This window comes from Manacus candei, unplaced genomic scaffold (genome assembly GCF_025592945.1).
Source record: "Manacus candei isolate 608988 ecotype Guabito, Panama unplaced genomic scaffold, ASM2559294v1 h1tg000056l, whole genome shotgun sequence".
NCBI lineage: Eukaryota > Metazoa > Chordata > Aves > Passeriformes > Pipridae > Manacus > Manacus candei.
Window position 1 is genome coordinate 6,691,136 of NW_026138104.1, and position 144,179 is coordinate 6,835,314.

The 144,179-nt window shown below is 38.4% G+C and overlaps 1 protein-coding gene across 4 annotated transcripts; it reads right to left on the bottom strand.

The window, feature by feature from the left end:
* Positions 1–5,790: 5,790 nt before the first annotated feature.
* On the bottom strand, positions 5,791–112,911 carry PIP4K2A (phosphatidylinositol-5-phosphate 4-kinase type 2 alpha). Of its 4 annotated transcripts, XM_051802474.1 has the most exons (11): positions 112,577–112,685; positions 92,857–92,963; positions 57,600–57,697; positions 56,446–56,542; positions 39,693–39,845; positions 27,145–27,291; positions 24,480–24,518; positions 14,565–14,678; positions 10,912–11,155; positions 9,901–10,004; positions 5,791–8,128 (listed from the first exon to the last, which is right to left on the bottom strand). In XM_051802474.1, exons 2-11 carry the CDS (start codon positions 92,857–92,859, stop codon positions 8,048–8,050), a joined length of 1,080 nt encoding a protein of 359 aa, XP_051658434.1. In that variant the 5' UTR covers positions 92,860–92,963; positions 112,577–112,685; the 3' UTR covers positions 5,791–8,047. The 4 variants fall into 4 exon arrangements, with proteins under 4 accessions (XP_051658434.1, XP_051658432.1, XP_051658433.1 ...); XM_051802472.1 differs by lacking the exon at positions 92,857–92,963 and having other exon boundaries at positions 112,577–112,911; XM_051802473.1 differs by lacking the exon at positions 112,577–112,685 and having other exon boundaries at positions 92,857–94,617.
* Between the last annotated feature and the right edge of the window lie 31,268 nt (positions 112,912–144,179).

Here is a 144,179-nt window from a genome sequence, read left to right on the forward strand (position 1 = left end):
TGTTTTACTCACAGCTTGTGAAACTCATTTACCCCCTGACTTGTGTTCCTGTGATCCTGTTATGTCCCAGCTGCATTCTTTACATTGTCCGTGCCTATAAAGCACGGATTAATTTAAATGGATAGTTTTGATTTATAATTCATTTAATAGCATAAAGCTTGGCTGTTTGAAGATCATCTTCAGCCTTCATCTTCTGGGCATCTGTTGTTGGCCATGGTTCACTGCGTAATACTTCCCACCCCCTCGCTCTAAATTAGGGATGTATTCCCCTCCTTACTAGGGTGAAACCTGCTTTGTTTCTCTCCTTTTTGAAAAAGCTTATTTTTTAGTTTAATATGTAATAGAATTTGACTATTAACAACAGCTCTGTAATTTCCTTCCCTCCTTCTCTGAAGCCATGTTTGTCAGCAATCCAACAAATCCTGTTTTAGTAATAACCTTGCTAGTAAATGTAGTAAAAGTTGCTCAGTGTGATGCAGGGCACTGTGCCTTCAGTGCAGGTCTGGATAATGAGCCCTATTCACCAGCACAGGAATGTATGGGACAGCAGCTCTTCTCTGGAGTTTTTGAAGTACAGAAACCCATTTTGGGAAAGCATTTTGTATTTAAGACATTTATATTTCAGAATAGCCATTCGTTTAAAGCATGAGCTTGCAACTGCAATATATACATCAGACTGGGTGACTTCTAGGATATTAGCTGTGATCTGCTCTTCCACTGCAGCACCAGTTGCACCTAATGAATTGGAGAGACAGATGATGCACCTTCCCCAAGAAGGCAAGTTAGTCTTGTTTGATAACCGAAAGGCTGGACTGAGGGTTCAAGCCTACCCCAAATGCTTGAGAAGGAGGAGGCTGCTTCATAGTGGCCCTTAAGAGAATTACAGTCTTTTCACATCCATCTTCTCATCCGAAAAGCCTGTTCTTTATTATCAGCCCTCCCTCCTCCTTGCCCAAAAGTACCTGTGAAACTGTCTGTCTACCAGACAACGTGGTACTCTGAATGAAGCCAAAAGGTTTGTGAGGACTGTGATGAAGAAACTGAGTTAAAAAGGTGGGAGATACAGGCTACATAATGCATGAGGAAATGTTTCCGAGTCTATCAGAAGAAAATCCCATCCAAATAAACAGTGCTTCTTTCCACAGACTGGTTTGGGTCACAGAAAGAGCTTATTTTGATCATAAAAATGTTCCATGTGGCAATCCTCCTACTCAGTCTTTCCTGTATTAACATACTACTGTAAAACACGAGTTCAGCAGTTTAATTATGTTTTGCCTGGGTATTTCCTTGAAGCTGTTACTGCATTGCTTTTAAAGATGCTGGGTTTTTCTATGGGGTGCTATCATTCTGCTCTCTAGGCTGATCAGTTCTCTCTGATTTGCTCTACTTTTAATCTTACACCACAGCACCTTTCCCATTATTTCAGGTGAGAAGGGGACTATTGTAAAATGCTTTTATGGTGTTGTCAATATAATATTTTATGCCTTTCCTTCTGCATCATAATCTTTATGGTCTGAGATTTTTCTCTGCTCTGCAAGAAAAATCCATACAGGACTGTCCTCCCTGACCCTAGAGCAGCTGCAGATAATGCCAAACTCAGGGAGTATGTTCTCTGTAGCTTCTTTCTATTTTGTTTCTTGTTCTCAGGTTTATTCCCCCTATTGGCCTCAGTACTGTCTCTGCTGCTTAAGAAAAGGTTAAGCTTTTGGGTTTATGCCCTCCCCTTACCTAAACCCTTGTTACTGCAATCTGTGATCTTTTCTCCCTAGAAGCAAATTAATCAGTTCTCTTATCAGATTAGTCCTGTCTGATTAAGCTATCAAGGAAGATAAGTGCTCAACACTCATGCTCCTGGGAAGGTGAGAACTTGGAGCAGTGGTGGGACACTACTCCACGGCTTATTAGGTGTCTGTCAGATGCCATCGTTTGTGGAGGGGTTTGTGCAGGCAGGCAGCTGTGTTGGAACAGTCTTCTGACTGCTCTGTGCTTGCCCCTAGCTGCCAAATTTGGGTGGAGAAGCAGCGTCTGTGTCCATCCCCACGCAATCTTCACCAGAGGACTAAACTGGGTGGCTTTATCCACTTTGTCCTGCAATTTGGTGGCAAACAAGACACGTCCATCTGTCAGTGAAGGAGGCAGGAACAGAGGGATACAAATGCAGAAAATAACCCACATGTGCATTTTCCTAAAGCGTGGTTTTGAGGAGTGTGTCTGATGTGGAGACTGGTGTGGAAGATCAGCAGGCTACACAATGCACGAGAAAATGTTTAGAATAGATATCAAGGCAAGACTATCTATTTTCATCCACTTTCTCTTGCTCTGGGAGCTGCATTTGACAGGAGCCCCAGGAGCCCCCAGGAGCCCTGTGCCACACTTTGGTTGTCTGAGAGCCAAACAGTCAGGGTAGGCAGGAAGCTCAGCAAGGAGCTGCACTGCAGTTCAGGCCCATGGCTGACAGAGGAATTGCCATGAGGAGTGATACAAGATTTTTTAAGGACATTATTAAATCCAAGGTGCAGTTTCAAACACCACAATTCCTGAAGTACCACTAGGTTGTACACAAAGTATGTTTTTCTCCCTCCAGACCAGGACCTCCAAAAGCACCATTGTACTGCTGGCTCCAGTTTCAAGGCTACAAATGCATACTCAGCTTTCCTCCTTCCAACTGACCCAGTGCCATCCTACTCTCCTGCATCCTGGGGTGAAAAAGCAGCACAGAGATGCTGCAGCTTGTGGCATGTGAAACACAACTTGCAAACTGCTGCTCCAGAGTGCTTTACAGTGTAATCAGATCACATACTGTAATTCTTCCTTCCACACAGACCTTTGCTGACTGAAGCACCAGAGCAGTACTAAGCAGGCCAACATGCATATCACTGTGCTTAACTAAAAGCAGATTCTTTCCATTGTACCCTATAAAGAGATGATCATCACTGCACAGTACAATTTGATATTTTAACACCTAAATACAGAGTCTTTGGTGCAGCTGATGTACAAATAAATTTCTATCTAAGACTTGCTACTGAACTAAGAGAAAAGAGTAAAGCTCTTCAAGGCAGAAAATATTTTGTTTTCTTATGCAATTCCACAGTGTGAAGGAAGATAGGGCCCTGACCCAGTGTGTAAAGTTCAATTTAGCATTACGGGTCTGGTTAAAGTAGGCACTAATTAATCAGACCTACTTGGCAGAAAGGATTCTTATGCATTACTTGAATCCAAGCTGCTGGGATAAGCAGGCATGTCTTGGGAACATGGGACTTTCTCTTAACCAGACTCAAACACGACCCTGCATGTGGTCCTCAGGTGGTGGAAGGCAAACTAGAATCACTGTCAGCCCAGCAACTGCAGCTGGGCTTCTATCTGCCTTGGTGAGACAAATGCACTCTAGACATTAAGAGTGATCAAGATATTCTTGTAACAAAATGGCTTTATGCATCCACTTAAAAATACATAAAACGGAAAAGAAAGTGGAGTGCTTTGACCTTGGGCCACAGCACAGACCACTACACAGAGATAATATGAAATACTAGAAATGTAATGAGTTGAATTACTTTCCAGGTTTGTATGGAAGTGCCAAATCTCTTAAAACACAAGGTTTTTACAAACGCCATTTATTCCAATAGGATGCACATTGCTACATAAAATGAGTCACTATGAATGAATCAGATTGTGTTGGAACAAGGTAGGAGCTTTTTATAAATTCAAAGCATGTTGAGCAATAACTAAAATGCTTAGAAACATTCAGAACACTGGGTAAAAATGAATTTATGCCTCCTTGCAAAGACGTATTTTTTGTATCTTGTTACGACCAAATAATTATTTTACGTTGGATCACTAACAGAGATGAGACTAGAAACCACAAAAAGGGAATATCATTAGAAAAGCTAAGATCATGATATTGTTTACTTTGGGAAAAGAGAAGATTTCATTGCAGTTACAGCAACAACTACAGCCAAGCAGTAGCTGTGCTCATTTTGAAACTGCATTCTCTTCAAACGGCAATTATGACATTTTTTTTTTATTAGATGGTAAATGGATGGCTAGAAAATTCTCAAAACAGAAATTCAAGAAGCACCATTTTAACTTTTTTTTTTTTAAATTAGGCATTACAAAAAATGGAATAGGCCATTCTGCCTCACTCAAGCCATACTGATCATTTTGTTAAATAAGAAAAGGGAATATTCAATTTAATATGTGCAAAAGCTAATATTTACACTGTTCGGTACATAGAGGCAGGATCACATTAAGAGAAACTGAAAGAGGAAGAGAATAAACTGTTCTCAGGGTCCACTGTAGATAGAACAAATATTAATAGGCTTAAAGTGTAGTAATGTAGTCAGGTAAGATTTTAGAAGAAAATCTTTCTAATGATAGAGCTAGCGAGGCATGGGAGGGGATGGCACAGGGAAGTCATGTACCTACCCTCCTTGAGAAAGATTAACCCAGTTTTCACCAGTGCTTATCTGCAGCTGAACTGCTCTGGGACAGACTATAACTACCTCTTCGAGTCCTTTCCAGACCTGTTTTTTAACAGTTTTAAGGAAGGTATTATTAATGATTTTAATATCACATGAATGGACTTTGCCACTTGGTATTGGAAGGGATATGCTGCTATCCAGAAGCAATTCCTGCCATAGAGAAATCAGGACAGACAGAAAGAGATGAAACAGGTTTCTCCTTTAAGTTAACTGCTCTCTGCTTTTATATTTTTTTCCCCATTAAATATATGTGTTTGAAAGAAACCAAATGGACAGCACCTATAGAGTAGACATTGGATAAAGGCAGGGTATGAGGCCATCAGAATGCAACGGTCCCACTCCATGCAGGCACTTGCTAACTAGTATTACTTTGGAAAAGAAGCAGGCACAAGGGAGTGAGCTGGAAATTCAGATGATACATTTACGTTATATAGTTGACATAAAAAATTACTGTTTCCAAGAATTTTTAATTTAAATATTTCTTTTGTCACGGTTCTTGCATTAACAAGCCAGTTGGATCTCCTACCTGGAATCACTGCCTTCAGGTTTTCTTCAGGTGAGATGGAGAGAAAATACTTCATCACAAAAGATATTCTTTTCTTATACATTGCCATATAGACACTTCTGCTAAAGACAAGGTCCTGCAGCTGCTTGCTGCCCACCGTGGCTAATGGTCCACGTAACCTGAGCAGCATTCCTTGAGCACCACGTTCACACTAAACCCTAAGCAGATGGAGCAGCTGTGTGAAGTACAACCTTAGATTAATACTAGAGACATCATTAAGTGAGTAATTAAGAAGCTGAATATCTCCCCTCTCTATCACTTCACCTACTTTTAACAGAATAGCTCTCCTCAGCCCCCTTGTCTTTGGGGTATATCTACCTTATCATTAATTCAGTCGTGTATTTTACAGGTAAAAATACTGCTGAAAATATTGTCTTGCTACACCTGTGCAATAAACTGAAAAGTGACAAATGTATTAAAAGAATTAAAAGTCAAGTCAGAATAAAGACAAAAAGACACTTTTCTGTCATTTACCCACAATGTGCGGCGCAGTCTGTATCGTGCGCTGAAAGCTCTGACAGTAAAAGCCTTGAAATTCTAGAAGGCCCTCCCTCCTTCCCATGAAAGTTTGGGCTTATTCCCAAGTACTTTTTAAATAAACTGGTTTAGCATAAGATGACAGTTAGCAAAGTTACTCCAGGTTTTTTTAAGTTTTGTCTTATTTTTTCCCTTTGCAATACAGGCATCTAACATCCAAAATCCATCTGTAAGCGATCAAAACCACAGGTGAAACACAAGAACGAAGGATTTACCTAGTGAGTCATCAAAGTGCTTTATTTTATAAAGCCTTGCTCATGTTTGGAGTGTAATCTAAGCACTAACATACACAATAATGAGTCTTCCTTGCCCTGTCCAAATAAACAGTTTATCAACAAGAATGAATGACAAAAATGCTACACAGACAAAAAGAATGCTTCACTGTAAATGTGTAAAATGGTCTAAAAATGTACACTTGTTGGCCGCAATTAAGTATGTACTCCAAGTATGTGTACCTTATTTTCACTTGAGGGTCTCCCTGTGGCCTCATACCTTCAGAAGCCACAGAATGCTTCAGAAAATGAAACCTGGGAGAGAACATAGACAACCAGGGTGTACAGGGAGAGGACAAAAAAAAAATCAAGCCACAGTACCAACTTATTTAAATACATACAATACAAAAGTATACACATACATTACAGTGCTGCAGACATCACTAAGTCAAACATAACAAAAAATCCTGTGGGAAAGGTTGGGGAAAGGAGAAAAAAAATTAGTACACAGCAACAGGGATAGTATTGCCTTTGGCCGCTGAAGAGAGTGTAATGGGTTGCTATTGTATAGGCTCCTCTGAAGTAAACCACTACGTAAGTTATGCACAGTTGCAGGCTGAACAGCACTGACATTAGTTATGGAGAAGGCATGCTGGCACTCCTGATCCCACTTATAAACGACGATGGGGAGGTTTGACTTCTCTTACATTGCCTACAAAATCTAACAATTTCAATAAAGAAATTTTAAAGGCACAGCTTTAGCACAGTGTATAAGTAGATAAACTTTTAAGCATATGTAAATTTGTCTCTTTCAAGCATGGAGTCTTTCAGGGAAAAATACAAGAGGAGAAGGAATACAATGTTGTTTAAAAATTTTAAACAAGTTAAACATGATCAGCACAGTTTCAGGCAATGTACTATACAATCAAACTTGAGTAAATGGTAGGACAGGTAATTTTGATGCTGAAAGACAATCCTGGGAAAAATCCCTCTGAAATATCCTTTCTTATTTTATTGTAAAAGAGTCTATCACGAAGGTGAGCGAGACATTCACTTTAGTACACTACTGCACATTACCTCTTGGAAGATGACAAAGATTACTTCATTTGTACTGCAAAATAACTTTACATGTAAACTCAAAAGTCATATATTGTACACGGCTCTGAAATTCAGAAATATCCCTGCTTTCCTAATAATGTAAACAGTAAAATTCAGGGTTCATTTTTAGAGGGATAATCTATAATAAAATACCGCTGTTTCAATAGTACAACATAAGCATTTAAACTTCAAATTCCCAGTAAATTACAAGTGAATGGAATTTCTATCAGTGTGCACATCTTTCAGGAGGGGTGAAAGATGGAGCTACTATTGCCCAAAACTATGCGCTTCTTCAGACAAGCTTTTTTTACACTTGTAACATTATTAGTTTCTATATTGCAAGAATAGAAAACAAATGAAAACTTCAGGTAACAAAGTGAAATAAGCAAAGTTTTCCCTTAACATAAGTTTACTATAGCAAAAATGTACACAGCATGAATTACATCAGCTCTTTGTAAGATAAGAGATGCCAGCTCTCAGACTTCTGAGAGGCTCAACTTCCTGATGCAATGTGCTGAAAAGAAGACAAAAACAGGAGAGGGAGATAAAAAAAGGAAAAACCACAACTGCTAGGAACCAAATGGGAAAAGCCTCTGGCACCAAGGGCTATTGCAGCTGCTTTTTTAAGGAGTGCCAGTGTGCAGGGTATAAGTGTAACATTCGCAGTAAGATCATTATTATTGTCATTATCATCATCATCATCATCATCATGAAGAATACTGTCATGTATCTTTTTAGTTCAAAATATAAACTGATCCACAGTTTACAACTTGATATCAATATTGTAGATTTAACATGCATTTACTCTTCCCCACCCCCACCCCACACCTCTTTGCTCATTTTTATTCCGTTTCAGCTGGTAGCATCAGAGTATCTGTCACAGTGCACTCTGAGTAAGCTGTTCTATTTATTGAAATTATTTTAAATTTTTTTTTTGCACACACAAAAGAGTCAGAAATAGCTAGAACTATGCTGGGAATATCAGGCAGCTGTTAAAGCGAGTACTCCACCCCACTTCAGTCATCTTTGCCAGCAGATGTAAACAAAGGGGTTGCTTTCTGCAAGATGAGCGCTTCTCTGAGTTCCTTTTTTTCCCTACACTTGTAGCCACTGCTGCTGTCCCCAGGTCTTGTGTCTGTCCTATGTAACATGATAGGTTACGTCAAGATGTTGGCAATAAAGTCCAAGAATCGCTTTGAATACTGTTCAGGATTAACAGTTGAAATTTCTGCACCAGCCTATACAGGGAATCGGGAGGGGAGAGGAAAGAAGGAAGAACCAGTGTTTTATTTAATGTTTTGTCACCGAGGGTGTTACAGTAAATTTCATGTGTAGTCTCAGAACCAGACAATACAGAATACCAGAAATACAAATTGTAATGCTCCTCAAGCAGAATCTTACCGATGCCTTTTTAGGGTTCACACCAATACAGTGATACTTTGGTTCTCACCACTGTAACACCTGTCCTCCATTTCTGAAACATACTCTTTTTACTTTCCATACTTCTCTTTACTTTCATTGTACTTCAGTCTCCTATATGAATTTTTACTGCACAATTAACCATGCTATCCACTGATTCACCAACAGGTTCTGGTCTCTTGAGCAGCAGTGCCTTCATATAGAGAAGACTGAATTACCATACTCAGATCTGGCATGTCAACATTTGTGTAACATATATTGTTATCTGAATGTTAAATAACCTGGTTTGAAATATATGGTAACAGATATTAACATTTTTTCAACATATATGATTTTAAACCTGGACTAATTGAATAGGCTGTACAATTGCTACTTCAATGAAGTAATGATTTAATTTATATTTTTATTTGGGGTTTACAGAGCCTTAGCCACATTTTTATTCATATTTTTCCTGTTTACCAAAAGGGGTAAATTGCGTGCATGCAATTAATGAATGAACTTCAGCATCAGGTGGCTAAGGGTGGAGAAAGCAAAATAAACAAAATGGTTGTATGAAAGTAATGTTTTGCAGTAAGTTCAAATCACAATCAGCTTCAATAATCATAGTTGTTATTCACAATCTATTTCTATCCCTTATTTAAGCCAGAAGTGTGAGTTTTTAAAGTCTGCTACATTCAAGGTTAAGTAATAATTGCCAGATAATGGCTGCATATGGTCTGCATCAACTTTCAGTTGCCCTGAGAGCAGAGAGTAATGAGAGCATTGTTTTAGAGAGGAAAAAAACACCTTCTACAGGCCTGTGCAGGTCACATCATTCTCTACTGTAAATAAAAAGCCCTGAGCCCTTTGCTTAAAACTCCTCACATGCCCTGACCCTTTAGATACTTGGACAGAGAAGGGATTTTAGCCTCATGAACGAATATGCTCTTTTTAAAAAGTTCATGAAATTTGAACCTGAAATCACCACAGGAGTGATAATGGTAGATATAAATCATTAATTTAGAAAACTGGGCTGTTTCACCATGGTTCTTTGGTGTCTGCTGCTAAGGAGAATTTCAGTCAAAATAAATAAATTCAAGGCATTCAAACAGTAGTCTTCACTGAACAGTCTCTGAGTACTTAATATGTACATTTTATGTTGAATTTTGCAAATTATACTTTTTTTTTCCCTGAAGAAGTCTTGTAGAGTGAGCCACATTATATGCTGAAGAACTAACTTTCAACAGGCTGTCCTAAATAATGAAACCATCACTAAGGTCCTGCATCTGAAATAAGATTTATGGCAGTTTTCATAGTGTGGTGAACAGTTTTGTTTGCATCTCACAAATTTAGGACAAAGTCCTAAAAAGGCATCTCACTAGAGCTCTTTCTGAGCAAGAAAGCTATGCACATGGCTGAAAAAAGAGTTCCACTCTCAGTATGTAAGCTGTAGCAGTTACTTTGTACTTTTTTATTGCACATTAAACTAGCAAAAAGTTCTATCTATTTGCCCTTTCCCTAGATCTACTGAATTGTCCTATATCAGGACACTAAGCAACAAAAATGCATGAATATAAATGGAGTAAGAGGAAAAAGACAACCAGATACTTACCCCATGCTTTACCGTTTTTGCAGCATGGGCAGCTTTCTTTTTTGCATCATAATGAGTAAGAATGTCAATAATGGCCATAAAGTATACTTCCTTCCTAGGTGCATCTGCAAATGGCAAACACAGGGCCGTAACAATGACTTTGGAAACATCTTAGTAACGAGTCCTCCCTCTAACACAGGAGACTTTATAAGACTCAATCTAAGACAGGTCAATGTCAGTCAGAATCAAGATCTGTGAAGACCACAGGCTCAAGCTGTCCTTAACTGAGAGTTTAACTGCATTCATATAAAATGCAAAACTCCCTAAATTACTGTAAAATAGAACACCAGCATACAGAAATAGGAATTATTGCTTAGTTAAAGTAATATGGATTTCATCTTCCTTTGTGTAAAAACTATAAAGTTTTATCTGAAAGGTAATGCTTCTGGGTCAACAAATAAGATCATATTTTCTTTATGAATAAAACCTTGTATTTATTCATGTCAAAGCTTATGAAAAAAACAAACAAGTAGATAACTTTCTTGTCTTGAACAGCCACAGGTAACTAGTTTCATTTAGTTTCACACACTAATATCAAACCCAGTTTCAGGCTTCTTACACACTCCATATGACAACTTTCTTAGCTGGAACACAGAAATTGGGTACAAGTGTACAAATTTTCAAAAAGCAATCAAAGAAGTGAAATATAACTTGGAATGCTGCTTTTCTCATTCTTTCTAGACTGTATTTAACAGTGATATCTTATCTGCCAGAAAAGGAACAATTATAGATACTAGATTTCCTAAAAGGGATGAAAAACCCATGAACTAACTGCTGAAGAACTGCTGAAACTGAATACCTAAGCATTATAAGAATCTTCTGCTTTCTGCTGCACCAAAGAGCAAATTTCCTTTTCTGCAAAGTGAACTTCTATTTTGCAGTTTACATTTGCCTTTACATGGTTGTAAAGACTTTAGGATTCTGATGCAAGAATCAAACCATCTTAACACACAAACATTTATTACTGCTTACTTTCATGGGATTTTATTCCATAAACATCAATAGCTGGATCAAATTCCCCTGGAGCCAAAGGCAGTGAGCTGTTCAGCGTGTTTCCTGGACTGTCTGGAGGGGTTCCAATGGGGTGGGTCCCATCACTTTCACCTTCCTCTTCACCATCATTCTCTTCACACTCTACTTCTTCCTGTTCAGCTCTTTCAACATCATGAATTCCAACCAGCAAGCTGTAGTCCATGAGTTTTAACTGAGCAAGGAACTAGGAAGTGATAATAAGCAATCTATCAGTATCACTGAAAAACACAAGCTCCACTTACAGACAGAAGGTACACAAAGGTGTCATCAGTTAAGAAAAACAGGCACTTCTAAGAGAGAGCAAAAGAGAGGATTAAGGGATAAAGCTAGCAAAGAGGTATTTGATTAAGACATAGTGACAGCACACAGAGAAGTTGAAACTTATACTGTAGCCCACTCTCCCAAAATCCTCAAGGAAAAAGTTTTTTGTGTAGTGAAGACCAGTGTGCTTGCAAGCTGATGACAGTCACTCCTGTCTTGTGTTTCAGCTAGAACCATTGAATACACTGGGCTGGAAGTGACCCACAAGGACCATCGAGACCAGTTCCTGGCCTTGCACAGGACCACCCCGAGAGTCACACCATGTGCCCAAGAGCGTTGTTCAAATGCTTTTTGAACTCTGCCAGGCTTAATACTGTGACCACTTCCCTGGGAAGCCTGTTCCAGTGCCCAACCACCCTCTGGAATACTTGGACATAATATCCAAAACAAACATCCCCTGACACAACTTCAGACCATTCCCTCAAGTTCTCTCACTGGTCACCACAGACAAGAGATCAGTGCCTGCCCCTCCACTTCTTATCACAAGGAAGTTGTGACTGCAATGAGGTCTCCCCTCAGTCTCCTCCAGGCTGAACAGACCAAGTGACCTCAGCTGCTCCTGGTATGGCTTCCCCTCTAGACCCTCACCATCTTTGTAGCCCTTTGGATGCTCCCTAATGGCCTTTTACCTTTCTTATCTTGTAGTGCCCAAAACTGCACACAGCACTCAATTTCCAGACCAGACTCTATGCTATCAGGCGTACAGTGTGCTTTGATCTGGTGCTGAATCTGACCCCTTACTTCCTTTTAAGTCTCATTAAAGAATCATGAAAAAGTGTTCAAATATTCTTGCAGTGGAAAGCCATGAAGTTTTACACCACAAAGACATGAAACGATGCTGTATAAACTTGTGGAGTCCATGCTTATGGTATACAGAGAAAGTGGCTGAAAATAAAAACTATTTCAGTTTTTAGAAACTCTAAATGATTATAAAAAGGAAGTTAGAGCAGATCAGGGAAGAAAGGATTTAAGCCAGACTTTGGAACAGCGATAGTGATGGTGATGAAAGAGGTGAGTATAAATTACTAGGTAATGAGAAACTACAGTTTGTCAAAATCCTGATTCTGAGAAAAAGAGACGAACCAGAGATAACAAAGTGACTCTAAATTCTAGTACTAGCAGAAACATTGTGAGATTGAGGTTTTAAGAAGAAAGAAGAAACTGTTTTTTAATGATTTCAATATAATAAAGCAAAAGACTCTTCACAAGACTAGAAGAGATCTAAGTCTGAAGAGATGACGTACAACAATATGCAACATGAACAGGTGAGACTGGAGGCAATGGTGTGAAGAACTCCAGGCATATCATTAGGCACTTGGTAAACAGAGGAAAAAATTCTACCAATACTCATACAGAACAGTACAAAAGGGAACAGACTCTTGGGGAAAAAAAGAGTGAACTGCAAATTAGAAGAGAACGGCTCTTGTAAAAAAGTGTGCTACTGCTAAACAGCAAAAAGACTTAGGGAGATCAGTGCAAGGAAAAGATAATCTGATTTAAAAGGGAAAAAATACATGCCTTTTCTTAGGACACGTGAGACACCACACAGGAGGCGGGAAAACAGAGCAATAGGTATTTGTATCCAAACAGCAGCAATAGGTATTTGTGTTTGAACACGAGAAGGGGACATTATGACTTGATTATGAGAGAAATAGAGAAGCAATATACAGAGAAACATAGAAACAAAACTTAATGACGAACAAGAACAGATATAAAGTAATATAGCTCAGAATACTATTCCATAATATATGTAACTATAAATACTATGTGATAAGATAATCATATTCTAAGTGTTGTGTATTTCTTTTCATTGTAGCGAAATGTGAGCGTTTACACATTGGGTACAAAGTGTGTATATCAGTGTGTATATTTAACCAGGGCAAAAGAACCAATAAAAGAAAAACAAGGTTAAAGAACAGCTTGCCATTGTTAAAATCAGGAGCCACTTCCCACTGGTGGTTTACATGGATATTAAACAATTCTCTGTATAAATTTTAAATACATGATCTGGAATCTGTAACTATATTCCCAATGGTGTAGAAGATCACACACAATCCAGTTCCTGGGGTAGGAAAGTATCTTCCACATTCCTTGCACACTCTTAAGATATTATCTGCAATCTACTCATTGTGTAAAAGCATTAGACAGCAACAGCAGTTCATGTTAAAAGGGCAAAAATTTTAACCCAAATAAACTTATCTCCGGAGCTGTAACATCCATAGAGCAGTTTTCCAGCACAATACTTTAAATACAAATTAAAGACACATTGATATTTCACAAAAGATTTATGTTTTCATCATCATCACCACCATAAATTTCTCAGTTACTATGATGGAAAGTTCGACTTACTCAAAAGCAAATTATTGGGTAGATTCTGAAGTAACAGTATTTTGTTTTGTGCAGCTAATGAGATACAGATCTGAAGAACTAGACAAGTCAATTCATAGAGCCCTTCTGACAGAAATAGCTGAAAGTCTTATTAACTCACAGACGCATTTTGCTATCAAGTCTCTTCCAAGTCTGTGCCCTTCCCTTGAAAACAAATTTTAGGCTTTGAGTATAAAGCTGCAAAATACTGTGTTTAGTACAAAAATACACAAATTATTTTCAACTTGGGTGAATGAGTTAGTCTGATGTTTATTTTCTTTTATTAGCTGAACTAAATCAGTTATATTACATTAAATTCATACAGTAACACTTTTCTATTAAGTATTTACTATATTCAGCCAATTACAAATTTGTATGAAAGATAAATGACTACATTATGATAATGAATCCAACTGCTGTACACAAATTACTGAAGCACTCTGCTGTTGTGATACTAAGAATGATTTAAAACTGGATTTCTAATATGAAATAAGACATGCATGGCTGTGAGTGGGGGGATGTTGTGGACAACAGTCTGTGTATGGCCTCAGCTCCGGTGCACCTCCACCTGTAAAATACAACTAACAACACTCACCTCTCTCGGGAGCATTTGGAAGTACTAGGCTTGTAAAGCGCTTAAGCACTAAGTAGTACCATCATGTTAACATCACATCATCAAGGCAGGAACAATGTATGGCAATCAGCTATTGGCAGCAAGGCATTTATGACATCAGCAAAAGCAGTGATCAACTCCTGAAAGTTTAAATTGTGTTTCATTTAAAACAGTTATGCTTACAGACTTATAAACAAGAGTTTTCATCAATGACTTACAGGTATGATTTCCTGGGATATCTGTAATTTGCCACACATTTTAATCACATTGAAGTAAACAGGCACATTCTTACCTCAACATCCTTTTTGAGTTTCTCAAGGAACATCTTTTTGTCATTCTCATCAATATGAATCTTTTGGCCATCGTTAATAAAATCATTGTCTTTGAATGTCGGCAGCTCTTTGGCCTAAAATAAACCAAAACTCCTGTAAGAGTGGGGTTGCAAAGAAGAGTGTGGTGAAGCTGTTGGCTCAAGGCAGCCCTGCTGCTGGCAGCAGCACCTCCGGAGATCCCCTATGCCCAAAAGGGCACCACCCTTTTGGCTGCATGCCTCTTCTCCATGACATGCAGCTCTCCACAACTGTACCCGTGGAGCTCTTTCCTTAGTTTATCCCTCCTGAAATGGCCTAGAATGCATATGTTTACTGGGCATGCAGCAAATGGAGACAGGACAAAATCTCTACCTCAATACTTGATTTGCATTGAACACTGATTTGCATGAGCTTCTTCCAAGATGTGGTTTGTCAAAGTGACTGACAATAAATGAAGTCGAAACACAATCCATACCTTATAACAAAGGGCTTGCATCAGATCTTAGAGGAAGTCAAACTGGATTGCATTTTACATAGCTACTGTGAATGTTTACAAACGCCTCATACATATAGAAAAGCATCAAATGAACATGAATTACAAAATTCTGCTTAGAACTGGCAAATGCCAGAGAAGACTACTGCCTCTTATTCTTGATGTTTGAGCATTAGTCGATTATCAACTCTCTCATGAAGTGATTTGCAACAGTGTTTTAAGGAAAGACAGATAGAGTAACCACTGGATTCAGTACTAAGACACTGCAAATGGGCTCTGTTTTTAAAGGGCAGCAGCTTGAAGTTTACTCAAAAAAACCAGCAAGCCAACAAGCAAAAGAGCAGTTCCTTCAGGGTATTTGGTCAAGCAAACTGGAAGTAACAGTACCTCCTGCAATCAAAAGACTTTAAAAAATAAGCCCATTAAGAGCAATGAACAACCTTTCTTCCTTCCCCCAACCTTTAATCAATACTAGGGAAGAACAGATTTTCTTTAGAAAGAAAATGTTGCAGAACAATGAGTGCTGCAATTATCAATGGCCATGAACTAATGAATACTCTGAATAAAATAATTTCCCCTTAATCCCAAAGTCCTTCTGCTAGGAATAAAAGGCAGCTAACATCAGCCTACTGGAATGTCCTCTGTAAGTTTAACTAGTCAGACATTGCTTATAATCTCACTGGAGATGGTGTTTTTCATAAAGTTTATTTTCTTCCTATGACACAGTAAGGAAAAGAATCTGAGAGGTTCTTTTCTCTGCTCCAAAATGTACATATTGGAAAGCACAGCATTAAAATGTGAGCACCACAGTGGACTCTGAAATGCCCTTTTAAGATCTTCACAATGGCCAAAAGTTCTTTTTGCTGTTGGGCTGTGCACTGAGGTGGCAAAAATACTCAGTTCCCCAACTGTCCAAATTTATTTTTTTGAGCTGGAATTTGTGAATTGTTTGAGACCCCACAATGCTGCTTTTGTTTAGAAAAGCGATCTTTTTCTTCCAATAACTGCTCAAAACCACTTAAGCAATTAGTAACATTTTAACAGTTATGAATCCATAATTAAACTGCATCCTGACACCTATGAACTCTGGAAAAAATAAGATTCTAGTCTGGCTGCTCTGAATTATTACTGTGTTGCATCTAGAACATTCTGATATATTAAAATACCCTTTAACAGAGATCCTCTATTTAAATTTATAATAAAAGGAAAAAAACAACCCAAGCAGTCGAGATGGAGCTATAACCATTTACCCATCCCACACTCCACTTCTGTGGAGGAGTCATCCTGGAGTGCTCGCCTGATTTACTTAAAAATGATGTTGGACACTTTCTGAAGCTCACAATGAATTGTTTACTGCAATATGACTGCACAGCATGCATCGATTTTCTTTCTGGCCTCCTTACTCCACTCAGTAAGTGGTTTAGGATGCAAACGAGCAGGGGAAACATCAGATAAGCATTCCAGGCTAACAGCTGTAGAGATTATCAAACACAATCGAGCATACTGTCCCATGGACAAGAGTTAATTCTGCAGAGGCGGGACTGTGGATCCAAGGATGTTGCCAACACCGGACGATGGAATCCAGTGCGTGGGATGCTTAAGAATGGAGAGGAGATTTGGATGAATTAATTTAAGATGAAACAATAATGAAAAGAATGCAGGAAACCAAGCTCCCTTCATTTCTAGCCCAAAGTCACTAAAAAAAAAATTCCCCAGATTATTTTTCCACCTAGTATATCCAAGTTATTTATTAAAATAGGCAGAGGTTAAAGCGAAACAAACCCATTAACACTGAAAAAAACCCCCTACTAATGCTGTTTAAAGCTGGGGGATGAGCAGAGAGGAAGGATGTGCTTGTGGTTAAGATGCTGAGATGCATGTTCGTCTCTAGGCTCTGCCAGACTTCCCGCAGAGCACAGCATCAGCCAGTCAGACCGGCGGGCAGCGTGGGGGGAACCGGCTCTGCTACTGAACACAGCCCTGTCGCTGATAAAAATAAACTTAAATTACAAGTAATGTCTTTTTGGAAGATGGTAGAGCTGGTAAGCCCGCTGTGTGGGTGCCATACTCCACTTTAACCTTGTCCCTGATCTATTTTTAATAAAAGTGAGCTAGCAAAGCTGACACTGCTGCATTTCCTGCCTGCCATCACAAGACCCAAGGGGTACTCCCAAGGACGTTCAGGGCAGTGAGTCAGCTCTCCCAAAAAGCCAGATTCTTCACTGCCTGTGTGCAGGCTCCCCAGTTGTTGATAATCCCCCCGAGGATATTTATCTGAAGTCATTTTTCTTCACCCAAATGCCCATAGCTGTGAAGATTTGGCAAGTGTAGAACCACGTAAGTTAAAAGCCAGTTCTGAAGTATGTGAAGAAAAATGGAAAAGCAAAAGCAGTGGGTCCCACCTAAGAAACTGAAGCTAAAAAGCTATGTGCCAGTGGTTGCCCTCACCACATTATTTGCATGATGCCTCCCTGCCTATACTCTTCCCTCTTTCTAGGTGTTATTAGACAAAGATTTTTTTTCTGTGTGTGCTAGGCAATATTATTCTCCCTATTTATTTAAAGCTGAATAGTTCTAGGATACTGTTGCATATATTACTATGTCCTAGATATTAATAATAACAGCCAACACCAAGAGTGATTCCAGTAGTACTTTAACCTGTCTTAAAATTGATTTGTGAATTTAAGAATTAAGACCTATGAAATATGCAACTAGGAGGGGCTCTTGTAGTTATGCAAAATTAATAATATATGTGTTCATGTTGAAAACTCCTACTATGTTCATTTTCTTCTTATGCACTGAAATAAATAAACAAACACAAATAGAATCATATTGTGGCAGTTTAAAACACTGTCTGAATGAAAAAACTGAGGCTTTGCTTTAATGAAATAATTGATATGGTTAATTTTTTATGAAGTCTCAAATATTCCAATGAAGCAAAATCCTTGTTGGAAAAAGATTCTCCTAGAATGTAATTCATTATAATGAACATATTACTGTCATTAAAGAACTAAATATTTTAAGAGCTGCACAGGAGATGAACATTAACTACTTCCACTAAATTAATAATAGATTTTCTTTCTGAACCACCTCCATTGTTTTTATTCCCCTACTTAAAGATGCAAGAAAGGCACAACAGGTTTTACAGATATGAAATATTTATTTATAAAAAAAACCATGTTATTTGCACACTTCAGGTTTGCATTCCGAAGTTTGCCATGGTCACAGAGAATTTTAATGGCAGGAAGATTTCACTGCCTTTCAAAAGGCTGAAAATCAATAGAGATTTCTTAGTAACTAAGATGACAGACTGTGTAAAGCCTTATTCAAAACGTAAAATTATACTGTAAGAGCCAACTGATATTGTTTTGGTTAAAAAAAACAACCTTGGAACGTAGGTACCAGGTGAAGTTTTATTTCTATATCAACATGGAAATAGTTTTTGTATATTTCTTAACACATCTCAATTCACCATCCTAGCCTAATGTGTTGTAATGAATATTAACAATTATTTTTCCCCAAAAGAATTTTTTGTGCATCGTGACATCAAAAATAATGGTCATAGCTAACACTAATCCTGACATTTTGGAAGCAGCTTACTAAAACAGCTATAGGTTACATAAGTTTCAGTGTAAGTTTTGGACTGAAAAAGGAAAAAGACTAATTGTCTTCACAACCTAGCAGAATTTCTCACCTAACAAAGGCAAAGATTAGGTTGTAGGAGAAACGTGGCATAGCAGACTTAATTTTTGTTTGGAACTAGACACAAGTCATACTATTCACACAGTTAATCATGGAAAAATTTGGCTTACAATTTATAACTCTTGAAAATGATATAAAACATCTGCCAAGAGTAAAGGTCCACACCCTGGGCTTCTTTCAGAGCAAATGCCCACATACATCTTTATTTTTCGGGTTCACCAGCATACACGGAAGGCAGTATTTGGGGGGGGGGAAGATAATAATATTAAATATAGTTTGCAGTAATTTGGAACAGGTAGTTTTGAATTGAATCAAAAAGTCTGGAGTCACTAGATCTACAACACGGAAGAATAACTTCCTTTGGAAGGCTGAACACTGCAGTTTCTTCCCTCCAGTATTTCTGTGACCTGGGTCCAAACTTTTGTTGTACAATTTGCCCTGTCCTAGACCAGAGTTTCTAAACAAACAAGGGTCTGCAGCTCCACAGTGACATCACAGGTCTGTAAAAGGCAATGGAAATAGAGCTGTAACCCTAAAATGCGGTCTGAGGGGGAACACTGGAATGATTTTAGCTGTGTAACTGTAATTAAGCATTTTTGTAGGACAAAAAAATTGTGCTGGATGCTGTAGATGGGTTAGGTATTCAAGCATGCACCAAAATAGAAACTGTCTTTTCAATGCTCAGGGAAACGCACCCAGAATTATTCCTGGTGTTAATGTCTTCCTGCTGCAAGATGAACATGCAACATAAAAAATGCAACACAAAATTCCCCTTTTATTTTTTCAGCATATGGAAAACAGACTTTTAAACAACAACAACAACAAAAACCAAAACAAAGGCAAATTAGTGATTTGTTTGGAAAAACAATAATGGGGTTGATGTCACGTGAAGGCAAAACGCTGTAATAGGAATCGGAACTCTGAATGTCTATTTGTATCTTGGCAGTGTGATGTTTTGAAAGTTATAATCTCTGTACTTTGCAACCTTGAGATTCATTTCACAAGGAAATCTAAGACACTTCACAGGTCTGTTGGGTAAGACTGGCACACGAAGCAGACTGAAATCACTAAAAGAAATTAGTAAAGCCATGCTGTTCTGAAATTAGCAATTTTAAAATAGCAGGAAATAATAGCTCAGACTTTGGAATGATCCACCTTGAATAAAGTTTTACATAATGACATCAAAAAACAAACAAACAAAAAACCACCAAAAAACCAAACCTGAGTCAAGACTGATTGATCTTGTTGCGATGCTCCTACATGAAACCCCTTCTTCCTTAGGTTATACTTTGCTCTCAGAAATCAGTTAATTACTATATGTTGTAATATATAAAATAAAACACAAAGCTAACACCTAGTGGCATCTTCCAATCTAATTATCACAGCTATGTATTTTGAATACAATTTAACTAAGATATAACATAACTGCCAACTATGGCAATCTTTTTCCAAAGAGAAACTCGAATATAAAATCCTTTGTTCAATTGTATTTACTACAATTTTTCTGCATTTATGCTGATTTATGAAACAACCCATACCACAGAGGTGGCAATGCAACCAGTTTTAGATTAATTTTAAAACATGTAATAACCTCTGAAATTGCTCAAGAAAGATGAAATGTGGTGGGCATCAGTTCAGTTAGGTTTTATTTTTCTTCTTAAAATTTCCTTCTGAGCTGCTCACTCACAAGCAACATGTTTAAGTTCTTTTATCAGTACAAGCAGACTCAGCTGTTACTGCTAATTTAATGTCCTACTGCAAGTATGGCATAATTGTGAGCAGGCAGACCACCAGGGGAGTTCTGCATTATCCTCATTTCACTTAAGAGGGCAAAATTGTCCAAGGAATGAATAGAAAATGCCCACTATTAAAATAATAAAAATAAAAAGAGAACTAAAGCCTAAAAATTAAAAAGGAGCAGCTGTCAGAATTTGACAACTGTTGACACGTACCATTCTTTTAAAATTCAAGACAACTGTAAGTGCATGTTATGATACATGTTGCCAAGAAAGCAATGCCTTCTTTATTATTAAAAATATCATTTATAACGCAAATGAAAGGAATTGTGTGTTAAGGTGAAATCCAAGGGATGGAGCTTGTCTCTGCACTGACTATCATGAAATACTGAAATGACAGCTTCAGAGCTTCTCATCAGTATGTTAGGATATTAAACAGCTGAAGACGGTCAAACAGGAGGTAAACTGAAAACAGGATGGAAAAGCACCATTCTGAAAAGTCAATCCAGACAACTTTTCTTCCTAAAAACTGATTTAAAAAAATGTTTGAATACTAGTACCTATTTTACACTACCAAACTAAAGTAGAAACATACTTTCCCCCCCAATTTCTTATATTACAGTCCACTAAGTCTTTCTGCGTAATTGTTTCTTCTTTATAAACTCAGTAAATAACAACTTGCTGATTGATAGGAAAAAGATTCAAGAGCATCATAATTTTTGCCTTTAAAAAGTAATTTATCTAAAATTTACAGTCTGTATCGGAATGTGACTGAAAGACTTGCTCTTCTGTTTTCTGACTTCTCCAGCTTTAATAGAAGTAAACACGTTATTCTTGATATTCTGGAAACCATTTGATTACTTCAATATTGGCATTTGAAATTCAATATGAATTACTTAAAAGCCTGCTTAAAACCTAGAGCATTGCTGGAAATCTTAGCCATACATTTTAGCACCAAAAGCTTCCTGTTTTATTACTGTTTCTAAGCTGTGAATAGCAATAGACACCTTCAAAAATAAGTAATTAAATAATGCTACCATTAATTGAAATTATATTAGTGTCATTTCAGAATAATATTAATACATTGATGATTTAACTTGCCTCTGGCTAAAAATTAGCTAATAAGTTACTACACCAGCTACGGTTCTCAGATTGTCTGGTTTTGTTTAATCATTCAGGACAATTTCTTCTAAGATAGGAGATGCCAAAATCTCTTCAGAGAATTTGCTAAAATGTCTTTTTTTTCCCTCCCTTCCTTTTCAAGCCAAAATTTTCCATCTGTTTTAACATCTTTAAGACTGATTTGAGATTCCCAGAGATGACAACAAACAAAAAGTTTGAAACAATGACATCTACTTAAGTGAAAATTGAGGTGATAAAACATGGTATAACTCGCCAGTTATGAGTAATGGACCATTTACATACTTAGGTCAACACAGTCCTCAAGGACCTGGAATCAGTGACATATATGCAGACATACATCTCATAACACCAGCCCTTTAGAACTGCCCAGAGTTTCAAAACAAAACTTTGCTTGTCTATTTGTAGAAATATACAACACCTTTTTTATTTAACCTTAAAAACTGCCTTGGAAACATCTGAGTAGCTTAGGTGAGTAAATCACTGCTGTTCTCATGCCTATTGCAGATTCAGATCACAGTGACAATGAATGTCCTGAACATCTGCAATCCACAGGTGCAGCATATTCTTCTCACCCTTTCAAATCAAACAGCAGACTCCAAAACTTAACAAAAGCCAAGTACTAAGGAAAATAATATTTTTCCCTTGCTTAAATCTCTAGAAGTATTTCTTAAAGTGTAAAATGTTGTTCCCTCAATGAACTTAGAAGTCTATCCAATAATTCCCTTTCTTAAACATTTGTTCTGAGTGTGAGCTTGTGGCTTCCCTGCTGCATTGCACTGTTGTTAGAGGAGCAGAAAGCTGTTCTGAAAGCCTCAGACCATCCGCTTGCAACATCAATAAGCTTTGTGCAGTTCCTCCTCCAAGAAATCAAACTATTAAAATAGCAAGATAAGAATTATTTCTTTTAGAGAAGTACTCAGAATCAAAGAGGAGGTCCTAGATGTGAAGTTGATAGGAATTTTTATTTGCCTTACCAAAGTTATGATTTCACATTAAATTTAGAGAATTGTTGTATACAGTTATACAAAACTACACAATATAGTTTCAACTTAGCTATAAGCAAGTTCAATAGTAATTTTGCCATGAACTTCCATGGGAACAAAATAAAGGCACTGTTTCTTTGAGGTCCTCACTTGATGTATTAACTGCGCTATGTGTGGACTATTATTAATCTATTTATTATGAGGCATATTCCTAAAACTGCTCAAAACTACTGCACTAAATATCTGTATAGTATCAGCTCCTGTACAGCTGAATACGCAACATATTGTTCAATTTTGCATTATTATTATTCCAAGCATTAATGTTGCAACCTGAAGTAGTCCCATCGAAATAATCTGCCCTCCTCATCTCTGTCAGACTATTTCAGCACTACCAGCAGAGGTTTTCAGTGACGTAAGTTACTGTTTGTAAGACAATGAAGGGTTAATCCCTCCATTTTAAAAACACTAGAGTTGCACTACTAAACAAGAACAAAAACAGATGACAAGAAAAGAAAGGAGACTATTCAGGACATGTTCTTCAGGGCCCTGTACAGCAAAAAGAGAGCTTATGCTGACAATCCTAACTGCAGCTGGCATTTGGGACATGGTAGTTGCCTAATGCTGGAAAAAGAATTTTAAGTGTTTGGTCATGCCTTGGGACAAAATGGAAAAACTCTGCACGGAGTTTTTCATGCAGCCAGAACTGCAGGGCTGACAGCTACTGCCATGTCCCTTACTCCTTAGTGCAGTTGTGTGATCTCTAGAAGGCTCAGAGAGGCAGGTATGATACAACTAATGCTTAGGAAAAAAAAAAAAGATCTCAATGGAATTTGGGGACAATATAAAATAAAGTGAACTGTTGAATGATCTCATGCTAATCCAGAAGGAATGTGCTTGGAAAAATTAAGAAAACAAGGGTTATGGGTTCATAGAATCACAGAATACTCTGAGTTGGAAAGGATCCACAAGGATCATCAAATCCTACTCGTAAGTGAATGGCCCCTATGGGGATCAAACCCACAACCTTGGCATTATTAGCACTGTGCTCTAACCAACTGGGCTAATCTCAGGGTCATTAGCCTTCACCCAAATTTGAAATCTAAGAAGTCTGAGATGATGGAGACTATGTTCCACTTTCAATTATCTGCAGAATCTTTAGACAAGCCTCTCCTAAAGCACCATCAGGTTATTTCAGTAAAACCTCAAAGAAAAAGGATTTTGAGGATATTAAATGTCTCAAATGAACCGAAGTTGAAGGTGCAGAAAAAGACAGTGATCAATTTTCTTTTAGAGGAAAGCTTCAGCCCAGAATTTGAGGGAGACTGTCTCTCAGTATGGCTACATGGACATCTGTCAGTCACTCGCTCCTTTCTATGGGCTTTACATACCCAGGGTTCTCACAATTCAAAGTTTGGTTCATCTTTGCATTCACTTTAGCCATGGTGCCACGTCACAACATTCCGTTAACTGACATGGGATTTCCATAAATATCAATATTAAAAGAGCAAGAGAAAGAAGATGAAGAAGCAGGAGGGAAGAGAACAAAGTCCTGATGTTTTCCTACCACAGGGCAGGCCCTGAAGAAACTAAGAGAAGAGAAAAAAGGAAAAGGAGGAGGTAGAGGATTGGCTCACTTACCTCTGAAATTTCAACACCATTGCAAACCACTATTCAAAGGTCTGCAGAAAATAGAGGAAAGATAAAGGAGGGATAAGGTAGAACTCAAGAGGGAAGAATATAGCAGAAAAAAAGAAAAGGGGCAGAACAGCACTGGTTATGTTTGTTCTGAGACTAGCTAGCAGGTTAGATAATTGAAAAAGAAACAGAAATGCACCATACCTTTTCTTTGTCACTGGCTTCTCGAGCCACAGTAGAGCCCTGAAACAGAAAAAATGGATCTAAAAATGTGCATATGTCAGAAACTAATTTGAAAATGTTACGATAACAGGTCAAAAAGTGGATGAACTGTATCCTTCTGAACTTGAGAGCTGTTTTAAAGAAAGGTGATACAGTAGGTAGAATGCCCAGGACTTCTGAACTGCTGCAATCACTTGAAGAAGATGTATCATGAGAGAAGAAAGATGGATTAAATCCTCAAATGCTCTACACTTCTATTGTCCTCCTGATTCCTGGAGCTTCTTCCTCATCTCATCCTCATTTTGAGTCTATGATCCTGGAAGTTCAGTTTGCTCAGCAGACTTCCCATCTTTTTGTGCCAATTAAGCCATGTGGTTATGGAATAGCCTATTCTACATAACTGTTTCGACATATAAAATACACATTTCAAAAGGATGTCACACAATATAAACGTAAAAAATATTTAAGAGATCATAAAGTACAAAAAAGAACAATGCACCTCACAGCAACATGGAGTAAAAAGAAGAGATGAGACCAACTGTGGACTCGCAAGATTTACAGTGGTTGCCAAAGACATTTTGGATTTGTTTTTTTAATCTATTTTTTATCTTAAAACCAGTAGACAACATAGTGCTTCCTGAATAAGTTGGAGATGAAAAAAAAATGACCATATATATTTCCTTAAAAATTTCTTGAAGCAGGACCATACTTTTAAGTACCCAGCATTTGTTTACCACATAATAGCACTGCAAGAAATAGTAGCTACAAACATGACAACTGGATATTGAAAGCTGGGCAAATTAGCTCTACTGTTTGTTGGAAGGTGTGCATCGTGTAAAGAAGTGCTGGAGTGGAGTCTCACTATTTTAAAGAACGTGAGGATTCTCAACCACATCCATGTTTTTCTTTTTTTTAAGAAAGAAACTTAAAAAACATATGAAGGATGGAGAGAAAAGATATATGGGACAGTATCTCTTAGTTATATGTATGGCCCAGTTTTATATTGTTAATGATAATAAAGCCTGGCAAATGCCTGACATTTTAGTTAACTGATGAGACATCTTTTATATTGTATTCTGTGCTCCAACAGACTAGTAGGCCGGAAAAAAGATCAGCTGACAACTAAACTGAAGGGAAAAAAAAAAAAGATTCACAATAGTAAAAACTAGGGAGAATGCCAAATATCAAATTTGGCAAAAAAATGACACTGAAGTCATTTTAACAAAATGCCTCTGTGGTCAGGAAAATGCCTTTGAAATCCTATGCTGATCTGTGGTCTTTTTTAATTAATACCTACACAGGTAGAGAATTGTGCTATAAGTGACTTCTAAGCTGGTATCAAAAATACTAATGTATGAAAAAGGACTCTGAATCTACAACTGCAGATGCTGTAGCAAACAATATAAATAAAAAGTGATTTATAATAGACGCACTGTCACTATAAATCTGCTCAGTGAAGGAGTTTGTTTCAAAGAATAATATGATATTGATGTTAAATTTGAATTGTATGAGAAGTTAAAGCAATGCTTACAGCTTGATAAACTGAATAGAGCACAGAAGCATTCACAGAGGTAAACAACAGCAAGACCTTTTGACACCAGTGTTAAGAATGTACTGTATATAAGTACTGTTTAATTTTTAATATATTTGAACATTATGATGCTCTAGAACACATACAGTTCTCTCAAATAAAAAAAAAATAACTTTCTCTGGTAACAACCACTGCCAGTAATACTAAATATCAAAAAGTAAATTGTTGACAATTCAGAAATCAGTTCTTATAAATCAAGTTCAGTCAACTACCTAATGAATTGCTAGGTAGAGACTTGACAGTAGGAAGGGACAGTGCAGTACATCACAGGACAATTCTCTTAATATAGAAAGATAAATGAACATTTTAAAACAAGCTTGCAGATGCACTTAGAGGTTCAGCACAAAGAAATTAAGTGTATTAGAAAGAAGTAGGTTTCTAAGGGGATACTTTAGAGAGGAAATTAAAATACAATCCCTTGGGTAGAAAGACAAACTACATTTTGGGCATTCATTGTAAGCCCTGTATATTAACTATTGGCAAAATTACAATGAGCAGAGAAAGCTTCTGGAAAAAAACCCAAAACAGATCTTATGAGAAATGCAACAGATATTTTGTTTTTTTATAAGAACCTTCTCCTTTTCACTTGAATTATTTTTAACATATTGAATGAATTGTGAAGCTTTTCGTGATGTGCTTTGTCAGTAGCATTTATTGGTTTAAATGATGACATTTAGTTGTTTTATAAAACCCTCTGCAGAATCAACTGTGGCTAGCTTTCCATAATGTTGAAAAAAACCTATAAGAAGCAGAGTTATTATTACTAGTGTGAAGTGTTTTACCTTTAACCATTAGTAACATTCAACAAACATACCTGGTTAAATTGCTGCATTTAAAAATGCACAAAACAAATAAATTTGTACAATTTCTATAAAACCCTCATTCGGTTTTGCTAAACCTAGGTGTAGAATTAAACCACTTAATGCTGACTCTTACGCAACACAATTTTAATATAATTAAAATTCTGAGCAATATTCAAGCATCAGAATAACCTAACATTTATAGTAAAGATTTTCATCTACTTTATCAGTCATTTCAACAGCAATTATTTCTCACCTTTAAATCATATTTTCTATAAACAGATAAACGATGGCTGAAGACATTTCTTGTAACAACCATATATACTTCAACTCCATCAACAGTAAGCCGGTACATGCCCAAAAACTGGGGAAGAAGTGTATTCCCATGACACTCCACAATAAACTGCAGAATAAAAAGAAAAAACAGAAATAAGGGTTGACACACATAAATATGCATTTATATCACTTTAGATATAAAATTCCTAGAAATAACATGTTTATTTGCTGAATATATATTTGTGTGGAGACAAACTTTAAAAAAAATCATGTCAAAACAAACCCCTTCATCCGGAGGTTATCCTGCTTTTAGGCCAGTGTTTAAAAATTAAAATCTTGAACTGCTTAACTTACAACTCTTGCCTTCTCACAGGAAGGGCAGACTACATTTGAGAGACCTTTCAACTGTTTTGGTCCAAAAAGCACACCTAAGCAGATAACATTTTGGTATTGATGTTGAATACCACACTGCTGCAATCTGTACTCCGTTGTCCCAGATTATATTTAATTTGTATGTTCCTCCATTCTCAGTATTCGTTTATTAAAATGAACATTTATGGTGTTGTCACAGCAATGGGTATTATTTATCATCACCGACTTTCTGCTAGTTCCTGTGTGGTAGTAGCCTTTCAGGGTCAAAAGAGCTGAGCAGTAAAGTGCAAGTTCCCTGTATTTTTTTATTTATGAATCATTATATTTCCTTAAGGTCACCATATTCCACTACAAATGGGCTATTAACCTTAAAAAAATTTGCCACCTGCACCTGCAACCTGTCTTTTTTTTTCCAACCACTTGCTTTAAAACTAATTGTTCTGTTGGAAAGACCACTGGAGGAAGCAGAGAAAGCAGAGACACATTGAGGATGGGAAGTATTGAAGAATGAATTTTTACTCCCAGAATAAAAATGCCCATACTGTATTAATCCTAAAACCCTACTCAAACATATCAACTTTTTTTTGTGGAATCAAGGAAAAGTTAAACCACAATGATGCAAACCAGAAAAGGACTCACCAGCTTTCCTCTTTCTGTTAATACCAAGTCTCAAACTGAGGAATATGGAGAAAATTTAAACGTTCAAGCTCCAAATAGGAAACATCAAATCTACCCAAAAGTCAGCTTTTAAAGCAGAACAGCTTCTAAATATTCATTGAATACTGAAGCTGCTCTTTCTTTTGTGCCAAAGTGACCTGGTTATTAGAAATACAGACTTTAGAAGAATTTAGAACAAGTTAACTGAATAAGTCATTTAAATTTTTTAACAAATGTAGGTAGTATTTGGTAACAAATGACATAACAAAGTGCTTGGAATCCTGGAGATTTTGCAATTTTGGGTTCCTCTGCTAACTTTAAAGAATTTCTCTCACTAACTTTCTATTGGATTCTGCACATATCACAGGCAGACTTTCCTTTTTAATTGGCAAAATAAAAACAGAAGGATTTAAGAGTTCTGAAAACAATCCTGTCCACCGAGAAACAAAGGGAATGAACAACAAAGACAGAAATTGTTGACTGTGAATTGAACCCAATTTTGACTGACAGCTCTTGACACGTGAGCCCTGCTGAATCTTGCTGGAATAGTTTGGGATGCTCCTTTCTGCCTGCCCCAGAGCTCTAGTGGAGGTTCAAGCCCTGATGCAGAGAACATGTAGTCATGATGCAGTTGTGACACTTCACCGTGAAGCGTTTTTAAGCTCAAACTGCCAAGGAATGGGTAAAACATGTGAAGGTCCTGCAGAGGCTCAGTGAATACAAATCAGAATCCTAGGAAGGAAATATGACTGTACACCCCAAAATGCAAATGAAAAGTTTGTCAGTAAAAGGCCACAAAAGCAATGGCAGTCGTGAGCAGTGCACAAAGAGAAAACTTCTGTTTAACAGATACAGAATTTTTAAGCTGGAGTTCTCAAATTGGAGGATTTTCAATCATAGGGCTATTACCAACATCACAAAGCAGTTATAACACATTACAGGATACACAGCTCATTTTGACCATTAGTCATTTCTCTTAGAGATCCAATCATAAAGTAAAATGAGAACTATTAATGCTGAGCTTACAGAAAATCTGTTTAAAGTACTAATATCTATTAGTCAAACTACAATGATTATTTTGTTATAAACACCAAGCACTTGGCATATATCCTAAGTGTAAATACTTTTCTAAAGCTTTATAGAAAGTGTAGAGGGTTGTTCCTATAAAATCATTTACTGAGAGACTTCTACTCTACGATGATTACATTCTGCAAGGATGATAAAAATTAATCTAGGTTCCAACAAGAGTTTAGTGTCACAGAATTTCAGGCTACTCAATTCTTTAATGGGTTCAGCCATTCCTAATTTTATGGCTTTTAACTACAGACTTTAAATACTTAAAATAAATAACTATTATTTAAATAACAATTTTCCAGATGGGGATCTGAGATTCAGAGTCTTTATCTGAAATCATACAGAGTTTGTGCCACGTGAAGGAATGCCAGCTAGGCACCTTGACTAATAACCCCCTGCCCTTCCTCTCAGCTGTGAGTGCCAGAGTCTTGACACTTAAACTCTCTTTTCAACCCTAGCTACTGCTATCTCTCCGATTTTAACCTTTCTAATCCTGAGTGTAAAACCTGTAAAATGGCAACATCATTAACATAACATAAGCTGCATACCCACCACAATACCATAAAACAAATTCTTCTGTTAGCAGTATACAACCCCCTCCCAAACTGTTCTGTACTATGTAACAAGGACAAAAAGGCCATTAATGAGAGTTGCTTAAGTCCTATTTGTAAGTTAGGGTTTGCCATTTGCTGATGCTGTTGTTTCATTTTAATACTGTGCAAATGAACCCTTCTGAAAGGGCAGTGTTACCAGCATGCAACACAGGACATGAGGAGCTCTTCTTTCCCTTCCCTTGATAAAAAGGGATGTGGCCACATTCTTGCAGGCTTCTAAGAGACCCTCTCAAAGCACACCACGTACGGCACAGTTGTTTCCCATTTGCTGCTGACTGTGGACACTTGTGCCATTGCAATCTAAAGAGAAGCCTCTAAAATTATTTCCATGTTTCCTTAGGACAGCGTTTCTTATATTGATGGGGAGGCAAGGAAAGAGGGAGGAATGCCACTTGCTTTCAGCATCTACAAGATTGGTCTAGAACTTCCTACCTTTGAAACTATCAATCCCCCATATCTGCATCACAGAGGAGGCAAAACGTGTCATCTGTTTGGGTGGGAGTCCAGCAGGACTTGCACTGGTGACTGTGGTTGGCAGATTTTCAATTTGTCCATCTTGATATAAAGGAAGTAGCAATTTAGTCACCTCAAGGTGCTTTTTAGGAATGATTTCCTGAAGTTTCCCACTCACAGCTGGAAAAAAAGTGAGCCTAGAAAATAAGCCGGTACATTCTTAACAGGACTGCTAAATTTCAGTGAAAGAAAAGACCTTCACTCCTGTATGTTAACTTTTTCTAAGAAGAACATTAAAACAATTCTACCAGCAGATTTCCTAAATAAAACTGTACTACTTAGCTAATACATTTACAAGTCCTTATATGCAGTAACAAAATCCATCTTTCTAAAACTAGTGTTGTAATAAACACCCTATCATTTCATTGTTATTTCAGACAATTTTAACTTTTGTGCACAGCATAAGGACACTAAGTATTACCATTAACAAGGTAAAGTAACATCAGCATATCAACATTTTATCAGCTATGCAGTACAGGTTTCAAATAAGTAATTTTCTGAGCTCTCTGGAAACTCATGCTTAAAGCTGAGTTTAGCTCATTAGCTTCCTGCTTCACCATGGCAATGCTAGTAAGGTATCAGGATGACTAAAAGATAGCACAATATTCACCAGCAGAGAAGTTACAGTACTTTTGGGCTCTTTTTGGAAAAACACAGGGTAAACTTTCTGTTTCTGCTATTTCTCCTCCATCACTTGGAGACAGTCTGTGGAATGACTTGACATCAGTGAAAACTAAATCCTGAATTATATCTATCTTGGTTCTATGTGAAAACTCAACATTCCTATCTCTCACAGCTAGTCCTGTTTTGCAAACATTAATTTAGAAATACATACCATGCTCATTCTCTGTTATCCCTTTATATATTATTTTCACAGTTTTCTACAGCACACAACAGAAAGTTAAAGATTTTCAAGTCATATAAAGCTGTTTTCTTCTAGTAAGCCATGTAAGAAAGTAATTTCATTTAAAGAACTATGCAATAAGCATACAGGTTTTCATATACAAGCCCTGTGATTCACACAGGGCCTTACACTTCATGTTGTTTCAGACTTGGGCCAGTGTGACTTTTACTTCTAGGTGCAGCATAATCTCAGTATTTCCACCACATGTGACTATCTAGGCTACAGATTTGCTACCAGGAACATTATTCTTGGTATTGCTACAATCAAGTCACTGTGCGGACTGACCTCTTCTGAAAAGTGCTGTGCACAGCAGCAATAGCTTATATACAGAAAATACAATAAATACACAGAAAACATCTGCTGGTGAAACCCAGGCCTCAACAGAGTCAGTGTGGTCAAGTTCATTCTGCCAGTTTGTGTAGTTAGATATTTACCTATGGAATTTCACATCTTCCAGTGAAGACTTTTGATGTGTTTTTCGGTTACAGTTCCAGTCTGTGTGGTCCCTTTGTATATCAGCCTTATGCAATTCCATTTAACCACCACACTAATGAGTTTCCAATTTTCAGAATTACCTCTCCTATGGGAAGAGTTGGCCCATTGGATGCAGGTGAAATGTACACTGTTTGGACGAGAATACATATATTCTCATCTCTACTTTTTCTGCTTCTCCTTTTTTTTTCAGATCAAAACTGCTTTACAGGTCAGTTATCTTAGCACAGGGCATAGGCTGGGTTCTGTGCTGCCTCTTGATTCTCACAAGGAACTGGCTGAAAGGCTTTTTTCAACTACATTTCTTTGCAAGCCTATGAGAAATCACCACCTCTTACTACATTAGGACATACAGAATGTCAGGGTCACCACTACATGGCATACATCCTTCTTCATGCCCAGTTTTGTTCAAACAGTATTACATTATACTGCCTTGCTTTGCCTTTGTACCTACCCTTTCCCTTCTTTCTGTGATACATACGGATGCGGGGGTTGGGAGGACGGGAGCTGCTGCTAACCTGTGCAAGTAATGACACGGAGGGAGGATGACACAAATGTAAATGTAGCTCTGCTTTAGCAACCTACCAGCTTGGTGCCAGCACATCTCAGTGCAAATTCCTAGGCACCCAGTCCCCACTTTCTTTTCTGGGATATTCTCCAGCCTATGTTGTCACCAATTCTGTGACTAAATTGGTTTTAGCCTGCAGTAATGTTTTTCTGTCTATTTATGATTTTAATTTTTCTCCTACCTTCCACACAACATCCTTGGGCTATTCCTTGATTCCTGTATAGCCCTGAACCCTGTTCTTGGTGCAATTTCCCCCCTTTTCACCTTATTGTCTAAATTTTCTCCCCTTTCATTTGCTTTCCCGTTTCTTTCATATCTTTTTTCCTCCCCAGCAGCTAAGGTCATATATTTTTCTGCTTTTGTTTTCTCTTTTATGCCGTTAATTCCCCTTTTTTGCTCATTCTATTCTTTCCTTTCTTACCATCTCCATCACTCCACAGTTTGCTGCCTCCGGTAAATGTGCAGTCTCTCTCCTTTACCATTATTCACTATTTCTGCTGGTTGCCAGGGAGACAAACAGGTAGTGCAATAGGTGTCAGTCCTGCATACAATTACCTGTGTAGGGAAGAGAACTGTGCAGTCAACAGGGACAACTGCCTGTAGAAAACCTAAAAGGTACCTGCACTCACAAGTAGCTTTATACTGGAAGGTTTCTATGCTTGTATTGGGTTTGTGTGGCCAAGTTTTGGTAGTGGGGGGGCTACAGGGGTGGCTTCTGTGAGAAGCTGCCAGAAGTTTCCCCCATGTCCAGCAGACCCAATGCCAGCCAGCTCCAGGATGGACCTGCCACTGGCCAAGGCCAAGCCAATCAGGAATGATAGTAACACCTCTGTGATAACATACTGAAGAAGGAAAAACAAAAAGTTGTTGGACAGATGAAAACTGCAGCCAGAGAAGAGCAGAATGAGAACATGTGAACAACTCTGCAGACACCAATGTCAGTGCAGAAGGAGGGGGAAGAGGTGCTCCAGGTACTGGAGCTGAGGTTCCCCTGCAGCCCCTGGTGCAGCCCATGGTGAGGCAACTGTGCCCCTTCAGCCCATGAAGCACCACAGGAGTGCAGAGACCCACACTGGAGCAGGTGGATGCTTGAAGGAGGATGTGACCCTGTGGGAGGCCCAAGATGGAACAGGGTCCTGGCAGGGTCCTGCAGCCCCATGGAGAGAGGAGCCCATGCTGGAGCAGGCTTTACTGGCAGGACTTGTGGCTCTGTGGGGACCCACGCTGGAGCAGCCTGTGCCTGAAGGACTGCACTCTGTAGATGAGTGACCCATGTTGCAGCAGTTCATGGAGAACTGTTGCCTGTGGGATGAACTCACATTGGAGAAGTTTGTGGAGAACTGTCTCCCATGGGAGGGACCTCACGGGAGCAGAGAAAGGACTCCTCTCTCTGAGCAGCAGCAGAAATAACCTGTGCTGAACTGACCGTAACCCCCATTCCACATCTCCCTGAACCACTGTTGGGGAGGAGGTAGAACCTGGAAGGAGGGAGGGGTGGAGGGAAGGTGTTTTTAAGATTTTACTTCTCATTCTCCTGCTCTGATTCTGTTAATTTAATTAATATCCCCACTTCGAGCCTGTGACGGTAATCACTGAGTGATCTCTCCCACTCCTTATCTCGACTCATGAACCCTTAGTTGTATTTCCTCTCCTCTGTCCAGTTGCAGAGGGGAGTGAGAGAGTGGCTTTAGTGGGTATCTGGCATCCAGGTTCCCCCTTTGTTCCTCTTGTTCCTCTGCTTTGAGGTGGCTTCTCAATTTCTTTTCTTTTCTGGTTAGTTGGGTGTCAGCACTGAGGAATAATAAATTCCTTCTGAAGTCCAATTTAATGAAAAAAGAAAAAAAAGGTGTTGAAAAGGTGTTGGTTTATCTGAGACACTCAAATTGCTTTCATTTATTTTTAAAAATTTTTATCCTGCCCATCATCTGTTCTCAAAGAGCATAGGGATCCACTTTTATACCAATTTAAGATTTAAAACAAGTTTATAAGTCACTGGAAAGGGCAGCGTGTCTTGCTTCTGACATTTCAGATACCATAACAGCTGCCTTCAGAATTTTACTCAACTGTCATTGATTTCTGCCCTTGAAAATCATATTTGTAGCTTAGAAAACATCTACATATATAGTAATATCTACAACAGTACATTCTGTATTTTATATAAATTAAATTTTTGCAAAGGACAATATACCCCAAAGAAATATATAAACATAGCTGGAATATATGCTGGAACAAAAAGTTTTCCTTTAGGAGGTAGCAGGGTATTACCCATTTTTAAACAGAGGGTGAAATCTGGGCAATGCACTTATCATAGATGACTTTGCTGAACTCTCCCTTAACAATGACAAAGGGAGCAGTAAGTTTAATTCCCTTTTTCTGATCCATGTTCTCAGAGTCAGGAGCATAGGTTTAAAACAAAACTGCACTAGATTTGGAGGTATTTCCAATGAATATTTGATTTTGCTCTCAAATACTATTTAAGTATTTAACATAAAATTGCTTGATTAACTTTCACAATTTTAAATGGTCCAATTACATCTGTGAGCCACAGCAACAGCTTTTCTAATATATGAAAGTCTGACCCATTTGAGTATATCAATAGTTCTGCTGCATTTCATAAGTAAATGATGTTCAGCTGAGTGATACCTAAGAGTAGTAAGACTATTAACTGATAATACACCAATAATACAAACCTACTGCAAATTATCATTAAAATGTGACTAAAAGCAGTATTTCACACTATGTATCAGAAAATATTACTGTATATAGAAACTGGCCAGCACAGAGATTCACAGAAGAGCCGAGCATGTTATATATATATATATATATTTGTATTTACCATAACACTTTAAAATCTAGTTGGTTCACACTCTAGGTCATTTTGTCTTTCAAATGCAGATAGGTTGACCCATGCATGATGGACTTTATAGTCTAGTCATAAAAAACGAGATGCTTTGTAACTTTAGACACAGAGAAAGGCATTATTTCCCCTGTTTGCCTGGTGTTTTGTTTTTGTTTTTTTCTTCTTTTAACTTTGGGAAAGAAAATAACAATCTCTAGTGTTTCTACTCAGTACTAAAAGTGTCAGACTCATCTGATGAGTTGACAGAAAGTGTCAGTGTTTAGACTGAAGTGTTCACCATCTGTCTGAGGTTGTGGGTCTGACTGCCACTAAAAAACAAGGCATCACATCAGATAGGGTAAATGAAAGAATGCAACTCATAATTTTGCATTGCAAGTATAATTTACAATTGTCAGGACTATTATTTACAATTCAACAGTTTTAATTCAGAATTGATATACATACTTATATGATGATTCTATAGTAACTTCTGATATGCCTTCAAGCCCAGTGCACTTTTAGTTATTTACACATTACTAGCATGTAGCCCTAGGCTTGGAAATTGGTCTTTGATCAGATTATCTTTGATGATTTAAGAATACCAACCTAGATTTAGAATTTTTAAACTTACAAGTGTTTACAGGCTATGAACTATTCCCTGCTCCTTCTGTAAACACCTGAGTATACAGACTGTGTAACTACAACCTCAGTTCCTCACAGCTCCAAAGAACAGACACGTAGTTGCACCTTCTGACAGATGGAGAGAGAAAGGACTAAAAGAACTGGATGGGTTTGTGAACTATACATCTCCATGATCTCCAGTTACTGATAAAATAACCTTTATTCTGACTTTCCAGTGCCAGTCTACATCTCTCTTTCTAGTCCTTTGGGGACTTCACAAAAAATCACTGGTACTTGGAATTAGATTTTGGAGGTTCATGGGAAAAGCTGCCATGTTACATTTCTCTGCTGACCACACAAGCTCCAGATGCCTCATTGGTAGTTTTGCAGTTCAAAAAGGTGTAAGGAGAAGGACAGCCTTTTTGAAATGCCAGGGATGAAAACTATTTTGGTAAATGAAGGTCATATTCAGTCTCTCACACTTCTGACTTGTCCCAGTGTTCTCTGTTTCAAGATAGGTGTCCTCTGGTGTTTATTGTTAAGCAGTTCAAGCAGTCTTGGAAAAGACTTGATAAGGCTTGTTTGGTCCCTAAGCAAGGACAGAGGTACTTCCAAGGTCCAGAATGATTCTATCAACTTGGAGCTGTTAGTCTTAATAAGGAAACAGTTGAGTAAATATTATGGTTTAAACGAAACTCATTCAGAGTTTCAACCTGGGGAAGGAACCTGGAATGAATTTGTAGAGATGAAAAAACAAAACCTGGAAGAGATGTTCTGTCATAAATGGTATGAATTTCACTCATATTCATGTCATAAGTAATGGAAGATAATTACTGCCTTCTTGGGCAGGTGAAAGAGGGTGCAAGATACTGAAAGTTTACAAAACACTGTTCCTAATGAGCAGATGATCTAACTTCAGTTCCTTTGGGGCTACTTGATCTCTAACGAGGGAGAAACAGTCTTCTAAAATTCACATGAATCACCTCCCTAGCCTTCAAGCACCTGAGAAAGGTTGTTCTTCCCAGGATGAGCCCTGTACTATGTAATCGGGTCTGAACATGTCTGCACACTCCCTTTCTTGGAAGGCTCAACCTTTTCAAATTCAGCTCTGTTCTCAGAGCAGACTGGCAGAGGGTATGATGCAAGGGTATGCCACTACAAGTCCCAAACTAGTCCCAATCACATCTGGGCTATGAAGCACAGCTGGGCCAGGAGTTCTCACATATCTGGTGAGTCCTGCTGGCAAACAGTGAACTGAAATTGGAGAAAAGCTAACAAGCACACTTGTCCCTAAAATTCCTGTATTTGGTAATTTAGTGTGTAATTATTAACAATTAAGAAAGATACTGGACAGTAAGGTATGTAATTCAGTAGAGGGAACTTGACATTTCCTCTACTGGCAGAAGAGAGTCTGCCAAAATGAATGTGAACTCAAGAGAACTTGTTTTATTGACAAAGACTTCTACAGGAGTACCAGTACATGGCATGTGAAATGTCTTGTACTACTGCAACTATGCCACCTTACAGAACCATAAAGTTACATCCATACAAGTGAATTAGACAGGTCTTGGATTGTCTTCTGGCCTCAGTTCTAGTTGGAATGGAACAACTCACACCTAAGTTATTAAGCTCTCCTCTAAAAAAGGATACTCATATTTCAACTCGTAATATTAACTCATCTAAATTAACACCTTTATCCTTGCCCAGAACTATTTAGGAGACAGCAAGCTGGCCCAAAGCAAAACCACAGCAGGAACCATTAATGAGCTCAAGTGCCAGTGGATGGCATTGCACTGTTTCTGACTAGAAAGGTAATCTAAGGTTAGTCTGTGTGGGATGACTTGGTCAAGGGAATTATTAATACCTTTCCACCAGGGCATTGGGTTCTCTAGACTTTGAAAAGCAGGCGAAGACAAGCTTCATTTGTCTGAAAAACATCTAGAGAAATGGCAGGACAAACTGCTGTACATACTGATCCCAAGCTTTCACCTTTCAGCAGCAAAGCAGAGGACATTGTATCAGCTGTCATCAGAGCTAGTGGGATTTAATTTATATTTTATTCAGTACATTGCTAAAGATACTGAAATTAGTTAATTTCATTGAAAAGTCCAATTATTAAACTGTCTCTGTACTTGAGTGCTTCTGCATTTACAGTTTTGTAAAGTGCTTTCAAGTTCTGAGACAAAAAGAAATAAAAATTGTATGTTTATGAATCTTTTAGAGGCACCAATGAGAGCTTTTTTATATTAATGTTTTTCCAGAATAAAGTGAAATTAGATGCCTGGTAGAGATAACTTTCAGATCATTATTCCTTGTAACCTAGCCTATTATGAACCCTGACGTTGGAAAGCATTAATGAAAAAAGATTCCAAATTATTAAGTTCATTCATCTTAGCACTGTCTTCATTCACACTCTTGAAAGAAGATTACTGTTTTGAAAAGCAAAATGACTTTTCAGCTGGATTAAGTCTCAAGATCTGGATCATTATTACTAGCTTTTAATGCCAAATATGAAACAGACTACAACTTTAATTCTGCTGCCTGCCTCACAGATCAAACCCTTTCAGAGCAAAGCTAAAATTGTAATTGAAAAGTCATAAAAAATAACCCCCAAATTACAATTAGGTAATGGTTTAAAATTTCTCTTTGGCAAAACTGTGATTAACAGATTTCTTAGAAGTATTTCTGATAGTGATATTTATTCACATTAAAACAAACACACGGTGGTCCTACATGTTATTTAAACAGAAGGACAACAAGCAGAGAGAGAAAAAGAGCTCATATCTAACTTCCTGAAGGTTTCCCAAGCTACTCTGGGCCTGGAGGGCATTCAGAGATCTCCCTTTGAGACCCACAAAGATGGCTGGCAATACCTTCAATCCCAAGCACCCTGAAAGAATGCTTGTCTCCCTTGCACCTCAGAATTAAAACCAGTTTTACAAAAGTAGCGGTATTAAAAGAACTGCAACAAACAAGAACATTATAAAACAAAAAATAAACCACCTAATCAACAACTAAAAAGCCCAACCCCTAATGTCCTGAAGTCTTTACCTGAAATCCCAATTTATGGAAGAGAGAATGAATATGGAAAGAAGGACAAACCCACCCTCCTATTGGGTAGCATATTTTAGGCGATTTTTAGAGGCTTTTCTGACTTCTGCAGCTTTAGAACTTATCCAAACAGATCCGGGGCTAAGAAAACTAGCACTGATTTTATTAAGGGTTCTCATATTTCCCAAGTTCTGCTCCCCCCTATGCCATCCACACAAATTATACACTGGCACACTATGGCAGCTATCAAAGTTGATTTGAGGGATCTCCACTGTTCGCTTTTGACTTTACTGTTGTGTATGAAAATTCACATTATGAAAACCAATTTTTTTATTAGTAGGAATTTTACATTAATGATATTCAATTTTTCATGTCTCATACAACTTTAATTCTTTGAAATCTGTTGTTAAGTGACACACAGAACATTCAGTGATCAGATCAGAAAGAGTCCACCTGCACCATTCATACACACGTACACAGACATCTCTCTCCAAGCAAGTCCAGAATTAAGTAGCTTCAAGCCTGGAACTCCACTAGCCAAAAGAAAGACCACCTTCCTAGTAAGGCAAAGGAGCTTATGGCCTCCAAGTTAGTATCTCTGCATCATGTAGACATAGCTTTGTACATAAAGCTAGCACAGATATTTAGAGAAGTGCAGCCTTGTGAATTGCAGACATACAATAAATTGCTGATGCAAAAGGGGAAAAGTCTGAAGTGACTCTTTTCCCATAATTATTCATTTAAAACTTTTAAGACTATAAAAAAGATTAGCATTATAATATATAAGAAGAGATCCCCCATGCTGATAGAGTTCATGTATTACCTGATGGTATTTCTTCAGTATGTTGTGCATTTCTGCTACATCTTCACTTGTTATAGTTTTGATGATATATCTTTTGTCGTAAGATGTATGAAAGCGGGCACCACTGCGTGCTTGGGAATCATTGGCAAGGGGTGAACTTCTTGTCAATGAATTCTGTCAATTATTTAAAACAAAAAAAGCATCAAGTCAGGCAAAAGTATGTAACTTTTAATTAGAACAAATATAAACAATTTACATTTATTTTAAAATCTTTTCCAATACATCTGCACCAAACTGAATTCTGCAAAACACTTATTCACAGACTACATTATCTTGAGAAAACACTTCAAAAGTATTCCAAGAACAAAAGCATGTCTGGGGGGAAGGTATTGTCCATCAGTGGTTCAAAACTCATCCTCAACATTTGATGAGAATTTATTGCACTTTGTTATGTATACAATATCAGCTTTTGGGAAGAAAGCATACAGTAACTAAAAATCCAAAAAGAAAACTGTGTTACACCACAATAATTATAAATAGAGGAGTCATCCAGTTACAGGATCACTTTAAAACTAGGAGGATGTGCTCTTGAGACAGTGTCATCTGGTACATAAACAATATCACAGGTAAATTTCTGAGTTCTAGTATCAGAGCTATTCCAATGATTTCATATCCAGAGTTAAGCAAATAATAATACTGTACTGTACCTCCTTTTGTAAAATAGAGCTACCTCCACACAATCTCAAGAAGAGAAGATTAGTTAATGACTGTATAGCAGTTAGAAGAAAAACTGCTAGAGGTTAGGGACCATTTTTAGACTGAATTTTGAGATTACCTGTGCTTCAACAGTAGCAAGAGAAGCCCTCTGCTTTTTTTCAGAGAATAAGAAGTATTCAGAGTAGATTTCTTTATATTTATAAAAACAACAAAACTAAACAAAGTATAACAACTTGCTTTTGGCTGGAAACATCTTTCTTTACCAGTAGAAACTTATGCCAATTGTCATATACTTGAATTACACAATTTTTTTTTTTGTTTTAATAAGTAGTAACAGCAGCAACATAGCCATGAGAAAACAAGGATGTTCTTACACCCCTTGTGTACTTCCATAAATATGGACATACACTGAAAAGGTTAAACAAGTTAATTACAGACTGCTGGAACACTTCTATGTTTATGAAACAAACTTGCAGTAACCATCTGGTATATCCCTACTGGTAGCAGAATACCCCAGCTCCTGCTATTGTCCCTCATTGTACCACACCGCACAAATAGCTCTTGGTAAATTGAAATACACCTCCTCCCTTTTCACAGTCACACAGCATAATGTTCTCCCTGCTAGGTGAAAAGCCTTTTTATTTTCACAAGAAGTTTTAATAAAATTTTATATATAAATGTAAACATTGCAGGTTCCTGAACAGTAAAGGTTCAGCTCCAAAAGCTATAGAATGAGATGTTTGTGTGGTTTAATAAGGCACCCTGAACTAAGTCACAAAACAGATTTACACTGGAAGAATGATGATGCTTTCAGGTAGTAATTACCAATTACTACATCTACAATCAGGTATCAATCCCACAAAACTTTCTTTTTGTAGGACCTATGTCTTATTTGGAAGTTTTAACCATTGTTAAACCTGTTCACAAGCTCTGTGGACTTCAGCAGGAGCTGGACATACAGATTCAACCCCTGTGACAGAAGGTCAGTAATTATTATAAATTAGTAACCTCGATCAAGAGATGAGGGCACCTACAGTCCCAACTTAAGATGGCATTTGAACACATACAATTATGTCTCCATATTTTGGAGATCCATTGACTTTGACTGGCCTTCAGCACAGCTAAATTTATCCCAATTGTGGAGTGCTTTCCAAAATCAATTTTATATGAAATAAAACCATTTTCCCACCAGGTTACTTAGTTCAAGTGAAATACTCAGGAGTAGCAGGAATAACACTAAATCACCTAAAAGCACACAGTTCTACAAGGGCTTATTAGAATGAAAACCTTAATTACACGTAAGAGAAATAAATCATCTTCATCTATAGTTCTAGGCTTGTATAATGAACTAGAATAATTACTAATGTCTATGATAAAAAGTGACACCTTTCTCCATTATCCTCTCTATTCACTAGCAAGAGAAAGGGCATGGGTGCTTTATAAATCAACAATTTTTTCTAGACTAACCAGAACAGAGCTTTAGGGACAACCATTGTAGACATTGCAGTTCCTTCTCTGCACTGGCTTTTGGACAGACAATTTAAATAGATTGAGTCCTGATATGCCATCACTTCACACAGTATTGAAGATAGTAGAGAAGAGAATTTAAGTATCATGGCAGTTTTCCTTGGCTGTTTTCAGATTTTTTATATTCAAATTTATTTCCCACCACTCCACCACTGAAGTCTATTCAAGGGAACAAGTATCATAAAAATAATTACATTTTCTTAATGCTATACTTGATACCAGTACTCCATTAATTTTCAAACTGAATCATAAATAGAGTTGTTGTTAGAAGCCATACTCTGTAGAGACTCTTTCTGTTCTACACTCAGACCTTGGTTTTGTTTCCAGGCCTGTATTTAGTAGTTCAAGATGAAGAACTGATAACAAAAGTTCAAAACCAAAAAAAAAGTGCAAATTCAGTTGCCTTCATCACAAATCAAAAATATGATGTAACATAATAATTATTTTTAATTATGAAAAAAGCAAACACATGGGTAACCATTAATGTATGTGGTGAATTAAACTACTGCTAAGTTATTAGGCTATAATTCAGTTAGTAATAATAAAGGCTACTGAGTAATTACTTGTTACTGTTCCCAGCAGAAAAGGGTGCATTATTCTGAGGTTAACTATTGCAATAAAGCAGTAACCGCAGTTTTCTGAATGTTTTTTTTCCATAGAACCCTAGTATTCAAACTGTAACCCATATGGTATAAACCTTGAAAGCAATTAACCTGGCAGGAGACCTAAGTTGTTTTCCTATAAAAAGCTGCAAAAGAGTGTGCTTGCTAGTCTGCCACCAAACCTCTGAAGGAGGAGGAAAAGAAGGAAAATGTGAAATAGGACTTGAACCCAAAATTTCAAATACTCTTGAGGTTTATTTTAATATCCTTCATCAAGAGATTTTCAGATATGAGTGGAATTCAGACCTGGGAGCACCTGGTATAAAGGAGGACCCAGTCAACTGGAGGTTAAGGAACATGATACCCATCCACAAGAAGGGCTGAAAGGAAGATCCAGGGAACCACAAGCCTGTCAGCCTGACCTTGGTGCCAGGGAAGGTCATGGAGCAGATCATCTCAAGTGTCACCACACAGCACGTGCAGGACAACCAGGGGATCAGGCCCAGCCAGCTTGGGTTTGTAGAAGGCAGGTCCTGCTTGACCAACCTGATCTCCTTCTGTGACAGAGTGACCAGCTTGATGTATAAAGGATAGACTGTGGATGTGTCTACCTGGACTTTAGTAAAGCCTTTCACATTGTTTCCCACAGCAGCTTCTGGAGAAACATGGCTTGGTCAGGTGTGTTCTGTTCAATGGGTAGAAAACTCTCCACATGTCTGGGCCCAGAGAGTGTTGGTGAATGGAGTTACATCCAGCTGGCACCTGGTCACCGGCGGTGTTCCCCAGGGATCAGTGCTGGGGCCAGCACTTTTTAATATCTTTATCAATGACAGGGATGAGGGGATCAAGGGCACTCTCAGTCAGTGTGCAGACACACCAAGACCAATGGGAAGGCTCTGCAGAGGGATCTGGACAGGTTGGATCAATGGGAAGAGGCCAGCAGTAGGAGGTTCAACAAGGCCAAGTGCCCTGTCCTGTATGGCTACAGGCTGGGAGAAGAGTGGCTGGAAAGCTGCCCAGCAGAAAAGCACCCGGGGGTGCTGGTCAACAGCAGCTGAACATGAGCCAGCAGTGCCCAGGGGCCAAGAAGGCCAGTGGCATCCTGGTCTGTATCAGCAATAGTGTGGCCAGCAGGACCAGGACACTGATTGTCCCTCTGTACTCGGCACTGCTGAGGCTGCACCTCCAATCCTGTGTTGAGTTTTGGGCCCCTCACTACAAGAAGGACATTGAGGTGCTGGAGCGTGTCCTGAGAAGGGCAACAAAGCTGGTGAAGGGTCTGGAGCACAAATCTGATGAGGAGCAGCTGAGGGAGCTGGAGGTGTTCAGCCTGGAGAAAAGGAGGCTGAGGGGAGACCTTATTGCTCTCTACAACTACATGAAAAAAGGTTGTAGTGAAGTGGAGGTCAGTGTCTACTTCTAAGTAACAAGTGAGAGGATAAGAGGAAATGGCTTCAGGTTGCACCAGGGGAGGTTTAGATTAAGTATTAGGAAATATTTCTTCACCAAAAGGGTTGTGGAGCATTAGAACAGGCTGCCCAGGGAAGTGGTTCAGTCACCATCCCTGCGGGTATTTAAAAAACATTTAGACAGCTGTTACACTATGAGAGTGAATGAACTACTAGTATGTTTATCACGGTTCTTTCATTACAATTCAGGCTAGACAGGAAAAAAATACAAAAACTAGTCAGATTCAAATAGAAATTAATAAAGTAATATTTTAAATCATCTAGAAAAAAACTAGAAAAGTCACTGACTTTTTACAGATTCTTGTCGTTTCCAGCAGTAGCTTTTTTCCTAATGGAAATTAATTCTGCCTGATTGCTAACTATAATGACAAGTTAATTTGCAAATACAGCTATCATACCAAAGATGTTGCCAACAAGAGAATATAATACATCTGTAGATAATTATTTAGCTGCACTTTACTTTTTCTTAATGCTTTAATGGGTTATAAATGGTGATGCATTTATTTTTTAGTAGATGGCTATTTTATTATTAGTTATCTATATCAAGATTAATTAAGAAAGCACACAGCTATCATTTTACCACATGCATATTAATTTGTTAGAATAAACCAACCAACTTCATGCTAAGCAGCATCTTTCCATAGAAGCACAGATAACCCGAGTGCCCTCTCTACAATATTCTGACTCTAGTAATAAATTAAGATCAGATGTTTAAACATTAAACACGTTTAAATAAAAACCAGTCTCTTATTAAACAACCTCTTTGACACTATTTTTACTAAATCTCCACTCTTGTGATAACTCTCTCAATATAATGCACTTTTAAGATACAAAATGTAGTTACTTTGAACTTTGAAAGCATGTGGAACATGGAAGACACTTAATATTACTATTTTCTGTGTTTTCTTTTGAGACTTGCCTATGTTTGTTAAATTAGTATGGTTTAAAAAGCAGAAAAGAAAAATCTAATTGCATCATATTGTGCAGATTACTGGTAATTGCCAGTTTCTTGTGCTGATAAATGCATGGTTGAGTTTTGTACGTGGACAGTTTTATTTGTAATGCTTAACTGTCACTTCTGTGAATAGAGAAAAGTTAAAATTCCTTCTAAAGTAAAGCTTCCAGGTACCATGCAAAATATCCTACCTCTCAACTATACTAGTTAGATTTGTTTACAGATAGAAATCAGTCTTCAGTATAATACATCTGCTGTTGCCTGGCGATGACAACAATGACTCTTTAAGTAGAGGAATGACAAGAATTGGCCTGCACTGGTAAATCATCATTAACAAGTAAGATCAAGAAACAGCTTCACTGAAACGATCAAACTGGAAGATTTTACAGGCTTCAAAGAGGTAACAATATAGCTATTTAAAACCACTAATATCCTTCCATTTTGATGTAGGGGAAGCTAACTTACCTGTTAGACTGTTCAGAGAAAATCAAAGCATTTTGCATCTTGTGGAGCCAGGTTAGTAAGTTAATAGTACATATATTAGAATTAAAGAGATTCTTCACTGGAAAATGTTTATCTTGTAAGTTAAGACACAAAATGGCCACTTTGAAGCACAGCCACCTATAACTATTAAGAAATACCAGACAAAAATATCAGTAACACCACATGTAACATCCAATTTCACTTTTAAGTTAGACTTTAGATATATCTAGATAAGTAAAAAAGGTTTAACTTCTTCTGGGGTTATCTAGCTCAAGTTTTTAAGTTGATCAACTTTATCTTAATGCTGACAATACTAAGTTATGCAGTTTGATGGGTAGTAGTTCTGGTGTTACTACAAGACAGACTAAAAAACTGCATTTACTTGAATTGTACTGCCCTGTTGTTCAGAGTGCTATTGGACACACTGTGTAACCTTTCTCCTATTGTTGAATGCAGTTTTGTGAGGCAATACATGGTAAAGCACTCTTGTGATACAGACAACTTTTGCCAGAACACACAGATAAATTTCAGTGATGATCTGTACAAAAAGTAAGATCAGTTATACTGTAAACATCCACGCACAAATTCCTTGGAAGCAAAGCTGATTGAACCTGCCTAAACAGAGCAGTGTAGGGCTTTTCTTCTGCGTCCTTGTGTCCAGCACTCAGCTAAAGGAGACTCAACGCCATCCATCCCCAGTAACAATACCTCCTTCTTAGGAGGGTCATCTGTAGTGGAGTAGGAAGGAAATATAGAATGAAACTCAAGCATCTCCCTTTTCCAAAAGGAAAATATAAATGGGGTTAAGGGAGGGGGAAAGGAGAAACAGATACATCATGGCAAATACCAGATTGAATTCCCTCTGGCTCTGCTTCTTAATTAGGGGAAGACTAAGTGGAAACTGAACAGATGGGAAATGAGCCACTCCTCACTTCGCACAGATCTATGAGCCACAAAGCCAGAACTGAGAGGATAACCTTCAGATAGAGACAAATAAATGCCTGACTCTTACCCTCCAAGAGATACAGGTTTCATGATCTACCAACCCCATTACTATCACTTACTGCTACAACACAGCACTTCCATATTGTCCAGTAGAGCATGTAGGTAGCTGTACAACATTGGAGGCATTAGTCTTATTAAGTTAATAAAAATCATCTGCTTATGTGATAGCGTTAGAGAGCTCAAAACTCAAAGAAATGAGGGTCAGAGTGCCCTGTCCTCTTCAGATTTGCTCAGCCTTCGACTCAGCCACGGTGTGCCTTGGTCCTCTGGCACAGTTAAAACATCTGTCAGCCACGCATACCCTGTTCCACTTAACAACTTCACTTAGCAACTCACTGCAAGTCTCTTGCTCCAAGTGTGTATGTTCTGCCAATTCCCCATTCACTTCTCATTTGTGAAGTTTTAATCTTGTGCCTGCTGGTTTTTTGGTCTCAGGAGAAAGAAAAGGTTTTGTACTTTTAAAGTGTGAATACTTTCATGAGGTCACTTAAAGACTACGCTAAATTACTTGTGTAATTACTTATACAACTGAAGACACATTTCACATGCCAAGCTCACAGATACCTCTGCTAGATAAATATCTCTTTTACATATATCCCTCTCTTTCCCGAATAGTTTCCCTCTGACAACCTCACTGCTTTTACAGAAATTAATATAAAAAATATCACCTCTCACTAACTAGCAGGCAACTAGAAATATCCATCTGGTCTTCAGTGCTGAGAGGCTACAAACCACAAAGAATTTGTCCCATACCATGGAATTAATTTCTGATAAAATAATAGAAGTATAGTTTTAAATATAAGTGACTAAAAGCTACACCACTTACTTGTATTTAACTTCCCAAAGAGTTGTTGATTAAAAAAGTTAATCAGCGCACACAAATCACGTCATAATTTCACCCAAGAACAGCATATTCTTTAGCAAATTACCTGAAAGGTTGTTTAATTTCAGTATAGACCCAGTCTCTACACTCAGCAACTCTTTCCCAAACTCTCAGCAATCTGCACAGTTTTATTTCCTACAGTAAATACATATTACATAAGGAAAAAGGTTTTTTCCACAAGTGCTCTTAGGACCTGATCCACAATTCTTTGAAGTTCACAGGAGCTTCTTCTGGAGCCTTCGACAAAATTTTGTAAACTAGAATCCAACGCAACTGCTACCCATCAGTAATTTCATTTCACACAGCACTTCCTAAACTGAACTCCAATATCTGCTTCTGGTTAAGGTACCAATTCTGGAAAGACAGTCTTTAGTTTTTCCAACTTCAAAAGACCAAAATTCACCACTATAGTTTTTCCAGTATTTAATAATTTGTGTTGCTGAAAAGGTGGGTCTAATTTCAAATTTGAATTATTTTCTTTTCCAGTCATTCCTGAAGTACCTAGTATTCTTTTTCTGCAAAGATACTCACATACTGCTTACTTCTCAACTCTAATTTTTTCAAGTGCAGCAGGTCAAACTCTGTCTCTCCCAACCACATGACATCCTCTGTCCTTAAATTCCTTTGACACTATTTTTTCTATATCCAAATTTCAACATCCTTTTTTAAAGAAGACTAGCATCAAAACTATATATAGTATCAACTTCAGGTGTAAAATAAACAGATGTCAAAAAGAAGTTAGAGCTCTGTCTGATCTTATTTTTATACCTTTCAATTTATCCACCCAAGGGTGCAGTTACTCCTTCTAGTCTGAAGGTCACACTACTGCTAAATTCTCGTCCTTTTCGACCTCTTGTTCCTTCTCAGAGCTACTACCTCCCTGAACACAGCCTTCACCTCTGTAGTTCTGCGCTCCTTTTCATCCATATAAGTATTCAGCTGGCTGTATTAAAAGGTATCTCACTTGGACGGGCTCAGAATGCCAGGTGATCAAAGTGGGTTTTGTACAAAATCCTTGTCTTTATCCCACTTTGACATTTGGATGGATTTTGCATTTTCTGCAATCTTTCACTACATCAAATGTCAACTGCTCATTGACAATTAAATTTTGATTGTTGTCATTTAATCATCTATTATTTATATAATTTTAATTTTTTTAATTATAAAGCTCTGCAAGAATCAGTATATTAAAATCCAAGACACAAAATATCAAGACAAATACTTTGTAAGAGGCATCCTTAAGAGTCCTTAGAAGCCAGCTAAAATGTCACCTAATACCTTATCCTTTGGAAGTCTATTTTTACCTTGCACATTGGTCAATAAAAATAGCAGCCTGTTGTAATTAAGTAACAGTAAAGATATTAGTCATAATGCTAGTTTTACCGATACCAGATCTCAAAAAACTAAACTAATTTCCAGAGAGATTTTGATTGTTTCTAAGAGTAAGTTAAGCTGTTTGGAGCTATTTTTTCCAACTGAAACCATTTTTGTGAGGAAAACACATGGAGCAAAGCCACTAAAGTACAGGAAGAACTCGTCCCCCCCACTCATACCATAATTGCAAGCTATATTTATAACTGGCAAAGTATTGCCCCCCTCTTCAAAGACAAACTGCTGGTGAGGCTCTTCCTCCGCTGCCCACTTTGCTTAAAATGTTCACAGCACGAATTTTTATCTCCACAGTGGGAGGCCAAGGATTAGCCCCAGTCTCCAAGAGGGTGGAGAGATTTAAAGGTCAATTTAATTAGCTCATTCTAATCTCTTGCACGACTAACGTAAATGTCATTGTTTTCTAACTGCTACTTGAGCAGACAAGATTGTATTTTAAAAACTTTGAACACACGAACTATGTGTTGGATGTAATACAAATACTTTGTGTAACTAATCTAAAAAGGGAGCCTAATAAAAATTGTCATTGAGTCAGAGCTTTTCCTAAAAAAGAGAAAAAGGGCAATAGGAAAATTCTGGTGGTAAAGCATGGAGAGCTTTAGAAGAACAGTAATCTTTCAAACTGACTGGCTTAACAGCTTCTCATTGATTTAAACCTTTCCCATTTCACGATGTCTGGACAAAGGCAAACAACAGTTTCTGGTAGTGTGATCTCATCCGAAAGTTGTGGAACACTAAAACAAGCTTCGCAAGCTCAACGCACCCTAAAGACAAATCAGATCACATCCCAGGCTATTTAAGAGTGCCTCTGGGCAAGCTTTGCATGAACAAATAGGCAAAACCAAGTGCACAGATGATGCTCTGTGATGACTGAAATCATAGGTCAGTGGGAAAGCCTGGCAGTTGTTCATTGCTGTTAAGAGAATGCTGTACACACGGTCTCGCTGTTCTGTGGCAGCAGTTACAATGCTGCTCTCTGGCCCATGCAGAGCTTCCCAACAAGACAAGCTTGCAGCTCCCCTGATCCTTTTTTTCTTTTTACAAGACCTCAGGAATCACGGATATGGATGAATTAGACCTGGATTATTGATTAAGAAGCATATGAGAGAGACAGCATCATAGATGCTCCAAGGTTCTTCGCTGTAATTTGAAACAAGCAACACACTTCTCGGATGGTGTTCAGGACAGCGTTTTGTCAGTGACTTCTAGAAGGAAGAAAGGCAAAGCACTAGTGTTTTAATGTAACAACAGAAGCACCAAACCCAGAGGTGTCTGGGTTTGTCATGCAGGGATGGGTAGAGAAGACTTCTGGATTTATTTTGTATGCTGGCAGTGTGCACTCTTGCAACTAAGCAGGTTCTTATCTGGAAACACTGATCAGGAAACACTGATCATTCACACTGAAAAGTGTTTAAGAAGTTTGGCAGGGAGCAAAGGATACCTAACCAGTAACACACACTACAAGCACATTCAGGGACACAATCCCCCTTCTGCCTTTGATAGATGTATGGAAATACTGCACAATGATTTCTTGTCAGCTCACGAGCATGGCTCCCAAAGGACCTATGGTGAATGTCATGGGACCTCCAAAAGATGAAAACAGGACACTACTGGTCCCGTGGTGCACTCATCTGAAATAGTGAGTCATTACTACGACCTTGTTAAGATGTGGATACACATACATTCTGAACACCTATAAACATTTATAAGCAAATTGCATTCAGGAAGTGATTACTGAGGAGAAAGACTTTGACAGAGAAAGGAGAAACACCAACTTTTTCTTTTTTGCTCTGAGTTATCCTTGCAGGAGAAAGGTTATGGGTTCCTTGACTTCGTTGAATGAGAGTTTTATGAATAAAACATGAGATTCTTTCCTAAATCAAATTATTCTTTTGAGACTGTAGATCTAGATTTGGAGCTGTCAGCTTAAGGCATGCACTTGCTTTGGAAAGAGTTAGGGCTCTTTTTCTGGGAGCCTTTTCCCTTCAGCCCCGCAAAGCTTGGCTGGATGCCTCCCTTTCAATAGGTATCTCCACAAGAACTCAGGGAGCGCCTACCAGCTCATTTTTTTGATGTTGCCAGCACACACTAAATTACTATTTTCTAGTTTGAATGCCCAGTTGTGAATGATACTTAGTTTAGGCAAGGAACGGTCAAAAGCAAGGGAAATCAAATGTTTTCTCTAGGGAAAACTAAGAGAGACCAGAAGTTAGGGTTTCTGCTGTCATACACACTAAAATTAAGTTCTACCATCACTAAATTCTATTTTGGCTCATACTTAAATCCTAGAACATAATCCTAGAATGTAAGATATAGATTGCAGACTTCATTTTTTACATGCTGGAAAGACGACAAAACCCAAAGTTCTTGATACTGTAGCTGGTTCAAAACCTTTGTGCTGCTACTGCCTATTCCCATGTCAAACAAGATGTCAGCAGTTCTGAACATCTTGGTGTCAATGCCCAGTTGGGACCCACATACTGTATACTCTGCTACAGGAATCTCATCTAACAGATGACCCCAAGAATTTTTCATGCCCTGACAGACTCACTATGCTAAAATGACCAGCATAGGCATTTTCTGTTCATGACAGTTCTTGCTTCCAGGACTTTTAATGCATTTTATTAAATTAATTGAAAAGGTCATGTTTTAGGAATAAGATCCAACTCCTAACATAGTTGTTACTGATGTATTTGTTGCTGACCTCGCTGTCTGTAGTTTGATGCCAGAAGTGGTTTGTTCTTTAACAAAACAAGCGCCAATAAATGGAAGCATGAATTTCTGCGCAGAAGCAGAGAGGTCTGATTAATATTTGTTTGTCTGAAGAAACATATTATCTTAGATTGTAAAACAGTTTTTAAGCTCTTAAGATAATGTTTTAGGACTGGCTAAGTCATGCAAAATGAGTAGAAATATTTAAAGATTGATAAGAATTTTGATGATCTGAGGTTTAGACACTTAAAATTATATTAAAGGCTGACATCTGAAAAATTAATCTAGAATTTGCATTGTTTTCCTGATGCCATATTAAGAGTCTGGACTACAAATCCTCTTGCACAGAAAGCTTGAGAGATATCGAAAAATCTCATTGACACCCTTATCAGAAGAAGTGAAAAATACCAAGTTAACATGGTTTGTTATTAGGGAAAATTGCTTAAAAGCAGGAATTCTCAATTATCAATTGAGACTCAAATCAAATCAAAATCAAATTCTCAATTCTCAATTCTTCTCAATTTTAGATGTTGATCTTTACATGGAAAAATGCTTAGAGAAATATTAATCAGATCTAAATTAAAAAGAACTTACAGACCATCTGCTAAAAGTTCTTTATTAATTCTTTATCCTGTACAGAGAATCTCTACAAATTTCTCCTGTAGACAGGAAAAGTCAGATCTAAGCCCGTCACTGTTACACCAAGTACTAAAACTTCAAGGGAAATGGGTTGTGCTCTGCCCCATCCCCAGCAGAAGGTTCATTAGGTACACTGGGATGTTGGTGCCCTCTGGTATGAGCAATTGTACTTTATTGGGCAAGAACCCAGTCTCCCTCTTTTGCCTAGCAGAATCCAGATGTAGGATTCAGCAATAACTTTAAGCAAGAACAGATGTGTTGGAGCATAGTAAAATAAGTTTCCCTTTCCAGAGCAACAGCAGCAGAAGCATTTGTAACAGTAGTAGATCCTATTTTTCTACAGATTGTTGGGGGGTGTCAGGCTAGCTGCTTGCCTGTTAATCTCTCATAATTTTGCAGTTTACAGAAGCTAATCCTATAATTCTTCTGCCAGAACTGTACTCTTGGCTTTTCTAAGATAAACTATGTCAACCCAGTTGATAAGAAACACTGATGGGTCAACAGCTACCCCATTTATTTTGTAAAAAAAATCCAGACTTTTGTAGAATAACCTTTACAGAACCAATGTCTAAAGCTGAGGGGGTGCAAAGAAATTAAAAATTATTTTAGTGCTCTAGTGAGGGACTTACTTTACAACATCTGTTTTCTAATCCATTTTTTCTTTTTTACTAGAAATAGTTAATGCTCTAAGGCATTTTTCTGTCAATGTTAGAAGGAGTCTTTCTCAATTAAATAAGAAAACACTAACAAAAAATACCTAATTTACCCTATTAAAGCAAAATCTGTCCTTACTTAATGCTCTGGCTTGTGGAATTATTTTGACACTTCAAAAAATCATCTTCAATCTGAGATCCATATGTACTTGTAACATCCAACAGCACAAAATAAAACAATAGTTTCTTTCCCTTTGATAATTTATAGTCTTTGTAAGTGGTTAAAATGGTTTTAAAGTTTTTCCATCATTCAAATGAAATTTTGATTCATACTGACTGATCAACTCTTGTGTTCCCCCTTCAAAGCAAAAACAGCCAGACCAGTTTTTAATTTGGTGCAATAAATATTTTAGAAATTTTTTTTTACGTAAGAACAAAGTTTCTTAACCTACATTGAAGACTTAATTATCATAACAAGTTTCTATAGGCAACCTTTGAATAAAATTCAAGGCTTCACTAACTTCATACTATATTTTCCACACTGCTCTCCATAATAAGGAATGAATCACAAAAAGCCCTCCACTCAGTATTAGCAACACACATGTATCTCCACAAAACTTTAATTCTAGTTTAGTACTAAATGCCTCTTGGAGATACCCAACTAACTATGAAAGACAGCAGATGCAGGACAGATTACCAGAAACGTCTCAAAAAAAGGAGTTGGTTTTCATCATGTGAAGGAAGGGAGTCCATTCCAGAAATTGTAATTGCCATGACTAGAAATGGCTTCCTGTAAGGCATGAGCCATATACAACTTAAGGAATTCCTCTGACTCTGAAGTCACACTACTTGGAGGAAGTTCCATATATTAACCATTCCATATATGAACTAAGTCTATGTGTTAAGCAGTCCAAAAAATTACTGTACAAATTGATAAACATAATGTAAAGCATTAAAATTAGCATAGCCCAATGAGTAGAGCATACACTACCAATTTTTTCCATGAGACAGGTTATGGTTTTTTTCATGCTTACTCATAAGGAAAGACTATTTGCCCTCTGGAACAACTCATCAAGGATATCTATAGAACACTCTGAAAACAGAAACATTTAAAATGAATGTTCTTCGTGATTTAAACTGATGCGTCTGACTAATGAACAAAGTAATTGGGTTTATTTATCTAAACCAATCCTATCTTGCTCAATAATGGGAATGACATTGTTCACAATTGATTAGGACTCCCTTCCTGAAAATCGTTATATAAGAAAAACTGTCCAGAGAAAGTTACTTGATTTTTCTTCCAAAAGCTTTCCCTTACTTCAACACTGCAAAGAATTTTTCAAATTCATGTTTTGTTCTGAGTATAAGACAATCACTTTAACCAATATTAATTGGAATAACTTCCTTGAAGATAAAGATTATCTGAAAAAAAGTATATTCCATGGATCTCCATTTGTCAAATGAGATTTCCTTCTTAAATCACAGAGACTGTAACATTAAAATGAAAGCAACTTCTACTCTTAATAGGGATAATCCTTATCTTACACATGGGGTGACATGAATGTTTTGTATCTGTATTTTTATAAGAATAATTTAATTTTGAAAGTGTGTTCAAAATACATTAATACTTTGAGCTCATAAGATTTTTTCTTTTTAATCAGACTACTCCAGTTGAATAAGAATTCAGAGTGATAAACTGCTTGGGTTGAGGAAAAAACCCAATAGGCAGACACTGTCTTCCCTTGGGTTAAAATTAATATTAACTATCTTCTGTTTTTCACTAAATATACTTTAAATACTAAATACATTGAGATTTTTTTTCTAACTAATAAATAATTTTGTTGTATCAAAAAACAGGATGTCGTTATATTTTCTTATGTTGGATTGTTCTTTGGTTGCATCGTCAAAAAACCCAAAATATGTAGCTACAAAGACGTATTTTTGGCTTTAATCTGAAAATGTGGACAGTTTGTCCAATGACAGTTCCTTAATGCTGTTTTATCATTGTTATCATTAGTAAATCCAAATAGCAGTATAACATAGTTAGAATAGGAATTTTTGTTGCAGAACAGCAGTGTAGATGGAACCATTTCACTGTGCTGTGGAATGCAACATTTTTGATTATGACAAGTTTGCCAGTTTTAACTAACGACAGTATCTTAAGTCTTCTAATATATATTTAATGAAATTTAACTTTAATTGTGTAGTAATGCCAAAAACCCACCTTCTGAAAAATAGCAAGCATGAGCTGACACAACAATTTTAAGTTTAGGAGCAATCACATGTCCTTTTTTGACACTCATCCTTTTCCTTTGTCAAGAGAAAGGAAATCTTCATATATAAAGGGATCAAATAACTTCCCAAATGATAGGATTCTCCTTGGTCCATCAGCAAAACTGAACTAGGAATGCAACTGGATACAACTGTTTTAACTGTTGGCCTGCATCTCAGTGTATTTCCTCTTCAAGTAAACAGGATAATGAAAAAATCACGCAACATAACCACAACAGCTGTACCAAAATAAACCAACCCAACCGTCTTCTCCACTGACTGGCAAAATGTCTTACCAAGGTTACAGTGGCTGTATCCTGAGATTCATAAACTAATCTCCATCTGCACTCCTTCAAGTGTGTTTTAACCCACCTATGTGTTTCTAACACATTGTCTGATAGTGAAAAGGGGAAAATTGGTAGAGGATCATCGAAGGACTCAGATGTAGATTTCAGCTGCAGTATTCAGTTTGCTCTATCAGCAAGAATGGGAGCATTATTGTACAAATGCATTTTGTACCATTTGTTTAGCTACTTAAAACCATTTATTAAATATTCTCGCAATGTATCACAGTGATAAGTTATAAATACAACTGCAGCTCACATCAAAATAGTTTAAAAAACAACATGAGAGGAAGCAGTGCTGGGTTGCACGGCATGTATTCCTTAGGACAGGACATCTTGCAGTGTGACTGCAGAAGGAATTATCCCTGTGACCCAACACTGTACATTAGGAACCGCTAATGGAAAAGGGAACTGTCAGCGAGAAGTGGAAATCAGACTGAAGCAGAGTTCAAGGACTTTCTTTTGCAAAGACAGAAAGAAGCTTTGACTGCATGGAGCAGTTCTGCCAAATCTGGAGCAATTTCTTGGTTTGTTGTATCTGCTTTACACAAGCAATTTGTTTCCAGATCCTCTTAACAACAGGAAAATGAGACATGATGAAGCAGGATGAAGTCGGCAGGCCACAGGTCACTCTTTTCTAACCAAAAAGAGTGTGAAGGGAAAAAAGAAAAAAAAAGGCTATGGTCATTTCAAAAACCACATCTCACACAGACAGACCACTGAAGTAACTGTTATCTAAGTTACTCAGCTGAATATAGCATATCTTGTCAGTAGTGTCCAGACATTATTTTTTCTCTCTATTGAAAGAAGTATTACCCTGCAGATTCAATAACATGGTTTATGACTGGGAGGTACTCTAATGGGAAACATGGAAGACCAAAGACGGCAGAAGGATAGGAATCAGAAGACAGCTAGGGCAGGCCAAGAGGTAAAACAGAAGTGTTCTGTCTGCAGGTGGGGGAATATGTAGAAAGAAAGTCTTCTTCTTCTCTTAGTTTTCCTCCAACTTACACAAAACCCCCAAAGTCTTATTTCAGCACACTGGCCTGCTTGTTCACAACTGCATCATCACTAAACTTTAAAATCTCTGTACCACCAGTTTAAGTGTTTTCAGACTGAACTTACCTGAAAGTCTTGATCATCAATTCCAAACCTCTCTCTCAGATTACGGAAAACCATTGGACAATATTCTTTAAATTTGAAATGACTTGGCATGTTTTCTCTGAAAGAATATAAAATCAAATCAACTTAATTCATGTGCATATATAACAAGTATCTCTAAAGAATTCTGTCTCAATTCTGTTCATAGAAAGCAGAGGATAAGGAGATTTACCATCTCCCTTCTAATGCTTTCTTTTTTCAAAGAGATTTGGTCTTGTTTTGTTATTTTCTTCATCTTCACAATGTTTAATAAATGTATACACATTTATTAACTTAGCTATTAGCTAAGGAGCTACAGCATAAGGATGAAATAAACACAAACCATATTTTGACAACTTTGAAACATGGACTCAAAAGCAGAAAAGAATGCTTTCCCATTGCCCTAAACTTACTTCAAGGGTGAAATCTTAGATTGGATTACACAATAATTACTGTACCATCTGTGACACCAAAATGTATTGACAGTGCCAAAGCTTTGAGAAAATTTAACTCATTCAATACATAACTAATGTTAATACCCTAGTGTTAATTTTAGACTTATACAAAAGCAGAATATATTCTTGAATAAAATTCTGGTTATACATAAACAAGCATTAACAGTTTTGTATGTCTGTACATACTGCTTATGGCGGATTTATTTTTAAAAGACATAGATATTACATGAAATGACCTTAATACTTTTGAAGCTTCTATATGATTGGTACGGTTTTCTGTTATGGAATATAAAAAGCTGAACACTATTCACATTTGATATATGCTTTAGATTCTCATTCTTATTCAAATATTACAGTTAATAAAAAGTACATGTGCATGAATTTATGTTTTTAAAAATATCCAAATAAAAACTTGTATCAGCCATAAATAATCACACCAAGAAAGGATCACCTTCAATATCTAAGATACTCATAAGGCAATAATAAACCATATGGAGGAAAAATTCTACCCAGCATCCTTTGCTGTTGCTTTTTAGAACAGCACAGATGGTTATGTTTATCGCAGGATTAACTTAATCATCAAAACTTCAGTCCCATGCACTGAAAAATAACAGAGTTCATAGTACTTCATAAAAATATCACTGCCACTATCCACTTCCACACAAAATTGTTACTTGTACTTACTTGTTGAAAAGGTGATTGTCCACCTTTATCTTTGAGTATGCTTTGAAATCATCTGGCATCAACATAACAGGGATTTGAACATGGCTCAGTTCATTGATCTAGAGAAAACACAATATATTTATTTGCTGATGTCTCTGCAAAGATGCTGCATATGTCTTAACTATGAAAATGTTATTCAGTCAACTATTTCTTGTCTGTCTGCCCTGGGAGCGAATGTAAGTAACAGAAGAACGCAAAAGCAGTTTTATTCTTTCCAGATTAAATGCAATCTCAAGACTGATACTTTGAAAGAGAAGAAAGACCATTCCATATTTCTACGTGTTTCAGAAAAAAAAAAAAAGGGCTTCAAAGCACGCTTGGAGTGTACTTTTTACGGAAGGTCAACAAGGATGCCAGCAAAATGGTCTCCTATCCTAAAATACTGTTCTTGTTTCTTCAGTTGCACGATGCTTTCCAAAGATAATTCAAATTCTGTATTTCCAATTACTATTTACCCTTGTAGCTTACACAGTAGCCTTACATGACTGTGTCTTGAACTATTTATAGAAAATAAAATGAAATTTTTCATACATGTGAATGCATACACTTTGGGTTCAATAAGCACAGTTTTATTTCTCACGGTAGTGCAGAACTCAGATGAGTTTTTCTGTCACAGTATTCAGACATTTTTTTGATTGCTCAATTTGGACAAAGTATTTAAAAAGCTGGATTTTTGCTTAGAAATAGATGGGCATGGAAGTCCTAACATTTTCCTTATTTTCTTATATTTATATGGACCATCTACTCTTTCTAGCTTTCAAATTAATATTGTCAGTATTCTCCAGATTAGGATTTTTCACATATATTTGAAATCCACTTCTAACCACATCTCTATGATAAAATGTAGACAACTTTACCATGACCTAGTTTGTAGGCATGTATTTATTATTGCATATATTAATCTACCCTTACTTTAGTAAAATTTAACTAAATCATGATAAATAAAAGAGAATTGTTAGCTTGCAGTGGTGCTTCCAAACCAGGAATGAGATACTCATTACAACAACAGCCACCAAATACCCATAACATACATTTTACCTGTGTTCTCACAGTACTGTACACCCTGGTCATGCATCTCGATTTACCCAGTCAAATGTTTTTGCTCATGCAAAGCACATTCTGCTTCAGCAGTTTTCTACAGGGGTTAGAGGGAAATCCCACTCTATATGAATACTAATGCACACTGGGACTCTCGGCTCTCAGCACTGCTTATCCACCACTGTTTTCCAACTAGGAAGCTGTTAGTTGCCTTTAAATGCTATTTTCTTCCAGAGAGGCTTTTGGAGAAACCTTCACTGAAGCAGCCTTAGGTTATAAATACAGGAGGAAAAAAATGCACTCCCTGCAAGTATGACCTTTTGCAGAACTGAAGTTAAACAAAGTAAGAAAACAGTGAGGAGCCTTTTAGCTCTTAAGCAGAGAAAAGAAACCAACACAGGCAGGTCAGATGCCCTTGTTACTTTTCAATATTTTAAAGTCCCAGTAACGTTCCCTGTCATATCTCATTTTTATTATTCAGATCTTTGCAGTCTACATGAAAACTGATTAAATCAGTTGAATTTACTTTAAAAAATGCTTCTTAGGAAATCCCTGAAAAGCTCTAGATAGAGGCCTGGCAGCTACTTAGCAGAATGGAGAAAGGAAATAGATATCTGGAATGAGCTGAGTATGCTCTGTTCCCTGGAGTTGTAGGGAGAATGCTCTTTTCTCCTTCCAAAGGGAGAGAAAGAAGAAACTCCAGTAAATTTTTGAAAATACAGCTGTACAAACCTAATAAATCACAATGACACCTCATTAAATACAACATAACATAACAAAACACTGATCGAAAATCACTACATCCAACATACATGCTCTTTACTGAAGTTGATACTGCTGTACATCAATCTCACCCTGAAACCACAGAGTGGTTCATGAGTCTGCAGAACTAGTGTAGCTGCTGCTGTACAAATAAAAGTAGGGACATGTAACTATATTACGCAGAGATATGAAACTTTAGATTTGCTTATACAGAATTACCTTCTCTTTTAGATTGCCAGATCATACAACAAATTCCACACTGGAACGAAAGCCAGCAGAAATCTACATGTATATACATTCCAGACAAAAGTGATCCCAAGAACACCTTCTGCTGAATACTGTCAAAAATGTTGAATTCAAACATCTTCAACCATCTACAAACAAAAGAAAGTTTGCTTGCAAATTTGCATGTTAGATTATCAAAACTGCATTGACCAAATTTTCACATACATTTGCTTTCTTAAATTGCTCATGTAAATTTTCTCTACATACATCTATAGATTTGCTTTCATGTTGTGAATACTTAAATTTGTGCTACAATGGCACAGTTTTACTTGTACCTGTAGGCCTTACAAGCATCATCTGCACAGCAAAATAACAAAGCCAAATGTGTTTGTATGTGCACACTTTTGAGATTCATCTATTTTAAGCAAAAATTCCAAAATACTTCTAAGAAGTTCCAATAAGATCTGAATGCACACTCCCCCCATTCCCCAATCAGGGAGAAAACTGCAGACTAACAGAATGTTTGGGGTTTGGTTGGTTTGGTTTTTTTTTCCCAGGGGTGCTGGTTTCTGATTTTTGGGGGCTTCTTTTTGTTTGTTTGTGGTTTTGTTTGGTTTTGTGGGGGTTTGTTTTGATTTTTTGAGATTCGTCCAACTCCGAGATATGCAAAAGTAATTTCTCTAATATTTTAGGGAACTCCTCTCTAGCAGAATAGGAAAATAAAAAAGCAGGTGATGAACACACAGTAGAAACGACCTTTGGCATAGCACACCAGCCGAGTAATGGTATGTCCCAGTGGCACAGGCCATTAATTAATTTAAACCTTTCAAGTATAAGGTCTGGTTCTTTGTGCAATAGTACATTTTTCGGACAGATTTGATGAGGCCAGACTGGAAAATGCACACAAGACAGAATGGAATACCCGTGTCATTAGATCTTGGTGGAAACTGGAACCACATTGGGGGGAGAGGGAGGGAGAAGAAACAATATCCAAAACTCCCCCACAAACAGCTCTTGAAAAGTTAAAAGGAAAGGGAAAGGTCAGAGGGATCAATTCTCTGCCATCACTGTGTGAGTAACAGTCACATCTGAAAGACACTAAATATGAAACGTAAAGAAAACATTTTGAGCCCTCCAACTTATCTCAGATGCAAATTTTGCTTCTTTTTGTCTGTGTTTGAAAGTCAAGCACAAGAGAAAACACATTAAGATGCACGCGATACCTTTGACAAATACTATGCGCATCTCTTGCGTTACCCATTAAATACAGGCAGCTCCCTTAGCAATAGCAAATGAGATGCATCTGTGAGGATGAAAGTTCATCCAATTACAACAGAAACTGTGTTACAATAGCCGTAATAATTACATAAGAAATAGCCATTTTCCTCTAAGGAGTGCTTTTGAATGTAATAAAATCATAAGCAAGAAACAATTTCCTGCAAGATAATGGCAGAGAGTAAATGAAGCAAAAAGAGCTCACTGGACAGAGGACGGACTTGTTGCTGAGGGCTCAGGATCAAATATTCATTTAACAATTATATGAGAATCCAAATGCATAGCATCTCCATAATAAATGTATCTGCATCATATTGAGAAGAAAAGTTCCTCTAGTCCTGCAACCTATGTCCTTTAACTGCCTTGAATTATTGTTGCCAATGAAAAATTTTGCTAAAGTTCGTCTTGCTATTTGAAACAGACAATGCTTGCTGTATCTTTGAAGAATTTAAATCTCATATAATAGTCTTAGAGAATGTTGTTTTAAATATGGACTAAGATTTTAGTTGCACAGTAACCATGCATATTATGTATAAATACCTCACGTGTATTAATAACATTTGTAAACTCATGCACACAAGATAATTAATAAGTGACTCAGAAACCTCTCTTTAAGTAGTTAATTCAAATTATCTTTTGTAATATTAGTATAAACCCAGGTGGTTATGCGAGGTGGAAACAACAACTTGCAAGATTTAAGGCAGAAGAATTTTAAAAGCCTTAAGACTGGTATCGCCTCTTTAAACATATGGTAGAAAAAATTGTGGCAGTAGGGATCTGCCCAGAGTAGTGGCTTGGTCATGGTAGGTGGGAGGGGGCTGAAGCAAAAGGAAGCTTTCAGGCAAAAAACGACTGATTGCAACTCATTTTGCTCCTGCAGGTTTAGGATTGAATTCACACTGTCAGGAAAACAGAGGTTGTAATTAAACTGCAAATAAGGGAATAATAAAAGCCTACTGGACATTGAATAAATAGTAAGACTCAGCTGGTAATGATTCCGAAATTAGCACACAGAGAGGTGTTCCCACAAAGCCATTTTCATATTGGTGACATTTCAAATAAGCTTCTCTAATTCATATGATTTGAAATCAAGCAATGAATATATCATAAATTGTTAGGCATTATTAACGGCCCTTATTTAATTCAGATACATTCACCCTAAACACCACATTACTAGGGCAATGCTTAATTAAGCATTAGTTTTCATTCTGTCAGAACATAAGCAGCAATAAATTGCTTGTATGCAAAGCAGACAATGAGATATTTAAGCAGCATATAATAAAGGCAATTTACAGCATATACTGCATGTTTAGTTAGGAGTCAGGACAATGATCCTGTTCTCCAACAGATATGAGCTGATGCCTATTGCTACAATGCTACAGCAAGAAACCTGTGTAACACATTACAGCTGGTATTATTCATTAAAAAACCCCCAACCAACCAACCAACTATAAAATAAAAATCAAAGAAGCCATGTACGATGTCCCAAATTTCATCCCAAGCACATCACAAATCACACTCAGACTACTTAGCAATGCCTAGTTGCTCCTTTTGAAATTCCCTTCCTATTTAAAGCCTTCATTCTGTACAGGGTTCCTTGCATTTCATAGTACAGTTTTAATATACAGCATAGATACTGTTTCCTTTTAATTTAACATATCAGCCAGCCAGATTCGCTGAAACCATGGAGGGATGAGGTGTTTTCACACCAAACAGCTTGATAAAACATCTCAATTGCAGCTATGGCTCTTGGCAGTTTCATGCACAGGAAAATCCCTGCTGCTCCCAATGCTGGATGTAGGTGAAGTTGTGCAAGTGCTACTTTCTTTTCAGCTCTGTTTAGCTCTTTCTGTACTGAAAGTCAACTCACAGCAGTCTGATCTGCTGAGACAAACAAGCTACAACTGGCTTTGTTACTCTGAGAGAAAGTCAAGTGCATTTTTAACAAATTTGTATTTTTAAACACAGATCTTGGAACAAGTAGGACTGGTAGAGATTTCGGAAGAAAGAAATTATTGAGGTCTAAAAATAGAATTGAACTTTTAACACCACCAGCAGTTCTGAGATTTTTATGTTCATGGTTTTACTTTCTGCATCACAGTTTCTTCTTTGGCAAAGAAACTTGCACAGAAATCTGAAGAGAAAAAATATTAAACAATACTTTTCGTTCAGACAGAGTCACCATTTTGAGCAGGCTACAAACTTTCTCAAAGGCACCGTTAATTCATTTACTGTGAGGTTAATGCTTACAAAAGCAAGCCTATGGGCTTCTAATGGATTGCTCTTACAAAACAAGGCTGCAGAATAAGAATGCAACAGAGGAAAACTGTTTAGGGTATAAAATGTCACATTTAGGAGACTGTTATCCTTCATTCTTCCGGCACCTTCTTGATAACTGAGCACCCTGCAGGTCTTACCAAACAGAGTGTTTTCTTCATTACTAAAACACAATCACCTAGAAGGTAAAGTTCCATAATCTAATTCATTCTATTGTCCCGTGAAAAGCCATTTCCAAAGCTGTTCCTATTTTGCAAGGAGTAGGGGTTTAGGTTAAAGCACAACGGCCAAGTGGTGACAGGCAGAGCTATAGGCAGGCATTTACATCCTCTCCTTCCCAGATGTGGAACACACTGCAGTATTGCTACCAGGACAGTAAACGCCTTGTGTTGAAGTATAAACTGAAAGTGAAGTGATTATTTTACAACTCTTTGAAATCTACCTTGAAGGGTCTGAAAAGGGTGGATGAGGTCAGCAGCTAATCAATTTTGTGGAAGACATTTGCCTGTTACGGGGCAAAACTATCATTTGATAAATGCCATTTGACAGTTTAAATTACACTCAAAGCTATCCTTGCAAGAGAAATAAAAGGTTAAGCTAAGTTCTGCTGTAGAGAAATAAATCAGCTCAGCAAAATACTCCTTAATTTGTTTCAAATGAGGTTTTCATCATTTCAATCACACAAATATTCATCTCTTTCCCCATCCTTCCCCCCACCCCCAAGGTAAAAAATATCTACCCAGACTATTTTTTTATTAACTCCACAATGTGCTAGGAGTTTAAAGGGCATAGGAGATTTCTATATAAGTAATTTCCAGTTACCTATTCAAAATCAAGTCTTGAAATTAAAACAATTATATGACTAAGAAAAAAAGAGGGCAAAGCATTTAACTTTCTCTGAGTTTTTAGGATCATTTCAATTTAAGATGTATGAAGAGAAAAAAATCAAACCAACTTAAAAGCCCACCTAGCTGCCAGAGTAATAGGCATTGGAAGTTTTACATCCCAAAATATCTACCAGTAATTACCTGAGCAGCTTTGTGTTTTTACAGTTCAGGTGATGCCTGTCATCAGATTTTTGGCTTTCAATGAAATTCAGTAATCTAATACTAGAAAAGCAGGTCCAACCAAACCAAATGTATTTCAAACTGCATAAATGTTACTTTTCCCAAAGTCCTAACCACAGAACATCTGAAATACTCTGCACAAGTATCGAATACACTTCATGGGTTTAGAAATTTTGAGAAATGAACACATCAATTACAGCTTTTACTTTTTATCAAAAACGGAGCAAGACTTTTCTGAAGTCTTATGGTCTGCCTTGGAATTAAAAAACCCAAATAAAAATAAAAAATTTCACAGTAAACCCCAGATACTTTTGTGAGACTTCTTAGCTGCTGTTTTCCACAGTAAAAGGATATGTTTGGGCAAGGAAGATCTGTAGTACATGCACCCACATGGAAAACAGGATATTGTGACACACTCGAGAAAGCTCTGAACAGGATATTGTGACATACCAAATACAGTCCCAAAACAGAGGAAAAAAAGTGGTTTTCAAAGAGCATTCAGGTTTTTTTTAAATTTGGAATATCAGGGTCCAAAATCCAAGCAAAGGGTTTTATTGGTTATCAATCCTGTTCAGACAGTTTAGAGTGACAGGGTTTAAAGAACCTATAATAAAAGCACCAAAATCACATTCCCTTCACAAATGTTTGGATGCAAGTTTTTAAGTCTTTCAACTCTCTTGGACATTTGCACAGTCTAGAATATCCAGAACAGCTGCTGTATACTGTCAGAGACAAGCGTAAAGTCACATTTCTACAGATCTGGTTAAACTTCCTGTGAGTCTGCTTACACCTTTCAATGAATGCAAAAATTAACACTTCATAATGTGCCAAATAATCAAAGGCCAAAAATAAATTAAGCAGCTCAGATATAATGTCTGCCATGATAATCCCTTGTTCTCCTAAAAAGCTAGGTCAAACATCATAGTAAGTACAAATACATTACTGAACATTAATGAAATGAAAAATAGAATAGAAATGTGACTTCTTTGTAGTGGAGATTTTTGACAAGTTAAACGCTTTTTGTACCAAATGGCACAGAAAAATCAAGTGCAGTCTCAGTTCAAAAGGCAATTTTAAAGCAAGGGAAATCCTTCAGATTTGGAAGAGTTGTGATGCATGCAATACACATGAGCTCATCTTTGTTTGCTAATGTAGTGGTTAAGAAGAAAACAAGACATGACACACAAGCTCAGATAACAATTTGCAAGCTATTAGCTAGTGGGCTTGCCACAAAACTGATAAAAGAACATTTAATTTTTTGAGCAGAAATACCTTTTTGAAACTTCAATTTGTGCTGGGAAGTTGATAGACTTTGACACGATCTTTCATAGCAACAGGTATCTTCAATTATTGTTTCAAATACTGACTTAAAATACAATCACTTGTCACAAGGCCAAATAACCATCTGGACTAGATTTTTCTAATTAAAGAACAAAACCCTTATCTGGCAATAGATAAACTTTCAGTTCACTGGGCTTTGTTCTGAAAGCTTCACAAGAGAAGGACTAAAGAGAGAAAGATGCTGGAACGCACCAGGTATTTCTCAGTACACAGGGAAAGGTTTAACGAAGATGAGTTTAATTCTACATACAAAGTAATATAAAACTCACAGATAAATGTTCTGCTGATTTTCTAAATTATCTATTTATTATGGATTCTGTAAGAAGAGTTCAACAAGGAAGAACAAAATGACTTAAAATTCACTCACAGTCTGTGAATCATGTTACTTAAATTTGGATAAAAACCCAACTCACTAACCACCCAGAAAATAAACATTAACAAGTCTATTAAATAACAGCTTTTAAGATCATATTTTTCAAGTATAACATTTCTGAACAGGAAAGATTAATCCATGCAGTTAGACATAAAATTCCAGTAAGCAGTTGAACAAACAAGGAGATGCTGTACTATTACCTGAATACCGTAACAGAGAGATGAAAATCCACAGAAAAAAATTCTCTTCAAAGAAAGGCAAAGTATAATGGGAAAAGAAACTGAAGGAACCACTTCCCATATAACACTTGGCTGTTTAATAAAGAGAAAAGTTTTAAGAGTATCCTGGACAACAAACTAGGATGGTTGCAGAACAAATGTCATAAAGCAACAATTTATAAGGTATCAGATGTGCTTAATTATTTTTCACATGTAATAACAAATATAGAAAAGCCCAATTTTTGGCTATTTTTACACTGGTATAATAAAGGTAATTAATTTCACATTATTACTAGTATTACTAGTAGTAGCACTAAAGAAGAAAGAAGACCAACTTGTGAACAGGCTTTAATGTGCTGTTATGCATTTCAATCTCACAAGTATGTTATTATTTAGGAAACGGTTGACTTGTGAAAAGATGACATTAAAACATGATTCCTTCCGGTAATTTCTGACTATGCATTAGGTGAAGGCTGAAGCTGTGAGGCAAATTTTCTGAAACAGCTGCAATGCCATTTGCATTATATAAATCTAATTTTAAAAGTTAATTAACTGACCAACAGTACACCAGAAGCAAGTACACAAAGGTCATACTACATGCATTTGCCCATTCCATAAAGTGGCACAGCAATTCTCGGTAACATGGGCCAACAGGGTAATTGGAGAGCACAAGGGACAGAACTTGCTCTGACAGCAAGTGTAAGCCTGCAGCTAAAACCTTTTTTTTTTTTTTCCTCAACCTGTATCATCCAGGAGAAGTAACAACTTTCTGTGCAGCACATGCAGCACTAGAGGTCCAAATGGGTAAGAACTGCATTTTCTCAGTCTAGAGAAATCCCTCCATTCACCTCCCTGATGCATCTTGGTTTCACCATATTCCTCTTGCATTTACCATACAATTTTTTACTTCAAAGTAGTGTAATGACTGAGGTCAGGCTAACAGGTCTGTAGTCATCTGTGAGGGTTACCAGCCTTCCACGTTTTATCAGGATGCCATCCAGACAGTTTTTGTTGCATGAAGCACTGTATGGGCTCGGTTTATAAAAATGCTATCAGAGCAAAAGCAGAAGCTGTTACTGGTCAGGACAGTGTGACAGCTCCTGGGAGGGGATATGAAAGGCCTTAAGTCCCAAGGAAACCTAAAAGAGTCCGAGCTGGGTAGCAAGCTCAGAACAGACATTTGAGTTTGTTTATGCATTATTTTAGCACTTTCCTGTCCACCTCCTGGTCACCGAGTCAGGAATCCTTACTTGTTCTTATATGTACAGTTTCTAAACACGCATTAATCATCCCTTCTCACAGACATTAATTCAGGTATATACTCTGCAGCTACTGGCTACTGAAGCAATGAGTTTATGTGCCAGTTGTTCAGTGTTTGGGAAAGAACAGTATCCTGGTGTGGTTATAACAAGGCAAGTTTTGCTTCTGCTCTGGATATCCTCTCTCCTCACAGAATCCTAATTTATTTTGGCAGTAACGCTATATACAAAATTTCATGAATTTATTATCATTACTTATGAGATATTAACTGCCCAGATATAACAACTGCAATGTTCATTTTGCTGCAGGTGAAGTATTTAAATTACTGCACAGTATTTTATGCCCACAGAGAGCCTACCCAACCCAGCAGAAGAAGAGAGGAGTAAGGGATGGGTGTAGTGGAGCTGCCAGGGGCTCACCAGCTCCCAAGTCCCATCACCCTCCTAGTCCAATAAAATTGGGAGTTGAGATGATTATACAACTCAAGGTAAACATCTTTTTTTATCCTTTGATACCAAATAAAATATAATTTGTTAAAAGCAACATAATGTAATTGCACGACCTTTCCCCTCAGTTTACGGGTCAGAACTTTGCTACCAGAGGATTTCATGAGCTTAGGGGGACAATAGGACACGTTCAATAGGCAAGATGACATAAATCCGCTTTCTATTTTTATTTCTTATAGCCCAAAAATAAAAAGCAACTCCAGTGGTTTTAGTGCTGTTAATCTGAACATGCACTGGTGTCACAGTGCCTCTGAAAGGAGATCAAACTTCGTCATTCAGTAAGCACAGCGACAGCAAAACATTGCCTTTACTGTAAAGATAAAGACAAAACCAAACTGTAATGATAAGAAGTTTTCTGTAGCAGTTTCTACTACACTACACATGGTAACACTGCTCCAAAATCCAGTCAAAAAGCATTTCCCATGATGAGGTAGCTGGTTCCAGTATTTGATCAGCTGTCACTCATTTCCTCCCCTGGACTCAGGAATCACATTTCCAAGACTCAGAGAGCAGAACCAGCCCACAGAAACTCTCTCTCATCACTGACATTTGACTGAGGTTAGGTACTGCTGACGAACAGTATGAGAAAGGAAATCTAGCTTTTTGATTACTTCCATACTTGAAAATCCGAATTAAAAACATTTAATAGATTTAATTTATCCCTTAGGCAAGAATTTCATATACATACATACATATTTTACATATACACATAAATAATTTAATAAAAAAAACCCCTGAGCTATCAACACACATTTTCAACCATTAATGCTAATCTGAACACAGGAAATTCTCCAATGGAAATTAAAAAAAAAAAAAACCTATATAAAAAGTTAAGAGTTCTGAATAATGCCCCCACAGTGAGCACTACATTGCATTTTTGAAGAGCTGAAGTCACGTGGTATCAAGCCAAGCAATATTTTTGGGACCAGAGGCAGGAGCAGACTGCCTGCACAGTACAAGGGCTGGTTAACTCAACTCACAGCTGCTTTGCATCACCGCACCAGCACAGGCGATCTGGAATGTGCACCCTCATGCCCTCCACGTTCCTCTGCGCACACATACTCATTTTTCCATTTTCAGTCTTTCTAAGAAATATTTTCTGAAAAACAGTGTTACAAAGGAAATACTGCCCGTAGTTTTCATTTGAATATGAAGAACTGAAAAGTATATTTAATTTTTATTTTTTTTTTTTGAAAGAGAAACTCACAGTAAAAGCTACTGCAATTTTTCTTCAGGAAACCAAGACCACAAGCTGCCATACTTTGTAAAATACATCATAAGATGAGAAGTAACAGTAAACTGTACTAATGACAAGACAGCCACTGATTTCTACTGTTAGTTAATTTATACAGCAGCAGAAAGGTGGAGTAGCTTCAGGGTCAGGTGTGAGGTGGTGGCCCTCCAAGCCACCAGGAATCATAGGGAAGTTCACAGGCACAAGCTAAGGATTGTGCTTGTCGCTTTTAATCCATCAGAAAGCATACAAAACCCAGGATGGATTTAAAAGCATCTACTTCAAGCTTGTAAGCTCAGGGGTTTTTTTCTTGTACTCAATACCCCCCCCCCCCCCCTTATTTATAAAAGCATTTATAATTTTGTACAAATTTGACTGAAAATGCACAGTTAATAGTGGGGTACTTTTCCAGGAAATCTAGAAGATACACCTCTATCTAGTTACAACAAAGGACTTAAGAGGAAAACAGGTTCAGTGAGCCACAGGTGCTTTCAGAAAAACATAGAGAGGACCAAGCTTCAAACAAGACAGTGTTGCCACCATCACCCCCAGAAGCAACACTTCTATCTTCCCCATTTTTGCCTGCTTTGGCACCAAAATTTTTCCTCTTCTGATCTACATGGGTGTGTGGTTGGTTGTGTGATAAACCAGAGCTAAAACCCAAACTAAACCTGCCATAAAAGGATTTTTGCTCATTTGGATGACTTGCCAAACCTGCTCACTGCAAGGACGCAGGGGAGTGAAGGCAGCAGAGAAATGCTACCTTCTGCAATTCCTTTAGTGTTTGGACTGCCTTAAGGGTTTGGACTATGAGCTAAAGCCCCTCAAATGGGGAGTGCTGCCTGCAGTCTTAGATGTGATTATTACAAAGTGAATAAAAATTTGTCCAAAAAAAGTAATTTTGAAATTTAAATGAAGTTTTAACTTCAATGCTTGTAAAACACATCACAAAATGAGAAATAACAGCAATCAGCACTAATGACCGAACTTCCTGCACACGAACCGATTTTGACATTTCTTTTTGCTGCCAACATTTAAGTACTTAAAAAATCTCAGAGTTCACGGAACTGCAAAACCAGCTTTGGGTAACCAATTTGTTTTCAGGTGCAGGCAGAATATTTTCTTCATTTCAGCTAACAGAGTTGAACAGATAGGTCATTCAGAGTTGAGAAACCAACCAGGAGTCAAAAAAGCAAAAAATACTTGTTTTCCTTTTCTGGCCCCCTAATTAGAAAATGTTATGGAAGATGAGATCTACTTTAGAAATTTGAAGGCATGTTTGTGAGTTGAACTGATTATAGTCTTCAGATAATATTTCCTTTGTTTAAAAAAATATTACGATATCAAGTATATGTAACTTGGTTTGATTAACTTATTTTCCACTTTGTGTATCCAGGATATTTAAGGTTGCTTTATTTAACTTAGGAAAAAGAATGCTGGTTTAGTGCATTGCTTCTCAATTTATCAGATGGAGCTTGACAAAGAAGATTTAAAAAAGGATCTCTGTTAAAAAACAAACCCTTGCCTGCCAGCCCACTGTCAAGAATCTTCAGAGACGGGCATACAGTGGACCTTCCTACTTCAAGACAGTACTGACTTCATTAAATGCAAAACAGAATTAAAATGAGATACATTAACAAAAATCAGCTGCTTATCAATTTAAGCTTCATTTAAATTTAAACTTCTGTTTAAAATTCACTACAGTCTTCTGCCTCAGCTCTGTAGCTCACTTAAGGAGAGCCTTGTTTGACGTGTTTTTTATCTCATGCTACCTTTTGGAACCTGAATGGATGAGATTTCTCTAATTCCCAAGCAAATAGAATTGCATTTTTTCACAGCAAGGATATCTACAATTGCTAAGCAGTCATCAAGAAAATGGAATAATCCTCAACACTTGGCTAAGAACTGCCACGCCTAAGCATCAACAAAACTGAAAAAGTACACATTATTTAAAAGAAAAGCATTAGATTTCTTTTTGTCTTAAAATATTTTCCTTCTTTAATTCAAGTCTGTAATGACACGTTTTCAACATTTACACATCTTTACCAGATAAATTTACTGCCTCAATACAAAAGAAAACTCATAACAAATTTTATATATTTATCAAATACAAACCAGAAATATCCTATCTTGGACACCCAGCTATAAGAAAAAAACACATTTACTGCAGTGACTCTAAGTATAAAAAGAAAAACTTAAGTCAAGGTTTGTAGAACTTCAAAGTTTGAAGTAACAAACAAATAGTGAAGAACACTATCTCTGCCTAGGCTTACAGTTGCAGTTATGTATGACCATAAATAAACTCTTTATCAGCCAACAAACTTTATATCACAAATATATCACAAATCTGAAATTTGAATTCAAGCGGCAGTGCAACCAAAAGCTCTGCTGAACTCTTCAGCTAGGAAGATTATCTTTCCAATTCTCATCTCTGCTTTCCTTATGCTGAAGACATCTTTGCAGGCTTCAAACACAGGAAGGCTGCCAGCACTGCAAGGACGTCTTCTTGTTTTCAGGCTTTCTGTATTGTCTCCCTCCCACTTCTACTGCCTAGTAGTAGATAAGTCCAGAAGGCAAGACAGATCAACTAAAGCCAATTTTGAGGAGAGCTGCACTTGGCAGAATACAAGAATGTGTTGTTTTTCTAGGGTCATAATCCATGGGAAAAAAAAAAAAAGAAAAAAAAAGGTAAAAAAGAAATGTTTTGGACCACAGTGTGTAAACTTAATGGGATAAAGATGACTCATACAGCCCTGGCTGGTTCAAGTGACCTCAAATACTAACACAGATACCATCAAAGAAAATACTAAATAAATACACATTCTAAAATAACATACCATCTATCTGCCAGTGCTAAGAATAGCCTTGTACTAATCTCTTAAAATACTGAATGATGGATAAACAGATGCTGTCATACTGTGATCTCTCTAACTGTAGCACTGATTGTGCTTACCAGACACAGGACTGAAAGATCTAGAAGCAAGAATAAGTATTTTGTTCCGTATTTGTTCCACTGCCTAAGAGGAAATGTCCTCCATTTCCTCCAACACAAGGGCCCCTGAGCATCACCTGCTGTGCAAATAGGCTCTAGAGGGACCCATATGTAGGTATTCACAAAGAATTGAGATAATTTATCCCTCTCTGTAGAAGCAAAGGTTTTGTTTCTCAGTGACTCCTTAATGAAATAAAACATGTTAAAGAAAACATGACTAGTTCTGATGAATCCCACAAGGAAAGCAGCCAAATTTCCTCGACAGTAAGGTGGAATTAAGGACTGGTACCAGCCAGGATGGCATTTGAATTACTTCTTTTGAAGTTTTAGTACATGTGAAAATTGTATATAAAGAATACTGTATTCTCATATTATTTTACTTTTGTCTACCATCTGAAAATTATTAGTTTTATTCAGGTTGTAATGTAGTTAGAGCTAGTTCTGCACTTGATAGTGTCACCAGTAAACCACAAAATGAGTCTAATTTATGCCAGCAAAAAGTTACACTTCTGCCATTGTAGCTTATTTCATCTCACGAGAGCCAGAGACATTGGTACAAGCCGTTTTGGAAGGAGTGGTTTCACAAGCAAATTGAAAACACAGAACAGCTCTTGTCTATCAGCTCTGCTTGTGCACCTGGGTCTTCTGCACCCAGCCTTCCATGTATTTTTGGGTGCCTACTTCAGAGTACTCCTCGCCTGGATTTCAGGAACATCCAAGTTAAACAGCTCCCACTGAACTGTGTTCAATTTTGGAAAGTCTGTGCTTCCAACACTTAGCTAGATGATGTTTCTGACTGAGGTTTGAACATGAAGAAAAACCTTACCAGCAGAGATTTATTTAAGTCATTTTTCAAACTGAAGTAGCATTAAGTGTCATTGAGATCTCTCTTAAGTTACAGTCAAAATAAAAATCCACAACAGATATAAATAAGCTAGCATTAAATGATGAATTTACTGTTGACTACTGGTACTGTGCAAGACATGTTTTTTCTATAAAATATATGGCTCTTACAGCCCAAGAAAGTAATTAAAGGCCAGTGACATAAAACAGGAACAACCTGAATTTTAGAAAGTTTAGAACTTTAGAATTTTCCTATTTAAAGAATCTCCTGATAGAGCAAATAGTGGAGAGTGATATGAAAATAACTGTTGTCCAATTTCCCTTTCAGAACCTCTAACCCACAAACTGTCATCAGCTTTAAGCTTTCTTTGTTTTCGAAAAAAAGGAACGATTTTTTAAACTAGTATCACTGCAATAACTCTCTTTCAGCTCCTGAGACCATCTCAGCATACCAAACATTTCAGCTCTGTTTTAATGAGTGCCCTGAAGAAAGTAAAAGGTCCAGCCCACAAGGAGGACTTAAGGCTCCACTCAGAGAGAAATGTATTTGCAGTAAAATTATTGAAATGCCTATGTGGCTCTTTAACGGTATCTAGCCCATCTTTATACAATTGATCATTTTAATATTTTTTGTAGCAGACTCTTTGAAAGGAGGGTGCTTAAAGGAAAACTGTTTCTGAGCTCACAAATTACTGGCTTTGTTGTTTTATAGAACCTTGGGAAAAACACAAGTTTAATTTATCCTTAAAGCATGCACTTTGTTGTTAACACCTTAAAAGTATGTTGGAGGCATTTGGTGCAATAAAGAGGAAAATAATATTTAAAACATTAAGTAGATTGTTTCAACAAAGAAAAATTATGTAACTTGCTTTTTACCTTACTAAGACTTACAGATTGCCTTCTTTCCTTATGCTACTAATGTATCTGAGTAGCAGGCTGAATTTGGCCACAAAGTGCTTTTTAACAGTACGCTTAAGTGCCCTCTTACATTAACGCCTCCGGGCAAGCAGTAAAACCACAAGCAAATCTGGCATTCACTAGCTGAGGTGGAGGCACTTCCAAAGTGGTTTACTTGGGTGTTTTTACTAAAAAAAGAAACACCCCACACCCAAAACAACAGCAAGACACTTCACTAGCATCTACTTACCAGTCAGACTAGTTGCTTTTTCAGTTACTATCAAACATTTTCCATTCACAAGTGTAAATTAAATCCAAGATCCAACCTGCCAGAGGTTGTTACTAGCTGACAGCTATACCGTGACCATGAAGTGCCTGAAGTGTTCACACCAAGTTAAGTTAGCATCCTCTTAACTTCCTGTCTTCTTTATCCACTCCAAAATCAGCCTTTAATACTCCTGATTTACAGGAAATACAGAAAACACCTACAAATTTCTCACTTGCTTCACTTTCCTTCCTCTATCCTCCTTTAACAAACTTTCGTCTTCCCCAGGCAGAAATTACATCATTGAAGGATTTAACTGTAGTCTGCCTTAAGATTCAATGCAATAATTAAAGTTGTAAGTAATTTCTGCAACCATTAATTGAGCAAAATTCAACTGACCATGGAAATAACATGAGATGAGGCATAAGGCTCAGGGCACTTATCATGGTGGAGATCTAGTCAACAATAAACTGAGTCCAGAATGATATTGTCATGGTGAAGTGTTTAAAACAAGCCATAAGATGTTATGCCCCTAAAACAGAGAAAGGGGCGCTTCAATTCCAAGTGGAGTTGAATGTGACTAGTTCAGCTCTAGACATCTGCTACTGTAGAAGCACAGAGGATTTCACTTATCATTCCTTTGCTACTCGGCTATTCAAATATTTGCAAAGCACCTACTTACTGGGAACTATTATGTAGTATGAACAATTTTTGGAGACCAAGGATAAAGATTGTTGACTCTTATGCAAAATACATTTTACCTCGCAGAGAATATAAATACAGATAGTCACACGAGCAAACAGCAAAGCGGACACGCAAAGGTGCCAGGAGAAAAAACTCAAACCAGAACAAGCAAAAGGCCTGTGAGCAGCTGCTCTTTTTGCAAAGACTAGACCTGTGCAAGCGCTTTGAACTAACAGCAATTCTCACTGCAGGCTGAGGAGGGGGAAGAGAAGGAAGGAAGAAGATGAAAAAGTAAAAAGCCTTAGTTTTGGTTTCTTAATCTTCATTTGATGTGATTTTTATACATAAGCATGTGTCTTGTCAACACCTTTGAACATGAAATATGCAGTGCTATTGACAAAAAATATTTTCCTGGTTTCAAGTCTACATCTGAATTATTAGTCATTTACATTGTAACTAGCTGAAGATCTGTTCTCTTTTTAAATAAGTGTATTATTTTTCCTGAAGTCTTAAAACAGTATTGTAGAAGTAGCCATGAATTGTTAACTGTTTTTTAATAATAGGACAGGTAGGAAAAAGGCAAAAAAATAAAGTAATTAGTAAAAGAATCCTAGACTGGAAAAAGCAACTAGCAAACATATTTATACTGCCAAAAACTATTTACTCTTTTCTGAAGTCTTAACCATGCCAGAAGACTTTCCACCTCATGTGGAGTGGGTCTAATTCTTTGACTAGTATATAATTATTACCATGTGTAATTTTCATGCAAAATCTTTCTATTTCGTGCAGTAATTTGCTCCTACTTTTGCTGTAATTTTAGAAAGGCTTCTAAACACTTTAAATATAAAATCCTGGGTGTATTGTTTAACCTATAATCACATCAATTTTGATTTAGTGAGATTTTCTTGTTCATTAGTTAAGAGATCTGAGTTACTGAAAACGAAGAGTGCTGCCATTCAAGGAGAAGTTGTGCTTTTCTTATCTGTCACTGCCTGAATGAAAATATTTGTAGCTGGAGCACTGCAAAATGGTTAATGAACTGAAGGTATTTAACCATACCTTTAGGAAGGATTTGACAGGCCTTAGATCAAGTCTTTAAAAAAAGCAACACATATATCTTAAGAGCACAGAGGCAAAAACCTGCTGTCGCATTGGTGAGGAGCCATTTAGCAACATGGTGATGAACAACCTGCAAAGCAGCCTTGTGCTAATAATATCCACTGTTTTCTTTTTCTGGAAAAATCAAAACACATTTAAGCTCCAGAAGCAGTAATCTGCCTTATCAGAAAAGGAAGAATGCAACTGATAAAATACAGTAAATACAGTTTCTATGTGCAATGTAAATAATTAACTGATTACAGGTTGGATTTGCTCTTTGAGAGGACCGGGGCAATGACAGGAAGATGCTCTGTTCACAATGTGCAGTCACTTGCCTCCCAGTGTTACAGCTCCAGTAAAGATCTCTGCCTTTGGGCAAAGCAGCATTTAAGTCCAAACATCTTGATTTCCTTCTCCCCCTCCCTCTCAAACTGTGTTCTGCAGGAAGCCTTTGACTGGGTTTGACATAAAAATCCATGGTTGTGGATTATTATTATCAAAAATGTGTAAGAGTTTACAATCACAAAAAAGATTCCTTGCAAATGCTTTTTGGCAGTCAAGAATGGGGACTCATCTTGATGGTACCTTTTTTAAATGCATGGCAGGGTCTCTTCCAAAACAATCTCTTGGTTTTCTGCTGAATCATCAGTAACTAAGGAAAGCAGAACAGATTAAACTAGTTTAACAGCAGGCTTTTTGTGAGTAGCCTTCCCCTTTCTATGAAATGCCACACCAAGACACTGGATTCATGATAAAACAAGCCAAGGCCTTTAAAACAGAAAGAACAAAACAATTCTTTCATCTAGAAGGGGGAAAAAAGCCTCTGTTGTTTGCATAACAGAATTAATGCTGATGTCAATATTCAGTTTCAAGACAAACTAATACTGCATGGAACCTGCAAGGTAGGACAGATTCTTTAAAGACAAGATCTTCAAAGTAAAGGTGCCTTTGACTGGAGTCTTAGGCATTCAGACAGGTAAGCAGTGCTGAAGAAAACCTTAGTGTTTCTGGGTTTGACATAATTACAGCCATGAGTGTCTTAGCCAAAATGTAGCAGACTGGTGTTCCCTGACACCAGACAGGATGCACAGTCATCATGTTACAAGCTCCTGCATGACTTTTTATCCCAAAGCTGGTGGATAAAAAATATCTGCAATCATGTCTGTGGAGCTCCCTCATAAACGCACCAAAATAAAAAGGTGAATCAGATGCTCAGTGTTTGTCTTCCCATGAAGCCAAGAAACTGAGAGCTAGGCTGCAGAATCTGAACTACAGAAGATTAATGGAAATACCCACTGACACTGACAGGTTAATGGGAAGAAAAGCCAAAAGCTGTAGAAAGAAAATAAATGAAGGAGAGTGAAACTCGATGGTAGGAAGGAAGAAAGCAAAAAAAAAATCCAGGCAACCCCCAAGGTATCGGCATGACACTCAACCTAAACTAGCTATTTTTAGAATTACAAGTTGTTCTGGACAAATCATCTGCCCAACTATCTTTGTAGTCGTGCATGTTTCTAAATAAACAAACCAACAGAAGGTTACCTGGCCTTTCATACACAGTGATTTGGAAGGCAAACAAAAGACTGAGCAATAATATGAGTAAAACGGCAATCCTACATCGTAAGTAAAGCACTGCAAATTCAACAGTGTTATTCTTGTTCCTATCTTTTCTGACCTAAATCTTATTATTCAAAGGAACAGCTAAGTCAGCTGCTTTCTGAATTAAATTTAACTGCTTTTCTATAAGCTGAACAACAAAAATTGTAAAACCTCAGTAAGAAGAAAGGACAAAAGGCTCCCCAAGTGATATTCCCTTTTTCCCTGAAAACCACTTTCCATACAAATCATTTGTTGTACCTAATATCAAAGCAATTTTTGGTGGAGAGTTGCAAAGAGCCCAAGACAATCCTAGTGCATCCCCCCTCTGTGCTTCTCCCCTCGCTCCCCACTCACCCCCAGCAAGTCTCCTGCAGGTGCTCTGCCCTTGCTGAGCCACAGGAACAGTGACTGTGATTCCTCCTTCTCCTTTCAGTACGTTAACTGGCTGAAATGGCTCACCACTGTAACATATCAGTGCCAAAGCCAGCACGAGAGAGAGCGATGGGATGATACACAGCATGATGGCAAGCAGTGAATTAAGCAGGATATTATTCTATTGTACAGTATTTCCTCCTGAGCAGTCCACAGCATGACCCCACAAGAGTCCTTCTGTCCATTTCCAGGCTTTCCATTCATTCATTCATGCCAAATTATCAACTGGATCTAAGCAACTGTGTCTTGCCTCAGACTGAGGGCGACTTTTTCAGGAGACCAATGGGACGTGACTGTGACAGTCTAAATTGTTGGACTACAATTGTAAATAAGCAAATGACACAGCACATGCCATACAATTTTCTGAAGCTCCAGAAATTTGATGAGATCTAGCTATAGCTTTCAAAGACTGAATTAACAAAACTAATTTTTCTCAAATTATCCTGTATTGCTATGCTAGCAGTAGGTTCTAGTATTTGATTATTGTGGAATATCTTCAGTTAACCAAGAAATGCAATGATGCTTTTCCTCAATATTAAAAAAAACAAACACAAAAACCAAGACAAACCACCAACAAAAACAAATGTTTGCAGCAAATCCCTCCATAACTTGCTTAAACAGGGGTATTTAGCGCTGTACATGGAGTCTATAGTTTATTAAATTTTTTACTTTACCTCTTGAAATAATTTCTACTTATTTGAAAGACATAAAATAAAAATCTTTATGAACCACCACATTTATTGGTTAATATTAACTTATGAAGTAACTGCCACTGTACTACCTACATACACCCATAATACATGATTAGTATTAGAAAAATCACATATTGTTAAAGTTATGTCTCACTGTCTGTTTAAAGGCAGCATTAACACCAGTGTGAAACTGCAGTCTTGAGTAGTAAGCTACCTGTATTTCCCTGAAAAATACCATGAAATCAGGGATTCTTATGAGAAATCCTGTATTTAATTATAGTACTAATCTTTCTGAAAGCAAAGCTTAAAAATTAGTTTAAAAGTACCCACTCCCAACTTGAAAACATAAAATGCATTAAAAGTCCCTCAGCTGGCTCAGATCTTATAAATCAATCCAAATCAATCCTCAACAAGATATGGAAACACAAGGCAAGTTTTTCAAGGTTCCTCCAGCAGCAAGTGGGAGGCAAGCTGCAAAGCTGGGAACAAGCAAGTACCTTATCAGACCTGAAATTTTACTTAGATCTAGACAGAAGCAATAGGAGCTCACACAGGCATCTATTTAATAGGCCCCACCCACACAGCAGTGAAACCCTGCCCACTTAGAGGCCTCACCTGGGCTACAAAACCCACTCCAGCAGCTATAAAGATTGCACTTTTAGGAAGCACAGACACACTACTAGCAGCAGCAACAGAGTAGTCCAAGTACTACTGTCAGTCAGAATACCGTCAGTGTTCGTCAGGGTATTAGAAATCTCTAACCAAGTGAGGAGAAGTCTTTGAGCTGGATGCTATCTTCCACTGATGGCTTAATCTCAAAGCAAAAAGAAAGAGGACAAAAATAGAAGGGTTGAGCCTGCCTTCAACTATTGTTATTTCATTATTTTAGTACATTTAAAAAAACCCCCAATAATACTCCCTCCAACTCAAGAACTTGAAACTACACAACAGTTTTGTTCTCATGATAAATATTTTCACTGCAAACAGATGCAAGAACCTTGGAGCAGACTTTTCTAACAAGTCATTTTATTCTCAATTCAGTCGTGTTTTGTCTTCTTTCAGTAGGAGTTTCTCATGTATACAAATTGCATTCAATTTCTTGGAGACCAGTGACAAAGCCAGCATGAATTCGAGACCAGTATTTTTTCACCAGAATTGACAGAGAAGATAACATTTGTGCAAACCTACTGGAACATATTGGCACACGCTCTACCAACTCCTGACTTTCACACATCCCTACTGTGCATTTTGAGAACTACAGGGTGCTGCAGCAAAACATGTACTACGACTGAATTAAAGGTTTAAGGACTTCTTCTTAAGAGGAACAAGTGCCAAGCTTTACTAATTATCCCAAAGATTTCAAAGTAATGAAGATATATCTAAAAATATGAATAGTAAAATCACCCCACAAAATATTCTCCCTGTGTCCTTGACTACAGATTAGGACTAGAGGAGACACAGTGCAAGACTGTAGAGTTTGACTGTATTTCACTCAATATACACTTTCAAACTTTCAGGTGCCTGATAAATAAGAAACTGAAGATCTAGAAAAACTGTATTTTACAGATTTTAATAGATTCACATGGAAGTGCAGTTTATGAAATTTAGAGCAGGCAATATAACAAAATACTACAGACTTGTTTTCTGTCCTCTCTTACTGAGTAACTGTTGATGAGGAAACTAGGCACATTAAATGTAAGAAGCTGACTGTTCATTACATGAATAATTTCTTCCACATGGAGGAAACCCCTCTATTCATTCCTGAAGCACCATCACTACTGTGGTTTGGTATCCTAGGCTTTTCAGAGCTCACCCCTGTCCCATCTCTGGCTGAGTTACCAGTGAGCACAACATCACACAGCAGCAGTTACTGTGCCTATGGGCTACCAGTCTGACTGATCTTTTGTTATTCTAGGGGAGAAAGCACCATTTCCCAAACCTCTAAGCTGACTACAAATAAGATTGCTGTTCCTCCTACAGTATTGATGACAAGGAAAATGCAGTGGCTTGTGCAGCTCCTTCGAGGCTGCTGGATAAGGGCAGTTTTGGGAGATTAACTCCCACACCACCAAGCACTACAAGCTGCTGGGAGTGTTTTGGAACAATAAGGACCACTGCCACCTGCCTTGTCACTCTCTTGCAGCTGGTCCTGCTACAGCAAGGAAGTGAATCCTGACAAGGACAATGACAATATTCAGAAATTACCTGAGAGATGCAGTGACTTTTTTTAAAGCATCAGAGACGAGCGTAGGCTAACAGAAGCACACTGTGCTGCTCTGATCACATACTGCACGATGCCAGAATGAAAAGGAGCATTTTTCTTCCCCTCTGCACAATCCTGAGCTGTAGAGATCACACAATACCACAAGAATCCCTGTTCTGTTTCATGCCAACTATCATCAGCTGACAGCACGGTAGAAATCAAAGGATCCATTTAATTGCTAACCACTTGTTGTCAGATCAGCTGTAGATGCTGCTCTGACAAGGATGCACATAATTTAAAAGAGCACACCACCACAATGGGAATGACTTGATATTTCTTAGGAAGATAACAGTGCTTGTGTAAGATTTTTTCATTGATACTACTGAATTTGTTATTTTCAGTATTCCTTCAACCCATAAAAATAGATTTTGTATTTGTATTTTGTTTGTTCTGGTGCTTGATCAAACCATCACCTTTTTCAAACACTTCTACGGAAAAAATGCAGAAGATTACCATTTTAAGGAGCCTTGCCTGTTTTTCTTTTAAAGTCTACAGCTCACTAGCAGCTTATAGCAGTATCAACATGCTCCAGCATTCCACATTTTGTCTTTGGAGGCTCCGCTTACTCTGTGCAACTAGATGACTGAAAAACTTTTTTACTGGTTATTGTATCATATAAAGAAACCAACTTTTACAGACTGTGATACAAATGTATGGAAGACTAGCAATGGGCAACAAGAAACCCAGAAGCTTGAAGCTCCTGAGGTCTACCTGCAATGAATTAAAACACCATGTTATCTCAAATGGATCAGAGAATATAAAGAAGGATTAATACAAAGGATTAATCAGATGAAGGTACAAGTATTCAGCTCTCAAGCAATGGAACACCTCCTACTCCTGCTACAACACAAACTACAACTAATGAGTGAGGTCTTTCTTGGGAAAGAAAATTCAGTCCTAAAACATCTACTGCTGGTAATGGTAACAATATCCTTTGTCATTTACATAATTTTTCTCAACATGCATTATTTTCTGGCAGAAAATCTTTAGACAAACAAATTAACATACTCATTTTTCCCCCTCAACTTCATACAAAAAATATTATAATAATAAAGCTTCATAAGGAAGGAGAAAGCAGGGCAGATAACATCATTACTGAGATATACAACTTGGTTAACAAACATTTCTAACCCCCAAAGAAACAGTAAAAATGGGAATTGAGTGCTGTTTCTAGCACCAAGACAGCTATGTAGAAAATTTTTCTCAGGTGTTCGCTGCCAAGCAATCTTTATCTCAGAGATGCTTATAAAATGACCAAAAAAACCCCCTTATCGTTCACCTAATTCACACAACCAGGTATCAGAACAATTACTAGCATTCTTTTTATTCTTTACTATTATTATAAGAGATGGTTAGGATAGAGAGCATAAATTCAGGCCATTACTAGGATTGCAAACTGACCTGCTCACTGGGGTATATCATATGAGTAAAGACTATTTGATTAAGGAAAGTCTGAAATCCCACGCACAGTCACAGCTGCACCAATTCCTGCTGCAGGAACCTGTGTTATTTGCTATTTACTTCAGAAACACACAGTCCTAAAGGACAGCATCCATTCTCTGAGCAAGCAGTAACTGATGTTCTATTCCATTTCCACGAGCTATTTAGCTCTGAATTTCATATTCCCTATGTTTTTAAGTTTTCACAGAAACTTGTAAACAAAGCGCTGTATTCTAAAAAACAAGTAACTTATTGAGGAAAGGTTATGCTACAACTGGCTCACTATTGTTTCCTCTGGGGCCTCAATATTTAGGGTTTAGAATGAGAGTTCAATGGAAATTATTGTCAGTTTGAATTCTTTCATGAAATCTTCAATTGCCTACTCACACAAAGACGTTTTTTCATTGTCGCAGGATCTGTACTAGCCATTCCCATCTCGGGAGGAACATGGTGTCATTAACTGTCACACACAGTGCTCTGAGGCTACATAAACACCACCAGGCTGGTCTGGTTTCTGCTCTTTCTCCATCACTACAGAGGTAACTATAGGATCTAGACTAATTTACATGTTAAAATATTTAAGTGCTGGTCTGTAAGCTAGATTGCTTCTAATTTACCTGTCACAGAAGAGTGTTTTTCTAAATAGTCATCATTTACAAAAAGCATTTAAAAAGAGAGCCGTGATAAAGTTGTTACAGCTGTTATTTATGATCCATTTAAAAGTCCTGCAGTATTATTTTAATTGAAATTGTAAGAAAAATGTGAAGATCAAATTCCTTTTAATACCTCAAAAGCATGCACTATGAACAGTCAGTAACAAAATAAGATTGCAATGCTTTAAAGGCAACCATACAGAACACTAATCCTCCAGTCCAAAATGGAAAATTGCAGTGTAAAGTGATTATAATCCTAAATAGAACCTCAGTACAGTCTGACCCTTCTCTACTTACAGGAAACAACCCCATCCCCCATTCCAAACCTTGAGTCAGATGCTATCATAACAACTACCCTGCATGGACAAGAATTTTACAGTAAAACTCAGCTAAGAAAATAAAACAGACTATGACACTAATGTTAAGATGTAAAATTTCTATTCAGAAACACCTGGTCTATGAGCACTGACAAAACAACTTAGAACTTCTGTTTTTTAGGTTCTAATGCATGTGGATTAAAATGCACAGCTGATGGGAACTGAATATATTAAACCCCACCACCACAAACCAGTTTGCACCCGTTACTTCCCCTAGATTTAAGTGGCTAAACTCTGGCTTGTGCAGCAGCACATAGACCTGATCTGCAGTGGTTAGCAGAAGTCCTGCTCTACCTGCAGACCAAACACCTATACTGAATAACCATTGCAAAAGTGTGAATTCTCTTTCAATAGAGGCAGCAAGTCTTGAGCCTGGTGCAGGTTGTTTGATAAACCAGCTCTGTCGTCTTTCAGATTTTTTAATAAAATACTTTATTAAAAACAAAACTTTCACAGTGTTGTACAGAACAATGTCTGATGGTTTTGTTAAGAGAATTTTGGATTACTTTTTTCTTATCATTTGTCAGTCAAGGTGATGACAAACGAATAAGAATTAGCTATGTTCATCAACCATGAATAATTAGCTATGCTCATAAACCATATTTACATACTTACATAGTAATATGAGTATTTTTGGTTCTGCAGAAGTATTAAATACTGTTAAGTCCTTGCTTTTTAGCAAGGAAAAAAAAAGGTTATTTTCTAGAATGAGGTGCAGCTTCCCTTTCTCCCTGTCCTTATATTTGGCCATATATGGCCTACATACGCTTAAAGGATTAAGTTTCTAAGATATCTTCAAGCTTTTCTGTGGTCTAGTTTTCCTACAGAAAGGAGACACAAAACACAACACATCTTGGTTTTTCTCCTTTTGCCTCTGCATCCAGATCCTCAATAGTATATATGCACTATCTCAAGCTGAAAAACCATATTTGTGATCTCACACCTAATCACTTGTAATCTTGAAGCCTGTTCAGTAATAAAGCAGCAGGAGGTCAGAGGAAGAGCATATTTCAGAACAGAAGACTACTGTTGTGTAAAACAGAATGGGTACAACCTGAAGGGATGCATCAACTATGTCAAAAATCCCTTGATTTATATAAAACATATTAATGCTTGAGCTCTATCATTCTCATTTACCATTGACTAAATATACTTTCCACTGTAGTCATTTTATTTTTTTGTGTTTTGCTGTGTAATAGGATACATGCAAGCACACATGTAAACTTGTAAAACACAATGAAACCAAAGATTTCCCTGACTTTTCAGTATATTAGAAAATAACGGTTGACCGTTGTTACCAAAAAGCAGCTTTTTAATTCAGAATTTGTATAGCTTACTGAAAAACAGTTTAAAAATGGAAACTGGCTAAATATAACTCCTCAAACAGTCCTGACTAATGGCTTTAGCAAAGCTACATTTTTCAGTTATCTGTGCTTTGCTACCGAATGTGGTTACTTTTAATCGCTATCTTTCAAGATTTTGGAGATAGCATATTTCACTCTCTCATATCTCAGTTTTATTCACATGTGGAATAAGAAAGGAATACTCTTGTAATTTTAAATTACTGAGCTAAATAAGCTTAAATTAAAAAAACAAACAAACAAAACCCAACCTCTCAACACCTCAACAAATAGGTCTCTGACAGGCAAAGCTAATTTTAACAGTCTAAAGGCTGAATCAAGATATTAGCTGCAAATGAGCTTTTATTTCCACTTTAATATTCTGATCTTTAAAATCTGAGAAAATAATACCTTACAATACTTAAAATTTCAACTACTGTAGCTACTGATACTAACACTTTCAACTTTAGAAAAAGACTGTGACAGCGTTGCCTATTAAGTCAATTAAACACTACAAAAAACACACAAAAACCATTTTAAAATGGGTTTTCAACCATATTGTGTAAGAGATGACTGGTTGCTTGAGTAACTTATTAGCATAAAGGCATTAGGTGATGCCTTCATTGGCATCTCCTTTTAAAGAGATGTTTGTCTTCTCCAAAAATCATTGCCTTTGAAACCCTAGGCAAAAATCTCTATTTTTGCTATTTTTATCCCTAACCATACATGTCACTTCCTGAAGTACTAGGACAAATTCCTGTGCCTAGGTGGGGAGATGTGATGAGCACCAGATTTAAAGAGGCTGGATAGAGCATCCACCTTCCCAAGGCTGGTGGCAGCCATGGGGGGAACATGAAGCAGGGATGTACCTTCACATCTCTGCTTCAGATAAAGCAAACACATCCAAGCCACATTTTGCTTTTGCAGTCCAAACTCTGGGTCCAGACAAAGCTGCTAATAGTCCGTTTGGCAGCAGAGTCAGATCTGGGACGACAGGGGAGTACCAGAAATAATTTTTACATTGAGTTAGGAAAAAAATCAAGTCCCTTGTGTTCCCAAAGCCATCAGCAAATGGACAGAGTGAGAATCAGAACTCCATTAGGATCAGTTAGTCTTATTGATTTAACTGGAAACTAGATAAAGCCTTAGATATCTGATTCTATAACAGTGCTTTCTACTGTGCCTCAGTCAAACCACAGCTTATTCCATAGGGAAGCCATAGTACACCTTCTCATAAGAATCACTATTTTTCTGTCATTTCAGTTCTTACTGTATTTATGTCCAGTAATGGTCAATACATGTTAAATGGGAGTATAAATTCATTAGAGAAAATAAGCCATCTTGATGTTCTTATCACACTCTTCATTTTCCTATTTGAAAATGAAGTTGAGATTATTTACACGTTCAAGAAGATTTTGTTAATATTAAAAGCTCAGACTTTACTGTCATGCAATAAAGCTGATGGCAACTGTTGTTAGAAAGACCCGGGCAGTGTTGGCAATCAAGTGAATACAGACCTGCCAAAACAAACCCATAGCAAGTCCTGGACAAACCAACAACCATTGCTTGCTGCCGTTTATTTTCCTGTTGTTTTACTGTAAGCACTTCCCCCTACCATCTGTTTTGTACAATCTTCTCTTGATAGGTATCTAAAATGGTATAGCTGCAGGAGGATAAAAGGGTTACTGTCTTGAAAAAGCAAGATAAAGCCTTCTCCCCCCCCAAGAAAACAAAATTGTTTCCACTATTCCAAAGATATAAAGAAAAAACCCACAATAGCTACATACACTACACATAAAATCCTTATTTGATCCAATAACATAGAAAAATCTGTTACTATTGAATTTTCGGGTGCAGTAACACTGGTGTGAATTTAGTACCTTCTGCTAATTTGTAAAAAGCCTTATTGTAAAGTTCCAGTTTCTATGACCACTGTTGGCATCTGTTTTTATGTAAGACCAAAGTTAAAAGGTCCAGTCCACATGCTTGCAGAAAGAAGCCCATATATATAACCCACAAAAGTTTGAAGCTAAAAACAATCTCTGGATGAGTTTTCATTTTTCCCCCAGGTCTTACTTTCATGTACGTGGGAACTGGCAGTGGTTGCCCTGTTAATATTTAGTCTTTCACATTTTTCGGATGGAACTCACCAGCTGATGCTGCTCTGTAGGTACTGGGGACATGAAGTAAATTTAAAGGGAGGAACAATTTTCTTCCAGGTTTTAAATAAACGCTTATTTAAAAACTGGTCCGTTTATTTTCAAACAGCCTCTTTTGTCTTTTGCAACTCAGTCTCTCCACTAGGAAAAAGCCTGTGCTTCCAGCCACACTTGCCTCATGCATTCAATAATTAGCTGGATACAGCAGGATTAATTCTGACCCCCAAAACAACACAAGTAGGTACTACTGCTTACTGCTTTGTAGTTTCAGAGAAAAGGATGGATGGAAGAGGAAAAGTGTCACGTCACATCCCACTTCCCCACCCCCCTTCATGTGAAATCACTCAGATTACTTCAAATCACCCTTTAGAAACACAGTGGTTGGGGACAGTTGTTTTTTTCTAAGTGGGGGGGGAGGAAGAAATGAAGGGCAGGAGAAAGGAGCAATGGGTGGTTTGTTGTTGGTCTCCATTAAATTCAGCAGCCAAAGCAATCTGCTGGGCAGCTGCTGGGGCAGCCAGAAGTAGGATGGAAGAGGTGAGACCTTGTGATGTATTTTCTCATGGCATATGGTTCAAGTCCCCTACACTATGAACACTGGTACCTAGACATTTCATACATGCATTTAATGCACTCTCCAAAAACTGAAAGCAGCCATCTGAACACTTCATCCATCTGGAAAACTGGACGGGTACACTCTGTTGAAGTCAGTGGCATGGAGGGCAGATCCCACTCTTGGAGAGGAGAGGCTCTTCTTAGATCAGCATCTCAGCTCACCTGCCTTTTACATCTGCCTTTATGCATTTTAAGAAAGTTTCAAGGCATTACAGAGCACTTACATTTTCTTTTATTTTTGATGCTTCGTAGTTTCATTTTCCCTCTAGACAAGGCAGATGTATTCTTAATTTTGGGGGGGGGGGGGGAGGCACTGACAGCTGTTACTGCTGTATTTAGGCTGCAAAATATTAAGGGGAAATACTAATTCAACTCTCAAGTGAAAGTAGTTGTAGACATAAAATCAGGCTGGGGAATCAGTCTTGCAATATCTTCTCCCATGCCCTTTAGCCACCATCCAGTGAGTGTATTCTACCCAATCCAGTACTGTTAAATAAAATTAAGCCTGTGTTCCTTCTAGAGAAGTCATCAGATAAGACTATATAAACAAGTTACTCCCTTTCACCTTTTTTCGATTATGATAAATAAATCTACATTAAAATGTTTTTCCTTCTAAGCAGCAGAATTAAGTCCAACACAGGAGTTCAACAGAGTTTTCAAGAATGATAGTTAATGATTGGACCAACTTTGCAAAGATAGGATTCCCTAAGCAGAAAATGTTGGTAACCTTATGGATTTTCAAGAGTTTAGCACCTCCTGAAGGTGTTGCTAAAATTTGAGACTGGATATCTATCCTTAAAGAAGATTCTACTTTCTTGTTCTTTCTCCCTGCATAAATGCAAGAGATAGGTGGAAGCAAATGGAGAATAAAACTAAGTCTTGTAGTGTAGAAGCCTGTACATAAGTGATTATAAACACTTCATGCTACTGGACCTAACAAGATACATCAGCATATTAGTAAACTACAAGAGTCTGAACTGTAGCCCAAGTTCTTTTATATACTTTGAATCCTTAAAGCAATTTACAACAGAGAGCAGAAACACGTTCAGCTAACAACATATCACAGCAAACCTGTGTGAGGCAAAGGTGCTGTACAACCATAAATTAACTGCTTTAGAGTATGCATTAAGTAAGGGGCAAGAGCAAGGGATGAACCTCTTACAATCCTAAAACACACCCTAAATATCCCCACATCAAACTACAGATTAGAAGTCTAACAATGCAGACAGTATTTTTTCAGGACCACTAAATGTAACAGTTTTGCACATTTCAATAACATGTTGTGATGCCACTTCATCAAGGAACAGAACCAATGCTGTCCACATCCATGAAGCCTGATGCTGAGCAGCTCACAGATTCAACTGATGCCTTTGGTGGCCCTGATGTGCCAGGAACAATTCCCTTCATTGACAGGTAGTCAAGGAAGACAGAAGTCAAATTTTCCTTTTGTACATTTAGATGATTCAAGTTGACTAATGAAAAGTAAAAGCATTGTCTCAGTTTCCATTTGTAGACTCATCAGTACAACTTCTGACACGGAATGCTTGCTCACAGAAACAGACCCTAAAAAGCAAAATTACAGGGCAAACCAAAGATGACAGAATATGTTCAGACTATAGTGCCGCAGTGTGTAGGCAACTTGCTTGAATTTCAAATGAAACAATAAGAAACATAAAAAATAGGGAAAAGTTACCACATAAAGGAAAAAACTTAAGTACATTTTTATTCTCTCTCAGGCACAGCAACTAGAGTGACAGACTGCTGACAATACATCTGTATATGGTCATATCAATGGGATTTAAGAGGTTTTATATCAAGAAGTATGTCTAACTCTCAGCAATATCAATTACTAGTTTTTCAAGTCATCTTTTCTTGTAAGCTCAGTCTAAGCAATTTAAATTATAGTTTTACAGAGCACATAAGATCTGCTTTATGATAAGAGGGCAAGAGAATCTGATCACAAACTATCCAGAAACTACAAGTCTATCATGAACATAACAAATGCAAGACATTTAAACTTCATGCTGTCATTTGAAAGCCTTTTTTAAATTAAAATATTCTAAATAATTAAAAAAACCTTTCACATAAATAAGAGTACACTGAACAGAAAGCCTTTAACTGCACATCACATATTATAGAGAAGTAGGTAAGTAGTCATTAATTGATTTCCTTTAATACTTGGATGTTCAATGTCATAAAGTCACATTAGTAACTGCTCAAATCCTGTTAAAGCCTAAGTAAAAGCATCAAAGCAGTTTTACTAGTTTTGTTAGATACTGTAAAAAGACCACATAGTTTTCACCTCTGACCTCTCATTGTAGTGCCTTTATTTCACTTCATCATTACATTTTTTTCATTAAAATTCAAACAGAACAAGTGGCAGCTTCTGACTTTGATAAAAGGTCACTTCTCATAATTTTGTACTTTATTCATCTCCTGAAAGCTGTAGGAAAAAATTAAAATTACATCTCATTCTTATACATCTCAACACACAAAGTGAATGATATTACTCCATGCAAGACCAGATTTTAGTCACATTTTCAAAAACCAGAATGAGATGAAACTACAAGAGCAGCACAAATACATATATGCCAAAGGAAGCCAGTGGTCCATGGAAGCAGGCACCACCACTCTTAGATGACAAAGCACTCCAGGTGAAGTTTTGTAACTGTAAAATCCCTGTGTTTGGAAGAAATCTTTAATGAAGTAATCTTCAATTTTAGCTGAGGTGGTATGTTGAGGACAAGAGCAAGATTTACTTTTTACAATGAAATCTTCAGCAGAGCTTTCCCTCCATCTGTCCCCTTTTGAAGGGTCATCACTTCAACAGTTCAGATGGAAAACTGAAAGCACCAAGACTAGATGGTAAAGCAAAGAATAAACACAGGTCTTGATTATCAGTTACCTTCCTCAGAGTGATCAATCTTTTGTACAGTGTCTAACATAAAACCCAAGTCTCACAGCTTAAACTGATGAAGAAAACATTAAGCTTTATCAGAGTAGCACCCTCTATGCCAACTTGCACAAGTAACTACAAATCAAAACATTTCTCAATCAGTACTATTTTTATTTAGATTATTTGATTAACAAATATGAAACACATAACCCAACTTTACCCAATTAGCTAGGAAAGCCTTTAAGGCAAGCAAAAGAAAAACATTAAAAACAAAAGTAGCATTATCTTTGGATTGGTTTCAAATTCACTGCAGCAAAATCATTAGAATTCAATTAAGTTTCTACTGTGCTGTAATTGTTTAAAAACTAACACAGACAATATGCATTAATTTTGAACTGGAGTAGCAGCAATAACTTGTCATTGACAAAGTAGATGTCTATCACCTTGACAGTTTAAAATGCAACATAGCCAGCAAGTCTACAGTACATCACAGTGATTTGTGATCAAAGATGAAATAAATATTGTTAGCTTAATCTTCTAAAGCCTTAAATTTGCTGCATGAAGAACTACTGGGTGGTTTTGAACTCGGCTTCTACATCTGTCATGGAAAAAGGTAGAAATCACTTCCTACCCAGTCCTCAGTTTATTCATGGCATTTGAGACTTGTCTCCTTCAAGTATCTTTTTTCCATCTTGACAATTTCTGACACTTAATCAACTATCTACATCAAAGTTGTTCCATATCGTAGATCATCTCTCTTGCTCTCAACTGAGCTTTAAGCTCTACTATACCTTTTAGCTGGAGAGGACCATACAAAGCATTCAAAATGTGAATGAAAGCTGGATTTACACAGTAGCACAGCAACCTTTTCTAGTTTACTCTTGATTCCTCTTCTAGTAATTGCAATTGCTTGTTTGACTCCTATTGAATGATGACACAATACTAAGACCTTGCTCCTACATGGTTATGGCCAGTTTAGCATCCACCACTTTATGCAAACGGGGGCTGCTCTCCTCAGGTAGCCACCCTGACAAATAACAACACTGGAAATTCAATCACATGAGTTCTTCTGTGGCTCTTTGCAGCTGTACCCCACTGTTACTATCCCAAATAATTTAATATCAGCTGTAAGCTTTCTTCCCCACTGGTCACCAGGGTTTTTCCGGGTAATTTAGCAACATGTTAGATTCCCAGAGTTTGTCCTGCCTAGAAGTGAATTTTTCTACTGATACAGACAAGCATTTACTTCTACCCTATGTTCTTCATAATTTAAGAAACTATTTATTGACACAAAAGCCTTCCCATCTTATGCTATGGCTTACTAACTTCCTTTAAAGGTAGTGAGGGACCCTCTCAAAATTCACTTGGAAATTAGATAAACCTGAATCAATCTTATAAACCTGGTTATTGACCCTTGAAAGTCTTCACAAGCTTGCAAGACAGGTTTTCTTACAAAAGTCACACTGACTTTTCCCAGGCCGAGACCATAAGAAGTAGTGGATAGCTGCATAAATAACACTACTAACTGGACTGTTTCCAGCACTTGCAAGTGCTACAATCTCCCTTACCTAAATTCTGGCATCACACCTGCCATTCTCTATACTCCTGGCACCACAGAGTTATACAAGAATGTACATGCCATCAGCAATTCTGCTATTTTGAGTTTTTTAGAACCAGAGTGAATACTACCCTGTCCTCATACTTTGCTACTGATCACATCATCAGCTACATCCACAAACTCTTCTCCTGCCTCTACTGTATTAGACCCACCAGCTAAGGAGCCCCCACAAAGAAAAGTTCAGAAAATGAAACACTTCGGTTTCCTCCCTAATGAACAAAGACAATTAAATTTCCCTGCAAAAGTTGTATCTATTGTATGTGCTCCATTTGCATCCTTATCATCAGCAATTCCTGTAGGTAGTGTGAAACTATTCTGATCTGTAGGAAGAAAGCATTATCAGTTTTGATGAATTTTGTTAACCACAAATTTTTCACTGTGTTTGTACATTTAGACTACTAGACTCATGATTTTAACACATTTGGACATTTCTTCTGCTTTTTTTTTGTTTACTTTGAAGGCAGTTGTCTTGCTTCCAGTTGTCTCCTTCATACTACCCAGGTTCTTCTGCTCTCTTGTAATTCTGCTAGATGGCACACACTGGCACTCTGTTTCACAATTGATCTCCATCTCCTTCACTATGCTCTAGGTCACCTTGAGAGACTTAGTCTTAAGAGCTGTTTGGTTACTTCCTTTTTAAGCAGCTTTTTTTCCCCTCCTATTTTTATAGCATCTTTTGAACAAGATATGCTTTAAAATATGTATTTGATGATACAAAAAAAGACTAGAATGGCTTAAATCTTCCTTTAAAGAACACAAAATAGTCTGTTCTCACCTACCATTTCTTTGAGCCATGCTGTGTGGTGATAAGTGTGTAGCTACTCCACACCACAGTATGTGTTACACGAGCAGACACTTCCATTGACTCAAGTTAGGTTTCAATACCCTAAAAAAAAAGAAAAGCAGGGGCAGGAACGACAACACAAAAAAATCCAACGACACAAACATGGATTTGATAAAATTATGGCTCTCCTAAATCTCTGCCAGATTGTTTTTTGTTTTGTTTAAACTACATAGGAGTGGTAGCTGAACTTTATTTGTTCCCCAACTCATTCCCTCATTTCACAATATCAGCACTGGAATAAATCCAGTTTCCACATAAGTAATTCATATGTAACTATAACATTACATTCAAATTATAAAACAAAACTTGTGCTGCACAACAACAGTTAAAGTCTACAAGAACTACAAATTGTTCATTTTCCCACCCACAGACTGCAGACTGTGCATCACTTCTTATACAAAAGAGATATGAATAGCTATAATTTACATCACAACATTAAATTTGCATTAGTTATAGAATCAGTTTTCTCAGTTTCTAGAATAATGGTGCTCAGAATGAGGCTAATGCATTACAAAACAGGTGGCCTTGAAGTTCAAGAGTGTAAAGGCAGGACCTTGATCTACCCACAAGACACAATGGAGGTTCAGAAATATTAAAAATAAATTGATTTTTTAGTTCTGTAGTCTTTCCCCAAAACCTCAGTGTTTAACATAAGATTTTAGTACTTGGCATATTTAACATCCAACTGACATTCACACTTGACTTCCAAATGTTCAATATTCCTTCAGAGCAGAAGTAAAATACACCGAAACAGGTGCAGCTAACGCTCACCACACCATAGTAACTAACAAGTCACTTAACTTTACATTTTTCAGTGAAGGGCAGAACATAGCTCTCTAGTTTCACCTCCCTTACATTTAGTCTTTGTCTCAAAATAATTTAATTTTTCTAGCTCCTCTGCACAATAATCATTCCCATTTTTTTTAAGAGTCAAGGTACTGTTCTGCACACAAGAGCCTCTCCTCACTTTAGAATCTTGGTTCATCTCTTCAGTCTTGCTCAAAGATACAATGCTGTAAATATTGCTGGAGTATCATCAGAAACTCTGAGACGTTTAGCAGGAACTTTGAAGACTTGCTACACAAACAGACTGGTGTCTATTCGTTTCCAACAATTTGCAAGCTAACCAGCACAAGAAACAGAAGTAAGACTGGAGAGAGAAATGCAGCAATGCATCAAATCTATCTTTTTTTTAATAAATAAAAAAGAATTATTTAAAATTCATAGACTTCAATAACATATTGTATGTAATAGTGCCCTACAACACTGCAAATATTGCAGAATTTAACAAAACTAGAGGTATAAAAAAACATTTCAGAAACACAAACCTATCTATGACATCACTGCAGTTACATCACTGTATTGTAAAATGACACATTAATAACTGAGAACAAAACCTAACTAAACAAGAACCCAAAGAGTTTCTCAAATTGTTCAGATGGGTGACTTCTATTTCTCTTTCAGATACAGCCCCATTTGAAGGTTTCTCATCAGCAATTCTTTAAAAGAAGTTTACTGAGGCACAGCCATTCATTTTTGTAGACACTTACGCAGTTATGTTCTTGCATTAACTGTCTATGATATTTTCCATGAAAAGTATTACCTCAGATTTTATTGCTGAATTCAATTAGATTGACTCCTTGACCTGACAAACTCGTAATGCAAAAAAAAAAAAAAAAAAAAAAAAAAAAAGGCAAAAAATCCTAATGTACTTCTATGTAGAGAGCTGAAATAATCCAATATATAGCCACCTACTCCCTATGATCATACCAGCACTCACATAAATGCTACAGTAATTTACTTTCCCCTTCTCCCATTGTGGTATCAATGTAAAAAGCATTTGCAACCTTTTAACAAGAGTGCTCTAGCAAAACTAGACTTGCCTTTGACATTAGCCTAACAATTCTTATATATTTATTCTTTGGAGCCTGAAGTTTAGGAAATTCCACATTTCTTCCAAATTAAATTAGAAGAATAACCTCATCCTGCCACCTTGCTTTAATACATTCCTCCCTTCACTGATAAATCTGAAGTATAAGGGATCACCCTATCATTCCACTTCCTCACAACAATTTCAGCTGTAGTAAAGTGGATGAGCAATCGATCCAGTGGGCTTGCATTCAAAGTACAGCCTGAAGTCTTGTCAAGGGCCCCATCGACCACACCGCAGTTCAGCTGTACTAGATTTTATTTTTTGTAACCAGTTAATTATGTCAACAATAGAACAGACTTCACACAACTAATGCAGCAGTGTTTCTTTGGAAGCTGCAAGGCTGCCAGCACAAATATTTCAAAGTTTTTACAACAGCTAGTTTTCATAGGAGAGCCCTAGAAAGTGTAATGCAGTGGCCTGCTGGTGTTTCAATCTTGAGTGTGCTTAACATATAGGAGAGATCCATGTCGTGAGGATACTGCAAAGCTGCCTTTGAGTATTAAAACAGATTTTTAAATTAAATATTGTTAGAAAAGCATACATTAACACATATAGAAACAAGCAGACCAAGACTCAGTGGCCACAGTTGAATTTAATCAGAATCCACACTCCATTAGCAGCTGGAAGAATTCCAAAAGCCGTCTGTGCCCTTGGCCATCTGCCAAGACCACTGATTGTGTTTTAAGTCCCCTGAAACTACAAGGATTTACTTGAATATGGCATTCTCCACTCTTGGTATAGTATTTACAATTTTATTTGGTTGCACAAATAAAAAGTAGCTGTCTACCTCAGCACCAATACACTTGCATGTTATAAACATGCACAGTCAGACATACTTTATGCCACCTAAACTGCAAATATGCTTGGTAGTTTTTGCAAATGAGCCATAGGAAAGTCACTAGTGACACCTAATATGAATGCACTATAACTAGCATCTAAAATTTGCATTACATTTACTGAGATAAAAATGAAAGTTGTCAAGCATTTACTGGCTAATTATGTTAGAGCCAAGCATCAAAATTATTGTCCAAAAGTTCCGTTCAAGTCTACTGTTCATTAGAGTCATGGCATGTACTAATACATTGCTCTTACAATAGCACTGGGCAGAAAATGCTGCAAGGAGGAAACGTTAAAACTAATCACAATAACTAAAAGTCTTTACGATTACAACACGAACATGAGATAAGTTAGTTTGGCCACATACTGAGAAATGTGGGGAGTGTACCATCTCCCAAGAACATCTGCAGATGCATGCAGTCACAATCCTCTCTGGAGACCTTCACATGATAGTATTTTATCTATGTAAGGTATCAGAGACCATCCAGGTTATGAAAAGAAAGAAACAAAAACCAAGATAGATAGTAATGACTAAAAACTGTTGAAGAAGCAATGATAGAAAGGGAAGCAGAAAACACCCCACAAAGCACAGTACCGGTTTGGTAGCAGATCCAGAATACTCTGGAAGTATTTGATGCTCATGTCCTATGTGGAGTCAACTCAGCTCTGACTTCCCCAAGCCCACACCAAGATCTGCCATCATTAAAGAAAAGGAAGAGCTGGAATATTTGTACAAAGTGGGCATATCACAACTCACACAGACTAGAAGCTTCCCTTGAAAGCACATCAGTACCTAAGTACTGCCAGGTATCAGGTTTGATGTATGGAAGCCTAACACCATAAGAAAGTGAAAATACTCATTGTCAGAATAACTCCTTCGAACTCGGGAGGCTACTGTACAATACAGTGCAGCACTACAGTGTTAACTTTGCTCATCCCCTTCTCCAACTGCAGCTCCATGGCAGAGTGAGCCAGCTTGTCAGCCAGATCCAGCCTCTGACCCCTCTGGCATTCAACATGCCTTTTGTTGAGCTCAGCTGGTGACCTACCCAGCCAGTAGCCAGGAGCAAGACCAGCTCAGGCTGGTCACCTTTTGCTGCCCAGCCAAGGTGAATTACATGATTTGCCACTTGGCAAGTGGGAATAGTCTTGCCTCTTTTTCCCCTTTCTACCAACCCCTTCAATCAGAAAGCGAATCAATTCAGACTATGAACCCAGCAAAAATGAGAACAAAACAAAAGCCCAAAACATAGACTTTTTGCCAGATTAGTCTCTGGTCTTTTAGCAAGCTGAATTGATTTACTGGATGATCAGACAAACACTAGAGCCAGCATAAAATAAGCAGTAGGAATTTGGCCTCCTTTTACTAAAGCCACAGACACAGCTGAGAAGGGCTTGATCACAGTTATTTATCCCTGTGTCTTAAGCCACAGATAGCACTGCTGATCTGCTGCAATTCATACTGATGGGACACAGTCTAATAGAAAGACTGCAAAAGAAAATATAAACAGGTCACTCAGGAGAGAAACCACTTGAATTTGAAGCATGTTTCTTATTGATGTGGCAGAGAGAAGAGACATCAGTCTCTGAACAAAGACAAATTAAAACCGTGTGTTGGACTGGCAGTAGATGCTGAAGGTCTTTTTTAAGAAGTCAGTTAACTACCAGATGTACCATACAAAACACACTGCAGTGCTCCATGGCTACACAAATGTATGTAATTTGAAATAGAGTTTTCGTATTTGTTCCCCTGAAAATATTATACCTGCTTGCTCAAGACAGCTATAGAGTAGCACCGTTGTGAGAGTGAGCAGTGTACCCAACATGAGTGAAGAGAATGAGACTGAAGAGACGCAAGCCTGACACTGAAGCCAACAGCTTACTCTCATCACAAGGGGACAGATTCACTGACCAGCTACCCCTGCACCCTGCCACGCAGCTCTGCCTGTCCCTTTCACACTGGTTCGGGTACTTGTCAGATCCCACCAGAAACTAAGTACTTGATTTCCTAAAAATATCTCTTTCCTCCTAGAAAGATACTTTTCCTGCTGAATGGGAAGTTAAACAGCCTGGCCAAAGGTACAATACTGCGAAGAGTGAAAAAAAAAACCAAAAACAAACAAAAAAAAGGGAAAGAACAGGACCAAGACCAACAACAACTGTTGCGGAAAGTAACATCTAAAAATGAACCAAAAGTTATCCCTTCCAAGACTCCTACTAGGAGCATAGAGTCAGATTCCCTAATGACATGTAGATGCAAGCAAGCTAATATAGCATTACCTATCCAGCAAATTGTTATTCAGAGTAAGCATAAACTGTCCCTCAGGGGAAAGATTTACTAACACACAACCCTAGACTGGAAAGGGACACAGCCACGGAGGTTTGATACACATTCAAAAATAGAAGTGAAGAGACTCTAGGCATGGAAAAAAGGATATAATTTCTTTTCTATAAAGAAGACTTTTCATAGTCTCACGTAATGCCAGGAAGGAGCCCATCAGAGAACTAACTGAAAGAAGTAGAATAATTTTCCCATTTTTTGACAAAGACGCAGGGGAATAGTTTGCTCAGGTTTCCTTATCACTTACGGCAAAACCCGCAACATTAAAGACTGAATACTAAGATGGATTAAGTCCAACACATTAATTTTTAGGTTCAGCAATAGAGTAAAATTGGTGCCAGTCTCTCCCATTGGGACAAACAATAGCACTTTCAAGATCCCCAAAAGTCACCATGGATATGGACTACCTGTATTCCATAGTGATTTCTACAAAATCCCAGAGATCACACCTTCATTTCCTTTACATTTTAGTTCCCTAGCATTTGCTGCAAATACATCTAAAAACATTTCCCCTAAGAGCCTGATATTTAAACTGGCAATATCAGAGTCATCAGATTTTACTGGTTCTTTTCATGACATAGAAAGCATAATATTGATTAAGTGTTAAGAGATGTGGTGTCTGTTCCTAGAGGACAAGCTCAAGAATAAAGTGGCTTATTAGGATAAGGCTGCTGGTAAAACCTAAAGGAGCAGAAACTCAAAACAGCAGCCAATGAAGAGATTTCACTTTTTCTTCTACTGCTCCTCCCCTCAAGGATGACCATTAACACTTTCCAAGTTTCAAAATCACTACCCTCCATGCAAGGAAACGAACACAGTCCAGAAAAGGATCTGGCTCACAGCTGGCACAGACCAAGACAGCCTTACCTCTGCAGCACGGCATCACACAGCACAAGTACCAGTGTGCTCTCTTGCCTGCTGTTCACAGCAGTGCTCAAAAAGGTCACAAGAAGTCATTTTGCTCATTATTTTAAAGAGCAACTCACATCCCACTACTGTCCTTTCTGCCCCTCCCTGCCTGCTTCCAGACAGAGCTAGTTTTCAGCAGGATGAGCAGCTGACCTGGCTGACCAGATATACACACACATTGCTGGCAGCCAGGCTCAGCCGTGGGAAGGACAGGTTTTAGGCAGGCCCACACTCGTGATGAAGCCATGCCTTTATTTAACAACAACTTGGCCAGAAATCAGAAAAATATAACTGTCTAAAAATACGTAAACCCCCAAACAAAATTCCCCTCTGTCCTGTGAAACTCTTCCCCTTCCAGATGGAGTGCTGAAGGTGCAATGTCGCCTTTACATCTCTGGAAATCTTAAGGAGTGAAGCTGTTACACTGCAGCATTACTGGTGTTGGGATAGTTATTTCATGCTTCCTGACCTTAAGTACACCTTGGAAGGGAAAAAAAAAAAAAGAAAAAAGAGGTAATAAATAATTTAAATAGTTCATTAGTAAATCGCCATGGAAAAATTAACAGGATCGTATGTCCCAGGTTTCATACTGTTGGAGCTAAGTGACAAGGAAAGTGTCACTTGTATAAAAGATACTTATATTCACACAGGAAATATTTTATATTTCCAGCAGTCATGCAACAATTTTGCAGTCATGGTCTGGATAGTTGACGATGATTAACAATGTTTTGGAGTTTCCATGGTGGTTAACTTCAGCTTTTAAGTAATCTTGCATTATTTTTTGTTTCATTCCAATTTTTGGTGGCAATTATCTTTCAAAAACTTTAGACATCCACAGCATAAGCACCTCTCTGATCAGTCACCTTGTATGCTTTTAAGAGAGGATTTCAGTGTCCTGTGCCAGCAGGACTAGCCTTGGAGCAGAGCTGCAGGCTGGATTTGTTTGACTGCGCTTCGATCACTGTTCCATTTAACACGCCCCTCCAAGGTAGCTGCAAAGCTTTCTGCTCACTGGGGGAGCTGTGAAACAGGTTCCTAGTGCAACAGTGAATACTGCCAACTCCACCAGAAGCCCCAGTCAGATTCTCCAGAGCACTTTCCTCTGTGCATTACTTATGCAAATATATGTAAATGCACAGGATCTCAAGGCTTTAGGAAACACTTCATAAAGTAATAGGTTAATTAGGCAGGAAATCAGCTGTTCTGTCCTGAAATATACAGTAAAATTCAACAATACCAATCTTCTGAGTAGTTAATTTCTAAAAAAAAATAAAAATGAAAAAACTGCAAGCTCCCTCAGTTATGCAGTGGCAGTGCTGTGACTCACGGCACACTGTTTATTTTATGTTCAAGGAGTCTAAAAGCCGAGCATTTTCACTCCTGGTTTGTCTGGCCCCTTTTGTTCACCCTACCTGAAGTTCTAAGACATTAGACACATCTGAAAACTTAAATAAAACTAACTGCAATTAGTTTTGTCAGACACATGCATGTTTTCAAAGAGCGGTTAAGAAGTCTAGCACAAATTGTAGAGAGATTGCTGTATGGCATATCTACATCAACAACTACGCTGTAATAAGGTTTAGCATTCCTGGACTAAATAAATTTCAACAACTGAGAGATCACTTCCATAAACTAAGCACCCTATATGGTTACAGCCTGCAGAATTACATTTAAAGTACTTGACATATCAAGCACATGAGGAAAGGGAAAAATGTGACTGCCCAGACAACTACTACTAGCTCATATTGCAATCTGATACGGAAAAGCAGGGTGCATGAGAAGCATGGAGCAAAGCTGCAGATATACTCCACAGCACCCAGAAAGCTGAGTATCTGCATCCCTCAGCAGAGCTGCCTGGTAGAGGAGGTTACACAGAAACTTCTGGCAAAAACTTACAGGGCTCAATTCTTTAGTCCATCAAAAAAGGGGAAAATGGCACAAAACATAGCTAGTATGAACCTGACAAACCAATTCTGAGCTCAAACTTGTCAGCTAGGGGAGCAATAGTAAGTAGTAGAGAAAATGTAGCTCAAGGATCATGCTTTACTATCTTGGTTCTGTTGCTTCTTCCACCTACTTGAAGCCATATTATTAAACTTCATCATCCAAATGATCCATAACAGCTTGCACCACTACTTGAGTCCATTTTCAGTAGCAGATGAAGAAAACAGGGGAAGCCTTTGCAGTAAAAATACTTGTCTTCATGAGCAGCTATATAAGGTCATCTTGAGAACTCCACACAACCAAATCTATGTCCTTCCTTTAATGAATGGCCTAAGGTTTTTATTTTTTTTTTTAAATACAGTGCTTCCCATGTAAGAGATGAGTGAGTCCCAAGTTAACACTTTTCAAAGCCTTTGACCAGCAAGTCCAATGTTCACAGAGCATTTCAAACTCTCTTTTTTTTTTTTTTTGAGGAACAAACTATATATATTTCAAGAGTCTAATCAGGAGACATAGATTAGCTGGGTTCCTTTCAGTTTTGCTTATCAAAAGGCCACTATTGGTCAGAGTCCAAGCGTGAATGAAGAACGAGCAACCCTGAAATCTCAGTTATGTGTTTATACATGACACAGATCTCCTGGATGATGTCTTCAGTTCAAAAGGGGTCCCATGGCACTACAAATAAAAGCAAGTAGATTACTTCAGGTGTTACTTTCCATCACCTGAGTACATGGATGTCTATACCCTTGTGTCCAGGTTTCAGCTGACACCTCGGCCAACTCAACCACACAAAGTAACACATGTTAAAAAAAATGTGATGGTTTAAATCAATTTCTTGTAAACAAAGAAACAAAGGATTTCTTAAGCTGTGAATGTGGTTTTGAAGTGAATTTTAGCCTTGCTATTGAGATAATCACATGCACAGAGCAACAGCTACTTCAGTGACTAAATTACAGTCTGCCAGCCAGACATATTTCTATATCCCTCATCTGCCTGTTTTTAATTTCTGAACTTTTCAGCATTGTGCTACCAGAAGAATAGTATGGTATCTCGTGACAAAGTCAAACAAGAGGAATATTTTCACGACTCTAATAACTCTTGAGACACATGGACAAACAAGCATTTTTACACACCAAAAAACACAAGCATAGCTTAGCAATTTCAGCAATACAAAGACAGCCTCCAAATTACCAGTCATCACAAACATATTACTGCAAAACAGTTGGAAACATGGTTTTTCAAGAAGGAGTCTTTACGTTTTAAAGGGCATTTATAATGGCATGAACAAGACCTCAGATTAGTTAGCAAGAACAAGCCTGTTGTAAGAGTCATCATCCTTTATACCCCAATGAATCTTCATCTTTCAGGTGACCAATACATCATGCAGGAAGAACCACTACTTTCAGGCTCTTCCAGTAACTTCTTGGGTATTCAGCCTTTAATTGTGAAGCAAGTCATGTTCAGCCAGGAACCTTAGGAAGTCACTCACAGGAAAATGAAAAACTTGACCTAAATATGAAAGTCTGAGAGATTTCCTCAACAAGACAGGAATATTAAAAATATCCTATCAAATAACACCTTCCAAGGAGAAACTTGCAATAAACCTTCCCTGAAAGATTCAGACAAAAATAATGTCTGAAGAGTGATTAGCTTGAAAGACGAACTAAAAACACCAATACCAACCACAGAAAATTGCTGTACAATGCGAAAAAAAACCCCAAAAGGTGGAAGATGCTGTGGAGAAGGAAAAGAAATCCATCCTACTCCCACCAAGAAAAAGGCATAGTGCACTACCAAGATTCAAGATGCTCACTATTTCAATACTGTTTTGCTTTGATGTACTGCAACAGACCAAATGGAGGAGGGACAAGGAGTGCAGGATTTTGTGAGCCCAGAGACATCTGAACCCTATTAACATCCCTGAGCCAACACAGCCCAAAGGACATTGCTCACTCAAATGAAATAACCAGCCACAACTGCCTGCAGCTGTAGGTAGGAAAGAGAAAGCAGCATTGTTGAATCAGCTGAAGCCCAAAATAACAGCTGGAGAAACTGCTATATCGGGAACAGAATGGGCAAGAGGTTCCAAAAATCAGTGGTTGCAGTGCTTTTTGCCTGCAAGCAGGTACGTGGATTTGTTCTCAAGCACTAAGGTTTTTTTTCTCTAAATTACTTTTACCACTTGTCTTCTGTGAGCCTAGGGAATATCCAGAAAGCTTTTTTTTTTTGGTCCTGTCCACTGTGTAAGCACAGGAGAAGGCTGGTTAACATACACAGCCTGCAAAGTGAATCATGAGTCAGACTGGAAACTCACTAATCTGACAGCTCTGCTTAAGACCTAAAAGAATAATTACCAGAAAATTTCAGTTCTCCTCTGCTAACAGAGGGGGAAAAACACTGAGGGCAGCAGGGAGACTCCTAGTTTGCATCAACCCCAAGCCACTGCACAGGAGGGTGGTGTTGGGCTGCAGCACCTCACCGAGCATCTGACACTGCATTTCAGTTTGAGTGAATCATTTCCGAGTCCTATAACTGCAAGTTTGCAGTGACTGAGGAGGAGGTTGGGTATGGGCTTTCCAGTAAAGTTAGCTCATCTGAGACTGCTATCTTTCCCAGAGAGACAACCAGCTCTTTTGAATAGCCAGCTGAGACAGCATGTGTTGATAAGTCCTTCCTCTTCCAGAAGTAAAAACAGATATACGATTCCTCAGCTCAACTGCTTTCTCAATTTTTGGTATTTTGCAATTTGGTCTCCTAAAACGAGCTCTAGATTCAGCTCAAAATACAAGTCAGAAAGACAGAAGTGGGAAGCCCAGAGATTAGCTTTTGTTATGTCAATCTTCTGACCTTTCCTCAGCTCTAGGAAATCATAATGCATGAGATTCGCATGCTGTAAAGGGCCAAACAATCACATACTTAAAAGAGTATTTCTCTCTGAGCTCCTCTGCAAAGTTTTGCTCTAATCACCCAGAGCCCAACCCACGATGAGGGTCACACCACACCATAACACCAATAAACACTAACTACAGACATGGCTGAGAGAGAAAACAAGTACACTGAACAAAGAAAAAACACAGACAGCAACATTGTAACATCAGAACCTGCTGTACCAAAAAAGCTTTTGGTACTCACATGATCTTAACAAAGGCCGACAAAACATGGGCAACATGATCAATGCATAACTCAACTCTGCAAAACAGCCTTAAGTATACTTTGCAACAGGGCATGCCATAGATGAAGGACATTTTAACAGAACTGGTAGCCTAATAACAGAATTACTGAGGGTTGCCACCACAAGCTAATCAGATATTGCTCAATTTCAAATCAGTATAGTAAAACTATTAATAAGATGCTTTCTTTAACTGGCCTTAGGCTAACCAAGTTTGGTATTTTCCTTTCTTCCTCCAGCAAAAAACCAAACAAAAGTCAGTAACTGCTACAGCCACATTCTGGATAGCCTGCAAGAGAATATTTAAGGTAAGATTCTCAAGAATTGTTATTGTTTAGAAGGTCTTCCAAATGTTGGTATTTACCTCTAAAAGCAACGTCAAAAACTTCAGCCCCTAAGAAGCCATTACAACTTTTTTGAAGACACTGAGTCTCTGGATACGCAAATTACGAAGTTAGATGATTCAGCATGTTCCAAAAACCAAGACTGAAGAGATGACCAGAAACCAATGGGTACAATATAGACAGTTCTGCCTCTTTCAAAATACACAACAAATTGAAGAGGTTAAAATAACTGAGAAAGGCCTCCCTGTTGAAAGTGCAGAATCCACAATGAGAGCTCTCTACTCAAGTGAGCTTTTTTACTATGGACAACAGTTTAACGCAAGGTTACCACACACAAAATTGAGCTGTAGACAGGAGATCACTGGCCAGTCAAAGAGCACACTAGAGCTATATGTGGCCCTCCAACTGTCCTACAGTACTATAAAAACTCACCTTAAAGTACACATACATCCAACTCTTCCCTCCACGCTCCCCGCAGTGTTTGCAGCTCCTCTTAAACTGGGACTGACACCTGTGAATACGGTCTTTTGTGGTATAAAACCCCTGCTCTATTCACTTTTCTGCATTCGTTTTTCCTTTAGCATATCTCCCCAACTGAACTTGCCACAGGATCACATCAGTACTAGAGAGAATGGAAACAAGTCCAGCAGCCCTAGTTTTAGCAGGCCTCAGTACTATGGAGGCTGTGGTTTGTCTAACCCTATGCTAGCTTAAACTGGTGCTTCCTTACAAACAAGGAACTTCCCCATCTCTTCTGTTTTTACATCAACTCCACATTCCTTCTGCTGGCCCAGCTCTTTGCATAGCTGGACCATGAACTTCAGTGAATTATGGTCCATCTAAAAAACTTCTCAAAATGTATTATTTTTGCTGGATTATTGCTGTGGAACTGGGTAATTACTGATAAGAAAAACAGATATGGCTGAACTTGTTAACCAGGAAGACTGAATTGATTGATAAAATGCAAACACAGGTATAGCAGAGCTGTGAGACAGCACATGACTAAGACATCAGGAGAGAGATGAGGAAAAATGAAAGACTAAACCAGTTAACTCAAGCAGCTGCAATGTGGTTCTGTAAGTCGCACCCTCACCAAGGAGCTCCACAGGCTAATAATGGCACATAAGGGAATGTGATTTTTTCAGTTTTGTCATACAATCTAGAAGAATCATGCACATACTGTGTTAAGAATATTAATGGTTGCCTTGGGAACTTACAATGCACACAAAAGAGCTGGATTAGACTAATTACCTTGTCTCAGTACACAAGGTAGCTGTTCACCAAGCCTGATGAAAAATAAGTACTCTAAAAGGTGTATGGCCATTAAGTATTTCTACTGCAAACTATTCAGCTCCACTCTTTGAAGATAAAGCTAATGTTTTCTTTTCAGTTTGAGATCCATCACTACAGCATTCAGCTACTTCAAACAATTTTCACAACACCCTTATTAAGCAATCTCTCAACACAAAACTAATTAACTTATTATAGAACAGCCCAGGCTCTACAGGAAGATCATAAGACAGATGATCACATAGCAAACCACATGCAAGAAGTCACCATCTCAACCATTAAAAGCTAACTCTTTTCACCATGTACTAGGATGCAGACCATGAAAACTATCAAGGTTTGTCATTTCCATCCCATAGCCGAGGCAGCAACTACTTACACTGCTTCAACTATTTTGCTAAATGCAAACACATGCTCTACTAACAGTGAAAATGAGAACAGAAATCGGGACTTTTTGTTAGACATTTACATAGTAAGTATACATATGAGAAGTGGAAAAACACACAAATATACCTTGGAAGTAAACATAAAATAGTGAATTCGTACTGGGGTATGAAAATAAATGTGTACTTCTTTCAAGCCTTTAAAACATCAGAGTTAACAGCCAAGATGACTAAGCTCTTAACAAGTCAATATATCCATAAGCCAACATCACTACAACTCTGAGTGCTTAGCTCTAGCAAGATCACACTGAAGAACTGTAAATAATGGGTGGTTTCACCTTGCTCTAAAGTTGTCATGAGGTCACCCAACATACAGGTAACCTACCAATCCCTACAACACAAGGTGTTTTCAAGGAAGAGCAGAGAATGGGACTATACAGCAGGAACTACAGAATGGGGTGAGTCAGTTATATTAAACAAAGTTTGCCACCCTGAAACTACAGGAGGAAAATAAACACCTACCGGGCTCTGGCCAATGAGCATAATGCAAGTGTCTGCTTTAATGAGCAAAGAATTCAAAAATAATCCCCTAGAGACTCCTTCTTAAGGCATCTGGTGCAGGATACTCAAATAAGACAAGTAAGTTGAGCCAGCAAAACAAATTTGTGGTGCTTATTTGCTTCACTGAACATTGTTCAGCCCTCTCTGCTGTGGTTAATGAAATTCAGTTTCAAAAACCTATAGGCAAAAAACCCACCCTAGCCTTTGCAGCACCTTTCGGAGTGGAAGAAGTGATAGAAAGTAGTTTTGAAACTGCTGTAAAAGCTCTTTCATAGCTCTTCCCCTTTCATACCTAACAGAACCTATTGTATGTGTCCCTTTCAATAGTTCAGAGAAGGACATGAAATATCACTTCCATTTGTATTTCATGCAGGCATGTTTACTAGCCTTAACCTAACCATAATAAATATTTACAAATTGTATTTTTACTAGTCCATCAACGCAGTTGCAAAAGCAGTATCAAATTAATTTCTGCAGTAGACAGCACTTGACACCCAAAAAAGAACTAAGTTTCAATAAATAGCTCTTCCTGTTCTACTTCCTTCTATATACAAACATCTGGGCTCAGTGCCCAGCTGACTTTATTTTAAAATAGTTTTAATTGCTTTATTATCTACTCTGATGTAATCAATGCTTAATACATTGTTTCTTCCTGCTTCTTAGAAAGAGCCTTTTCCCATCTAGTCTTAACATTACCTCCATTAAACAATTCATAAAGTTTTTTCTCCAAGCTCACTGTTTAAAATCTTGAGTAAACTCTAAGATCAGTAACTTCAGTTTTACTTTGCCTCAGTTTTGAAAAGCCACTTAGAGCACAGTTGCAGCAGTGATGTTCTACATTAAATACAAATAGTAGCTGACAACACAAGCCCACCCCATCTCAAGACAGTTTCCAATCAACCAGTTGTGCTGACAGCCAGTGCCACAAGTCAACATTATGGTTCCATATCCTCTGGGTGTCACCTGTCTCATCATCACTTAAAAGTATATTAAAAATACAGAGCCAGAAGTTATCAACTCCTGTAACTTATGAAGACATACTGCTAACAGTAAGTGCTGTGTGTTTGTTTTTGTCGATTGACCTGACCCCTTCTTTCCAGGAAACCAAGCAAATATATAGTTTTTATTCCAGAGGGCATAGCATAGTTTGTAATTATTTAGGCTGCATCTTTCTAAGGAACTAATCAATAACTTCTCAGTGTCATCTTCCTACACATCCAATGTTTCAGGACAGGAAGTTCTTACAAGAGAGGCTAGGTAAGTCAGGACTAAGAAATGTGATTTATGCCACAAGCAGGAGGTTCTACTCTCCAGCAACACATTAAAACATAAGGACAGGCATGAATAAGTGAGCTATTTGTGTATTTCACAGAATATTCTGAGTTGGAAGGGACCCACAAGGATCATCAAGCCCAACTCTCAAGTGAACAGCCTGGCCCATACAGGGATCAAACCCACAACCTTGGTGTTATTAGCACCAGGCTCTGACCAACTGAGCTAATCTCATTTGTCTGGATAAAAGTTTGTTACAGGAAAGACAAGGATGCTAGCTAAGAAAATACCCAAACTAAAAACTGACCGTAACACAAACATTTTATAGCTTTTTGTGGAGATACAGAAGCTTTCTTAATCAAACATATCCTAGTGCATCTGAGGGGGAAAGATGCATTTACTTGTCATGCCTTTTTGTTTCCCCCTCCCAACTTCTAACTCTAAAGGTGAAGGAATCCAGGAGGTCCACTGGTAGACAGGAGTCCCGCAGCTCTCCTTTCATTACTCTGTCACAGTGTTGTTCCATTTCTGTAAAAAAGATCAAGCGAGATTACAACTGAGTGCAACAGTAGCATCAGGCTCACAGTGAGCAGTTGAAGAAGGTCATAGAGTTTATTATGTGTTGAATTCTTCACCCACAGAAACTACGCTCTGATGTACTCTACAGAACGTTGGGGGTGGAGGTTTATCCATGTATTCTTGTTCCACTTGCTTATTAGGCAGCCAGTGCCATTGAGAAGTCAGGCACTGCTAAATTTTTAGATCAGCTTGTAATCATCCAAGAAACAGATGGCGATTACAGATTCCAGGGGCTGGGGGGGGGTTGTTTGTTTTTGGTTGTGGGTTTTTCTTAACTTGTACAGTATGCTCAATAACTTCATTAGGCATTCATTCTCTTCTCCTAAATATGTTTAATTTAATGGTTGACACAGTAGGCAAGGTCTCCAGCAGTCTGTTCTTTGCCTCAAAATTAGATACCAAAAAAATCCACTTGTATTAGTTTTCTTCCATCTTTGAGAGTGATGTTGTGAAGGACCTAAGCCTACAGACTCCCAGCTTTCCTAACAAGCTCCTAACAAAAACAGGCAACCAACTCCAGCAAGAGCAGGTTCACCGTCATTGTGCCTGGTACGATCATCATAGGATGCAGAAAACACAGAATCTGTGGGTTTCATTTTTTCACAGGAAGTAAAGATGGAAGAATTACTTCCAAAAGCACTAGGCAACAAGTTACATGTTACCTACCTTCCCTCTCCTTCTCACAGTTACTGTAAATCTGGCAACAGTGAGAATACAGAAGTAAAAACAAGGACATCAGTTTAAATAAAATATTACAATTATGCTAACTAGTTAAATATATAGCTTTAAGTCATACTAACCACAGTTAAAGTAAGTATTTATTTCAGTAGCACAGCCAGATTATCTCTGACATAGGGTAAAAGACCAAGATAAAATCAACTGTTAATGATGCAGATGCCTGCAAGATCCAAGCACTGACAATTAGTCTTTGCTGCTACAAGTCATCAGTATTATAATCAGATCTACAAAATGGGACACAGTCGCTTTCCCTTTCACTTAGCAGCAAGTTTCATTCCACAGCATATGTCAGAATACCGAGAAATGAATTTACAGCTCTGAATGTGAATACATTTTTTCTTACTTCATAAGACATTTGGGTAATGTTAACATGTTTTCCCCTCATATGCCTTTCGAAGTTATTACTGAATTTTACTGCATTACCAAGCAGGACTTTCCATTAGGTTTCTCTCTACTTCTATGTAAACAACAACTGAGACCACCAAAGCAAGTTGCTTACAGTTTCTTGAATGGAGGGGGGTAATTTATAAGAACCCTGGGTAACAGACACACCTCTGCAGATTTTTTTTTTCCTCATTAAGAATTCACATCCCTTCTATAAACCCTCAGCTTTGTGGCACCAATGCTCAACTTTTTGCTTTAGAGAGTCATGTTTCCTCCTTGGACAGGAGTTAAGAGTACAGTTTTTATAACTTCTTCCTTAGCTTCTTCACACAATTACAAACTCTGAAGATACTCCACTATCTCAAATACTCAACTATAAAGTACAGCCCTAAGATTAAAAAGTTAATAAACCTGCAGAAAAATCTGCTTTTTCCTTTTTATCTGTTTCAAGTGCTTCCTTCCAATATACACAGCAATGTCAGAAACATGGGAACTTAATCTCAGCTTTACCATTTCAATATATACTTATTCCCCAAGACAGTTAGTAAGACTCAGAAACTTCTACTGTCTCATTAATTGATATGCACTGCAAGCAGTCTTAAATATAATTTTTCACACGATTACTATATTCTCAGTTTAATTACTACCACCATGAATTATGATCTATGCTCAGCTACTAGTCTAGTGTTTGCTTATGGATTTGTTTATTCTGCTAAGAAACCTAAGTATCCTTAATTCCTGTTCTTAATTAATTCACACATGTAGTTTATCCCTCAAGAAATTCTTTGTGATAAAAGAGTTCAACCATGCTGCACACATATTTTCATTTGCTGGACAGTGCCACATCAAGCATTACAAAATGACAGGAAAAGCATCTAACAGAGGAGCCTGCAACACTTCAATGCTGCACTCTTGGCTAAGGGGAGATGTTTACATTTGGATGTATCAAATTAACTTGTTTTTTTCCCATGCTCTCTCATTCAGAGGGATTTTGCTTCTGCAGGGCCCCAAAGCATTATTCATGCCTATACCTTGCAGCAGGGTAAAGAAATGGAATACCATCTGCAGAATTAGTCTTTGCTGTTACTAGTTATCACAACAGATATTCACACCTAAAATCATCACCTTTGTGTGAACATGAAGCCGCATTTCTCTAAGCCTGCTCTGTTGCTGAGGTTGCTCTTTGAGTCCTCCAAGGAAAGGATTTTTTGTTTGTAATTTTGAATTCTGACATACATGAATCAATACACTTTATTACATTTTCTACTGGGAACAGCTATGTACGCCACAGCACATTGATCACAGGATGGTGATTATCACTATGGTGTTGTGTTTGTCACTGTTTACTTTGTTATTATTCATACTGAAGATGTCTTTCCTCTGAAAGTAGTGGTATTTCCAGTATGAACACACATAGCAATGAGCTGTTGCAACAGGAAGATCTCCGTCTTCATCAGCGATCTTCTCCCTCTCTCCTCAGGGAGAGACAGCCGACAGCCAGCACATGCTGCCATTCAGTACAAGTCTCTCACCCTGTAATTACCAGGTTGCTTTCTTTCATTAAAGAGGCCTCTTTGGGAATTCTTCTACGAATAATGCTACCCACTGAAGAAGGAGCAAAAGAAATTTGTGTATTCAAGCCCAATTCTGGCAAATATCATATCATGCACTTCCACAATTAGAGATATTTTTGCTTTGTAGACAAATAACTACTTTCTTATCAGTCCATGATATAGGATGTCACCGCTTACAACTGATCTACAGAAAACTGGAAACCCTTTGTCATCATTTCCTACCGACTCACAGGGCTACCTTAAGCAGGCTATTGAACCTCAGCAGAGGTACACAGAGCCAAAGCATTTGCCCTAGATCACCACTTCAGGCACTGGGATATTTAAACGCAGCTCTAACAGCACCCAGTCTTGATGCAGAGACTCCAGGCTTTGGGCAAAAACTACTGAAATGTACACAAAGTATAAAAACTTCATGGGATATGGACGTGTAGGAAACAAAAGGAATAGCGAGTTAATACCACTGGCTGCTCTGCCGGTTTCATGTGGCTGTTACAAAATTTGTAGTCTAATCTCAAATTGCACATTGACATTCTTACAGGCTCGTTACACAGCAGCACCGGTAATCCACGCAAAGCCGACACTGGGGCGCACACGCTTCGCTCCGCCAAGAGAAGGGAATACGCTTTTGGCTCGACTACCCTGACACCCGATTTTTGGCGATCTTTGGGCTCTACACTGCTAACTTGCCACGGTGGCTATTTAAAGATGTAAAGCTGCGACTTTAGCCTCATAATGCCCAAACCATGTGACATCTTTACCAGGGCTCCTAATTTTAACGCAGACCAGCGCTTGGCCGGGGGTTCTCCCGGAGCCCGGGCCGCCCGTCCCCGCAGGGTGATGGAGCACTTCGCGAATGGTGCAGTTCTGCCGCCTTACCACACCAAACCCTCCCTCCTCCCCTCCCCCGCGCACACCGGCAGCGGACACCCGCCGAGGCGAACTGCACGGACACGGGACGAACTCGGCCAGTTCCCGCTGATAACCAGGATTTTTCCCGACCGCAGCACATCCATGCGACGCCCGCGCGCGGTCGGCGCCAGGAGCGGGGCGGCTCGGGCTCCGCTCGCAGCCTCGTCCCTTCACGGGCACCACTCGCCCGCTGCCTCCGAGTGGGCCCGCGGGTCGAAGGAGCGGACCCCGGGTACCGGGGGTACCGGGGGCGCCGGGCACGGCCCCGCGCCCTCGGGCAGCCGGGTGCGCATCACCCCGCCCGGGCAGGGCAGGGCACCGCAGCCTCTCCCAGCAGCGCGGTCCTGACCCCGCCGGGGCGGGCGGCGGCAGCGGCGGGGGGCTCCAGGCAGCACGAATCTCCGCCGGTGCCGCCCGAGCCCCCGCAGCCCCCGGGGAGCGATGCCCTGGCGGGGCGGGCAGTCGGCGCTGGTCGAGCCGCGGGCGCTTACCGAGTGGTTGACCCCCCACATGAGGACGCTGAGCAGCGGGTCGCTAGCCCGGAACAACTTCACTTTTTGCGCCACGAAGTGCTTTTTCTTGGTCTTGGTTTTACTCGCCATGACGGGCACGATGCTGCTGGGGGCCGCCATGGCGCTGCCGGCGGCAGACGCGGAGGGTGGTGGGGGCAGAGCGGCGGGCGGGCAGGAGCGGGAGGCAGGGACGGTCAGCGCCGCAGTCCCGCGGGCAGTGGGGCAGCGGGCGGGCAGCCGCGGGACGCCGGGCGCATCCCGGCCTGGGCGGCTGAAATGGCCCCGCTCGGCGCGGCGGCCCCGCCCCGCCCCCCCCGCGGGGAGCGGCCGCCGCCCGCCCGCCACGCACCGCGCGCGCGCCCCGCCCCGCCCCCGCGGGAGCCGCGGAGCGCCGGCCCCGCCGCAGCACTGCGCATGTGCCCGCGGGCCGCGCCTGCGCCTGCGTCCGGGGCGGGAGGGGAGAGGGGATGGAGGGAGCGGCGGCGATGGATGTGGGGCTGAGGGCGCTCGGGACGAGTCCCAGCGCAGCCCGGGAAGGAGGTGGTTCTCGTTCGCCGCCCCCCGCCCTCACACTCATCTCCAGCCTTCTGGGAAGCAAAGCCGACCATCGCCCTGCTCTTTACCCAGCTAACCTCACACACCGTAACTTTGTGCAGTTTCTGTCGTAGTTGCTCTGGTTTTCAGTTGCCCCCTCTGTGAAGGGATCGGTGGGAGTGAGAGGGATCTCTGCGGCAGGCCTTTGCCAGCCGCCCCAGCTCGGCTCCCCGGGCACGGCGGTTCCCTCGGCCGATGAGCAGCACACACGGAGGGCTGGGTCTGCGGCGGGGGCATTGCACCCCTGTGGTCTCGCTCTCCTCTTATACCCCCAGCAGAGTATGTTTCTTGACTACCTCACAGAGGATGTGGTCAGTGACATCCTGCAAAGGCACTTCTGCCCAGCTGAGAAACATCGAACACAATGTACACTTTCTCCACTGTATAATGAGGAACCCCTGTGACATCTGCCCTCCCTGTTCGGGGTCAGTACACGCAGGTAACGCAGAGCACACACCCCCCAATGCGTTCACAGTAAGTCAGCCATCAGCTCCTGGATAATACAAACTGACCCGCCTGCTGTACATCTTGCTTTGTGCATCAGCTGACACTCAGCAAGGTGACCAGATCCTTAGGAAGATGCAAGAGCAGGGCTGCTCTGTGAGGGTGGACAAACCCTCATGGAGTGAAGGTCATCCTCAAGGAGTTAAGGTAAGCCTCAAACACACCGCTGAAGGTCATCCCAGTGCAGGCAGTGCCCTCAGTGACAAGGCACAGCCCCACAGGGCCTGCACTCAGTGTCGGGGCGCTGGCAACAGCACACACCAGCAGTCCCCGAGAAGCTGAGGTGATGATCCGGGTTCATCCAGGAAGGCACGATGTAGGCACAGGGTCTATCCCGGGCCAGAAACAGAGGTGCAGGCAAGCTACTTACAAGATAGGCCCAAGGTATGTCCAGGATACAGTGCATGAGGTGGATATACCTACAACATAGCTCAGACAAAGACCTAAATTGTGCCCTACCTGAGCTGAAATGGAGATCCTGGGCAAAAGGTGTTCCCAGGTGTGGTTGTTCAGGGCAACCAAGGTCAGTACATGAGTCTGGGGGCCCAACACAGACTTAACACAGCTGTTTATAAATTTAAAAACTTGTTGACCTCTCCACTTCTCTTTTGCTGTTGTGATCAACACCAAAAGCATCTATCATGCCGGAATCCAAAACAGTAGTGTTTAATCTCCCTCCTGCATAGAAATAGTTACTGGGATTTATTATATGGTCCCTTTCCTGCATCTTATGGAGAGTAGGAGAAAACAGAAAACAGAGATGTTATATTTCAGTTTCTGTCCTTTTTTTTTTTTAAGTAGAGTTCCATAGGAGTTACAGAGAGACTGAACTGTAATTTTTGTTCTTGAAAATAGATTCAACAACAAAAACATCCCTTATATTTCTGCTGTAGTCGATGGAAGCAGCTGCAGTCAGCACCTTTGAAAAAAAGCAGGTCACTTAGATGCCTAAATATAGATCTGAAGTCAGACTTTCAGAGGAGTTTGGTGCCCCTTTTACTCCTTACACTGTGCTTAGAACATGACATCTGAGCATCGTACAATGCTGCACACATCAACACAACATGGCTAACATCTGTCACATACATGTCTTTCATCTTCTTTCCAGAGTAAATGCATATAGTGAAGCATTTTGGTTTATAAATGAGTAATAAATAACACACATTTTCATAGGTTTGTTATAGGGAAGGCTGAGGAAGGCTTCTTTTTTCTAGAAGACTTTCTTGTCATCACAGCCTAGATTCTAAAGAGCTCTTCCCTGCAGATATGAGTTCTCACTAAGGAAGGTTGTTTTATCAGAGGAACAGATGTTGACCATTACATTTACAGCACAATTAAAAAAAAAACAACAAGGGTCTGGGCTATCTTCATGACAAGGCCCAAGGCAAAGATTTGTCCTCTCCAATTTTAAGAACAAAGAACAGGACAGTTGCCTGTACCTGTCTTTCCTCTAGGAACCACTGTGGACACAGGTTTTCTACTGAACCCATGATATAGATGCAACTGTACACAGAGACAAAACTTGATTACCCTTGCAGCCTACATTTCTCTTGGGAAGTCTCTTTCTCTCAATTGTCACCCTACCCCTTAAAATAAAACAAAACAGAGGCTGAGTCTAGGATCAGGCCCTCCAACCAGTGCCCACAGTAAAAATTTCCCCAGTCCAGTTCTTGCAGTTTGAAATTCCCTTTCAAACCCCATTTAACTCCCCTCCAGCTGGAGCTCCAGGCCTGTCTCCCTGACCATAAGAGCAAACCTAATCTTATGCTGTCATAACACAGGGTTTCCAGTCATTGCCCACACTAAAACGTTCTCACAGCCACGTTCTCTTCACAGTCTATCCTTTCCTTTGGCATGTTCCCTTTTAAACCTCACTCCATCTGCAGCTCTAGGCTCTCTCTGTCTGAATGCCCACCTTAACACTAAAATAGATCCTTAGACCAGGACCCCCAGCCAGTGCCCTCAATAAAATATTGTCCCTGCCACATTTTCTCTGCCTCACACCCTGTGTTTTCAAAGTTCCATTCCAGCTGCACCTCCAGGTCCTCTGTGTCACTCAACTCTAACCTTAAGCCTCAAACAAACCATATGCTGGGCTTCAGACGTGGCTTCCAGCCAGTACCCACACCAGGAAGTTCTTGCTGCCAAGTTCTTCTGGCAGCCTACACTTCCCTTAGACAGTCAGTTTCTAGCCCCAAGCCAGCTGCAGCTGTTCTCTCTTTCCTTCTTTCAAACATAACTTCAAACCTCACCCTACACCTGGAAGTTATGTTGAGTCTTGGACCAGGCCCCTCAGCCAGTGCCTCCACCTACAACTTTTTGCAGCCAAGCTATCCCTGTGGCCCAGACTTTTCACTAGCAGCTACTCTCAAGCCTCTCTCCACCTTGAGCTCTAGGCTCTCCTTGACTCTCAGCACCAGCCCTAACCCTCACACTAGCTGTATGGTGAGCCTCAGACAAGGACTGCTGAGCATCGTTCACAGCAAAAAGTTCTTGCAACAAAGTTTTTCCTGCACCCCATGTGTCCTAGGCCTGTTCTAACAGCAGCAGTAGACTCTCTAGTGTTGTGAAAAATAACCCCAGCTGTAAGTCCAGCCATAACAGTAGGCTGAGCCTCAGACCAGGCAGACTGGCCAAGCTCTCCTTGAAGTTAGACTTCCCCTTCAAAGCCCCTCTCTAACTCACTTCCTGCTGGAATGCTAGGTTCTCTCTCCCAGCCCTAACTCTAATTCTGATGTAAACATAACTGTATGCTGCAGCCACTCAAACCAAAACATTCTCCCAGCCAAGTTCTCCTTGCAGCCCACCTCCCTTCTAACCCCACTCTCACTGCAGCTCTAGGCTCTTTCTTTTAACCCTGACCATAACGCTAGTCTCTATTGGATTTGCATGGCAAGATTTTGGTACTTGGGGGTGGGGGGTCGAGGGTGGTCGGGGGCTACAGTGGTGGCTTCTGTGAGAAGATGACAAAAGCTTCCCCCATGTCCAATAGAGCCAATGCCTGGCAGCTCCAAGATGAACCTACTGCTGGCCAAGGCTGAGCCCATCAGTGATGGTGGTAGTGCCTCTGGGATAACATATTCGAGAAGGGAAAAAAAATCTGCAGAAACAGCAGCTGGAAGAGAGGAGTGAGAATATGTGTGAGGAACAACTCTGCTGACACCAAGGTCAGTGGAGGAGGGGGAGGAGATGGTCCAGGCACTGGAGGAGAGATTCCCCTGCAGCCTATGGTGCAGCCCATGGTGAGGCAGCTGTCCTGCTGCAGCCCATGGAGGTCCATGGTGGAGTGGAGATCCACCTGCAGCCTGTGGAGGACCCCACATAAGAGCAGCTGGATGCCCAAAGGAAATTGTGACCCCATGGGAAGCCCACACTAGAGCAGGTTTCTGGCAGAACCTGTGAAAATAGAAGCCCATGCTGGAGCATATTTTCTGGTAGGACTTGTGACCGTGTGGGCGACCCACACTGGAGCAGTCTGTTCCTGAAGGACTTGCACCCTGTGGAAGTGTCCCACGCTGAAGCAGTTCGTGAAGAACTGCAGCCTATGGGAAGGAATTACAATAGAGAAGTTTGTGGAGAACTGTCTCCCATAGGAGGGACCCCACAGTGGAGCAGGGGATGAGTGTGAGGAGACATTCACCTGAAGGAGAAAAGAGCAGCAGAGACAGTGTGTGATGAACTGACCACAAACCCCCATTCCCCATCTCCCTGCACCATTGGAGGGAAGGAGGTAGATAAAATTGCGAGAGAAGTTGAGCCTGGGAAGAAGGCAGAGGTGGGGGGAAGGTGGTTTTGGACTTGTTCTTGTATCACATTATCCTACTCTGATTTGATTGGCAATAAATTAAATTAATTTCTCCAAGTTAAGTCTACTTTGCCCATGACAGTAATTGGGGAATGATCTCTCCCTGTCCTTATCTTGACCCACAAGCCTTTCACCATATTTTTCTCCCCCTGTCCAGTTGAGGATGGGAGTGATAGTGTAACTCGATGGGCACCTGGCATCCAGGCAAGGTCAACCCACCACACAGCTGTATCAATAAACCCAACCAAAGGTTAAGCCTTAGACTAGAATTCACAAGACCAAGGTAGGCTTGGGGAAAACTATTTATTTTGTGTTGCCTAGTCCTCTCCATTTTTTTCTGCCATTGGTAATAAAATTTCTGCTTTGTCCCACTTCTGGTGCAAGATGTTCTCAGCTGGAATCTGGTGAACAAGGGACAGAAAAGAATCAAAAATGATCTAGCAAGACTGTGCTAATAAATGGCTGTCCTTGACTGACGTCATCAACAGTTAGAATAAATTTTAAAAAGAGTGTGATCTCTCACCTTGACTTTTAAGAAAAGCCTGGGATTAACCATGACTTAGCAAGCTCACTTCTAAAATCTATTTGCTCTTTTGGATGCTTGCCACGAACTTTTGTTTAGCATTGTTGTTTATACATAACACTAATTTGTTACTTTATTCCACTATGAAAAATATGTGAATAACTTGCTTTTTCTCTCATTAGTCGCCCAGAGCAATTCTTCTGGTGAGTTAGGGTCTCCAATTTGAAGGAAAGGGATATGACAAAGTTTGTAAGTGAAGCTTTGCCTAGCTACTGGAAGGTGATATTTCCCTTTACAATTATATTCTGCAGCTGCAAAGAACAGAAGGCTCACAGAGTTTCCCTGGGCCAACTGCCATAGAAACTAATTTCAGCTAAGGCAGACTCATAAATTGTTCCATTACTCCATAAATTGGTCTGGGCACATGTCACTTCAAGCCAAGCTGGGTTACTTTAAATCTACCCTGTAGTTCTAAAATGCTGCCTCTTTTTTTAAAGAACGTGGCTTAAAGACATGATGAAAATAAATAGTGGCTGAAGTGAGTTAATATTCTACAAGAGCACAAAACCTACAAGGATGTCAAATTATTAACCATTACCATTTTTTTGGAAATACATAAAGACCAGACTAAATATTTCGAAGACAAATACTTTCCTTCATTTGCAAAACAGAAAAGGAGAAATAGAAAACCAATATCTACTAACTATTTAAAATGCAGACTCCTTAATTGCTCTGTATTCAGAAGAACAAATACAATCTGTATGTGGGAATGATTACTGGCTACATATGTTTACAGGCAGAAAGCACTGCCTGCCCTTTTCAGATGTGCCATCAAGAGCTACAGGATTCATAGAATTTCACATTATTACAGAAGGTTCCAAATAGTCTATGGAACAATTTAAAATACAAATTCAAAAAAGTTAAAATTAATTTAGGAAGATAAATGTAATAATTTCCTAAGCAGAAAGGATTCTGACATTTCATTTTAAGCACTACCAGTTTATTTTTGTTCCTCAACAGGAAGCACAATACAGAACCAAAGCCCTCAAAGAGACTATCAGCCCCAATTTGAGATTAGGCATCTAATATAAGTGATGCTTTCTTTTTTTGTTTGGTTAGTTTTTTTAAAGGTGAAAAAATAGGCATCCCATTTCAGTCTAGGCTTGGGAAATTAGTGCAGGCAGGTGCAGCTCCTGTAATCACGGTCCTAAAAACAGCGGAAGCCAGGACATCTTATTTTCACCTTGCTCGGCTCTCCATAAACAAGCCAACTAAAAGTCTCCCTACGATCAGCATCCAGCAGCAGCAGTGTCCATTTTAGTTCAAACAAAGACAGTTCTCCACAGGCAAAGAAACGCAAAAGCCCAACTGTCCCTCTCCCTCTGGGGCCCTCCACTTCCCTTTTATGACTTCCCCGCTTCAGCAGCACAGCTGCCAGTTCCACCTCCCAGCAGTTTAACAAGCCACAACTGCCAGGTTTTGCAGTTTATATAGTCTTTAAGGGCTAACCTCTTCCTTTTTCTGTAGAGAAGGCTTTTAACCCTTTATAGGTTCACAGGGCCTACAGCTCAACCTTCTGAGTTGTTTGTGTGCAGCTTTCTACTGTAACTGGGATTTTTTAGTGTCTCTCTGTTGATCCAACTCCTGTTTTATCAGGTGTAGTCAGCTAGGAAATTGCAGAACTGTTCCTGTATGCTGGTACTCCAGCTGGGGGGTTAGAGGGCAGTATATAAAATAATATATAAATATTTTTTTCTTCCCAGAAAATACCTCAAAGCTAATAGATTTTACTGTTAAAATAATGATATTTTACAAATGGCATCAAATGTAAGCTTAATAAGAACATTCTGTATATGCGTCTTTTTTACTCTTCAACTTGAAAAGTGTTCTGCTCAACATCAGGTAATAAATATAACTTTGAATAATCTATTGCCTGTATAAAAGCTTTTTTTTCCCCAAATATGCTCTTTATCTTATTGAAAAGATTTTAAGCTTCCTTTATCTGCTTTCAATAACCTTTAAAACATAAAAGGACATGCAATGTAATAACAGATTAAGAAATAAGATGTAATATTTAATTCTTTAATTGCACATCCTTTAATAAAAAATGCTTGGTGCAGAGTTTATATTACTTTGTAAAAAAAAAATCACTATAGGTTCCATTTTCCTCTAGCTGTTATTTTTATTATTTGCAAAATTTCAGAAGACTTTTCAATTTGTAGCCCAGAAATACAGCTTCCTCAGCATATGCCATTTTAGCATTTTGTGCTTAGTGTGGTTGATCACAGGAACTGCAATAGCTGAAGAGCTGTTAGAGAACTACAGTCATTCCCATGTGTTCTAATTTAGACAGGTGCCCCTGGAACTGCAGATTTCGCTTTGAGAGAAGGTTATGCTTGTGCACTTTTGGGTGTTGCTTTAGGGCTTTCTAGTATTATTCTGCTGGAGATATTAAAAAGCTACACTGATGCCAACTAGGTTAGCCCTGGGAAATCTCTTGAAAGTCAGGAAAAAGTAATATACAAAGTTTTCAAAGCTTGGTTAACAAAACCATCCTTTTATTTTCAATGCCTTCATTTTGGACAGAAAACATGAGATACCAAGACCTTGAGCACTGACAATAACTGAATATTAAAGCTCTAGCAAACCTTGTGAAAATCAGGTCTTACATGTATCCAAGAGTATCTAAACAAAAGCCCTACCTACATTTAAAGAAATCACATGGTCAACCATTTCATCACAGGTCAGTTTGATCCAGACTTCATCCATTCCAGTTCTGAAGTCTCCAAAGAAGGAAATCCTGCAGCCTTTCCACTATCTGGCCACCTGCACAGGGGAAACACTTTTCAATAAATCTAATTGAAATTCCGAATGGTCCAATGGGCTCCTCTGAAAAGAGCCTGATTCTGCCTTTTCTCACTGTATCACTCCAGATACAGCCTCATAAGTGCTGAATAGAGAGAAGGGAATAAATGCAGTGGCTACACTACATACAACTCATTTATTCTGTCCTAGATGCAAGATCCCAGATCCCATTTACACTCGAACTTCATGAGTTTCTGTCAGATCATTCTCCAGTCTGTAAAGATTCTTTGAACTGCAAGTACTCCCTCCAATGTCGTACTGACCACAAACTTGCCGAGAGTGCACTCCATCCCACCACCCAGGTCATGAAGAAAGGTATTAAACAGTGCTATCCCCACTATGAATCCTTGAGGCATGCCACTTGTATAACCAGTCACCAGTTCTGCTTCATATTGTTGATTACAACTCTTCCAGCACAGTGATCCAGCTGATTTTCTACCCATGTTATCACCCACTTACAGAGTCCATACCCCCACTAATTTAGCTGTGAGGAGATAATGGGAGACCATATCAAAGGCCTTGCTAGAATCAAAGTACACAACATCCAGTGCTCCTCCCTTCATCCCAGAGCAAGTCATCTCATCACAGAAGGCAATCAGGTTGTTCAGGTATAATTTACACTTGATAATTCTTGTGCTGGCTGTTCCCAATCACCTTCTTATCTTTCCTGCACTTCAAAATGCTTGTAGGAGATTCAGTCCATAACATTCCCAGGGAGTGCAGTTCAGCTGAGTGGCCTGTACTGCTGCAAATTCTCCTTATTGTCCTTCTCAAAGATGGATGTGAGTTTCCATTCTTTTTTCTTTATGGCTTCTTTGTAATATATTATTATTTCAATCAATTAAAAAAATTACAGTGGGACCCTGATGTGCTATCAGAGGGTTAGAATCTATCAGGTCTCTCTTTTATGGAAATTTTATATTCTAATGTAAAAAACTTGCAATATTTAGGTTTCAGTATATTGTGATGTGGTTCTGCTAGAGAAATTGTTAACCTAGCCAACAATCTTGTCTAAAATTCTTTTGATTTGCATGACAAATACATGTTTTCCAAGAAATATTTTGTAAGAAAATGAAAATTAGATGTAGTAAATTCTTTAAATTGCTTTTAACTACTAAAAAACTTTCCTGATGCCAGTAGATAATTAAAATATTATTTTATATATAATAAATGCAAACAGTCAGCTTGGTAAACACCAGAATAAGAAAGGAGAGAAAGCAAATGATATGAAGAAAAACTTATCCATCTAACTACTTTGTAATTACTACATAAAACTCAAAGGATTTCAGAGAAAATGAAAGTGATTTCTCAGGAGAGCAGAGGGAAGATTGGTGTAAGAGCTGCTTAAGCACATGACCAAAAGATTCTAGTGACATCTCCAAGGAACCACATAAAATGCTGTAGACCTGAATAAAGAGGAAGGTTTTTGAGTGTATTGTCATGTGCTGCAAACCTGTGCTTGAGCTCATCTTTGATAGATTAAGCAGCTGCAACCCACAAGGCCACCAGTGCTTTATGTGAGGCTGTGGTAACAGTTTTGTTCAGTTCACTAAAACTCTCCCCTCTTGAACATCTGAACGTACCTGTGCATGAGGCCTGAGCCACACATTTCTTTTTTTGCTAATGTTTTGTCATTAGATGAGTAGTGTAACTTTTAATTTAAATAGTTATCCAGGTGCAGAGGTGGCTGCAGCTGTTTGCACTAAACAATGTTACTAGAAAAGCTAGGCTATTTCCTGTTCTTAGGAGAAGCTGCTACACCGTAAGAGCATCTTTTTACACATATGACGTCTTCTACCCTCGTAGTACTTTGCCTATTCTGGTTTTAAAAAGTAGGCTAAACAAAATAATTGCAGCTATTCTAGAGCTAAGGAGTAGCCTCTTTGCCCCAGGTTTCTTCCTTGGTAAGCTTTAGCAGTGGAGGTGGCACTTTCTGGTGATCATGGGGATGATAAGATACTGCTCAGTCTGCATGTGTGTGGCTTGGTGTCAGTAACCAGAGTCCCGCTATGAGATTAATTAGTAGGGATTATCAGTGTTGTTCAAACAATGTGACCTGTGTGCAGACAAAGCTTTGATCATTATACAGTGTCATTGAACACTTCATAGCAGTCTGCAGCAGCACATGTCCAAGGTTTGTTATCAGAGCTAACAGGTTTTAGGTTCTCTCAGTTTCACTGGGGAAGCATGATAATTTCCAGGAATTCAGCTTTGGAGAAAGCCAGTGGTCCCATGGCAAAAAAAGAGCCATTCTAGGCTGGAGCAGTTTGTTTGCTCCAAATTCATTGTGTTAAATCACGAACAAAAATTATTCAATATGTAGTAAAGGACTTGGGAAGGCAGATATGGCCAGGGTTAGGACCAGCACAATTTACATTGCAAATATTGTTTTGAGAAGTAAATGAAAGTAGATTTGCCCCATTTTTTGGTGGCAGTAAAAACATGGTCAACTAATGTCATGTTTTATTTTAAAATGACACAATCTAGTCATGTGATTTATAATAGCTTAAAATTGGACATTAGTATACTCTCTGTTGGTTTTAACTATTTTTCTTACTTTTTTTTTAATGTTCAAGAAGCCAGTTTGTATTTATTTTGCATGAGAGCAAAATCCAGCAATCCAGCAGAGTGGATTGACAATTGACATAACACAGAGGAAGTCAGGCCATAGAATTCTCCATGCGAGTTACTACAAGCAAAAAAGAATGTCTTTTCTAAACACAGAACACAACACCAGCTAGTTCCTTTTCTCACAAAAAAAAAAAAAAGAAAGGTATAGTTCCTTTTAAGTCAAAGAAGCTGCAGGGGTTAGCACCAGAAGAGCATCTTATCTGTGATTTAGCTAGACTTGGTGATAGATTCATTGTAGGGGTGAGTGGAAGAACTGAAATCACAGGTGGACAACTGATACATGGCCAAAGCTCTCTCTAAAGCATGTGAGTTTACGTGTGTGAGGTGGGTAGGATTCGAGTGGCAGCACACGGAAGCAGAAGACGTACCACAAACCACAGCTAATTTGGCCCTCAGCTTTCTTGCGCTGTCACTGTTTCTACCCTTGCAGATGAAGTTGCAGCCACATTTCCTCTGCAAGGCAGGCAGAAAAGGTAGCTGAGAAGCTTTCAAACTGCAGAATAAGTGCAGCACTGCGTGAGTTTTCATATTGATATAAATATCAGCTCTTTGATGTTAGGTGCTGCACAGTCCTGCAGAAATTAAGGCAGAGTTCCCATCCAATGTTGAAGAAGACAACAAGGAAGCTGATTTGTTTTGCTTTGAAGCAAAGATAAACAGACTGTCTACAAATGAAATATTCATGTGTTCCAATGTGTTTTTCAGTTCCTTGAATAACTATAGTTTGTTTTGAGCTCAAGTTTAAGAAATATCTTAAACTACCACCTCACAGAAGAGAAAGGCTCCAAGGCCTAAGGGCTGTGCTCAGTAAGGAGCCAGGCTATTAGTGACACTGGACCAACACTACACTCACTGTTGCAGGTCCTACTTGTCAGTTTAGAACCAATATTTACTCAAAGAAAATTAAAAAAAAAATCAGACATGCTTACATATTTGTGATAGGGCAAGAAATTACTTCCCTCCTGCTCGTGGTTTGCAGACCACATGGTTTCTGTTCAAGTCCTGCTGGGAAAGAAGGGGAGGAAAGAATATCTGTGGCAGATTGTGGGGTCTCTTCTACTTCCAAAGCAGAGAAAACACCAGTAAATATAACTATGTAACCTGATATTTTGTGTCCTTTTCTCTATTATTTTGTTTGCTGAATATTGCCATGGAGAGACTTTAGTCATTCTTACATATGGCAAACAGGTCAGCTATTTGCACTAATTGTCAGGCAGAATCTATATTTCAGGATCATTATCGGACTACCAAAGAATAGCGTTAAGGCACCATTAAAAAATTACAAGAAAGTATTATTCCTTGTCATTTACTGCTTGCACAACTAGGCAGACAAACACACACAAGTACACAAGTCAGAAAGAAGGACTGTTACAGGAAATATCTCACAAAAAGGGAAATGGAGGAGAGACAAGTACGTAATATAAAGAAGAGGGAGGGAGGAAGCAGTGGGTGTTTTCTGCACAGTCTTAATTACTTTGGAGTTTTAGGCATTAGATATTAAAAAAAAAGAGTAACAGAAAAACCATGAATGAGACTGTTCTTTTGAAACAAGCACTACCTTATAAATGAAATCAAATAGACTCTGCTGGGACAGCAGGTGTCATGAAGTATGCCATCAAAGTGACCTACTCTGTCAGATAGCAAGTCATGGTTCCCCTTTTGCTCAGAGAAAATAAACAATTTGAATGACTTATCATGTCAGTATTTTATTAATTTGGTTTCTCATCTGTTACTGGGATGTTTTCTATCAGTTACCAGGTTCCTCTTGGCTCTGTCCTTCATTATGTTTACTGGAAGAAAGTAGTATTAGCTTGAAGCAAATCTCTCAAGGAGAAAGATGTACTTCTCTAGGCATTCCAAGAAGTCTGAAATATTGTTGCTTCCAACAGTCTGTAAGGAAAAGTAGGAAAAAAGCCAAATCAGAGTATCTTTAGCATGAGAATCTACTTATGTAGATATGTAGTCTTTTACATCTTAGTTTAGTTTCTATGAAGAAAATAATATTTACATGTCAGAGAGCACAGTGTATGGTAAAGGAGTGGTCTGTGCTGTGGGTAGCCCTAACAAGCTGGAGAGGGAAATGTGCCCCCCTATCCCATGCATGGAAAGCTACACTTCATTATGTTTTAGGAGTATCACAGACACCATTCCTGAGGCACCATTCCCTGACAGTACTTGCTGTCTAGTGTTAGGGTGTCCCATCTGGTGCACAAGGAAATTATATACTAAATTCTTAACATTCTTCCAAATACCACACCACTTGTTAGCTAATAATAGCAGTACTACCTAAGTACTAACTATGAATATAGCAATATTAAACACTGAAAAGACAAAAAGATCCTCCTATAAAATTTATAGGAGAAAGTAATTTCTCTGTACTGCAGCCCTGAGATTATTCCCAACTGTTTCAAGAACAATGCTTTAACAATTTTAGGTGATAGTATAACAAAGTGGATAGATACATTAAATATGAGAACATAGTATACATGTGAAAATTTACAGCCATGTAAATAACATGAGCATAAGGGACTAAGGTTGATGGCTGAACCAGTTAAAAGCTCCAGTTTCTAAAAGCTTCACCACTGTCCTGGAGAGTTTCATAACAGATTTCCACATAAACAGGAAATTTTTAGTTTTAAAAATCTCATCCTGAAAACTGTCCATAAATATGCAGACATATTTTCCATGATTTCCAGGTGAAATTTCTCAAGTTTAAAAGTAATGATCAATCTCAGAACTCAGCCTCCAATTTGAAGATTCCTTTTCTTTTTTTTCTCCCACTTATCTCTGATACTAAAAGTTCAGCAGCATAAATGATGCCCTCATTGACTTCACCTGGTAAACTAACTGGGTTGGACCTCAAAAAAGAGTTCTGCTGTAGGTGCTAGTGAAGTGCTGTAACAATATTTTAAGCACTTCTGTAAAGAGTCACCACACCAAATATACACAAAGGAGGGATCTGAGGAGTAGGAGAGTGGCATTGATTATTTTTTTATCACCAGAGTGCACTTGAAAAAGAACTTCCTGAAAAATAGTTCAAACTGGTACCAAGAGAGAAGAAAATGTGAATAACAGCATCTGAGGACTGGTTCTTTTGATTTTCACTCAGGAAAATTACTTTGAGGAGAATTTTGTCCAAAGAAGCATGAGATCCACTGGATGCCTTGGGATTTACTTACACTGGCCTTGACAAAACCATTTTTGCCTTAGAAATGAAAATTAATGGTTTAAAGGAAAGGCAAAAGGAAGACAGCACTGAATGGAGTCAGATACAACTAGACCTCAGTGCTCAGCAGATGACCACAGCATGGGAAGTTGCTGCAAGGGAAAAGAGAGAGCAAGCCACACGTAGTCTTAATGTCTGAAATGAAACAAAACCATGCACCTCCTACCTCTAAGGCTAAAACCAACGGGTTTGGGCATTCTTAGCTTCCTGATAGGGAGAAATTGCCAACATGAGGGCCCTTTACAGAATGCACATTTTGCCTGCTGGGCCTTGTTCTGCTGAGACAAACCTGAAGTTTTAGCTGACAGGACACATAGAACCTGTTGTTATCTTAGGAAAAGTTTTATGAAGTATCCCAAAGGAAGTTACTAGTATTATTTGATAGATAGATATCATATTAGCTTTTTAAAACATGGAACTGCTGCACGGCTCAACCTGGGGAGATCCAGTTCACAAAACCAACATTTTTTCTGCTTACTTAAGTCCCTGATCAGATGAGCACCAGCATAAGAGAGAGGCGAGGAGGCAGGTTAATTTATGAGGAAATTACAGCCTTAGGCATGCTCTGAGGTGTCTTTTGGCCACAATAGCCAGGAGTCATCTCATCAGCTCTATGCCTCTAACATGTCATCTTTAGGAGTAAGTTCCCTTTCAGTAAACATATATTCAACTTGGAGGTTTTCTGGTTGCCACTGGATATGCAGAGAGAGTCAAATTTCTGAAAATTCTCTGTCTCTCTGGGAACACTGTATTTCTCTATTTCTGGATCTCTTTGATTCTACTCTGATTAAAGGTGTGGATTAATTACTCATCATTTGTGGGAATTAAATGGAATAACCTGAAATTTGCTTGAGGCGGCCCCTCCTGTGAAGGACAGAGTTCAGTTCCTTCCCCTCTTTTGTCTTAGGAATAGAAATATTTCACTGTAATTTCACTGATTTTGAGAATCACATGTCATTAAAATGTTCTTACTGTGTGGAAATTTCAGCCTTTTGAGACAACCAGCATCTTACCCATATCACACATGCCACGATGATACTGCAGTTTTAGTTTCAGAGGCCAACATGGCACACTCCCTCCAGTGTCCCATTTGTACTCTTTGAAACATTGCTCCTTTTTTGTGCTTTCAGAGGCTTTCATGCATCCCTCCCTTGCAAAGGGCCAAACTTGGACACCTCGTTCTCTAAATATGGCTGTTAAATTAAAAAAGTACTAATGGCTAAACAAGGTACAATCCAAGATTACTAAATTAATGAGAACATATCCTCCACTTTTTGCAATACAGGAACCTGCTGCAGTGCTGCCTACAAACATGTCAAAAGAAAAGATGCTCAGAAAACCTGAGAACCATACTGGTACATAACTAATCAGAATCTGCCTTAGCCACAGCAAAGCAAAGTAGCTTTTTCACGTGTTATTTTAAAGAAATGGTAAAAAGAACCACAAAGACCCCCATCACACACACAATAATATTATGCTTTACCTTTTCTGAGGATTTGCAAAAAACTCACCAGGGAATGATTCAGTATTACCTGTCATACCCATAATGTGTATATTACTATTGAAAGGGCAGCTCACAGAGCAGATACTCAGACACGCAATGGCACCAAGGAGTTATTCATATACTGTGTTTTTCCCTTCATATTATCCTGCCCACTGGTCTCCAGCACTCAAATCATACTTCATCCTTTTGTTCTGTTCAGGTTTGACCCCAGTTTTTAAATGGAAAAATATATTAAGAGAGTCATAATCATAATGCTCCCTCTGGTTCCATTAGCTTTGGAAGAACTGCATTTCATACATTATACGTGACCAAATTAAAAGGCACAAGTTTTTTGTGTGCAATTCCTGGCTTACAGCGGCTGGGTATAATTATTTCTTCTAGGGTATTGCATTATACTGTAATTTGCACAATGGCCCAAACGCCTTCCAGTGCGCCAGCAGAATCAAAAACTCCACCACTTTACACTCAAGTGCAGTGCTGCTGCTCTGCTTGTTTCAGCATGGGTAGACAATTAGATAAATAAAGTGGAATTAACCCCCTCATCCCCAAATGAGGGGTTGTACTAATAAATAAAAAGAAACATTGAAGTTGAAATATAAACCTATTGATCTCATTTCATCAGAAGTCGCCAACATAATATTAAGTAACATATGAAGTAATTATTTTTGAGTGTACAACTTGAAATGTTGAAGAGGTTCTACATTACATTTTCGTACTGAAATTCATGCAGTTGTTTCCCCTGCAGTCTTTGAAAGCAGAAATCATCCTTTCTGTTCCTCTGTACATGTAAAATTGGGTACCATTGAGTCGCAGCTGTCTCGGTCGACAGAAAACATTTTTATTGTGACAAAAAGTACCCTCATATGAAGCATTTTAGTAATGTCACTGTTTCAGCTGTCAGCTGACATTCAGCTTGACATTTACAAGGTGACTTCAATGACATTTCTGTAATTTGACTAACTAATGACCCTGAATAATCAAGTGATGACAGCTAAGATCAAACCCAAGCATCTGAACCACATCTTCAACTTACATTTGTGTCACAAATTGCTATGAAATTTTGATAATTCTAAATATTTTTGTGGTCTGTTTAAATCTTTGTTGAATAATGAATATCACAAAAGCAAAAAATAGAAAGAAAAATTCTTATCAAATCATTGTAGAATTTGTGCACCTGGGCTTGCCATTTACTTCTTACAGAATGGGGTATCTTATTCTTCACATCACAGACATTTTTTAATAGTTTATAATAAAGCCCAATAGTTTTTCTGCGCTCAGATTAAAGTGTGCTTTCTTGAGATTAGATTATTGCAGTGAATTGTGATTTTCAAGAGATTGGTTGAAATGGAAAAGGTAATTATTGTGAAATTGTACCAAAGAAAGATACCAAAAAAGTAAGTTTAACTTTTTTCTTTGACTTGTCAAACCAATTGTTTAAGCTCTCCTTTCATGCATTTTTGAAGCAATTTCAGAGTTTCCTATTATATTCAGAAAATTATGTCAATTATTCTGCATTAGTACTTTCATTAGATATAGAAAGTAAATGCTCAGGAAAGCATATAATACTTTATATTTCACTTACTGAAATACATAATTTCATTTATATTTTCCATTAATGTTCTGAGTTCATCTAGTACTTACTCTGCAAGTATTATTTTAAGGACGTCGGGACCTGCAAAATTAAAGCATGTCATTGCAATGAGTTGCTGTCACTCATTCTTCCTCTTGTTAATAGCATGGCTAACATCAACATTGCGAGACATTACAGCTATTCTCTTAAATACTTTTATTCAGATATATCTATTTTCTTTTTTCCTTTGGAAGTGTTGGAATCTAAATATATCCCTCACTATTATAATCTTTGAAAGAAATGCAGTTCTTTTTAATAAGTCGAAGAAACCTGTTATTTCTTCATTTGGTCCCTCAAGCTTCTTTTCCCTTCCCTTCCTTCTCTAAAAGCTTTGCTTTTGTGCCTAGAAGCACTTTTTTTTTTTTTACTCAGAAGGCTTCTTCATCTGAACTAGTCATCTGGACTCCTTTCTAAGCACTGAAGATCCAGTGATCACATCCTATAGCAGGACAGGTGGACCATGTCTGGAAAGTTTCTGTTTCCTCTCAGTGGAATATGAAAGGAGGTTAGGATGACTTGGTCTGACAGAAACCTTTTGCTGTTGCCATGCAAAGCTAGAGATGAAGCTCTCTCAAAGCCCTACCTGTGTATCAGCTACAAAAGAGCCTCTGGAAACTGGCAGCTCTGGCTATGAAGAAAGATCAGCCTGCTTAACAAAACCAAACCAAACCAATGCATGAGGAAAGATTTGTTTCTGATAAGGCAACCTAAAAAGAGTAACCCTATTGGGCATCTGGCATTTGTTTCCTATTACAGGGAACAGTAAGGATGGGTCAACGCTACAACCAAGAGAAATTAATTTCCTCACAGGAAGTGTACTGGCTGTTTTTTTAATTACTTCTGTTTCAAATGCTTCCATTTTATGACTTTGAAAATATGCACTTTATTTTATACTCCAGTGGATGATCATGTGTCTATCTGGACTGGCAAATAGAGTGTTATCTAGAGTATTTTTTCGAGGGGGGAAAAAACCCCAAACCTCACAGTATTTTGGAAAACTCAAAGTTTAATTGGTATTTGGGTTCATATTGTCATTCTGTGGAATAGTCTATATAGAGACAGAGCTTTTAGGGCATCACCTCCAACCCAATTTGCATGATTATACTGGAATGCAGCTGCTTTTATGTAGCCACTCTCATTCTTCTTGTACCTAAGTCTTTCTCACAAGTGCAGTAGCTGCCTCAACTAAGCGGATATAACCTGAGAAGAGACTCAGAAGTCCTCATGACTTGGAATGTTGTTTATAGGGCTCAGTGGAGATTTTCTGAATATACTGATTTGACATGAAATATTCATTTAATAAAGGAAAAAACATTTGCATGCACATTTGTACCATATTTGTAATGGTTTAGACTGCCAGTCTCCCACTTGCTTTTTAGTTGTTTCGTTGGGTTTTTTTGGTTCATGCTTTCCTATTCCACTGTGCTTTTCTGGCTCATTATCTTTGTCCACTGATGGGATACATGCCTGGGAAACCATGTGATCACAGGGCAAGCTTGCTGTCATCCTACAAGTTCCCTAGTAAAACACTCTCAGTTCTTCTTTGCCCAGAATTCCATGTATTTTGTTATTTATTGGGTGTTAATGGATTTCACATAGGACAGGATCAACTTCAAGTTCAGCCTCACCTCTTTGAAAATGTAGCTCATCATAAAGAAAGTTGGTCTTTGTCCCTGTGTCACCGGGTTGCAAAGATGCTCTTGTGAAGTTTTGGCAATTTTGGGAGCTGTCAAACATGAGTAGCCTAGGAGAAGTGGAATTTGCACATTTTTAGTTTCAAAATGCAAATTTCTCTACTGAGCATGAGTGATCCATGATTTTACAAGAATCTACAAATCTTACAAGAAGGAAAAATTGGTTGCCTGAATATTTTTTTCTATGTAAGATGGACATTTTTAGCTCAAATTGCTGGGGATGTGCAAAGCTGCAAGTAACTGAGGGACAAAAATCTATAATGGAAAGTATCAGCTGACCCTGACAAATGTGCTGCTCTCTGCCCTGCCTCCCAGTCATCTGCCGACCTATAGGGCACAACACAATGAATTAGGTATTTGAAATGCTGTTTACCCGTTTGCTATAGACAAAATCAACATTGTACCACCATACTAGGAGGGCATATTACCCTGCTTCCTTCTCTTAACACGGTAAGATTGACTTTCTCCTGCCCCTCCCTGTGATCTCTCCTCTTTTGCCCTAGTCACTCAAAGCTCGGGAGTGATGAAAGTCCCTTTTGGTGGGGACTTAAGGCTCTTGCCCCAAGCCCATCCTTTGGCTTGTGAAGTGAGAGGCATACTCGAGTCTTAGATCTGGTCATAGCAGTTTTGCATCCTGGCCACTTCAGTTGGTATTTCATGGATGAGAGGCTACACCTAACTCTGTATTCCTACAGAGTACCATTTGCTGAGGCTGGGGCTAATAAGAAATTAGTCTTGAAATCAAGGAACTTCAGCAGATCCAGCAACCCTCATCTGCATCAGGAGACTACTCATGTACTGCCTGCATAGGCCATTTATGAGAAACGTAGACACAGAAAGGGAAAGCTGGTGTTTATGCTGATGTCATGAAGCAGCATAATATATTAATCTGGAAAAAATATCACAGCTAAAAACTGATACATTTCCAGGACAGGGATATGTGTGTGTGTGAGTTTCAATAATGGTTTTGAACCCAAATTTTGCAACTCTATTCTCCCGGCTTTTTAAAGGTTTTTTTCTAGCATGTGCAGTTTGAGGCACCACAATATAAAAATGACATTAAGCTATTAGAGAGTGTCCAAAGGAGGGCCATCTGGAGGGGAAGCCTCATGAGGAGTGGCTGAGGTCACTTGGTTTATTCAGCCTGGAGAAGAGGAGACTGAGGGCAGACCTCATTGCAGTTACGACTTCGTCAGGAGGGGAAGAGGAGGGGCAGGTGCTGATTTCTTCACTCTTGTGACCAGTGACAGACTCGAGGAAATGACATGAAGCTGAGTCAGGGGAGGTTTAGGTTGGGTATCAGGAAAAAGTTTTTCATGCAGGGGGTGGTTGGACACTGGAACAGGCTCCTCAGGGAAGTGGTCACAGCACCAAGCCTGTCTGAGTTCAAGAAGTGTTTGGACAATGCTCTCAGGCACATGGTGTGATTTTTGGGGTGTCCTGTGGAGGGCCAGGAGTTGGACTTGATGATCCTTATGGGTCCTTTCTAACTCAGCATACTCCATGATTCTGTGTTTCCATGTCTCACAGCCCTGCAATATCTCAATAAATCTTTTTGTAAAGCCTTATAATTTCAACAAGGTCTGTTTCCACAAGTATACCCCATATTACTCCTTATTGCAACCTGCATATCAAAGCCATGTAGCTAACAGAATACCATACACTCTTTTAGCCTTCCTCCCATACACAAAATTGCATGTCAAGAAGCAACTATTTAAAGACACAATGGATGTTTGTCTACTTCTACAGAAGCCTGTACTAGCTAGTAAACTGAAATCTTTCAACTACATTAATATCTCTGATAGTCTTCAGGATTTATGTTTATTACAATGGGAAATAAAAATATATTAAATTACTACCAGTGTGAAACACTGTTTGCAGTCCATGGTCTGATAATATTTTATTTGGTTTAAAAAAACCCCAAACCCCACATCAAAGACTAAGCCAAATCCACCCAATAGCTCAGTGGGTCTCCACTTCAAACTTACAATTGGTGGTGTTTTACTGAGGGAGAATATGGCCTACACCTTTAATTTTGTTTGATATTAGCAGTTAGCTAATATAATATTCCATATGAAAGGATTTCACTGACATTAAGAAAAATATGTTGAGTAAAGAGAAAGAGAAATGGTTTTGCAAGTAAGTTAGCAGAAGTTGAGAAAAATATGAAGCCGAACATTTGTTCCTCATATTTGGACAGTGATGTCTTACTACATTTATGAATAATTTCTTACAGTTTTTTATCACTTTCTGCCCCAGAAGCTAAATTAGTTTTACAACTATTAATTGAATTGTCTAACTTCACTACACACTGGGAGATAGAAAGGATTATTAACTCCACTTTACAGATAAGGAAACTGAGACAGGGAGAGGAAACGATTAGCTGGAGGTCACACAGGGAATCAGAGACAGATAAATCCCAGATCTCCATCCAATGCATTAAGCGCTGAACATTGCTACTTCTCCACACAAACAGCCAGCAGAAATGAGACACATTGCAAAGAAACAATTAAAGCAACATTTCATCAAAGATAAAAGCTTCTGAAATTCATTCTATGCTGGTGATACCAACCATCGTTCTCTTTTGTCTCTGTCACATTGTTTTAAGTGCAGATTAACCCTCCTTCCTTGCTTCCTGCACCATTAGGCCAGCATGTGCAGCACATGCACTCATATCTCTCCTGCAGCCCTCCTGCAAACATCTGCCCTACCTACATACTGCACACTGCTTTGTGCTTCCATTGTAGCGAGCACAAAAGCTGATCATTCCTTAGCACTCGCAGTACACGAAGCACATGTCTGCCTCTTCAAAAAGACCAGTCTATATACAGATGTAGGATACTTTTTCTATTAATAAGTTAATGGACAAGTTCAAAAGTAAGTTGTGTAATGTTTAACTCGGAAAGGATGGGGGGGGAGGTGTAAGAAATAAATAAATAACAATATACCTTATACTTCTGAGATTTTCTCGGCCAGACCTCACTCGCTCTGGGTGTCTAGGAGAGCTCTGGCATTCTCACCTTGCACAGCACTTTACAATTTCAGCTATCACCACTCTGAATAAGGTACTTGATTAAACTAATTAAAGTGGTGTTTATTAGCTGACAGCCATTAATAAGAGAGCTGGTTAAACACTTGCCACAGTGTATCAATCAACAGATTAGAATTTTCTTTGTTTTGATTTAGGCCTACATGTCTTTGTTATAATTACCTTAGTACTTAGATCTAATACTGAAATTCTGTAAATCAACACATATGTTGCCATTAATTTCCACAGGAAAATCACCAGGATCTCTATGAAAAACATTTTATAAAGCACTGTATGTGAGCAAATCAAGTCGCTATAAGATTACAATTTTGAAGCAACTTTAGTTTCTGGCTTTAGGACTTCCCTGTGTTCTCCTGTCTCCACTTAATACTTGTACACAAATTGTTTGCTGCATTTCTAACAGAGTGAATGAGGTCTCATGACTTTAGTTTAATGGGGTAGATCCATGCTACAGAAGAAAACAGAATTATTACATAGTAAACATTAGGACAAGTGTGTAGACTCATATAAAACAAACCAAAGGCTTCAAGAGGTAGCATTAACATTCAAAAAATCTTATTTAAACTACAATATTGTTAAAAACCATTTTTAAGTTTTGCTATGTAAGTTTGTAAAATACAGAGTTTATAAACAGCAGCATGGATCAAAAATCAATGTATTTTTAAAATACTTCTTAATGAGTGCTAATTCAGTGTGGAACTAGCCTTCAGAATTTTTCAAAGTTAAATAAGAATACATGTGTCTGATTGGTTTCAGTGGAATCACTGGGAATATGATCCAAGGAAGGATTTTACTAGTACTTGAAGATTAAAGCTTAAAAAAATAATCTGGAAATCAAGAAAATTCAATTACATAAAATAAGAACAACTTACTAATCATTACTGACATTACAATGGTTGTCTCCTTCTATTGCTTTTTGTAATTATACATAGTTTTCTACTGGATAGTTCTGATGTCTCTTACAAGGCCGAGAACATGAACATATTGCAATTTACCTATGGCATTCCTCAGCTAAAAAGTATAATGCATTAAATTTTAATAGTTGGTCTAGATACATAAACCAGTTTTTATTTTGTTTGTGAGGCAAATACTCCTCTTATTTGCTTATAATTTTTTGGGGGGCCAGTTACATTTTGTTGGAACAAACTATAATGTGTAAAGAATGATAGATGAATACTTGAAAAACAGCCAAAGTGAGTTTTGTTTATAATAAGACTTTTTCAGGGTATCTAAGAAAGAGAACTGGTAATTAAAGACTTTTGTCTTCTTAATAACAACTATAATAGCCCTTCTTAAACTCAAAGCCACATGTTTAGACTGTAGGCCAGCTGTAGGCCATTAAACACCTGTGACCTTCTCCTACGAGCAGTTGAAGATCTTTGAAATGGAATCTTTACCTAATGGCAACTGTTTAGCAAAAGAAAAACAACCCCAAAGCAAAAAACAACAATAACAACAAAAGCAACCAACCAAACAACCCAAAAAATTCCATATCCAATCCCAAAACTCTGCAGCGAAGCACTGGCCCCCTTCCAGGGGTCACTGCCCTTGTTCTTCCAGGATAGAACAGGGACGGGGGATCACTGGCTCGGAAGCCCAGGAAGTTCCTCCACCAGTGTTACTCTACGGAGCGAAAATTTGGATGGTGTACGATCTCATTAAATGCCTAGGGCTGTGCAAAGGCACTGGGTTATCACATCTACACACAGATTAATTTTCAAACCCTTGTCCAGAAATCCTTCTCATCTTCATCTCCCAGGTCCCAGTGCAGAGGCTTGGTCTGCTTCAGCTCCATTCTAGATGCCAAGAAGAACTGAATGTTCTGCCACAAAATCCAGGCTACAGCTGCATCTATATTAGTGTTGTGTTTTGAGGCAATGCAAATCTTCACTGTCCTCATTTACTGCACATTGGTGCAGTCTACAGAACAGTGTTTACACTAACTGGGCTTCCTTTCAGGGACATCTAACCTGATGGTGGTGCTCCATATGGCCACCAATTGCACTTCAGCCCCTATGGGGGACACGTGAGCCCATAAAGGTGCTTGCTGCTTCAGAGTCCATCGACATTGCGTCTTGTCAGTTCTGACACAGGAGTGCATTTGGAGCAGATCTCCTGCTGTCCCACTTACTCTTTGATTCGCACTGCAGAGGGGTCTCAGAGAGTCTACACTGGATTCCTTGTAGGTGAAACTAAATTAGCAAATGTACCTCGGGATTTTCTCCTAGGGCACTGCAGCTGCTAATGGAGATTCAGTGCATAAGACCAGATGAGATCTAATTTGAAACACCCCGCTGAAACACGGAGAATGTGGTCCTCAGCACCAGCTACTTCACTCTGCAGGCCTGCTTTTCTTGCAGCACATTACGTGCTAGCTTGAACACAGCCTCAGATAGTCTCAGACTGCATGTGTGGTGACGATGATTGTGGTATTTCAGGGGACCAACTGCTCCAAAGTAACACCCCTGAACTGCACATAATGTAGATGTACAGGCCTCGTGATGTTCACTTCATTAACTGTTACTTTTGTTGCACCAAATTACTTGATAACGTGGACATAGCAGAGTGCTCTTTGCCATTAGACTGGAGTCATGCCAACCAGAGGACATATTTTAGACCTATGGAAAAATATATGCAGTTTTATCACAATTTTTACACCCGAATACTTACATTTATCTCTCTGTTGCTTTAACTCTATGGCATTACTGACAGTAAGGACACAAGTAGGGAGAAGTGGGACACCTGCCACCATGGAATGGGTTGAGAAGGACTGTTGGTTTTTATAGCTCTGTTTAGTTAAGATTAAAATTCCATCACACAGCTTTTACTGATGGTTTATTTAAATCCTGCAAATGCAGTTTTATTTTATTAATGTATCAGATTAAATTTTGTGGGGTTTTTCTTTATCTCTGTATATCATCTAGCATTAAAAGTAGAGTAACTGAAATATAAATAAATACATAAGTGAACTCAAATCCACCATAATTCTGCTGGTCTGATTCTGATTTCATGCTAGCATTAATCAGAACTAAAACAACTGAAAAAAAAATCAGAGCCATATACTTCCAGACTTAGTACTAGTGCACCTCATAGTATCAGAAGGTCATCCTCTAGCAGCACAGCAACCTCTGGTATTGCAGATTGCAAATACTAAACTAAAGAGAAAATCATGATGGAGCCTAAAATTAGTCTGATACAAAGCCCAAGGGACATCCTCTATGGTCCTTGCTAAAAGGGAACAAGAAAGACTTGACCAAGTATTATTGGTCAGAATTTAAAAAGTGGAAATGAAGGTTTCCACATACCTCTGACTTCTGCCTTGTGATTTCAATCTGCAATAGAATCACCCCACAAAAGAAAATAAATTATGACAGGACTACAGACACAGACCAAGGCTGCTTTAGATTAAGTTCTCTGTATACATCATGGATCTGTACCATCTGTTTTGTATTGAAAAAGAATAATATTTTACAGCACATTTATTACAATATACTAAGAAACTTAAGAGCTCTCATACTGCTTTAAAATATATTTTGAAATTAAAGACAAAGTCCAACAGTGGAAACTGAGGGTCCTCAGCATCTTTCAAGAGACATTCAACAATTTCATGAGAGCACTGTAAATGGAAAACAAACCTAATATATGATTCTTGCCTGCATCCTGTAAAAATAAACACCATTACTTACACTCTGCTACTCACATACTTCACATGCATGTCCTGTAAGTTACCAAGAATAAACTTCAGTCATAATATTTACTGATAAATTTCTGTTATACAATTTTATGGAGAACTTTATAAAAACAAAGTATTTATTTTTGTTTCTTTTTAGTCATGGATGGACTTACTGAATTTTCATATACTAGATTTCAGATAAACTGGATTTATAATACATACAGCTTTTTATTTATGCACTGTATATGAAATTCACTTTTCCTATTGGACTTGTATAACTTTTATTATTCAGATTTCACAATGTCCTTGCATTGTATGCCTCAGTGAATTCACTAATTTTGGATTTTGTTAGCAAAAAAAATAATTGATGAATAGCCACATATTATCTGTGAGCACTGCAGTTACAGTTTCCTTTATACAATTTAGGCTACTTACCCATGCTAGGAGAACTCTCAGGTGTCTGTTTAAATGAGTTATCCAGCATTATGGTAGATATAAAAGGGCTCTAATGGGATCTGAATTTTTTTAATGGTTCTCAGAAACTACAGTTACAAAGACCACCTCTCTGCAGATTCCCTGTTTTCTGGCTCTGAGTGTCAGTGCAGCAGCAGGGCTAATGCCATCACAGGCTGCACTAGCAGCAGCACAGTCTGGCTGACAGAAGGGAGTGGTCACTTCTATTTGACACCCACGTCCAGTTTTGGCAATTCAAGTACAAGAATGACACAGGCATACTGGACCAACTCCTGCAGGCAGACACCAGGATGTTTAAGGGATCAGAAACACAACATAACAGAAGCTGAGGTGTCTGAGTTTGTTCAGTCTGGAGAAGAGATAACTGAGTGGGAATCCAGTTTCTGCTTTGACTAGGCTTACAGAAAAGATGAAGCCAGACTCTTCTCTGAGCTGCACAAGGAAATGACAGGTTGCAATGAAAGAATTTCTGAGTGGATTGAGAAAGAAATTCCTTTTCGAGAGTATTTAAGGACAGGAACAGGTTGTCCAGAAAAGGCCAGAATCCATCCTTGAAGATACTCAGAATTCAGCAGGACTACAAAGTACAACTTGAAAGCCAATCCTGCTTTGAGCAAGGGGTTGTATTTGGTGACCTCCAATAGTCCTTTCCAACTGGATTCTAAGCCTCTGTGCATGGGTTGCTACTCCCACCACAGTAATACTTATCATATCTAGCTTTTCTGCATCTATACACTAAATTTGTCATCTAGATCCTCATAATCTTGCATCCTGATTAATTCAAAACTGCTGCTTTCAGACCATCTGTTATACATATTCTCCCTCCCCCTGCCCCCCCCGCCCCAATTCAGTATACACAAGATACAGTGGTTCTGATATTCCCTGACCACAATTCTGACGTTACTGCATTTCTATGTCTCACCACAGCACTGCTTATCTCCCCCCACAGCACAGCGGATTTGCTTGCCCATTTGTCAGATTCTGCCACTGGGATCTGCTTGTGCTGGCAGATCTGCATGGCAAATCATGCGCCGTGACCAGTCCTTCTGAACTGGTGCAGAAATGCCTTCCAGCCTTCCACATTCTTCCGCACATAGTTCAATTATTGTGATTTTTTGAAGAAGCTGCCAGATGATGCGTAACCAGAAGGGTCATGGTGTTTGTCAGTCTCTTTCTTTAAAATGATTATGTATCCTGCATATTCCCTAATCTTCTAATCTGGTATGTCAGAAATTACTTACCTTCAATTAAATAATTACAGCAGTTTTTCAAAGTATATGAGTTCCCACAGATACTATGGGACATGCTTGGTGAAGAGCCTAGAAAACAGCAATAACAATACTGCAAAGGATCTTAATTAATCTAAGTTGGTTTAAGTCCAGTGTTATTTAGGTGTTTTGATGATTGGAGAGGACTGTAGGATGTTGTGCTATTATAGACATGTAAGTTTGGAAAATAAAGTCTGTCACAAAGGTTTGATTCACAGACTTGTACATAGGTACCTGGTGATGTTATTTGAGATGTCCTAGCTTCTTTAATACCCCCATGGCTTCTGTCTAGGCACTATAGAAAGAAAACTAACCATACACTACATTTGGCAGCTACTAGAGGGTTTCTGAGATCCTCTGGGATGTCTGAAAAGATATAGTGTACCTTTACATACAGGGAACTAAAATGGAGCCCCTAGTCCCTGGTTTGTATGTAAGTTGTAAAATAGTACAATAACAAAGGAAATAATTCTACAAAATACACTGAAATTATTAAAAGAATATTGTAAGAAATCCAGAGGAACAGCAACAAAAAAAATCATAATCGGGTATTCAGTTTCAAATGTTGGGTGTATCAGTACTTGGCACACTGGAGTGGAAAGAGCTTCCAGCGTTGGTGAGTCCAGTCCCTGCCATCATTGCCAAAACAATTTATAATCCTCTCCAAACTCACAAGTTTTGTCCTTGAGCACTTACCACCTACTGCTCTTTCAACTAACAGCCAAACATCGTAATCAGTTATAACCCACAGATATATGTGATACACATATAGGTTATATTTCCCTTGGAAGATACACATTTTGATTGTTCCTCACACTCTTTCCGTTCTTTTGGAGGGTGTTTAGGCCATGATTTTAAAGAATTATATCAATCAAACTGGAAATCAAGCTGCAAGTTATATAGTCTCCAACTATCTGGCTACAATGTTGTTAGAGAAAATGGAAGCACTTACCAGACAAAAACTCTATATTTTTCATGTCTTTAGGATAAAAACTACAAATAATGACATCTTCTTTTGTACTGCCTCTGCCCATTTTGGACTTACAATAAGCCATCTAAAACCTGAAATTTGGTTTATATTATTCCATAGAAAAGGAGAAGAAATAAATTCAGGACTGATACATCAACACAGAAAAATAAAATCCTCATTTTCAAAGTGGACTGACAAAAACCAGTAAAGGAAGATTAGTAATGCAACTAAAAAATTCGCTTTTTACTGCAGTTTCTGGTAATGGGAAGTTAGAAATGTTTGTAGTTTGTATCAAACTACACAGTCAAGAGAATTTAAACCCAATGACTGGAACTGAGATGTGGATTTGATTCTCTTTTCAAAGGAATAGAGCAGTACTAACTTCCTATATTTTTGACCATTTTTTGCCCAAAAGTCTTCACTGCAAAGTTCAAAATAAGGTAAAGGACGAGGAATAAAAACTTAGTGTTTCAGAAAAAAAAAGGAAAAGATGTGCTGTTCATCAAAATTATAGAAAGCCTTGTCCACCAAATGACTACAAGGTGCTACACCATAAATAACTGCATAGCTCTGTGAGTATAAACACTGGCAAAATCTTAAATAATATGTCTACATTGGTCAAAATATTTTCATCTTGAACTAACCAAAATACCCCCAAATGCATCCACATAATCATTATTCAGCACAATATATTAATTACAGATTGAACTTGACAGCTATGACCAGCTTCATAAAAGCATTCTGACATGAAATTTAAGCCCTCATTGTTTTTATAGTAAAGGATTATTATCTGGATTTAGATCACTTGTTACAAGAGTCTATCTTTTCTTTTTTTTGAATGTTATTACCATATTTTTTCCTTCCTTAGCAGAGAATTTGAAAATATCTGGTGGTGTTCACTTTCCTGGTGGATGTTGCTTCTGGCATAATAAGCACAATGTGGTTACAGCCTTCTAACTTTTTTATCCAAAAGATGTGAGTTAATGTACAAGATGTTAGTCTGTGGCAATCATATCCACTGCATAACTGAATTTAGACTTCAGACCTGCCAAGTATCTCACGCTGCTCACAGGGCTCACGCAGTTGGCTCATGCCTGGCATTCTCTTGCAGCTGGGGATCCAACACACACACGTATTCAGCATTTACACAGATCCTTTGATTTGGTACATGAGATCATGGAGGAGGAATGAAGCTGTCGCGAGCCCATCCCATCTTAATGGAGCCTTCTGCTCACAGAGATTGTGCCAGGGAGATATGCTCTCTGGATGCAGCCCAGTTTCCCAGCTGCATGTCAGCCCATCACTCAGTGCTCCCTCTGTCCCCTGGCCTCGCACGGCATTCTCACAGGTACTGAAATAAATGAGACCTGAAAGCACCGATATCTGATACCATACAATGCACAGAACTTGCAGTTTATTATGAAGCAGACAGTGCAATAAATCCCTCTGTATTATATTTAGTAATGGTATCATTTGTGTCATTCAGGAAAGTGATCTGGATAGTTTTGTACAACCCCACGGCTTTGAATAAATCACTTCCAGAGTGAAGTATTTGACCGATGAGACACTAACTGTCCTACAGCGAGAAAATTATTCAGGCTGGGAAGATGACAGGTTCAGAGCATGAAAAACAATAAGCCATAGAAAGGCTGGAAAGAACAACATGTACAAAAGACCAAAGGGCAATTGTCACTATCCCTGAGTAATGACCATAACAACAGGTGCTAAAACATACAATACAACTATATAGTACTAGCCAATTTCTAAACTGGCAGAAAGCTCAATAGCCAAGTGAAACCCTTTATAAGCAAGAGAGTCTCATTTGCACAATGAAAGGGCCAAATAAAAATGACTAGGTTTTGTTTGCAATACCCCTTACAGTTGTCTGCAATGTGAGAGAGCTTTCTGTTTGCTATTTCCATTTGATCTCCCTATGCTATAGCTAATATAATGGTTGCCAATTGGAAAATAAGTAGAATCTGTAGTTAAAATTGTCTATGGCCTTGAAATTGTTACAATTTTTTCCTTGTCTTTCTTTACAATGAGATCCATTTTACAAGTACAATATAAAACTATTCCAATTTTTCCTCATGAGGATGTTTATCCTTTCTTATCTAGCCTGCCTGTCATATCTTATTATAATTTACAGAAATCTGAAATGTGCTGTTCCGATAAATCTGTCAGAATAATAACAGAAATACATACAGTTAATCATTGTGATAGGGTTTCCATATTATTGTAAGATAGAACTGAATATTATGAATAACATTAAATGTAATTTATATGAATATATAAATCCTTACCAGTGGTTTCAATTTTCCAGTAATCTTGAAATTTTATCAGATACTAATTGCTAATAAGCATGATTCATTATGACTTACTGCGTACAGATTTACTGTTCATGACGGGGAAGTAAGACAACAGACACAGTATTCCTGAAAATGAAAAAAAAGTTCTTACTATCTATAGGTCTGTCAAATATAAAGTAATACTTGTTCTACAAAATGTCAGTATGTCTGTTGGTCTTCAGTAACTATGTTACTCTGAGCCTTTTTTTTAGTATAGCATGCAGCCAGGGTGAGGTAGCTAGAGATAAGAATTGGCATCAAGCTGTCATTTGGGGAAATGTTGCATCTAGATTCTTTAGATCCAATCAGGGAGACCTGAAGGGAGATTTATCTTCTCCTGTATAATCACTAATGATTACAACATTGAATTCACAAATTCTGAGAATAGAAAACATAAACCCCAGAGAATTACTTTTTTGTTTCAAAGGCACATTAGCTGTAATCCTAAGCATATGTCTCTGCCTCCTGCACAAATACAGGAAAATCCAACAGAATAAGCAATACCATTCTTTGATTTATTTATCTGCGCATTCACGCTTCAGCTTTGTCATCAAGCAATCCATTTCAGCCTCCTCCGTGCACCTTTTTTCATTTTGCTGTTTTTCACTGAAGCTCTTCTTGCTGCTACTGCCTCCAGAGTCACACACAAATAGATTTAGGCATGAACATTTAATGGCAAAGGCCTTTGAAAATTATAGAACTAATTTTTTCAAATTTTTTTTTCTGCTTGATAGCTTGCAGCACCAAACCAAACAGAATCATTAAATGGTTCAATGGACTAAGATCAAAGACAGACACCTGTGAGCAAAATCCTCTATTATCCT

Bases quoted from the DNA above. Each gene is read 5' to 3' on its own strand.
- PIP4K2A (XM_051802472.1), bottom strand. From the start codon at position 112,717: ATGGCGGCCCCCAGCAGCATCGTGCCCGTCATGGCGAGTAAAACCAAG. The intron at 10,005-10,911 runs GTAAGCAGTAAT...TGCCATTTGCAG, and splicing joins TGGAATAAAATCCCATGAAA to ATGCACCTAGGAAGGAAGTA. The intron at 8,129-9,900 runs GTAAGTATCTGG...TTCCCTGTATAG, and splicing joins CAAAAACGGTAAAGCATGGG to GCTGGTGCAGAAATTTCAAC.